Source organism: Balaenoptera ricei, chromosome 5 (assembly GCF_028023285.1).
Source record: "Balaenoptera ricei isolate mBalRic1 chromosome 5, mBalRic1.hap2, whole genome shotgun sequence".
Taxonomy (NCBI): domain Eukaryota; kingdom Metazoa; phylum Chordata; class Mammalia; order Artiodactyla; family Balaenopteridae; genus Balaenoptera; species Balaenoptera ricei.
In genome coordinates, this window is record NC_082643.1 from 72,455,466 (window position 1) to 72,599,644 (window position 144,179).

General features: G+C 36.2%; 1 protein-coding gene across 1 annotated transcript; it reads left to right on the forward strand.

Annotated features, from left to right (window-relative positions):
- The first annotated feature begins 17,688 nt into the window (after nt 1-17,688).
- Nucleotides 17,689-101,844, forward strand: LOC132366522 (cytochrome c oxidase subunit 7B2, mitochondrial). Its single transcript, XM_059924124.1, has 2 exons — nt 17,689-17,718; nt 101,540-101,844. Exon 2 carries the CDS (start codon nt 101,599-101,601, stop codon nt 101,842-101,844), a length of 246 nt encoding a protein of 81 aa, XP_059780107.1. The 5' UTR covers nt 17,689-17,718; nt 101,540-101,598.
- The last annotated feature ends 42,335 nt before the right edge of the window (nt 101,845-144,179 follow it).

Consider the following 144,179-nt stretch of genomic DNA (forward strand, 5'->3'; position numbering starts at 1 on the left):
TTGTCCATTTTATTGGCATAGAGTTGCTTGTAGTAGTCTCTTATGATGCTTTGTATTTCTGTGGTGTCCGTTGTAATTTCTCCTTTTTCATTTCTAATATTATTGATTTCAGTCCTCCCTCTTTTTCTTGATGAGTCTGGCTATAGGTTTGTCAATTTTGTTTATCTTCTCAAAGAACCAGTTTTTAGTTTTTTTGATCTTTGCTATTGTTTTCTTTGTTTCTATTTCATTTATTTCTGCTCTGATCTTTATGATTTCGTTCCTTCTACTAACTTTGGGTTTTGCTTTTTCTTCTTTCTCTAGTTCCTTTAGGTGTAAGGTTAGATTGTTTATTTGAGATTTTTCTTGTTTCTTGAGGTAGGCTTGTATTGCTGTAAACTTCCCTCTTAGAACTGCTTTTGCTGCACCCCATAGGTTTTGGATCATCATGTTTTCATTGTCATTTGTCTGTAGGTATTTTTTGATTTCCTCTTTGATTTCTTCAGTGATCTCTTGGTTGTTTAGTAATGTATTGTTTAGCATCCATGTGTTTGTGTTTTTTACGTCATTTTTTTACCCATAATTTACTTCTAATCTTATAGTGTTGTGGTTGGAAAAGATGCTTGATATCATTTCAGTTTTCTTAGATTTACCGAGGCTTGATTTGTGACCCAAGATGTGATCTATCCTGGAGAGTGTTCCGTGTGCATTTAAGAAGAAAGTGTTATCTGCTGTTTTCGGATGGAATGTCCTATAAATATCAATTAATAGTAGGGAACTTTAAAACCCCACTGTCAACAAAAGATAGATTACCTAGATAGACAATCAATAAAGAAACAGTGAATTTGAACAACACAATAGTTCAAATGGACCTAACAGATATATATAGAATGTTTCATCCAAAAATAGTGGAATACACATTCTTTCATGATAAAAACTGTCAACATTGGGTATAAAAGGTATGTACCTCAAAGTAATAATGACTGTATTTGACAAGTCCATAGCTTACATCATACTCAACAGTGAAAGGCTGAAAGCTCTTCCTCTAAGATCATGATCAATACAGGGGTGCCCAGTTAAACCACTTGTATGCAACATGGTACAGGTAGTCCTAGCCAAAGCAATTAGGCAAGAAAAGAAATAAGAAACATCCAAGTCAGAAAGGAAGTTGTATAAGTGTCTGTTTGCAGATGACATAATTTTATATATAGGAAACCCTAAAGACTCCACTGAAATCTTGTTAGAACTAATAAACAAATTCAATAATTCCAAGATACAAAATCAATGTATAAAAATCAATTGTGCTTCTATACACTTATAACAAATTATCTGAAAAAGAACTAAAGAAAACAGTCTAATTTACAATATCATCAAAAGTAATACATTTAACCAAAGTGAAAGACCTGTACACTGAAAACTATAAGACATTGACAAAAGAAATTGAAGAAGACACATATACATGGAAAATATCTTGTGTTCATGGATGATAAGAATTAATATTGTTAAACTATCCATACTACTTGAAGGCATCAACAAATTCAGTGAAATTCCTATCAAATTTCCCATGGTATTTTTCACAGAAGTAGAAAAAAAAATATTAAAATTTGTCTGGAACCACAAAGTCAAATTTGGCAACCCAAATTGCCAAAGTCACCTTGAGAAAGAACAACTCTGGAGGCATCACATTTCTTGATTTTGAATTATATTAAAAAGGTGTAATAATTAAGAAGTATAGTCCTGGCATAAAAATAGACACATAGATAAATGGAACATAATTGAAAGCCCAGAAATAAACGCATGCTTATATTATCAACTAATATTTGACAAGGGAGCCAAGAATACTCAATGGGAAAATGGTAGACTATTCAATAAATGGTGTTGTGAAAGCTGGACATTTCCATGGAAAAGAATGAAATTGGACTCCATCTTACACAACTCACAAAAGTTAACTTAAAATGGATGAAAGACTTAAATGTAAGACCTGAAACTGTAAAACTTCTAGAAGAAAATGGGAAAAATCTCCTTTATGTTGGTGTTGGCATTTATTCTTTTGGATATGACACTAAAAGCACAAGCAACAAAAACAAAAATAAATGGGTGGGACTACGTCAAACTAAAAAGCTTCTACACAGCAAAAGAAACAGTCAACAAGTGAAAAGGCAATCTATGGGATGGCAGAAAATATTTGCAAACCATATATTTAATAAGGGATTACTATCCTAAACATAGAGATTCATACAACTGAATAGCGAAAGACTCTAAATAATTGTATTAAACAATGGGTAGAGGACTGGGATAGGTGTTTTTCCAAAGAAGATATACAAATGGCTAACAGTACCATGAAATGGTCCTTAACATCACTAGTCATCAGGGAAATGCAAATCAAAACTACAATGAGGTATTACTTCACCTGTTAGGATCGCTGTTATCAAAAGGCCAAGAGATAAAATGCTGGGAAGAATGTGGTGAAAAGTAACACTTGTGCACTACTGGTGATAAAGTAAATTGAGGCAGCCATGTGGAAAATGATATGGAGATTCCTCAAAAAATTAAAAATTGAACTACTCTTGTGATCCAGCTATCCCACTTCTAGGTGTATATCCTAAAGTAATGAAATCATTTCCATAGGGAGAGATAGCTGCACTCTCATGTTCATTGTAGCATTATTTACAATAGCCAATATATGGAAATAATTTAAGTATCTGTTGACGGATGAATGGATAAGGATGTCCTATACAGGTTTCACTCACTATTCGAAAGCAGAGTGTTCCTATGAAACCTTTCTTAAGCTGAAATGGTGTAAAGTGAAGAAGCAGTTACCTTAGGATACATACATTTTGCTAATGGATGCACGAAATAAATCTGGATAAAGCACAGATGCTCACAGACACTGTTCAAACTACAGTGGCTTGGTGCTGAGATGCTGAATGTAGTTCATGGGGAAGCAGCTTGGCGGTGCCACTCTTGCTACTCCAGGTACACACTGCTTATATAATGGTCTCACTGCAAAACAAGCGCTGAACACTAGTTTTACTTTTTGCCTTTTTTCATATATGTGACAAATCCTCTTCAGATTCCTTTTGATTAACAAAAACAGGTTCTAAAAGCCAAGTGGGGTAAAGCAGCCTTTGAAAAGCAGGATATATATATATATATATAATATTAATTATTAATATAGTGTGTTAATTATTGATATTGAAAATATATAACCGTTGATGTGTAATATAATTATTCATACATAATATTTTCTAAATAATATAAATAATAATATTAAGCCATAAAAAAAGAAAAATATCCTACAATTTCCAACAACAAGGATGAAACTTGAGGGCTAAGTGACATAAGTCAGAGAAAGACAAATACTGTATGATACCACTTATATGTGAAATCTGAGAAAACTGGACTCAGAAACAGAGAGTAGAGTTGCAGTGGGGAGAGAGAAATTGGGTGATGATGGTTAAAAGGTACATACTTCCAGTTATAAGATGAGTAAGTTTTGGGGATCTAATATATCATATGCTTGAAAATTGCTAAGAGAGCAGATCTTAAAGGTTCTCACCACACACACACACGTACACACACACACACACAGTGGTAACTATGTGAGGTGATGGTTGTGTTAACTGGCCTTACTGTGGTAATTATTTTGCAATATGTATGTCAATCAAATCATCACATTGTATCTCTTAAACGTACTCAGTGTTGTCAATTATATCTCACTAAACCTGGAAAAAAAAGGGTTAAGATGTTTTCTTATTAGAACACAGTTGGATTTGTATTGAACTGCAAAACAAGTGCTTTTGGAGGCCACCTACCTTCTTGGATCCTGTCATAAACCAAAACACCTCCGATGGCAACTCTATTATCCTCTATGCCTATATTCCTAAGTAATTTTTATTACCTCATTATTCCTCTGTCACTTTCAGTTCTGTCACTGCTCAATCTTCCTGGCATTTCTTAGTTTGAATCCAAAGAGAAAGAAGTACATTGGCCCCAGCATTTTTTTTAAATTGAGCCAGTTCTCATTTAGTGTCACAAACCAACCCAATAGATTCACTGCCCTTGGATTAGATGCCTAGCCCAGGAACACTGACTTCTGGTCCTGTGGGGGCATGGACACACGGTACAAAGCCTGGCTGCCTAATGATTGCATTCATCAGGGATAATGGCTTCAGCGGCGTGCTGTGGTAGTGGCAGGCAATGCATTTGGCCTATGCAGAGTAGCAATTTGTTCTCGCTAATATAACACTGATAAATAACTATACTTTTTTACAATGTTAGTCATTAATTTACATTTTTGCAGTGCCTTATAAGCTAAAATTGTGTTCACTTACGTAACTTCATGTGATACTTCATATTAAAATAAAGTCTTACTCTTTTAAATTTTTTAAATATCTTTATTGGAGTATAATTGCTTTACAATGTTGTGTTAGTTTCTATTGTACAACAAAGAGAATCAGCTATACATATACCTATATCCCCATATCCCCTCCCTCTTGCATCTCCCTCCTATCCTCCCTATCCCACCCCTCTAGGTGGTCACAAAGCACCAAGCTGATCTCCCTGTACTATGCAGTAGCTTCCCACTAGCCATGCATTTTACATTTGGTAGTGTATATCTGTCAATGCTACTCTCTCACTTCATCCCAGCTTCCCCTTCCCCCTCTGTGTCCTCAAGTCCATTCTGTATGTCTGCATCTTTATTCCTGCCCTGCCGCTAGGTTCATCAGTACTGTTTTTTTAGATTCCATATATGTGCATTAGCATACGGTATTTGTTTTTCTTTTTCTGACTTCACTGTGTATGACAGACTCTAGGTCCATCCACTTCATTACAAATAACTCAATTTCGTTCCTTTTTATGGCTGAGTAATATTCCATTGTATGTATGTGCCACATCTTCTTTATCCATTCATCTGTCAATGGACATTTAGGTTGCTTCCATGTCCTGGAAATTGTAAATACTGCTGCAGTGAACACTGTGGTACATGTATCTTTTTGAATTATGGTTTTCTCAGGGTATATGCCCAGTAGTGGGATTGCCGGGTCATATGCTAGTTCTATTTTAAGATTTTTAAGGAACCTCCATACTGTTCTCCATAGTGGCTGTATCAATTTACATTCCCACCAACAGTGCAAGAGGGTTCCCTGTCTCCACACCCTCTCCAGCATTTATTCTTTGTAGATGTTTTTTGATGATGGCCATTCTGACTGGTGTTAGGTGATACCTCATTGTAGTTTTGATTTGCATTTCTCTACTTATTAGTGATGTTGAGCATCCTTTCATGTGTTTTTTGGCAATCTATATATCTTCTTTGGAGAATTGTTTATTTAGGTCTTCTGCCCACATTTTTGAATTGGGTTGTTTGTTTTTTTGATATTGAGCTGCATGAGCTGCTTGTATATTTTGGAGATTAATCCATTGTCACTTGCTTCATTTGCAAATATTTTCTCCCATTCTGAGGGCTGCCTTTTCATCTTGTTTATGGTTTCCTTTGTTGTGCCAAAGCTTTTAATTTTCATTAGGTTCCATTTGTTTATTTTTGTTTTTATTTCCATTACTCTAGGAGGTAGGTCAAAAAAGATCTTGCTGTGATTTATGTCAAAGAGTGTTTTTCCTATGTTTTCCTCTAAGAGTTTTATAGTGTCTGGTCTTAACATATAAGCCTTTAATCCATTTGGAGTTTATTTTTGTGTTTGGTGTTAGGGAGTGTTCTAATTTCATTCTTTTACATGTAGCTGTCCAGTTTTCCCAGCACCACTTATTGAAGAGGCTGTCTTTTCTACATTGTATGTCCTTGCCTCCTTTGTTGTAAATTAGGTGCCCATATGTCTGTGGGTTTATCTCTGGGCATTCTATCCTGTACCATTGATCTAAATTTCTGTTTCTGTGCCAGTACCATATTGTCTTGTTGACTGTAGCTTTGTAGTATAGTCTGAAGACAGGGAATCTGATTCCTCCAGCTCGGTTTTTTCCCCTCAAGATTGCTTTGCCTATTCGGGGTCTTCTGTGTCTCCATACAAATTTTAAGATTTTTTGTTCTAGTTCTGTAAAAAATGACATTGGTAGTTTGACAGGGATTGCATTGAATCTGTAGATTGCTTTAGGTAGTAGAGTCATTTTCACAATGTTGATTCTTCCAATCCAAGGACATGGTATATCTCTCCATCTGTTGGTATCATCTTTAATTTCTTTCATCGGTGTCTTCTGGTTTTCTGCATACAGGTCTTTTGTCTCCTTAGGTAGGTTTATTCCTAAGTATTTTTTTTCATTTTGTTGCAGTGGTGAATGAAAGTGTTTCCTTAATTTCTTTTTCTGATTTTTCGTTGTTAGTGTATAGGAATGCAGGAGTTTTCTATGCATTAATTTTGTATCCTGCAACTTTACCAAATTCATTCATTAGTTCTAGTAGTTTTTTGGTGGCATCTTTAGGATTTTCTTTGTATAGTATCATGTCATCTGCAAACAGTGGCAGTTTTACTTCTTCTTTTCCAGATTGTATTCTTTTTATTTCTTTTTCTTCTGTGACTGCCATGGCTAGGACTTCCAAAAGTATGTTGAATAATAGTGGTGAGAGTGGACATCTTTGTGTTGTTCCTGATCTTAGAGAAAATGCTTTCAGTTTTTCACTATTGAGAATGTTGTTCGCTGTGGGTTTGTTGGATATGGCCTTTATTATGTTGAGGTAGGTTCCCTCTATGCCCACTTTCTGGAGAGTTTTTATCATAAATGGGTGTTGAATTTTCTCCAAAGCTTTTTCTGCATCTATTGAGATGATCATATGGTTTTTATCCATCAGTTTGTTAATATGGTATATCACATTGATTGATTTGTGTATATTGAAGAGTCCTTGTATTCCTGGGATAAACCCCACTTGATCATGGTGTATGATCCTTTTAATGTGCTGTTGGATTCTGTTTGCTAGAATTTTGTTGAGGATTTTTGCATCTGTGTTCATCAATGATATTGGCCTGTATTTTCCTTTTTTTGTAGTATTTTTGTCTGGTTTTGGTATCAGGGTGATGGTGGCCTCATAGAATGAGTTTGGGTCTGTTCTTCCCTTTGCTATATTTTGGAAGAGTTTGAGAAGGGTAGGTATTAGCTCTTCTCTAAATGTTTGATATAATTCTCCTGTGAATACATCTGGCCCTGGGCTTTTGTTTGTTGGAGGAATTTTAATCACAGTTTCAATTTCAGTGCTTGTGATTGGTCTGTTCATGTTTTCTATTTTTTCCTCGTTCCATCTTGGAAGTTTGTACTTTTCTAAGAATTAGTCCTTTTTTTCCAGTTTGTCCACTTTATTGGCATACAGCTGCTTGTAGTAGTCTCTCACGATCCTCTGTATTTCTGCAATGTTAGTTGTTACTTCTCCTTTTTCATTTCTAATTCTGTTGATTTGAATCTTCTCCCTTTTTTCATGATGAGTCTGGCTAATGGTTTATCTATTTTGTCTGTTTTCTTAGAGAACCAGCTTTTAGTTCTTTGCTGTTGATCTTTGCTATGTTTTCTTCATTTCTTTTTCATTTATTTCTGATCTGATCTGTATGATTTCTTTCTTTCTGCTAACTTTGGGGGGTTTTTTGTTGTTGTTCTTTCTTTAATTGCTTTACTTGTAAGGTTAGGTTTTTTATTTGAGATTTTTCTTGTTTCTTGAGGTGAGATTGAATTGCTATAAACTTCCCTCTTAGAACTGCTTTTGCTGCATCCCACAGGTTTTAGGGCATCGTGTTTTCATTGTCATTTGTTTCTAGGTATTTTATGATTTCCTCTTTGATTTCTTCAGTGATCTCTTGGTTGCTTAGTAGCGTATTGTTTAGCCTCCATGTGTTTGTATTTTTTACAGTTTTTTTCCTGTAATTGATATCTCTCATAGCATTGTGGTCGGAGAAGATGCTTGATACAATTTCAATTTTCTTAAATTTACCAAGGCTTGATTTGTGACCCAAGATGTGATCTATTCTGGAGAATGTTCCGTGTGCACTTGAGAAGAAAGTGTATTCTGTTGTTTTTGGATGGGATGTCCTATAAATATCAATTAAGTACATCTGGTCTAATGTGCCATGTAAAGCTTGTTTTTCCTTATTTATTTTCTGTTTGGATTATCTCTCCATTGGTGTAAGTGGAGTGTTAAAGTTATCTACTATTATTGTGTTACTGTCGATTTCCCCTTTTATGGCTGTTAGCATTTGCCTTATGTATTGAGGTGATCCTATGTTGGGTGCATAAATATTTACAATTGTTATATCTTCTTCCAGGATTGATCCCTTTATTATTGTACAGTGTAGTTCCTTGTGTCTTTTAGTAGTCTTGTTTTGAAAGTCTATTTTGTCTGATGTGAGTATTGCTACTCCACCTTTCTTTTGATTTCCTTTTGCATGGTATATATTTTTCCATCCCCTCCCTTTCAGTCTGTATGTGTCTCTAGGTCTGAAGTGGGTCTCTTGTAGACAGCCTATATACGGGTCTTATTTTTGTATCCTTTCAACCAGTCTATGTCTTTTGGTTGGGGCATTTAATCTATTTACATTTAAGGTAATTATTGATATGTATGTTTCTATTACCATTTTCTTAATTGTTTTGGGTTTGTTTTTGGAAGTCTTTTCCTTCTCTTGTGTTTCCTGCCTAAAGAAGCTCCTTTAACATTTGTTGTAAAGCTGGTTTGGTGGTGCTGTATTCTCTTAACTTTTGCTTGTCTGTAAGTCTTTTGATTTCTCCATCAAATCTGAATGAGATCCTTGCTGTGTAGAGTAATCTTGGTTGTATGTTTTTCCCGTTCATCACTTTAAATATATCTTGCCACTCCTTTCTAGCCTGTAGAGTTTCTGCTGGGAGATCGGTTGTTAACCTTATAGGGATTAATTTGTAAGTTATTTGTTGCTTTTCTCTTGCTGTTTTTAGTATTTTTTCTTTGGGTTTAATTTTTGTTAGTTTGATTAATATGTGCCTCAGCATGTTTCTCCTTAGGTTTATCCTGTATGGGACTCTCTGTGCTTCCTGGACTTGGGTGACTATTTCCTTTCCCATGTTGGGGAGGTTTTCAAGTATAATCTCTTCAAATATTTTCTCAGACCCTTTCTTTTTTTCTTCTTCTTCTGGGACACCCATAATTCGAATCTGGGTTTAGTTAATGTTGTCCCAAAGGTCTCTGAGACTGTCCTCCATTCTTTTCATTCTGTTTTCTTCATTCTGCTCTGCAGCAGCTATTTCCACCATTCTATCTTCCAGGTCACTTTTCCATTCTTCTGCGTCAGTTATTCTGTTATTGATTTGTTCTAGAGTAATTTTAATTTCAGTTATTGTGTTGTTAATTACTGTTTGTCTTCTCTTTAGTTTTCTATGTCCTTGTTAAATCTTTCTTGTATTTTCTCTATTCTATTTCCAAGATTTTGCATCATCTTTACTATCATTACTCTGAAGTCTTTTTCAAGTAGTTTGCCTATTTCCTCTTTATTTATTTGGTCTTGTGAGTTTTTATCTTGCTCCTTTGCCTGTATGATATTTTCCCTGTCTTCTCATTTTGTCTGATTTACTGTATTTGAAGTCTCCTTTCCCTAGGCTGCAAGGTCATAGTTTCTCTTGCTTCTTTTCTCTGCCCCCAGTGCTGGGGTTGGTCCAGTGTCTTGTGTAGGCTTCTTGATGGGAGGGAATGGTGCCTGTGTTCTGGTGTGTGGAGCTGAGTCTTTTCCCTCTGATGAGCAGGGCCGTGTCAGGTGGTGTGTTTTGGGTTGTCTGTGAGCTTAGTATTACTTTAGGTAGTGTGTGTATTGATTGGTGGGTTTGTGTTCCTGTTTTGTTTGTTGTTTGGTGTGAGGCGTCCAATGCCGGGAGGTGCTGTCAATTGGGTGGAGCTTGGATTCAGACAGAGGCCTCCATGAGAGCTCTTAGCGATTAATCTTCCCTGGGACCAGAATTTTCTCGTGTCCAGCATCCTGGACTCGGTGCTCCAACTCCAGAGTCTCAGGCCCAACTTCTGGTCGAGGGACCAAGACACCGCAAGTCACTTGTCCCGGCAATAAAGGGGATTTGAAAAAAAAAAGAAAAGACTAACAAAACCCCAGACAAATGGTAAAAAGTAAAATCAACAAACAGAAACAGAAACAAGGAAACACACACAGACAAGAGAAACAAAAACAGAACCAAATAAGTCAAATAGAAAGAGAGGGCTTCCCTGGTGGCGCAGTGGTTGAGAATCTGCCTGCTAATGCAGGGGACATGGGTTTGAGCCCTGGTTTGGGAAGATCCCACATGCCGCGGAGCAACTACGCCCGCGAGCCACAACTACTGAGCCTGCGCGTCTGGAGCCTGTGCTCCGCAACAAGAGAGGCCGCAACAGTGAGAGGCCCGTGCATCGCGATGAAGAGTGGCCCCCGCTTACCGCAACTGGAGAAAGCCCTCGCACAGAAACGAAGACCCAACACAGCCAAAAATAAATAAATAAATAAATAAATAAATAAATAAATAAATAAATTTAAAAAAAAAGAAAAAAAAGAGAACAACCAAACAAACAAAAGAACCCAAGAATGAAATCAAACAATTAAGAAGAAAGCTGACAAAAACCCTAAACCACAAAACAAAACCAATACAGAGTGCCAACTGAAAAGTGAAGCAAAGAAACCAAGCAAACTGACAAAAATGATATTAAAAAAAAAAGAAAATGAGAAAGGGGAAAGAAGGGAGAACAACAGAAATTCAACATAGAAACAGAAATATACAAAAAAACAGAAAATATATTTAAGAAAAAAAAACGATAAAACTCCAGAGAAATGGTAAAAGCAAAATCAAACAAACAAAACCAGAAACAAGGAAACACACACACAGGTAAAAGAAACAAAATCTGAGCCAAACAAATCAAAAAGCAAGAGAACAACCAGACAAATAGAACTCAAAAATAAAATCAAACAATTAAGATTAAAACTGACAAAAACACATAACCTAAAAACAAAACCAAAGCAGTGTGTTAACTGAAGAATAAAGCAAGGAAACAGAACAAACTGATAAAGGTGATTAAAAAAATAATGATAAAAAGGGCAAAAACAAGGGACAACAAGAAAGCAAAGTAAAAATAGAAATTAAAAAAATAATAAAAATTAAAAATGTTATAAAACATGGAGATCCCAAAAGACTAAAAAAAAAGAAAAAACAACAACAACGAACAAAAAAAACTAGAACCAACAACAGAATGAATCAAAACATAATAAAATTAATAGTAATAATTATGTTTCCCTGGGGTCTCTGCTATACATGTCCTTGCCCACGCCGTGAGCCACAGCCCACCTCTGCCTCCCCAAGAGGCTCTCCTCTGCCTCTGGGCTGGTGTCTGGACCTGCTGTGGGCCCTGTGGGCACCACTCAGACTGTGATCTGGCCCACTTCCTGCGTGTGCTACCCCCAAAGTCCGCAGCTGCCTGAGCTTCACCGTTTTCATTTGTGGGAACACTCATTGTGTACTTACATATTCCATAGAAGCAGGGTCTACCCAGCTGATCGTGGGGATTTAATCTGTAGCTTGTACAGCTGATGGAAAGATTTTCGTTCTTCTTCTTTAGTCACCCTGTCTCTGGGGTTAAGGTTTGGTTTTATCCCTACCTCTGCGTGTGGTCCACCTACAGGAGTCTGGTCCTGAGGCTGCCTTGGAGCTCTTGGGTCTGCCCCTGTGAGGACCGAGTGCAGAGGTGGTATGACTGCTTGGATATTGGGAGCCCCAGTGGCACCAAATGCGCAGGGAAGCCAGTGGGCATGGGCGCAAGAGATATGGTCCTAGTGAGGGCCTCTTCTGGTGCCTGGCATAAGGCACATGAGGGCTAGCTCTGAGAGGGCTTTTCTTTTTATTGCTCGGCAGCTGGCACACAAGAGCCAGCCCTGAGCCAGCTTCTTTTATTGTCGTCAGCAGGTGCCAGCATGTGGGGAGAGAGAGGTTACATTAGTGGCTCCTCCCCTTGTGTGTGACTCAGCAGTAGCACCCAGTGGCAGTGCAGTCTTCCTCCATAGGCATTCCCTGCTGCAGATTTCCTCCCTCCCATCCCCTCAGTCTGTCTCCCCACAGCCAACAGCAGTTTTCTTTCTGGGCCTGTTCTCCAATCCCCATGCATCAGCTCCCAGCCCTCTTGCACACCTGTGAACACACATCCCAGTCTGGGGCACATAGAGCCGTGGTCCGGACCATATGTGTATTTCTCACTCTGTCCCGTCTGCCACAGATCGGCCACTTCACCTTCTTCTGACAGCCTCAAATGCTTCCCTTCTGTCCCAATTGATTTCCCTGTCGGAGAGGGGGTTTCCCCAAATTTGGGAATCTCTCCTCTGCTTCATCTCCCCCACCCTGGGGTGCAGGTCCCATCCCGTTTCCTCTCCTCCTCCTTCTCCCTTCTTTTTTTCCATCCTACCCAGTTATGCAGGGATCTTTATAGTCTTTCCAGTGTTCAAGGTTTTCTGCTAGTTTACAGCCAGTGTTCTGTGAGAATTGTTGCATCTATAAATGTATTCCTGATGCATCCATGGAGAGAAATGAACTCCACGTCCACCTACTCCTCCGCCATCTTGAATCTCCCAAGTCTTGCTCTTTAGGGGAGTAGAAAATAGATATTAATATTGAGGTATGTTTTTTCATGCAAGATAACCTATACTGTACAAATATATTGTGCATTTGGGAAAGCATATAAGACATGTATGCTCATTTAGCAATCTGGTGTTCTTTTTCTTCTGTTCTTGAAAATGCTCACCAACTTGTTCTAATAAATAATAATTATCCTTGGGTATAGGCATAAATAACACAAAGAATGATAGTTGATAGAATCACAACAGAAATTCTGGAAAGAGCTGTATATCTCACTCAATCCAACACATTCATTTTAGCAATTCTATGTCAATTTATCCATCTTTCTTTAGATCATTAAGGAAGATATATGCTCTGATTTTTGCTTTAATCTAATTATCTTTGCAATAAATTCTTAGAATTCATCACCCAGGAAAAAAATGTTTTCTTTCATAAAATGAAATACTTCTTTTTGTTGGAAATAAGATTACACAATCTGTATTTTGTTCTTTGTAATAGCTGTGAGAAAGCACAGGGCCAGATTTAATTTTCAAATATAGCTATATGGACATAGTTTTAAAAACAGTTATTGTCTTCAATTCATTAAACAAATTGTTGAGTGAAAACTATGGGTTAAACATTTTGTAGGCCCTTTTTATTTAGCTTTAGTTTGTATATGTTTATCTAATGGTGTATTTCCATTTGCTTGTCTAAATGCGTATTTCCATTTTCATGCAAGCCACCTCAGTCATTTTGGAAAGTAGCTTTTCAGTCAGGTAATGCTTATTGAGAACATACTGTGTACTAAAAAGTGTTTCAATGGAAAGCTAATAGGAGTAAATTCTATGGAAGGGCATACATTCAAGTGACAAAAAAGATTAGGAAAGCCATTAGTGATAAAATAAGTTGAAAACTCCTCCATGCCATGATCTAGTCTTATACTTCCCTTTGTTTCATGGTGCCGAGGACATTACTGAGAATAATGAAGCCTGCTAACCTGAACCAAGTGAAGTATATCAGCAATTGATTTAACTTTTAGCCTTGATGATGGAGCAAAACTTGGGGAAAAGCTGATGATGCAAGGGTTGTATTGCTAGGTTAGCAGAGTATCTACAGATAAATATCCAATAAATATATATATACACACATATATATGTATATACGCTATATATGTTAGGCAGAGTAAATGTATATATATATGTATATGTTTATATATATAATTGACCCTTGGACAACACAGATTTAAATTGCAGAGGTCCACTTATAGGCAGATTTCTTTCAATAATAAATGCTACAATGCTACATGATTCGAGGTTGGTTGGATCCACAGATGTGGAACTGAGAATATGGAGGAACCATGGATATAGAAGGCTGACTATAAAGGCATAGGAGAATTTTCAATTGCACTGAGGGTTGACACCCCTGACCCCTGTGTTGTTTAAGAGTCAAATGTGTGTGTGTGTGTATATTTATACACACACACAACATATATGTATACACACATAACATTGATAAAGTATATTGAGGACATAAATGAAAAGGGAGATGTTTGGCACATTTTGGATAGCATTGTTCTTATAGAACAGGAACGTTGAATACTTGTGCATTTTTTATCCAATTTGCCCCTTTATGTAACTAAGTGAGTGCTCAGTATATCTTCACTGAATGAATGAATAGGAAAGAAATTGCTTTCAAAGCATTATAGGGAAATAGGATGCTCACTGTAGATAAACCTAGATAAAAGCTGAATACTAGTCACATTAGGGCACAACATAGTCTTTGATTGTGTGACAGTGCTTTATAAATAGTATAAGTTTGCATATGAATTATAGATATACAAAAAGCAGCAGGGCAGCTTCTTTCACTGAGCTATACCTAGTTAATTCAGGGCCTTTCACATAATACATGCTCATTAGATTTGGTTGTATTGATTTAAAAAAAAACACGCACATTAAAAGCCAATCTAAGCATATCTAAAAACAAAAGTTTAAAAATAGGTTATGTTAGCTACTTAGTAATTAAAATGAACTGACTTTGATTAGTATTAAGTGTTAGCCAGTTTTGAAATACCAACTTTCAAAGCCTTATAAACAGTGAAGTAGCACAACTCTGGCACTACTTGGGTCTTCCAGGGAGCCTAATAAGGCTGCATGTCTTTTACTTAGCAGTGCCAATTACCACTTTCTCCTCGGAAGGAGGCTGAAGTGGAGGTGGCTCGGACTTGGCTTCTCATGTCCCTTTCAATGGTGATCACCTGTGAGCTGGCTAGACTACTAGAACCCACCCCTCAGAAACATCTGTAGGGAAACTCATCATTGCTACAGAACAGCTGTAAATGTTTCAGTGGAAGGACTAATATTCTTAGTGAATGACCACCTAGAGCAGAAAGAACTGAATGCTTTCTGGCTTCTACCAGTACCCACGTAGAATCACTGACTCTTACCACTTTCTCCCAGGAAGGGGTAAAGTAAGAGGACCCCATGGCTGGAGTGGAGGTGGCTGCACCTGGCTTCCCGTGTACCTTTAAGTGGTGATCACACATGAGCCTCTAGCAGGTCAGGGCACTCAACTTTCTCTTTGCTTTTTATCTGTGTCAGATTTCTCTGAGGAAGCTGGCAATAAGTCTCTTGGAGAAATGCTTTTCTCTTGGTTTTCCTCCTACCTCACCAGCCTCTCTTCCTTGGTCTTTTCCTGGCTCTTTCATAGCTCCCTCACCTCTAAATTTTGTAGTAACTCGGGTCTTGCATTACTTTTCTATTGGTGCATAACAAATTACCTAAAACTCAGTGGTTTTAAACAACAGATACATATTATCTCACAGTTTCTTTGGGTCAGAAGTCTAGTGTAGCTTAACTAGGTCTTCTGTAAGACAGCAGTCAAGGTGTCAGCTGGCGTTGGGGATCATCTGAATGCTTGACTAGAGAAGGATTTATTTCCAAGCTTAAACAGGTTGTTGGCAGAATTTATTTTCTTAAGGCTATAGGAGTGAGGGCTTCATTTCTTGTTGGCTGGAGGCTGGAGACGTTACAAGATGCCAGCTAGAGGCTGCCCTCAGTTTCAAGAGGCTACCCTCAGTTCTTTGCCCAGCAAAGGTTGAGGTTCCCCAATATGGCTGCTTGCTTCACAAAAGTCAGCTAGTGAGGAAAAAACTCCAGCACGATGGGCACTATAATAATGTGGTCACACAGTGTCAATCACCTGCATGCTGTCATATATTCTGTTGGTTAGAAGCAAGTTACAGGTCCTGCCCACACTCTAGGGAATGGGAATCATACAAGAACATGACCACCAGGAGGCAGGGATGATCGAGGCACCTAAGAGTCTGCCCACCCCAGGGCTAGTCTCTGTCATCCGTCTTCTCTGTCTGTACTCACTTCCTCTTGTATCTCATGTCTTTAAATACTGTCAGTGATTGGACAACCCTGTTTTATATTTAAAGCTTGATATCCTTCTCTAAACTCCACACTGATACAGCCACTGCTTTCTTTATATTGTTCCTCTTCTGATAGACATCTCAAAATTCATATATCCAAAGTCAAAATAATTATTTCCCCTAAAAGTAAAAGTAACCTGCTTTTCCCATGGTTTCCCAGTCCCACTAAATGGCAGCTCTGTTCTTTCAGTTGCTGAGATCAAAAACTTTTGTGTCATCCTGACTTGGAATTCCTGTTCTTTCATATCCAACATCCAATTTGTTAAATCTCTATTTTTAATTTGCCATTTCTTTGTTAATATACTTATCTTCAGGTAACACTAGGACCTGATCTAAAATATAGGGCACTTGGTGGCTCTCTGGCAACTGGAGTCCTAATGGGAAGAAGTAACCTCTATCTCCATTTTCTACCAGCTGGCTCCGGGCCTGCTTCTAACAGGATGGACCACATGTAACTCCAACACCACCGCTCTCTGACTTTGCTATTGATGGAAACTCTTGTGGCTTTGCAACATGCCAGATTGGCTCATGTCAGATGTTGCCTCTCACCAAACAAGGCTGCATTTGCCTTAATGAACCTCTCCGTACAAAGATTAAGGAGTAATGCCGATAATGGTAGTCACCTAACTCCTCCTAACATACTCTCTCTGCAGGGTTTTCTCCTCTGGGGCCTGTCCTCTTTTCATCCAATGTTCTTTTTTTCTTTCCTTATTGTCCACATTTTTTTGTTTGTTTTTAATTAATTAATTAATTTTTTGGCTGCGTTGGGTCTTCATTGCTGTGCGCAGGCTTTCTCTAGTTGTGGCGAGCCGGGACTACTCTTTGTTGTGGTGTGCCAGCTTCTCATTGCAGTGGCTTCTCCTGTTGTGGAGCACGGGCTCTAGGTGCACGGCCTTCAGTAGTTGTGGCACACAGGCTCAGTAGTTATGGCTTGCGGGCTCTAGAGCGCAGGCTCAGTAGTTGTGGCGCAGGGGCTTAGTTGCTCCGCTGCATGTGGGATCTTCCTGGACCAGGGCTTGAACCCGTGTCCCCTGCATTGGCAGGCGGGTTCTTAACCATTGCGCCACGAGGGAAGTCCCTCACCCACATTTTGGAAAACTGTGTTAATATCTGTTTCTGGGTAGGTAGGGCTTCCTATCATCCACATATACTTTGGTCTAAAGTAATAAATAAATGTATCATTTTCTCCAGGTGTATTTTTACTTTATAGAATGAAAAAAATTGTTCCTATCACTAGAGTTTGAGACATTAGTGTGATGGTGAGTTTGATTTGTGGCACAAACAGTAGAGAGGTTCATGCTTGTTTCCCTGAACTCACATGGAAAAGGGAGCTGCCTATTCTCCATACACATGAGGTGAACCTTGATCAGAGCTCTCCCTATTCGAGCTTGGACACAGGTAGACAGTAACTCATGGAGGCAGCTGACAGATGAAAGGGGGTGATCTCAACTACGTGGGCTGAGAAAAATTTACAAACTCCGTATCACTATAGGAAGACAGGTAACTATGTCCTCTTCCTTTCACATGCTTTGCAATTCTTTCCTTTGTACTTTAAGTTATTTCTTAAAGTTTATTTAATCAGGTGTCACTCGTATAAAAATATTTACTGTTGGTGGAGTAGTCTATGGTGATTTTCTCTGGGTAATATAGCCCACCCTTACCTTTTGCCTTTTTCTGTTTCCTTGAAACCTCACACTAATTTTCTAATTATATTTTTAGGAATCTGAATCTTGAACTTTCTGAGGAGAGCATCTGAGCTTCAGAGTTCCTATCAGGTAATGACAAAATATGGAAAAGGCCCATGGTACTGAGATTAGAATTTCACTATGAGTGTCAATTTTAGATAATTTTGAGGATCTCTCCTTTTTTATGAAAGAAAGAAAAAAAGTTAAAGTTCTGGTAAGAAATTTTGTAAAAAAATAAAATTGACCACAAAACCGTTTTAAAAAGTTGTATGTACTTTTAAGCACTCTATTTATTATTCAGAATTAGCCCAACCACAGAAAGTATAAGAGACATATGCCAGTCTAAATAGACAAATGTTTCCAAAATAAGATATCTCCTATCCGTTGAAAAAGTTTTACTTGATTGACTAACTTGATAGTCTTAACAATGCAATCAGTTGGATAAAAAATAAAATATGTGTATTGCCAGCAAACATTTTGGAGAGATAAGCACTTGTTGCAAGGACTATACATGCTTAGAAGAATCTTTACTTTGGCCAGCTAAGACCACCACATGTTTTAAAATGTCATCCATCATTTCGGTGTTAAGAGCGCCCCCTGGTGTGATTGTATAATTATGTTTATGAGAAATTTAGGCACTATTTTTTTTAATTTTTAAAAATTTTTATTGAATTCTTTTTCTTTTTTTATTGAAGCATAATTGATTTACAATATTATATTAGTTTCAGGTATACAGTATAGTGATTCAATATCTTTGCAGATTATACTCCATTTTAAGTTATTACAAGATAATGGCTGTAATTCCCTGTGCTGTACAGTATATCCTTGTTGCTTATCTATATTAGACACTGTTTTTAAAACTTCATTTTGCTATTAGATGGTGATAGACCTTCTTTTTATACTCTGCTGACCTGACCAGTATGGTATGTAACTATTAGAAATACGAATTTAATTTTTTCCTTGCCGTTATCTGTGTTTATATCTGGAATCAGTGGTTAGCTTGAAAGTAGAATTTGGTAATAGTAATCCCTAAACTTCTTCAGTTAAAGTTAATGACCAATAATATATCCTTTGGTAAATGTGAAATTATATACTGAGATAAAATTTTATAGGATAATCAAATTCCTTGGTGGTAATAACCTTGTTAAATGGCAAATTTCTGTGAACAGTTTCTTTTTGGTAAACTCATGGGCATTTTAGTAATTAAACATGAGAATTCAGACATTGCATTTTGATTTTGAAATATTCATTGTGTGAAAAAATTAATCCAAGTTTTAAGATTTTCTTACAACCCAGCAGCCCCCCTATAACCACGGAACTTGCAAATGTAAACATAATAATTCATCCCTGAATCACAATAGACCTCTCATCCATCCCCTAAAATCACCCCCACTCCTGTAAATTCTCATTCAAACTTGGCAGCAGGGTGCCTATTTTATAACTGTCATTTTTCCTTGCATTTAGTATTTAGTCCTTTGGGAATAATTAAACCATCCTTGCAAAGTGAAAGTGTGCATAATATTCTAAACTACATTTCTGTAAATTTGATAACTGCAATTATATTTCCCCTTACTGTGTTTTCTCCAAACTTAGAGTGTCGTGATTGTTTTAACCATTTCTCATAGGTTCTATGTTCTAAACTTGATCATTTACAGGGCTATCACACTGAGCTGTTTGGAATAGACTGCTTTTACTTTCATTTTCTTCTGTATGGTCCCTCTTTCAATTGAATTCTGAAGCCATAACCTTAACACAGTATTTATATTATGTCCTGGCCTGTTAAAAGGAAATTTTCTAAAATATAGAATAAAAAAATATCAGAACAACGAACCTACCCTAGTAGACCTGTGTTTGAATCTGGTTTGCAAATTTATTAGCTTCGTGACCTTGGATAAGTCAGTGAGCCTCTCAGAGCCTTAATCTCTTCTCCTGTAAAAGGGGAACACAAATCAGTACTTTGCAGAATGTTGTTAATTCATCCTTTATGTTAATATGTATTTGAGATTTACTGTCTGCCAGATTTAAGGCTGGATGCCTCATGAGCATTTAGTTCTCACGACAATTCTGTGAACTAGGTGCTTTTATTTCTATATTTCTGGTGAGGCTTAGAGAGGCTAAGAAACCTGGTAAGTGCAAAGGCCAAGATTCCAACTGAGGTCTTTTTGACTTAAAATGAGCTTATAAACACTATGCTTTGTATATGTTTTAATCATACTTACTCATTTCTGCTAATTTATTGATTTTGTTGTCCTTAAGGTCAGATTATCTCCCAATGCACAAACATACAGGAATCCAATCTTTTGAAAAAGAAGAGCTGGATCTTTTAACATGGATGCTCTTCTTGTCCAAAAACCAGAATTATTTTGAGAATTTATTCTTCTCTACAGTTTTTTTCAAACCAGGCAGTGCACTAAGAGATCCTTTGTTATTATTTTCGTTGAGCTAATAGCAGTGACAAGGACTATTGGGTTGGTGAACCTTAAGGCACCTTCATGCAGAATATAAAGGCAGGATAATAGAATGCTAATTTTAGGAACTGTTGCATGCTTCCACCTCACCATTTCTGCTGGTTTTCTCTGGAGCTGGGACCACAATCTATTCCTTTTTGCCTTGCTGTTCTTATTTAAGTATCTAATTACTTGGATTGGCTTTTTGAAGACTGCATCATTTTCCTTATGGTTTAAGAATTTTTCCTCATATTTTAGATACCAGATTTTATTCATTAATTGCTACAGAGGCTAATATAATAAGTTTCTGGTTTCGCTAATAAGTTATTTTGAAGGCTGCTAAGTAACTCACCATGGAAACATGGTGTGAACAGGCTTGTTCTCTGCTTAATAAAATCTAGTGTTTCATAGTATTCCTTTGGTCCTTGAGATTTGCTCTAGGAAGTAGGCTGCTCAACCATGATTCAAGAGCACATTGTTGGGTTTCTCAATGGCTGAGTGACAGTTTTCTTGTTGAAGCTGCCTCATGTTGTGCTTGGGTCGGATGTATAGGCATTAATATGAACAGCTGTGTATATTATTATGTCTTACTGAGGTTGCACATTATGCCAAACACACACTGCCACTAGGAAAATCAGCTCAATCATCATTATTGAATCCATGAATGAGTGAAGAAATGGGAGTTGTTTTAGTTTTCTACCCTCATTTCTGCCTCACCTCTGCACTTATTCCTCTGCCTGCCTACCACACACATGCGCACACACAGCATTTGGTGAGTTTGTTCTTGGACTTGTTTAATGTTTGTGGAATCCAGTCTTTTTTTTCCAAATCCTCTGATATTGTTTTGGGTTAAGCCCTCATATTTTTCATTTGAACAATTGGAATACTCCTTTAACTGAATTCTCTCTCTCCAGCGTTACATGTCTCCAGTAAACTGTCCCTAGTAACACCAGAGTAATTTTCCTAAAACATAGAACTCATAACAGCTTAAAATTATTCATTGTCTCATTGTTCAGAAAGAGCCTTTGGTTCTCGCTTACTCTCTTCTAATTTGTCTCCCTACCATTGTCTTTACCCTCTGAATTCTGTGCTTTGCACCACTGAAAAATTACAAATCCCAGAATGCTTTTCACTTTCTTTACCTTCCTGTGCCTTTATGCACTAATGCATATGCCTTTATGCCAGTAACACCCTTCTGCACTTCATTTGGCGGGCTCCACTTTCTCCTTCTTTGACAATCCTTCCCTGACAAAATTCTCACCCCACGAGCACACACTCAGTCTAAGTGCTTCTTCAGGGAAATTGCAAGATCTTATGCTCACTTCTGTTGTTACAAAGTTTAGATTAAGGTGGGCAGCTTGAAGGCAAGTATTATGGTATATTATTCAATGTACCACAGAGCCAGATATTTAGAAAATGCTCAGGACAACTTTATTTATGAAGCCCATGAAGAGGCTTAATGAAGAATAGAAGGATACTGTGTTAGGATTCCCACGAAGATCCCATGCCTCAGTCAGGCTTTCAAGCTTATAGATCAAAATGTCTGACTTCTGTCAGCCATTACTGGGCAAGATGATGAAGCAGCCATCAGTTGACTTCATATGCTCTCTTTCATTTACATTGAATCTTTTACATTTCCACTTAAATTGACTTTTTCCCAGCTCTCATATACGCCTCAGTACCCCTCTGTGACAGCGATTTTTTGTGACTTAATATTCATTCTCTTCTTTTTACTTGTGGTGTCAAGAGAAAAAAAACCCCACAAGCCCCCCATTATCTCCTCCTTTTTGCTATGGGAGACAACGTGCCATAATTCTGTCCAATGAAATATAAACAGAAATCTGATGGAATTTCTGGGAAATTTCTGTGTTCTTGCTGTTGATGGTATCTTGTCTTCCTTCTGGCCCTTTCTTTCTTCCTCGTTCCTGGAAGGTACACATGATGACTGGAACTGGAGCAGCCACTTTGCTACCTTGAAAGGTTAGGAATATTACTGAGATTTTAGCCATGACATACTTGAACTTTCAAATCAATAACAGTAATTTCCTTCTCTTGGAATTCTCATTATATGAGAAAAATTTACTGTTTTGTGTTTAAGCCATTGTTATTTGAGTTTTCTGTTGCATCAACTGACTCAATTCCCAAACTGATACTTCTTACATTTAAAATGAATGCATTAGAAGTTAGTGGTATAAGTTTTTCACCTCTCCACCTATGTTTTATATCTGTTAACTCAACAACCATGTATTTAGACCTACTGTCACCATGTATGTACTACCCTAGACAGTAAGATATAATGACTGGAACACCATGCCTATGCAAATGGCTTACAGACTCATGGGTGCATAGAAACAAAATTAATTATGATATTGTATATTAACTATGATTAATTATGACAGTATGAGATAGAATACATAATATGGCAAATGCCACAGCAGTATATGTAGAAAAGCCTGAAGGTAAACAGAAGAGAGTATTTACAATTCGATCAAGCTCTCCTAAAAATAAATTCAAAATTTTTAAAATCAGAGAAATGAATCTCTCATCTGGGATTCCAGGCACCCTGAACAGGACTTAATCCTTGTGCCTTTTTAGTGACAGTGTAGGTGGTTACTTATCTTTATGTGTCAGCCGTCTGCCTCTTACTAATAATTAAAAGAGCACGGTCTAGGAGACCAGAGATAAAATCCACGCTTTGAATTGCTGACAGGCTGTCTTTGGAAAGCCAAACTGGTGAAAAGCAATTTGTGGAGAAGGAGGGGCAAGAAGTGACACAGGAAGTTGCCAAGGATTCTACTGGCGCACAGAGTAGTAAGCCAAGAGCTGTGACAAGGATGGCAGTAAACAAGAAACCGAAGCTCAGTTGTTGAAAGGCAAGAGTTAGTTAATGGAGAGAGACATCAAAGCATCAGGCAGCCAACAGCCCGGAACAAACTCACAATGAGGGAGAGCTAGGGAACAAGCCTCCTCAAGAGAGCACAAAAATAGGCTCCAGGACTCCAGGACTCTCGCTGAAGTCTGTGAGGAAGGCCAGAAGCAGATCATAATAAGGACACTATTTATAAAATCACAGCAGCTCAAAGGAGTTAAAATGAGAAAATGGTCTCAAAATAAAGCATAAAAATTTTAATAGTCAATGTTTTGAAAAGACACTAAACACTCAAAGAACCTGATTCAAAAAGAGAGTCCAGGGACATTGGCATTGATTTCAGTGCTTGATCTTGAGGTGATTTTTTTTTGGTACAGATTTTGAAATGAAAAAAAGCTCAGGAAAGGCAAAATCAATGTGGAATAAAATTTCTGGGATTGGGCCAAATGCCATTCAGAATTCTCAGGTCTTGGGATAAGCTACAGAACTGAGCACCTTACCATTTATTCTAACTGTGACACAGGGTTTTCCCAGAAGATGAATGAGAGGAAAGCTGCCAGTGATCCCGGTTTGAATAATAAGGACTGACCATTTGCAGTCTACCACACACTTGAGAGAAGCTATGAATACCAATAAGGCATCAAGACATGTTGTGTGATCACAGAATACTCCATACTTTTACTCTACTCAGGATTAATGGACCAAGTTATGCTTGGTCCATTAATGCATGACCACCAGGGTCTGATAGAAAATTATAGATACTCTTCTAGGGCATAAGTCCAAGCTTCCATAGAAAACAGGGGACAACTAACATAGGTAACAGGTATTTTGGCTTCTGTGACCATATTCCATCTGCACTTTTAATCTAATGAGGGATACTAATTACCTGTTCTAATGAAATTTGATCAGGAGTGGTTTTCTGAGATGTATATATGTCATATATATGAGATGTGTTTGCATTTTATGTATTTTTATATCTGAACTATATTAAATCACTTATAATATTACAAATTATCTAAATTATTTCTAATGTAAGACATTTAGGTAGTTCATTCATGATGATTTTTTTTTTTTACTTTTAAAGTGCTGCCTCTGAGGAAGCATGATTATTTTGCATGATGTCAAATGTCATAGAATAGGGATTTGACCTAAATAACTTTTAACTTTCCTTCATAATTTGCTGGTGATCTAGAATATGCGAATTCACCTAAATTTTCCTAGAAACTGTTTTGCTTGCTTTGCCTCATCTGTGAAACAGTAATGTGCTTTCAAAGAGTATACTGTTTTCTAGATTTACATTCTACGCATCCAGAATTCAGTAAATACCCATGTTCACTTTATCCATGTCTTCTCTGTTTACAGTAATTTCAGTTATTTCAACCTCAGTGTTTTGGAATGAGGAGTTCTGACCTTTGGTATCTTTTTCACTTATAAATCTGTTCTGTGGTTTATTATTATTATTGTCCTTCTCCAGACCTTACCTTGCTCTTTGGTATTTCTGAAATGTGGCAGCAAACAGCATGAGGCTGCATAGGAACACATAAAACAGAATGTTATAAAAAACTTTGTGGATATTTAATCATCATTACTTTTCTGAGAGCACTGTCTCATCCTGTTGATGAAACCTATTCCCAAAATTATATATTCCTGATTTTTATAAACAAGTGTGTGATTATAGTGAGCCATTAATATTTGATGAATATGACTTGAAGATTGCATTAGATTTCCAAAAGAGATCAAGGACATATAATAATCAGGGATTACTTATGAATTTGCAAAGGAGTTTGATTTAAAGAGGTGTTTTTTTAGCTTCCCAATATCCTCTTTAGATTATTTATATAGGAAGAGATTTTTTTATGCCAGGAGTTTTCATCTATAGACAACCCAAGTTAATGTTTTCATTAATTTGTGCCTATATTTGTATGTTTGGGTTGGATCTCATTTTTATGTTGTGCAGGCTCCCACAGGTGAGTCTGATGCACACCAATATATGAGAACATTCTAAAATATTCAATAAACTTATGAAGAGAGACAGTTATTATAATGAGAAGATACTTAGAAATATGTTTAAGGTTCTGTGTTGACTTCAAATTAAATATAATTGCAAAGTATATGTTGCGGACTGAATATTTGTGTTTCCCCAGAATTCATTTGTTGAAACCTTAACTTCTAATGTGATGGTATTAAAGGTGGGGACTTTGGGAGCTTATTAAGCTTAGATGAAGTCATGAGAGTGGAGCCCCCATAGTGGGATTAGTATTAGAGGTATAAGGATTATCAGTATAATTATTATAAGAAGAGGAAGAGACTAGAGCTCTATGTGAGGACACAGTGAGCTAGGACACACTGCAAGCCAGGAAGAAAACTCTCACCAGGAACCAGATTTGCCAGCACTTTGATCTCGGACTTTACAGCCTCCAGAACTGTGAGAAATTCTGTTGTTCAAGCAACCAAGTCTATGGTTTTTTGTTACAGTGGCCTGAACAGATTAATACGGTATGCATTGGAAGCCAGGAACAGTTTGAAAATTTTCAAATCTTTTTCTTTCTTTTTTTAAAAAAATATATATTTATTTATATATTTGTTTGGTAGCACTGGGTCTTAGTTGTGGCTGGCGGGCTCCTTAGTTGTGGCTCGCCAGCTTCTTAGTTGCAGCACGTGGGCTCTTTAGTTGCGGCAGGTGGGCTCCTTAGTTGTGGCATGTGAACTCTTAGTTGCGGCATGCATGTGGGATCTAGTTCCCTGACCAGGGATCGAACCTGGGCCCCCTGCATTGGGAGTGTGGAGTCTTACCCACTGCGCCACCAGGGAAGTCCCTCAAGTCTTTTTCTAATTAACTAAAGTTGGCTACTAAACGCACAGCTGCCTTCAAGTATCAATAAAGAATGGCAGCCAAATGACCAATAGTGGGCATTACTGAAAAGATGATCTATCAGGAAATAGAATGTTTGGAAAATGTAGTGCAGATATTTTCTATAACTAAATTGAAATATGGAAAAACTTGGTTAAACAGAATGCCTAGAGAACAGTGTTCTAATTTAATTGGATCTTTGATAAAATTTGAGCTGAATGTCCTTTGTGACTCAGTTGTTATTGACAACTTTCTTTATCATCAGTAAAATGCTATCCTAGCTCTTCTCCCTTAATGTAATCAGAACTGAATCTTTTTTTTTGCATTTGGAAACTTTACCCTGAAGCATATTTCTCATTCTGTAGTACGATGGAGGGATAAAGATGAAGAATGCATAGGCTTCGTTTGTAATGGGACTCTCTAATATTAGTTTTGTGTGATTTGCCACCTTATGTTACTAATGGAATATAGAGAATTCCAGATAAAGTTTCAAGTTAATGGTTTTATTGAAAAAAAAAACTGTTTCAAATCTTAACTCTTAAAAGTATTTTTCAATAGTTGAATTTATAATGAAGAGATTGACACTTTCATCATAATAGTCATTAATCTAAAGAATTTTGTGAGAGAGGACTTAGGAGATAGATATAATCTAAAATAAACTATTTAAAGCACACTATTTAAAGCACAACTGATTCTGCACACTACTTTTTGAAATTAATGTAGGTCAAAACAGAGCTCTGTCTATAGTTTATGTCATACCACTGCGCAGTACTAAGTACTTATTCTGTGCTGGGCATTGAGTTAAATGTGTACATACACACGCATACAGATATAAAATCTCATTGCTATATAATATATATAGTCTAATTTCTGTAACAACCTAGGAAAATTAATATATTTGTGAAATTAACATGAGTTTGTGTGTTTGTGGGTATGTGGGTGTGAGTGTTCAGAGCAATAGCAAACAAAATTGTTCTATTTTATTATCAAGTAGAACATATTATTGTTGTTAGTTAAGCTTGTTCTAGAACTTGAGGAAATAAAATTAAAACTTAATTGAACTCTCAGAAATAAGTGCTAAAATAAAAATGTGGAAGATATAAAAGAAGAAGCACTAAAATTATTAAAATAGTGTCCTCACGGGAGTAAGAATCAGGAACAGGGCAGGAACAGCAGGAGGCTTGTGTTTTATCTCATAAACCTGTTAAAAACCCTTGATTTTTTAAAGAATATGCTCTTATAAATATGAGGTTTAAAATGTAAAAAAATAGTAAAATAATTTTATGAGTTAAAAAAAAGAAACGAAGTGCTTAAAATACAAACTGTCAGAACCATTCTAGGATGCTTTAGAATCAGGTAGAAAAGAAGCGAGTTCATCAATTAGGTAAGTATAAATTAATTAACTTTAAAATAGCAGTCAGTAGTTATAAGCCAACTTCTATACACTCATTTTAAAACATTTTTTTAAATTGTGGTGACATATATATATAACATAAAATTTTCCATTTTTAAGTGTACAATTTTATGGCTTTAATTACGTTCACAATATTGTACAACCATCACCACTGTCTATTTCCAAAATTTTTTCGTTGCTCCAAAGAGAAACTCAGTACCCATTAAGCAATAACTCCTCATTCTGCCCAGACCCTGGTAATCTCTAATCTACTTTGCATTGTTAAGAATTTGCCTATTCTAGGTATTTCATCTATATGTCTTATGGCCTAAGACATAAGCGGACTTACACTACCTAATGCACTTATAGGCTGGGTTAGTAGTTGAGTTTTCTTTAAGAAGCTATATCCTATTCAGTGAGTTGTTTTTTTTTTTTCCTAGTAAAAGCCATTTCTTTCACTTCTTCTAAATCAATAAGAGGACTAGGCATGCTTACTGTCTCAAATGCAGCTAACGGGCCATTCTTCCATTGCCCTTCTCCAGTGGTCTGCCCTCTGAGTGTAAGTGAGAGTTTACGTGTGTGTATGTATGAGTGTGTGGGTGTTTGTGTGTGTGTGTGTGTGTGTGAGAGAGATGTATTGGTGTATCTCAAAACAGTTATTTCATTTGTTCTGATTCTGAAAACAATCCATTTTCATTAGGAAACTAGAAGAACATTTGGTTGCTAACTTTGATATTATAAACAATGTAGCAATAAACAGCATGGTGCATCATTTCTGATGAATTCTACTTTAATTTAACAATATGCCTTCCATTACCCAGAGAAACAGTGAAAGCCCTTTGTTAAAGACGGTAGAAACTTTTAAGCCAAAGTTGCTGAATATCTGTGAAACAGACTCCCTACCCTCTCCTACACCCTTACTAGACTATGCGCACAAGAAATAAATATTTACTGTGTTAAGCCATTAAATGTCAAGGTTTTTCTGTTACAGCAGCTTCCATTACCTTAACTAATACAATCACCCTTTGAACATTTCCTGTTAAAGTTGCTTTAGGCACTTAAAACTCATTAAGTCCAGAGTACATTTTCTTATCTTCTGCTAAACCCAATGCCCAGAAAGGAAAAAGTCCCATATTTCCTCACAACTCTACTACTGCTCTGGCCATCAAATGTGTGTGTGTTTCTTTCCCACAGTAACCAGTTCTCCAACATGTCGGATGATGTAGATGCAGTTCAATTAAATTCTGACACTAACCAAAGTTAGTAAAAATTCCACAGATTAAGGGCTCAGTTCCACAAGACTGCCCCTCACTTCAGAAGTCAAGTGCAAGTTGTAGGTCCCCAGGCTTCCTGAAACTTGACTGCAAATTAGAGGTTCCCATGATACCCTCCTCATGTTCGATAATTTACTGGAGTGGCTGATAGAACCCAAGAAAACAGTTTAGTTACTCTTCCCAATTTATTATAAAGGATATTTTAAGGAATACAAATGAACAGCCAGATGAAGAGATACATAAGTTGAGCCTAGAAGAGTCCCAAGTGCAAGAGCTTCTGTCTCTGTGGAGTTGGGTGTGCCATCCTTCTGGCATGTGTATATATTCACCAACCTAGAAGCTCTCTGAACCCTGTACTTTTGAGATTTATATGGAGGCTTTATCATGTGGGCATGATCAATTATTAACTCAATTTCCAACCCCTCTGCCTTCTCTAGTGAATGGGGGTGGGGTGGGGTTGAAAGTTCCTAGCTTCTAATCATGACTTGCTTTCTCATGACCAGCCCCCATCCAGGTGCCCATCAGGAGTCACCTCATTAGAACAAAAGGTGTTTCCATCACTCAGGAAATTATAAGTGTTTTGGGAGCTCTGTGTTAGAAACTGGGGTAAAAGACTAAATAGTAGCAGGAACCAGGGGCAAATATATATATATGTATATATATATATTCAAATATTTATATTTACTATTATTTCACACCTGGTCTTCCACCTTTTTTTTCTTCCTAGTAATGAATTAAGTGTACTACCAGTCACTTAGACTAGGGAAAAAAAGTCATTTTAACTTACTTCTTATCTCCCTTACCCAATGGCTTTCCATTTCCTAGAAAAAAATTTCTATGTACATTGTTCCTCTTGTCTCTATTTGCATAGCATCTCCCCTAATTCAAGCTCTCTTTATCTCTTGGTAGGACAATTGTCATAACTTTCTAACCAGTATTTCATTTCATTTCATTTCTTCTACAAGCTCTTCCCATGGAACTGATTAATATCCCTAACTTGTTTCTGATATACCAGGACCTTTTACCCAAATTGTATGTAATAAAGTTCAAATTCTTTATCTGTGATCTGCCTTTTGACTTAATTTTGCTATCTTATTTCATATGGCTCCCCATATGGTACAGTATATTGTGTGAACTGAAATACTTGCAGTTCCTTTACATACTCTTTATTTTCTTACCTCCCTTTGTTCTCTTTACTTGGAATATCTTGCTCCTCCATCTCAGAATATGTGAATTCTCCATTGCATCAAGGTCCAACTTAAATGATATTTCTTCCACAAAGCTTCTCTGATCCTCTTCTTTAATAATTTCTTCATTCCTTAAAGGAAAGGGTATCATTTATTACACATTGCTTTTCTTATAGTTATTCTTGTATGTCTAATCTCTTCCACTAGAGAAAGAACTTCATGGTGACATACTTTAATAAAACTATTATTAATAGAATTTTACCTGAAAAAAATTGCACATGGAAATAAAGAGATCACATATTTTTGTAACAGAGTAAAAGTGGGTACAAGCTGAGGTAGAAAATAGGTCTCCAGTGGACTTGTAGATTATTCTTAGACAACATAAGATACACTTACTCCCAGTCACCAAATAATTGTTGTGAAATGAGGGATACTGTTACTTCATAATGTTCATCTAAACTGAATCATGATTCTTGGCATATTTTTCAATGTAAAATGAGATGAGTCTTGGCAGTATGTCATATACCATTATAAATAAATATATTCTCTTTAGAGAGGAATAAGTAGTGATGAAATGATCCTTTGATGTTCCCCAAAGAATGCTGTATCCATTTTGATATGTAGAAAGACAGTAATCCAAAGCACATGCTTAGAATACTACTGTTGTCTTCATAGTTTAGTCTATCACTTGAGAAAGGAGTAATAGCTCAGATATAAGGATATGGACACAACATTACGTAAGTGTTGAGAAGCATGAATGTAACAAATACATTTTTTCCTTTATTCAGAAAATTAATTATACTGCTCTGATATCAATCTGTGCAAGGCCTCTCTCCTTTTATTTTTTCATAATTACTGCCTTTACTTGATTCCTCATCTCCACTGGCATTCCTCTCCACTCATACACATATTAGTCTTTGAGTTGAATGTAACCTTTAAAATTATATAGGCTTACTCTATATGTATGTGTTCATGTGTTTTTAGTTTACATAAATTATTATTAATCATCATATTCTGTTTAATAGGTTTTCTACTCAACACTATTTTTTCTTGTGATTTATTAATTCTACTGTGCATCTAAATTTATTCTTTTGATTGTTACCTTGGCTTTCATCTCATGCATATACCACATTTTATTCATCTTATCTCCTATGATTGACACTTAGTATTACCAGAAGAGGATTTTGTGGGTCACATGTACATGTAATTTTACTAAGTACTTCCTGATTGCTTTCCTGAAACAATTTACAGGTCTAACAGCAAAACCTGGCAGCTTAATTTCACCCTTATACTTTCTAACATTTGTACTATCCAACTTCCTGATTTTTGTCACTTTGAAAACTGGTATTTTGAAATTTGTATTACCTTAGTAGTGAAGATGAGCCTCTTTTTCATATATGCAGCCTTATTAGTTCATTCCTTCTTTTGGGTTTCTTGTCTTTCCCTGGTTAATTTTTAGCAGTTCCTTGTACATTCTCAATTAATACTTTGCAAGCATCTCTCCTAGTCTCTAATATCTTTTTTTCTTTAATTAAAATTTTTTTTTACATCTTTATTGGAGTATAATTGCTTTACAATGGTGTGTTAGTTTCTGCTTTATAACAAAGTGAATCAGCTACACATATACATATATCCCCATATCTCCTCCCTCTTGTGTCTCTCTCCCACCCTCCCTATCCCACCCCTCTAGGTGGTCACAAAGCACCGAGCTGATCTCCCTGTGCTATGCAGCTGCTTCCCACTAGCTGTCTATTTTACATTTGGTAGTATATATAACTTTGCTTATAGTATTCTTCATTGAACAGAAATTCTTTATGTTTTGTCAAATCAGTAGTTTTTGCTTTATGTATTTCTTAATCAAATTTAGTAAGGTATAATTTATATACAGTAAAATATACCCATGCTGAGAGTACAGTATGAAGAATTTTGATAAGTATATGCATCTGTGTGCTCACCATCACAATGAAGATATAGAAAATTCCCATCACACCAAAAACTTCCTTTATGACCCTTTGCAGTGAATTTCTGCCTTTCATCCCCAGCCCCAGACAACTAATGATCTGTTTTCTGTCACTAAAGATTAGTTTTGTGTCCTCTAGAATGTCATATAAATGGGATCATGCAGTGTGAACATTCTTTTTCACTTCTATTTATACTCAACATAATGTTTTTAAAGAATTAAAAGAAAATTTATATATATACATACACACATACATATATACGCATGTATACATGTATATGTGTATATGCATACACAGAAATAGATGTATACATACTATACGTATATGTACAGTTTACTTTTCTTCCTATATATCCAAGTTGCTATTTGGTATCATTTCTCTTCAGTCCTCCAGACTTCCTTTAGCATTTCTTTTAGTAAAGATCTGCTGCTAACTCATTTTAAAAAAAAGTGTATTTCAACTTCATTTTGGAAGAGTAGTTTCACTGGATATAGATTAGGTCTTAGCTGAATTGTTTTTCCTTTTGTACTTTGGACATGCCATTCTGTTGTCTTCTGGCATCCACTGTTTGTGATATAAAGCCCATCATTGATTGCATCACTGTCAACATCTATGTAATGTATCAATTTTCCCCCTGCTTCCGGGGTTTTCTCTTTATCTGTAGCTTTCAGAAGTTGACTATGAAGTACCTGAGTGTGATTTTCTTTGTGTTTATCCCACTGGGAGTTTGTTAAACTTCTTGGATATGTAAGTTAATATTACTTTTTTCTTTCTTTCTTTTTTTCCTTTATACTAAATTTGTGAAGATTATTACAGCCCTTATTTCTTGAAATATTTTTCTTTCACTTTTTGTCTCTACTCTCCTGGTACTCCAGTGAAATGTACATTGAATCATTTGATGTTACCCCAGAGTCTCTGAGCCTTTGTTTATTTTCTACATTTTTTTTGTCTCTGTTGTTCAGATTTTATTCATTCCATTGATCTATTTTCAAAATCTCTGATTCTTTCTTCCTCAACTGGTGTTGACCCCATTTAGTAAATTTCAGTTGTACTTTTCAGACCCAGAATTTCCATTTCATTCTTTTTTATAGTTTCTATTTCTCTGCTAAGATTCTATATCTGTTCATAGATTGAAGTATATTTTCCTTTAAGTTTTGAATGTCTCCCTTTAATTCTTTGAACATATTTATAATAACTTCCTTGAATTATTTGCCTGGTATGTCTAGCATCTGTGCCCATTCAGAGTCAGATTCTATTGAATGATTATTTCATGAATAGGGGTCACAGTTTCTTGCGTTTATTCTTGTTTTGTTGCTTGCCTAATAATTTTTGGTGGAAATGTAGACATCGTTAAGTAATATACTTTAATAATTTAGAAACTCCTTTTTTCTTTCAGTGATGATGATGATGATTTTGTTCTTCCAAAAAAAAGAGGAGAAGGTCCTTATAAGTTAACTTGTTTGGAATCAAATTTTGAAATCTATTTCTCCTGCAGTGTTCAGCAGCTGATACTTTTTTTCAGCTTCCAGTTGCTGTTACTGCCTCTTTGTCCTCCTCCTCTTCTCTCCTGTTCTTCTTCCTTCTCCATTTATCTTTCTTCGTTTTTCTTTTTCCTCTTTTGTCTAGCCTCCCAGCTCTTACCTGAGTCTGCAATTTAGTAATTAATCAAGAATTTTATGTGCAGAGTTTATATTCAGATTCTGAGGCTCATCCAGTCTATTAGCTTTTTCTTCAGTTATTGACATAATTTTTTCTACTTTATTATCTTGTAATTGTGCACTACATTGGTTGGTTTTCAAATGCAAAAGCCCTGATTCTGACCTACTTACATATGATTTATTTTCCTTTTGATATATTTCTAGATTTGACTGTAATATATTGTCAAAGTTACTGTTGATTTTTATGTAGCTTTTTTTCTCTAATAATGTCTTAGTCTAGTTTTGATTTCAGGGTAATTCTGGACTCAAAGAATGAGTTGTGATGTATTTCTTCCTCTCATTGTAAAATTGTTCTGGCAGGGTTGGTATTGTTTCTTTTTTATAAGTTCGGTAAAATTATCCGTAAACCAGTTTGTCCTACAGTAGTCTTTGTGGGGAGTTGTTAAGTTACAAGTGCAAGTTCCCTAGTATATATAGGGCTACTTAGTTTTACTATAATTTTTAAGTTAACTGTATTGTAGTCATGAAATGTAATCTTTGTGATATGAGCACTTTAAATTTACTGTGACTAGTTTTATGGTCCAATGTATGATTTATTTTTAAATGATTGGGTGGAGAGTTCCATAAATGTCAATTAGATCAGGTTGATTAATAGAGTCATTCAAATCTTTTATTTCCTTAGTAATATTCTATTTATTTAGTCTAACGCTTATGGGGCATATGGTAAATATATGTTTAACTTTATGAGAACCTGCCAAACCATTTTCCAAAGTGGCTATATCATTTTGAATTCCCACCCTCAATGAATGAGAGTTCTTATTGCTTCACATCTTCAGCAGATTTTGATCGGTCAGGATTTGTTCATTTGTTTTAATTTTAGCCGTTTTAATAGGTATATAGTAATACCTCATTGTAGTTTAAATTTATTTTCCTAATGCCTAAGGATGTTGAGACTCTTTTTCTATGCTTATTTACCACCTGTATATATACTTCGGTGAAATGTCTGTTTATATCTTTTACATCTTTTTAAAATAGTTATTTGTTATTGTGGAGTTTTCCCCATATTATTGAGGTTTTTTTTTTTAACATCTTTATTGGAGTATAATTGCTTTACAATGGTGTGTTAGTTTCTGCTTTATAACAAAGTGAATCAGCCATACATATACATATATCCCCATATCTCTATTATTGAGTTTTAAAAGGTCTTAAATATATTGTACATACAAATGTTTAATCATCTATGTGATTTGCAAATATTTTCTTTCAGTCTGTAGCTTGTCTTTTCATTAACAGTATCCTTTGCAAAAGTTAAGTTTTAAATTTTGATGAGGTCCTAATTAGCAAGTTTTATTTTTCCTTTTATGTATGTTACTTTTGGTATCATACAAATACTTATTACCAAACCCCAAATCTTACAGATATCATTTTATTTTTCATGTTTTTTTCTAGAAATTTTAGTCTGACATTTTGCATTTACATCTATGATCTATTACGAGTTAATTTTTGAATAAGATATGAGTTGTAGTTGGAGATTCATTTTTTTAAAATAAGGATGTCCAGCAGTTCCAGCAATAATTGTTGAAAAGACTATCCCTTTTTATTAATTTGCCTTTGCAAAAATCTATTGACTGTATTCATCTTGGTCTATTTCTAGACTTTCTATTCTACTCCACTAACATATGCCTGTTCTTTCACCAATACCACACTGTCATAATTGCTTTGGCTTTATAGTAAGTCTTGAAATGGGGAGTGTGACTCTTCTAACCTTGTTCTTTTTCAGGATTGTTTGGTTAGTGTAGTTCCTTTGTCTTTCCGTGTGAATTTTAGAATCAGCTTGGCAAAATCTACCAAAATGTTTGCTGTGTTTTCAATTACGATTGCACTGAATTTGTAGATTAATTTTTTTAGAAGTTATATCTATTGTCTTATATCTGTTGAGTCTTTCAAGCCACTTACATGGTGTATTTCTCCATTTATTTAGATCTTCTTTAATATATTTTATTAGTGTTGTGTAGTCCTCAATATAGAAATGTGATGGCTAATTTTATGTGAACTTGGCTGTGCCATGGTATACAGGTACGTAATCAACACCAGTCTGTATTTCACTGTGAAGGTATTTTTTAGATGATATTAACATTTAAATCATTAGACTTTGACTAAAGCAGATTGCCTTCCATACACACACACACACACACAACTGGTCTGTTAGTCTGGAGAACTGGACTAATGCATGGAACTTATATGTATTTGGTTAATTTATATGTAAATATTTTTGATGCTATTTCAAATGGAATTTTCTTTTTAAAATTTCAATTGTTGATTGATGCCTTAAAGATATTAGATTCACTTTTGTTTATTGGCATTTACCCTGCAACCTTGCTAAACTCACCTAATAGTACTAGGTTTGTTTTTTTTTTTTTTTTTTAGATTCTTTGAGGTTTTCTCCATAGGTATGTGTGTCATCTATAAAGCGAGGCAATTTTATTTCTCCTTTTCAATCTGTATGCCTTTTATCTCTTTTTCCTGTCTTATTGCACTTGCTTCCAATACAACAAGGAATAAGATTGGTAAGGGAGGATATTTGTCTTTTTTCTGACTTTAGGGAGAAAAAATTCAGTCTCTCATTATTTTGTATTATGTTAACTGCCAGTTTTTCATATATTTTTCATTAAATTAAGGAAGTCTCCTTCTATTTCTGGTTTGCTAAAAGTTTTGTTTGTTCACTTTTATCAAGGATGGATATTGAATTTGGTTGATTGCTTTTTGGTATCTAAAGAGATGATCATATATTTTTACTTATTTAGCCTATTAAGATGGTAAACTGCAGTGATTCATATTTGAGAATTGAATCAGCCTTGAATTCATAGAATGAACACAATATATATATTGCTTGATTTGATGTACTAATATTTGCATCTATGTTTATGAGGGATATTGGAGTATGATTTCATTTTCTTGAAATATCTTTATCTTGTTTTGGATAATGCTGGCCTTATAGATTGAATTAGAAAGTGCTTCCTCTTATTTTCTGGAAAAGATTGTGTATAATTGCTACTATTTCATCCTTAAATGTTTGGTAGAATGTACAAATGGAACTTCCTGGGTGTAAAGTTTTTTTTTAGGAAGATCTTTTTTTCCCTATAAATTTCTTTTTTTAAAAATAGATATAGGATTAATCAGGTTATCTGTTTTATAGGATTTCCTTCTTGTCTTTTGGATGCCTGTGTTATCAGTCGTGATGCCAGTTCTTTCATTCCTGATATTGGTAGTTTGTGTCTTCTCTCTTTTTTTATTTGTCAGTCTTGCTATAGATTTGTTGATTTTACTAATTTTCCAAAGAACCTGTGTTTGGTTCTTTGATTTTTATCTATTGTTTTCTGCTTTAATTTCATTGATTTCTACTCTGATCTTTATACATTCCTTATCTTCTGCTGGTTTTCGCACTTAATTTGCTCCTCTTTCTTTAATGTTTTAAACTGAAAGCTTAGGTTGCTGATTTTACATTTTTTAAATATAAGCATTTAATTCTATGTATTTCCCTCTAATCACAGCAGTTGCTGCATACACATATTTCCATCTGTTGTATTTTAATTATGTTTTAGCTTGTCATTTAAAAAACTTCCCTTGAGAATTCCTTCTTGGTTCATGTGTTATTTAGAAATATGTTGTTTAATTTCCAAATATTTGGGGGTTTTCCAGATATCTTTCTGTTATTTAGTTTAAGTTTAATTCCTTTATGGTCTAAAAATGTCCTTTGCTTTCTTTCTATTCTTTTAAATTTGTTAAAGTTTAATATATGGCCCAGGATATGGTATATTTCTTTGAAAGTTTCTTGTACACTTGAGAAAAATGTATATTCTGCTATTGTTGGGTGGATTGATTTATGAATGTCAATTAGGGCAAGGTGGTTCATAGTGCTATTTAAATTATTTACATACTTAAAGATTGCTTGCTTAATTTTTCTATCAGTTACTGAGAGAAGAATGATGAAGTTTTCAACTATTATTGTGGATTTGTAATTTTTTCCTTTCAGATCTATCAGTCTTTGACTCATATATTTTGAAGTTCTTTTTTTTCCTCTCCCATTTGGAAACCATTTTTAAAATTGAAGTATAGTTAATTTACAATGTTATGTTAGTTTCAAGTGTAGAGCAAAGTGATTCAGTTATATGTATATATAATATATATAATATATTATATTATGTATTGTTTTTCAAATTCTTTTCCATTGTAGGTTATTATAAGATATTGAATATAGTTTTGTTTGTGGTTTCCTTTTTCTGTGCAAAAGCTTTTAGGTTTAATTAGGTCCCATTAGTTTATTTTTATTTTTATTTTCATTACTTAGGAGGTGGATCCAAAACGATATTGCTGCAATTTATGTCAAAGAGTGTTCTGCCTCTGTTTTCCTCAGGAGTTTTTTAGTATCCGGTCTTACATTCAGGTCTTTAATCCATTTTGAGTTTATTTTTGTATATGGTATTAGAGAATGTTCTAATTTCATTCTTTTACAAGTAGCTGTCCAGTTTTCCCAGCACTACTTATTGAAGAGACTGTCTTTTCTCTGTTGTATATTCTTGCCTCGTTTGTTGTAGATTAACCTACCTAAGGAGGCAAAATACCTGTACTATGAAAACTATAAGGTGCTGATGAAAGAAATTGAAGATGACACAAACAGATGGAAAGATTATACCATGTTCTTAGATTGGAAGAATCAATATTGTTAAAATGACTATACTACCCAAGGCAATCTATAGATTCAATGCAATCCCTATCAAATTACTAAAGGCATTTTTCACAGAACTAGAACAAAAAATTTTAAAATTTGTATGGAAACACAAAAGACCCCGAATAGTCAAAACAATCTTGAGAAAAAAGAATGGATCTGGAGGAATCACACTCCCTGACTTCAGACTATACTAGAAAGCTACAGTAATCAAAACAGTATGGTACTGGCACAAAAACAGACATATAGATCAATGGAACAGGATAAAAAGCCCAGAAATAAACCCACTCACTTATGGTCAATTAATCTATTTTGAAGTTCTTTTGTTAGGTTCATGCACATTTAAAATTCTTTTACCTTCTCATAGAATTGACTGCTTTATAATTATGTATTGTCCCTCTTTATACCAGATAACCTTTCTTGTTCTTAAGACTACTTTGTATAAAACTAATAAGACTACAACAGCTTTCTTTTAATTTCTGCTTTCACGGTATGCATCTCTGCATCCTTTTAGTTTTATCCTACCTAAGACTTTATATTTAAAGTGGCTTTCTTGTAGACAACATACAGTTGGGTCTTGCTCTTTTATCCAGTCTGATAAATTCTGTCATTAAACTGGTTTGTTTTGACCACTCATATTTCAAGTGACTTTCCATATGATTGGATTAAAATCTACCGTCATGCTAGCTGTTTTCTACTCATTACATTTGTTCTTTGTTTCTTTTTGCCTCTTAATTATTATTATTTCTTCTTCTTCTCCTTTCTCCCTCTCTCCTTCCCTCTTTCTTTCTTTTCTTCTTTCTTTCCTTCTTTATTTCTTTAGTCCTAGTTTTTACAATACACATTTCAAAATAATTTATGCCTACCTTCAGATACAGTATGCCACTTCAGATGTAATGTGAGTACTTTATAATAGTATATTTCCAGCTCCTCTCTTCCATCCCTTGAGCTATTTTTATCAAACATTTCACTTGTACATATGTTATTAAATACAAACTGTATTGTTACACTTGTTGATTTAAAGTGTTTTTTTTTTTTTAAAGAAATTCACATTCTTTTATTTATTTATTTATTTATTTATGACTTGTTGAGTCTTCGTTTCTGTGTGAGGGCTTTCTCTAGTTGCGGCAAGTGGGGACCACTCTTCATCGCGGTGCGCGGGCCTCTCACCATCGCGGCCTCTCTTGTTGCGGAGCACAGGCTCCAGATGCGCAGGCTCAGTAATTGTGGCTCACGGGCCCAGTTGCTCCGTGGCATGTGGGATCTTCCCAGACCAGGGCTCGAACCCGTGTCACCCGCATTGGCAGGCAGATTCCCAACCACTGCGCCACCAGGGAAGCCCTAAACAGTGTTTTTAAAGCAAATAAAAACATGATAAAATTTTACCATTATTCCATTTCCAGTGCTCTTCATGGCTTTGTGTAAATCCAAGTTTATGAGCCCTATCATATTTCTTCTACTTTAAGAACTTTCTTTAACATTTCTTATAGATATCTGCTGGTAATGAATGTCAGTTTTTGTTAGGTTGAAAAAATCTTTCTCTCCTCCCCATTTTCCTTTCTGAAGGATATTTTTGTTATAGAATTCTATGTTGGCAAGTTTTTCTCTGTTTGTTTTGTTTTCTCTTAACACTTTAAAGATATCACTCTCTTGTCTTCTTGCCTGTCTGGTTTCTGATGGGAAGTCTGCTGTAATTCTTGTCCGTGTTCCTCTGTAATATATTTTATTTCTCTGGCTTTCTTTAAGATTTTCTCTTTATCTTTTGTTTTTAGCAGTTTGAAATAAATACATGTTTTTGTATTTTTCTTATTAGGTGTCCTTCAAGGTTTTTGGATCTGTAATTTGGTGTGTTTCACTAATTTTTGAAATTTCTCAGCCATTTTCTTCCTTTTCTTTACCTTATTCTCACTTTAGAGATTCCAATTACACATATGTTAATATGTTTGATATTGTTAACAGCTCTTATGTCACAGCTCAGTTCTGTTGTGGTAGGTTTTTGATTTGTTTTGTACTGTTACTCTTTTTTCGTTTTGCCTTAAGTTAATTTCTACTGACCTATCTTTCACCTCACAGATTCTTTGGCTGTTTAAAGTTTATTTATACATCAGGCAAAGCCTGGCTTACTTCCTTCCTTCCTAACTAAACTAACTTTTTTCTTTCCCTTTCCTTTCTCTCTCTCTTTCTTTCTTTCTTTCTTTTGCTGTATGTCTCATTCTTTTCATTTCCATTTGCTTCTTTCTTATAATTTCCATCTTTCTACTCAAATTACCTATTATCCTTGCATTTTTCTATATTTTCCATTATAGTCTTTAATGCATTAATTACAATCATTTTAAATTTCTTGTTTGATAGTCCCATCTATGTCATATCTGATTTGGATCTTATTCTGATGATTGTTTTATTTCTTAAACTTTTTTTTTCCTCCTTTGCCTTTTCACATGTCTTGTGATTTTTGTCGTTGTTGTTGAAGACCTAATATGCTATAAAGGACAGTAGATACTGAAATAAGCTTCTTTGATGTTGTTTTTTGTTTGGTTTGTTTCTTGGACTTTTTTGTATGCATAGAAATTAACACACCCTTCCTTCTGCTAAGCCTGTAGTATGGAGTTTGTGTTAATCTAGTCAAGATTTGTGCTGTATTCCAGTGTTATTTTACTCTATACTTATTAGCACGGTGGTGAGGATTAGGGGAACTGATGATTTTGTCATGTTTTAATTAAGCCTGCTATAGGCTGGCACTGTGAACCTACTTCTCTGGATTGTGGTCTTCACAATTCTTCTTGCCCCTTCTACAGTTGTAATCCTGGAGATAGCACGTATTTTTGTCTCACCCCAGACCCCAGGGACAGAGCTTTTTTTCTTTCCTGTTGCCCTTCCCCAGCTTCAGTGTCTTTCCACCAGTGCCTGAGGCTTTAGTTTTATTGCCCTTCCCCTTATATATTAAGGCTTTTGTTCCTGAAGAGACATAAGGCATGTGATGGAGTTTTGGTGTTGGCTGCTGTTCTCTTCTTTAGCTGTAGTGGCTTTCCACCAGTTCACTCAGGCTACAGGTTTTTTGTTTTTGGGGTTTTTTTGTTTTGTTTTTTATTTTGTTTTTTCTGTTGTTGTTTTAATCTTCCCCCAGCAAATTAAGGCTTTTGTTCTATAGGAGAAACAATGGTGATATGTCTGGATAGAATTTTGGAAGCAGAATGCTGTTCTCCTCCAGCCAGCACCATGGTAAAAATTCTTTTAGGATTTTCCCAGTTAACAGGTGAGTTTCCTGGAGGAAAAGCCTATAAAAGCTTGGAACACCCCATGCCTATAGGCGTCAGGGACTTCACACTAGAATAGTGACCCACACATAACCTTTAAAAATTTGTTAAGTATTTCTAGCTAAATCTTCTTACTAGCTTAAATGGCATATGGTAGTATCTGTACCAGGTAAGCAAATGATGGCCTTTTTTCTCCTTGTAGGCACCTATTTTACTCCAGATTTTGGGTTACAGGCATACTTCATTTTATTGCATTTTACTATACTTTGGAGATATTGCATTTTTTTGTTTGTTTTTAACAAATTGAAGATTTGTGGCAAACTTGCATTGTCAAATTTTGGTTAGCATATTTTAGTAATAAAATATTTTTAAATTAAGGTATGTACACTGGTTTTTATTTATTTATTTTCTTTGTTTTTTTTTGGCTGCGTCGGTACTTAGTTGCAGCATGTGGGATCTTTCGTTGTGGTGCACAGGCTTCTCTCTAGTTGTGGCATGCAGGTTTTCTCTCTCTAGTTGTTGTGCATGGGCTCCAGGGCATGTGGGCTCTGTAGTTTGCAGCGTGTGGGCTGTCTCATTGAGGCATGTGAGCTCAGTAGTTGTGGTGCACAGGCTTAGTTGCCCTGCAGTATGTGGGATCTTAGTTCCCCAACCAGGGATCGAACCCATGTCCCCTGCATTGGAAGGCGGATTCTTTACCAGTGGACCACCAGGGAAGTCCCTACATTGGTTTTTTAGTCATAATGCTATTGCACACTTAATAGACTACAGTGTAGTATAAACATAACTTTTATATGCAGTAGGAAACCAAAAAATTCATGTGACTTGCTTTACTGCATTATTTATTTTATTGTGGTGGTCTGGAACTGAACCAGCAATATCTTTGAGGTATGCCTGTTACTGTTTGTATTGAGATCTCAGTTCTCTGGTGGGTTAAAGAAAATTGTTATTTTGCTTTTTGTCTAGTTTTTGTTTTTGTTATGTAAAGGTAGGAGTGAGGTACTTTCTAGTTTTTTTTTTATCACTAAGCTATTATTTTTTAATATATTAGTGTATTGTTATCTAATAATTTATATTTGCCTTCATGAACACTCTCCTTATCCAGTTTTAGAGTCTGGATTTTACTAGGCCCATAAAATAAGTTGGTAGCATCATTTCAGTTTTTCTGTAGGAATTTATATGACATAGATATCATCTGTTTTTAAAAACACTGTGATTGTTGAAAACATCTAGGATTTTTTAATGTTTTGGTAAGGGAAGGCGTTTCTTTTAATAAAATTTCATTTTGTTTATTTTTTTCTATTTTTGTGCCAATTTGGCACAGTGCTTCTCTTTTCCTGCCTATGACAATGGTTGGGCAAAAAATTCATCATGAGGAAGAAAAATAATACATAAGTAGATATTTCTCCCTATCCTATGCCCCATAGCCCTTTCCCTGCCTGTATCTCCTTTATGTATCTTTTGTCTCCCCAGGGGTTTCTTGTAGTTTTTTTATGCTGTATTCTGGGCTCTTTTAGTCATTCCTTCTCACTTTTGAAGCATATCCCATGTTGGTTTTGTGGAAGAGATCTAGTTCATGTTAGTGGTCATTCTTGAGAAACAGAAGCTCCCATATTTTCTGTTAAAAACAACTGAATAAACTGAGTTCTTAAAGTATATTAAACACTTGACAGCTATTTTGGTAATGTAATAGAGACATACTTCATTCACGATTTCTGTTTCCTAGGCTTAGTTTATAATATAATATGGTTAATCAACAGAGATTCCTCCATATTCCATTATAATCCCAAGTATTTGACATGGATAATAAATATTTGTGACAGTGATTATTATTCAACTTCTACATTTGAATAACATTTCAGAGTTTATACTGCTTATGTTCATTCAATTTGATTCTCTTTTCTGCAAGTATGGTATAAGGTACTGTTGTTCACATATCCAAGGTTAGAGAATTTGATTCTCAGAGGGATTAAATGATCTGTTTAATACAAAAAAGTAAATGGTAGAGCAACCACCAGGTCTGCATATTCCAAACCCAGTCCTTGTATTGCTAAAAAAACTGCTGTGTGTGATCACCCTTCTTTGCTTATTATGTTGTGTGTTAATATGTGTCCATTTACACACAGGCTGTAACACATAGAGTCAAAAATACTTAAGGATTCACTGAAAACTTCAAAGAATGTTGCTGCCAAATAGAGTTCATATTTTCTTCTGGAAAAGTAGTTTCTGTCAGAAGGAATTATCTATGCTATCTAATATTATTTTCTTTGATAAGAATGACTGAATTCGCTCTGGTGCAGTTTTCAAAGTTCCTCTCATGGCTTTTACCTCATATTTTCCTGTTGAATTTATGACACCTTGTTAAAAAAATAATTAAAAGTTTATATTTGAGTTGCATTCAGAGCAGAAGAGCTTCAACAAAAACAACCAGGTATGAAACTCAGAGGTGGTTTTTAAGTAAGCAAAGTCAGCATAAGGTAGTGGATCTAATTTCAGTATGCAGAAAACTTAATTGATGAACCTGTTAAAATTCAGATTCCTAGTCTTCAACTGTAGTAATTCTGGTTGGCTTTCTGTGATGGGCTATTGTATCTAAATTTTTAACTTTTACCTTAGATTGGACTATTTTTTGAGATGCACTGCCTAACTTACTGTTCTGTGTAAGTAAAAAGCAAGTCATCAGATCAGAGAGTTATTTTAATCTGAATACCTAGCAATCAACCTTGCAGAAATGGTACAGTTACCTTTTGAAATGAAGACAGTTAGTTGAAAGGTCTGGGATTTCGTCCTGCTCTCCTAGTTTCTATCTGGGACTATATCAGCATTTCCTGTCACTACTCTGCTTTGCTTTAGCATTTAATCATGGTTTGTAATTTTTATTTGTTGCTTTTATTGATTTCTTTACCTGTGGACTGTAAGATTCCTGAGAGTGACGTATTAGTTGCTCTTCTGCTTTCAGCCCTTAGCATGGGAGCTTTAATTCCATATGTAGAAAGAATTGAATGAGGTGTGATCCTGAAATGGTACCAGAAAAGCGGTTTTTGACGGAAAGGTGAATCAAGAAGTTCTCCAAATCAAATTTGTCCTCATTTTGCAATTTTTTTCTGTGAGAAGCACTCATTTAATAATCCCTGTTATACGAGGAACTCTATTACTTGTCAGCCCAGAGAAGCTAACATGCTGTGAAAGAAAGACTTTGTTTTAAAAAGGGCAAAATTTGAGGTGATTGTAAACATGTCAAAGTGACTCTGAAAACATTGTATTCATTTATTCAGTCATTCATTGAAAAAATAGTTATTTAGCACTTATATAAAGCACCACATATACATTAATAGGTAGAAATAATGGTCACTTCCATTTTTGAAGCTTACAGTGTTTGGGGGAAGAAAGACAGCCAAATGAGTAGTTAAAGCAAAGTGGGAGCTTTCTGCAACATTGGAATATCTGAAATATCACAGAATAGAGGCTCCATGTTTATGGCACAGATAAGACAGATATGCCATCTGTGGTGCACTTCATACAGAAGTGTGCATACACATGTGTGTGCCATGTCTAAGAGCACTGTTCATAGTATTGAGTGCATTTTTGTGCGCTTATTTGTTTTTCCATTATATTGAAAGATGCTTAAAGTCTAGGAGTCTGTCTTTTATGCTCATATATTCTTTTCAAAGTTCACTGCAATACACGGAACAGAGTGGACCTCCAATTAAAAAAAAAAAAAAAAAACCCAACAAGCTGATCCTTCCTACCTTAAAGTCAGGATTAATAAGACAGTAAATTCAGTAAAGGTTACCGAGTACATACAGGAGAATTGAATAATTGAGAATTGACATAATTTTTCTTTTTACTCATTCTCACTTATACAACCATTCTGGATGATTTCAAACAGTCCATTCTGGCATGGATGCCAGTGCAGTTACCATTTGTAAGGGGCATAATAAGAAGCCACTGCACAATATTTTGGGAATAAATCTCTCTTTTGCAATTTTGAATGTCTCTGAAATTTAAATTTCTAATCAGTTCTTTTTCTGCGTTCTGCTGAGAAATGCGTAGGTTCAAAGAGTTATTCAGACATCTCATGTACAAAGCAAGTTTTGAAGTCAAGGGAGAAAACGTGTTTGAAGAGGGTCTCAATAGGGTGAACTTCCAACTCTTCTCAGTACCAAAACTCTAAGCTACTGAAATGATTAGAGTGTCTGGCCTTCTTTCAGCTGCCCCAGTTTTCCCCATCTCCTGGTTTTCTTTAAATTTCATTGAGCCTGACTCTGCAACCAGAGTCTAAGCCTCTTTGTGCTATTTTTGCTTTCACTTCATCATGTTTCCTCAAGAGGGGAAAGTATTTCAGAAAGTGCTGTTTACTCTGTGACCTAGGATTATGCCTTGATTATGTAATTCTTCAGAATGTTTAGAGCCCGTAGTTAGACAGTGAATTAAAGTTGCCCAATTAAAGAATGTTAGGGAGAAGTAAGAAAAAAATTTTTAAAAAGCACAGTGACAGTGAAAGTGTCAGTATTCAGATCGTACCTGAGTTTATTCAGCATGTTATAGTGGAGAGGTCATAAACTTGAAGAACTGATGGGATGAACTGTTCACCTGGCTTGTCTGTTGACCTTGTAGCTGTACTTAAATCCCCAGAGCCTCAGCCTCTTCATCAATAAGAAGGGGGAACATGATTCTACCTGTTGTTAGAATAGAATAAAATAATTCATGTAAATCACTTAGCAGAATGCCTGGCTCTTGTTAACATCTAATGTGTTAGCTTCTTTCTGATTCTTCCTTTTCCTCTCTTCCTTCCATACACAAATAGACTCTAGCAAAGAACGATGGTGTGTTATCAGTTAAGCACTTAATCTGTATATTTGAGGTTTAAAATTCACTTGCTTTCCCCTCTATCCCCTTTCTTCTTGTCTGTCTCTTATTTTAACTTCCCACTTACGAGCTGTTGCCTGAAAATACTGAGGTAAGGTTGAATCACTCTCTCTCTCCACACACTAAATCTAAAAGGCAAAGTGAAGCAAAATCCTGAATCTAACCTCCCTTAAAAAAAAATTTTAAAATAAATAAATAAATAGAGAACAGCAAATACTCACCAGCTAGATGCCTCTTATGTAGGTCCACTTCTAGTCCACACATAGCCAGGGTGATGGTGAAAACGAATCAGTGAGATATGTAATATTCTGCTGCAAGTGAATACTATGCTATTTTATGAATTTTTTATTATTATGCAGTAGACTCTTTTTTTTTGGTTGTGGAAAATCATCCTAATGCAAACAAGATATTATTTTTAAATTAAATATTTTTTGAAATTAAATAATATTTTCAACATTTGATTTGTGTTTCTGCTATGTACAAGATATTTTGTAGAGGATTAAAAAAGATTCAGACACCAATCATGACTTTAAGGTGATTACAGTATACTAACAGATAGGATAACTATTTAAATAATTATAATACAGAGTAAATAATTTTAAAAGTTTTTAATAACATACTGTGAGAATTCAGAGAAGAACATGATTACTTCAGTTTAGGTTTAAAGAAGGGTGGAATATTTTGAAAAATGGCGGCATTTTAGATGTCCATTAAAGTATAGAAGATTTAGAAAAAAGAAAGAGCATCTAGGCAAGGGAACAACCTAAGCAAATAACTGGAGGCCAGAGAAGATGAAATGTGTATTAACAATGGCAAAGAAATCTAATATGCATGAGGCCTAAAGAGAGAATATGAGTTAAGGTTTGACTATATCATTAAGGGCATTGAATAACAAGCTACAATTCGTTTCCTTCACATATATTCATGGATACAGCAATTTTACTTGCTATTGCAATTACAGGATGTAATCCCAGTCTAGTATTCACTATATATATTTTATATATATTTTATTGTCCAGTGGACTGACTGAGGGTATTCAACATTCATGGAGGATATAAGGGGGTCTACATATCTGTTTCTCCTAATGTCATCAAGTTTTTATTTTCATAGACTCTCAGACTTTTTATTTATATTAAAAATCTGACAGTCACAAGTCTCACTTTACTCCCATGCATGAGACAGGATAGGACAGTGTCACTGATCTTGTAGTTTGACAAATCTTAACAAGTATTTATTTGGTACCTTTCCAAAGTAGAAATGGCAATTTAACTATTACCAGGGAAACAAAGTGTTATCTACTAAGACAACTAATCTGTATTACAGACATTTTAGAGGTTAAAACTTACTTTCACAGGGCATTGCAGCATTCTTAGAAGTCCTGATATCACAAATACTCTTTGTTGAAATAACACTTCCAAGGACAGCTTTAACAATAGAAAATAAAAGGATTGTATATTTCCTCCCACCTGAACAAGAAAGTAAAAATTTTAAGTTTTTAATTCACTCTTTGAGCAGAATTGAATCTGCATTTCTGCAGTTGTAGGTGAAGGCAGAACATGTCCTCCTTCTTAATTTGCTGAGATTTTGTTTACTAGAGTCAGGGCAGTCTTTAATTTCCAAGGTTAAGCTCTGGAATTTTCTTGGTTAGCACTAAGGAAAGGTATGGGGAAGACAGATATAAGATGCACAAAAGGTACAATATAAATAGGGAAAGGATATATTAGAATTATTAACAAATAGGATAGTTAATGATCACATTACAGGACATAATATAACTATCATGATTTCTATCTAAATAGAGTCAATGCAGTGTTGAAGTTAATAGACATAAATTTTTTCATACTTATTCTACAACATTAATTGATAATTTATTGATTATTTAAAAGAAGAGTCTAGCTTCAACCCCAACTGGAGATAACTTTTATTTACTATCTGAACAATTCGTATGCCTCTGAATGACATTTTTTTAAACCACATCTATATATTAACAAATAAAACAACGATAAGATTGCTAGCATTTTTTTTTACCAACACATACAAATTCCCTAACATCTCAAATATAACTACTTTAGGAAATCATAACTAATGCTGATGTCTCTTCAACCAAAGTGTCAAATGACAGTCAACTCATCAGTAGTACACAGCCATAAAAAATGATGATGCAATATAATCTTTGAAATCATTCATTGCCAACAATCTTATAACATATCATCATTCATTAGTATGAGTTGTAACTCTTACTTTACATATACATGCCTTTAAAGAAGGAAGCTTTTCTAAGGTGATTTTATTAAAAAATAACTGTAGGCTTAGTTCATTCCCTAAATGAAACATTTTATTTTATATATATTCTATAGTTTGCGCTCAAATCAACTATGCATTTTTAGTAGTAAGTTTTCAGTAGGAAGATGATTACATCCAGGAAGGATACACTTAAATAGGTGTATTACAGATCACTTTTCCCAGGTTGATCCACCTAAAGGAAATCAGATGATATATTACTTTGCACAAGGCAATTTCTCTGGTGAACTACAGAAAACAAAATGGAAGTCTGCTTCTGAAATCTGCAGTGCTACAAGTTTGGTATCCGATGACAGACCAATAATTAGGCAAATAAGTATTTGGTTCTGAAGAACCTCGGGGCAGGACAGGAATAAAGATGCAGACGTAGAGAATGGACTTGAGGACACGGGGAGGGGGAAGGGTAAGCTGTGACAAAGTGAGAGAGTGGCATGGGCATATATACACTACCAAACGTAAAATAGATAGCTAGGAAGCGGCCGCATAGCACAGGGAGATCAGCTCAGTGCTTTGTGCCCACCTAGAGGGGTGGGATAGGGAGGATGGGAGAGAGATGCAAGAGGAAGGGGATATGGGGATATATGTGTATGTATAGCTGATTCACTTTGTTATACAGCAGAAAGTAACACACCATTGTAAAGCAATTATACTCCAATAAAGATGTTAAAAGAAAAAAAACGTTTGTCATACGACTAAAGGGGTATCATCAAATTGACCTCAAAATTCAGATGCAGCTAATGATATTGTTATAGACATTGCTGGTTGCTGACCAAAATCCATGTTTTAATCTTTTTCCTAGTCACACTGGTAGCATTTGCCAAGCTTTCTTGTGAATAGACATGGCCATGTGACAGTGTCAGAAAGTGGAATGGGAGCAAAAGTAAAACATGCCACTTACAGGCTTGAAAATGAAATAAAATATCTCATGTAGGTGCCTCCCTGCTTATTGCCCCTATCAGCAGCCTGGAATTGAGACTGCATTTTTCCATGGGAGGTCAGTCCTACTGTTTACCTGTCTAATGCTTTTAAGTGAGCAAGAAATAAATTTCTAATATGTTTCACTCATACTGTATTATGGAGTGTATTTGTTATAGTCATTACAAATGACTCTCTAACTCATATAAATATTTATTATAGTAATTAAACAGAATGCTATTCTGATTCAGTACTAAAAATAGGGAAGTCATACAGTTTAGGTCCACATTTATTAAAAAGAACAAAAAGAACAAAAACAGAAATAACTCATAATGGTTACATGAAAATATTTATGTAACCATTTTATGGAAAATATTTATGTAACCATTCTTTTTATTTTATCTTTTAATTTTCATGATATGGAAAGTCAGTCGTTAGCATTGTGATTTTATTTTTCCATTTAGAGGCCCTAAGCCATGCTTCTTGTCATTTGAGTTTGTTGGTTATTAGAACATGAAATATTAAAATGGGGTATCAAGATATAGATACCTTGTTACCTGTTACCATAGAGATGAATAAAAGGAGGAAGATTGCAAGGGCATAATTAGGGCCAGTACATTAAGGGCCAGTATGAATCCATGTAACATAGAATAGCAGCAAAGAGATAAGATGAATGCACAATGACAAGAAGATTGAATTTGAACCAAACAAGCATTTCTTATGAGGTAAATTACAAAGGCACAGACAGTGCATCTGAGATGTGTGTGTGCATGTGTGTATTTGTGTACATGTGCACACTTGTGCATGCCTGTCCATATTGATTAAGCATACATGCTCTGCCAAGAGTTAGGAAGAAAAAGGAAGAGGAAGAAAAAGACCTGGACCCCAGGTGATCAAATTATAAAGGTATTCAAGACATCTGGTAAAGAGCTTGTATCTTCCCATTCCTTCAGATATTTAAAGGTTACCTGAAGACATGGAAGGGTATTCTTTTTATTTTATTTTTTTTAAAACAACATCTAATAGAAGCAGAAAAGAATAAAAACATATCAGAGATCTCATTTACCTATGAAAGTCCACAAAGTGGCTGAAAATATGAGGGGAAAGGAGGACATTGCATGAAGATAAATGAAGAGAACCAAACCAACCAAAAAGGAGAAGGAAACAAAAACATCATTAAAACATTAGATTTGAAGTTTTTTTAAAAAATTTTTAAAAAAAAATTTTACTGAAATATAGTTGATTTACAATGTGTTAGTTTCAGGTGTACACCAAAGTAATTCAGTTATACATATTTATATATATGTATATTCTTTTTTTACATTCTCTTCCATTGCAGGTTATTACAAGATATTGAGTGTAGTTCCCTGTGCTATACAGTAGGTCCTTGTTGGTTTTCATCTATTTTATATATAGTAGTGTGTCTATTTTAATCCCAAACTTCTAATTAATCCCCCCTTCCCCTTTGGTAACCATAAGTTTGTTTTCTATGTCTGTGAGTCTATTTCTGTTTTGTAAATAAGTTCATTTGTATTATTTTTTTTAGATTCCGCATATTAACTAAATCATATGATATTTGTCTTTCTCTGTCTGGTTTAATTCACTTAGTATGATAATCTCTAGGTCCATCCATGTTGCTGCAAATGGTATTATTTCATTCTTTTTTATGGCTGAGTAATATTCCATTGTAAGATTTGAAGTCTTGAGAAATCTAGGTTTAGCCCCTGTATCTCCCATTTGTTGGCCATGTAACCTTCAATTTCACCATTCTTACTTTTAGTAGTCCCATCTGTGAAAAAGGAACAAAAATTCTTGATATATTTATCTTGCAGGATTATAATGAAGATGAAATAAGATAATGGGTATGAAAGAACTTTATAACCTGTAACATAGTCTTACACACACATAGTTTTTGGAATATATTCTTTAATTAATATGTAGCATTTTGAGTTGTTTTGGAAGGAGTATATTGATATTTTCCTAACAGAGACCTCAAAGGTAGCACAAAGGCAAGATTCACTAGGCAAGATCGCTTTAGAAAGTCTCATTCTGATTTTTTTTTAAATGAGGAGGGTGTAAACTATAATGAATATTTGACTTTCTTTGTGGACAGCTTTATATATTGGAAAGTAGAAAAAGCAGTCAAGTAAATTAGGTTTAATTTTTGGCCAAAGAGCAAGAACAGTTGTGATATGAAAGCACTGGGAAAAGAAAGAAAGTGGAAAGAAAGTGTCCACGTCACCTGAGAATAAAGATATGTACTATATTTATAAGTGCTAAACATATTTAGGGTGGGGGAGGAAGTGGAAGAAAATGTAAAGATATGATTTCATGGTCTGAGACTCTTAAATGAACATTGGCTCAAGACAGATGAGAATCTTAAAAATATTGACTCTAATGAAATAAAATATTTGTTGAAGAAGTCAGAAGCATGGTAATTGGACAGGGAACACTAATTGAGCTCAGATTTTTTGTAAAGATCCAGAGAAACGATGAAAGGAGCATCAATTAACCACACAGCATGATGAAGGAAGAGCAAACAGAGCTCAGAATGAGCTACAATTTGAGAAAAGTGCTAAATATGAGAAGCAGGGAATTTATGTGTAATAAGAAAAGTTGGACAGGATCCTAGCTATGTATAGATGTAATGATGTTAACACATGAAGCAAGAAGTCAGAATACCATGGTGTTATTTGAATTCCATCTTCTCCATTAAGTAGGAAGTGGTTGAAACATAGAACCTGTTACCTCCACATAGCATATTTAGAACAAGTAGAAAAAGTTACCCCAAAAGAGCCACCATGAAAGGTGGGACATGCTATAAATTTTCAGTAACTGAAAATCTGATGGTCTAGCATAAGAGGTAGTGAAACTTCCATTTCTAGAAGTACTCAAGTAAAGGTCATATTGTTAATATTATTACTGAGTGGAACTTAAGTTGGAGTAATTCTAAATTCCCTACCAGTGCTAAGATTCTGCAGTTCTAGTTGGGATTAGGGTCTGTTTATTTCTAGAGCAGAGTTGCCAAATTTAACAAAAATACAGGACACCTGGTTAAATTTGAATTTTAGATAAACAATGAATAAGTTTTTAGTATAAGTATATACCAAATATTTTATCCAGCAATGCTTCTTCTAGACATTTTTTTCCACTGATTCTCTGGCTCAATTTTTCCCCTTCTCTGAGGATGTAAGGAATAGAGAATAAAGAGTTTGCCAGCACAGCCGAAAACTACTCATAGACCTGACTTCAGGGGTTTTGTCAAGATTTATAAGTGCTAGAATCCATGGAATCACAAGACTGAAAGGAACCCCTGTGTGATATCTGGGAAATTCCTTAATTTTAAGAGGAAAATGAATGATTTGGCTTCTCTAAGATAGAACATGATATAGAAAGTTGTTTGCCACAGTTATTGGTGGCTAAGAGAGTTTATGGAATCTCCTTTATTGTAGATGATTCAAAACCATCTAAAATTCATCCTTCCTGTGCTTGTGGGAGTGGAAGATAAACTTCTCCAGGTACCTTTTGGCTCTGGAAGCCTATTTTTAAGCCTAACCAGAATTCCCCTCAGGTATAATCCCTTCACAGTTTTATAGGACTGAGTTTTTCAGCTCATCAGTCCCTGAAGCTCCAGTAACTTCACTACAGATAGTTGTGGGGATAATTTTAGCAAGTCCCATATCCCTCCAATTTCCTTTTCCACAGCTCCTCTACAAGATAACCAAGCATGACATTTTGTAAATGTGGCAGCCTAGTTTTCTGCCTCTCCTGTAGTTAGAAGCTCTTGTGGCTGACCTTTGGAGAACTAACTCAAAATAGAAATCCCTTAAATAGATTGTGATACTGTAATTCATTCTTTGTTCCTTGAATAATTTATATGAAATGATAGTAATGTTGCTGGGGGTGGGTGGTGGGGTGAGTACCTGACTTACAACTAGAGCCGTGTGCCAAGAAAAGGGCATTTTAAAATAGCCTGCAATAAATGCTGGAGAGGGTGTGGAGAAAAGGGAACCCTCTTGCACTGTTGGTGGGAATGTAAATTGATACAGCCACTATGGAGAACAGTATGGAGGTTCCTTAAAAAACTAAAAATAGAATTACCATATGACCCAGCAATCCCACTACTGGGCATATACCCTGAGAAATCCATAATTCAAAAAGAGTCTTGTACCAAAATGTTCATTGCAGCTCTATTTACAATAGCCAGGACATGGAAGCAACCTAAGTGTCCATCATCGGATGAATGGATAAAGAAGATGTGGCACATATATACAATGGAATATTACTCAGCCATAAAAAGAAATGAAATTGAGTTATTTGTAGTAAGGTGGACGGACCTAGAATCTGTCATACAGAGTGAAGTAAGTCAGAAAGAGAAAAACAAATACCGTATGCTAACACATATATATGGAATCTAAGAAAAAAAAAAGAAGAACCTAGGGGTAAGACAGGAATATAGACGCAGACCTACTAGAGAATGGACTTGAGGATATAGGGAGAGGGAAGGGTAAGCTGTGACAAAGTGAGAGAGTGGCATGGGCATATATACACTACCAAACGTAAAATAGCTAGCTAGTGGGAAGCAGCCGCATAGCACAGGGAGATCAGCTCTGTGCTTTGTGACCACCTAGAGGGGTGGGATAGGGAGGGTGGGAGGGAGGGAGACGCAAGAGGGAAGAGATATGGGAACATATGTATATGTATAACTGACTCACTTTGTTATAAAGCAGAAACTAACACACCATTGTAAAGCAATTATACTCCAATAAAGATGTTAAAAAATAAATAAATAAATAAAATAAAATAGCCTGCAAATTTTTCTAGTATGCATGATTTTCTCAACATCAGCACTTCCATAAAACCAGTGTCCATTTTATTTATTCCATGAAAGAAGCCATAGAAGTTAGCTAAATAAGCAAGTTTTTGTCACATTGAAGGGTACCTTCCAAGATGGTTCATACACATTCAACCTAATTGCCTTGTCTAGTCCTGCATATCTCCTTTAAACTAATAGACTTACCCACATAACATGTAGCCAGAACCACTTAATATATCCCTGACAATCATCTGGGCTCCTCTACTCCTCATCTAAGCACTGGCCCTTTAGACTGACACATCTGCCTGGTTTGTTCTAACCGAACAAGTGGAAATCATCTCAGACTGAACTCTCATACAGAGGTAACTTCTATGCTGGTTGTTGTCTATCAGGAGGTCCTCTTAAATTAGGAAAAAACTATATCCAAGAAAGGGCTGTCTCTATTGACATTGTGTATGGAGCTCACAGTGCTGAGAATAATATCTGCTCTAAGCTCTAAAGACCTCTGCATACAAGGGATACATTCAGAGCTTTCTGAGGCATATTTTGTATGAGTTCCTTGATCTTCCTGGCAAAGGCCCCTTCTATGTTAAGAAAACAAATGGGGAACTCATAGGCAACAGAAGTACTAAGTACTTAATTTGGGGCCTGGGTTGTTCCTCAGCCTTCTCAATCGACTGTTTCAGATGGGATGGTGGGGGTTAGAAAATTCACTAAACTAGACTGCCAAGGTGAATCTAAGTCATTGATACCTGGTAGAGCAATGAATGATAGAGCACTTAAAATCTGATTTGGGGAACTTCCCTGGTGGTCCAGTGATTAAGACTCTTCACTTCCACTGCAAGGGGCATGGGTTCAATCCCTGGTCAGGGAACTAAGATCCCACATGCCCCCGGAGCGTCCAAAAAAAAAAAAAAAAAAATCTGATTTGGGTGATCGCAATGCCAAATGTTTCATTTGGGTTATGCAATATATTAAAGGTTGCCAGTGCCTAATAAATCGTATTCTCTTTGGCTTCTTGGAATCTGGAATGGCAGTAATTGATCTTGAGACTATCTTGCAAAAATACCTGGCTCAAGCAATATAGAAGTAATTTCAATGGCATCTCCTCTGGGTCAGTATAGACTCACGACCCTTGTTAGAGTCTTGTTTAAGCATCTAAAGGTCATGGTCTTAGGCAATCTGATTGAGAATCTGAAAGATTCTAATTAAAGTATTTGCTATCCTAAAGGATTCCTGATATATCAAGGGTTAGATAGACAATAGGGATTCTTACTGCAGACGTTGAAACCTACTTCTGGAAGTTAATCAGGCATGTTTCATTGGATCTTTGTGATAACTGAAATATTGGGGGAATTTGAGGTGCTCTTTGGCTCTGTACCCATTTGAACAATGTTATCTCATTTCACTGGTATATACTAAAGTCAGAATTGAAAATAGCTGTTAATTATAATGCCGTCTTTTCTTGTAGTGTCTAAAGACTTGGGTGTGTACCAATACGCATCACTGGGTGCAAGCTGTAATTTATAGGTGGGGGAGTCAGCAGATAGAGAGGTCCCCTGTTCTTTCAGAGTCCTGTGGAAAGGAATGCTTGGATAAGAGTGCAGCTGTATGTTCCATGGGTTTGGATTCTAACAGCTATTGTTTTCTTTAAATAGGGCAAATGTGAGAACAGCTTTGCATGGGAAGAAATGGACAGTTTGGGCTTAGGTGCTAGGCACTTAATTGAGTGTTCGAAAGCCAGGTACCTAGCACTTTGAGATCTTGGAAGCTCCTGGTCCCTTTGGGAGTTTAGTTTGGAAGAAGGAGAGCTACTTGGTCCTAGCTAACTAACTGCAAAGCAGTCTAGAGGAACCTCCCAATGTCATTCACTAGATAATCCTATCCAATGAGAAGTAAAAGAGACAAATGGATATCTGAAAGTTAGTCGATTCACCTACAAATCTATTTAAAACCCACCACTTTTGTTCAAAATAATATTATTTTGTTAAAAATAGAATTATAAAATGTTGTATGTATTCCCTGATACTATTTCTACTCAAAAAAACCTGGGTAATTAGTACATAGTATTACGACTTCAGGCGTTGACTGAGGGTAAAACGAAGTACCCTTATGAAACAAACTGAAGCTTACAATGGAATTCTACTCTCACTGAGGGAGGACATTTTGGAGAAAAAATCAGAAAAGTGAGAATAGAGTAGGGCTTCATTCATAAGCAACAAGAATGGGGTGGTCTTGTCAACAGAGTAGGGGCATAATAGATGGTTCCAAATGATGGTCAGGCATGTGCCCAGAGCTCATCTAGTAGTGTTTACCTTAGCAGACCCCAGTGAGACTGATATGTATTGCTTTCTTTGGACAGATTTGTCAGGAATAGTAAGAGCCTGAGCTTTTTAGAAATTCCAGGAGGATATAGGAAACTAGAACAGGTATGCGCTGAAAATAATTAAAATGTATTGGAAGGTAGGGTACCAAAGGCAGGGAATATAGTTTGGGGTGACCCTGATTGTCTTTGTCTGAATGGCACAGTCTTGATCTGGGATGGAGCGGTGACAATGAAAGAGGCACAACAGTAAGACAAGCATAGCAATAATAAAATAATAAATTACCTATATACATAATTTGAGTTTTGAAAATGAAGTGACCAAACTATTGATCAAAAAATATTATTCAAAACACTACAAATGTTATATGTATGCCTAAAAGACTCAGGAGTTTGGCTTTTCAGGGGCTATTTAGCTGCCCGCCTCCAAATGAAATAAAACCCATACATTTAAGGTATAAACTATGAGTCATCTATAGAGCTTAGCCTTAGGTCAGGGCTTAATAAATACTTGCTGAGTAAGTTAATAGAATCATAAAGAACACACCTGAGACAGATAAATTGCTTACTCTGTTTCTGCCTCAAATGTCCCAATGTTTCCTGATTGTAAGTAGACATTGTATAAAGATGTGCTTAGATGACAGACATAAAAATTAAAGACATTATACCTTTTCACAGAAAGTATACTTGATTTTAAGATATAGCATGTCCAAACCAATATATTTTTTGCTACCTTTTTAAAACAAACCTACAAAAATAGTTTTTTGATGAAAAATGTATGATAACCTTTGTTTCCTTTAGTTACTAAGTGGCAATTCCACAGAGGGTGTTACTTTTCTCATGTTTTTAAAATTCCAAGAAGTGTCACCTATATTAGAAATGTTTGCTGAACCTGAACTTTCAGAATACTAGTAGGATACACTTTAATTGGATCTATAAAAGCAATTCCCCAAAGAGTATAGCTCCAACCAGTTTACAGAAACCAATTCAGGGTTTACAGAGAGAGGAAAAAAAAAACCACTGAAAAACTACAAGTCTTCCTTTGCCCAGCTTAATGTTTAGAGGAAAAACTGAGGGATGAAGTTTCAGTGACTCATTTGGATGACAATTCATATTTTTTTTCCCCTTGGATTGAATGAAATATCGTCTTATTTCATTTTATATAGTTTTCTCCAGTGCTCCAGGATTATGACATTATTAATGCCGTGAACAGTAATATGCCCACCAGAAATAGCTCATTCTAGAATTTTCAGAGTAATGGTAAACAGTGGTAGATCAATGAAATTGACAGATAACTCAAAAGGGTCTTTTTATTCAATAAACAATTTCAACATTCCTGAAGAATACAACTTTTTAAATCTATTTTCTGTTTTGAGATTTTATTTTTTGTAATGGTTGTTTTTAACCAGTAGTAACATAACGAGTAGGAGAGGCACAATATTGATCTGTTCTATGATTCAGTCATCTCGTTTACTTATTTTGGACTTTGAGAAGAGAAGTAAATGGCCTCCATAATCCATACACTAGCTAATCATCCACCTAATTTTTGAGCGTTGATTGGATTCACAGGCCATGAAATGGAGTGCTGTAAAGTTTTTCTTACTAAACTTCAACTTATTTTTGCTTCCCAGTAAAAAACTTTGTGAAGTTCAGAAACCAAATACTAAGTTTGAACACACCAGAGGTGACTTAGGGCCCAAAGCAGAAAACAGAAAAGCAGATATTTTGGGAAACTAACTGAGTCAGCACAATGCTTATGGTAGCCTCCACACCTAAGTCTCTCTACAATCCTGAAGATAAAGTAGTTTGTTCCATGGATCATTCAGGGGCTGACTTAGGTCAACACTTTTCTCTGCTTTTCACTAAGATAGGCAAAATCATGTTTTCCATGAACTTCTCATTTTTTGTTTTCTGTAGCATTTCTTTAACCTGGAACAATATGAATTTACTACTAGTATTGCTTTAATTAGACTACTCCTTTTGTGACTTTTTAAGCTTTATTTATTATTTATATATATATATATATATATATATATATATACACACACACACACACACACACACACATATATATATTTTTTAACATGGCAAGAATCAATCCTGGTGCTTCTCAGGATTCTAAAAATTATCATTTAGGTCAAAGTGTGCTGGTTAGAAATTCTTTTTGAATTTCTAACTCCTTATTTTAGCTTTCTGACTCCTTAAAAATAGCCATTTCACTTGATATGGATTTTTTAACTGAGAAGTGACCCCTAGGTATTTAAAAAATAGCATGGGTTTAACAAAATAAATCTTTTCAAGGACACATTAATGTCATCAAAACTCTCAAAAGGCAACTTTTGCCTTTTGTTATCCTGCTATGTATAATGTTTTTATTGTCTGCCATAGGAATAAAATTGGTTTTTCAATGCCGTTTTTAAGTATTATGCAATATCCAGCCTTGCCTGGTTTCATTTATATTGATTTAAATATAACTGGACTGAATATATATGACCAAGAATATTGAACATGTTAAACTATGGAATTTGGGGCTTCTCTCCTATCTGATACTTTGTTCTACAATGCTGTTCTACAACTTTTCTCTTTACTTTTCTTTCCTGGGTTTTTCCTTGTGCTATTTTCTCAATTTGGAAATATTCTAAGTCCAGGTACCCAGCTCAGTTTGTTGAAAGCCTTGTCGCTGAAGTCCCAAGCTACAAGAGAGATAGCTATAGGCTGAAGAATTGGTATCATTTAACAATATTGTATGGTACACATAAAGATGTATTAAGAGGGTAGATCTCATGTTAAATATTCTTAGCATAATAATTTTTTTTAAAAAAGCAGGAGGGAGAGAATTAAAAAAAAAAGGAATTGGGGATCATAGGCCATACACATCAGGACTAAAAGCCATTCAAGAGACTTGGAGTGAGGAAGATACACTTCAAGTGGTGGGATTACATGGGTGGTCAGGAACTGGATAGGCAGAAGTCACTAAAACTAGAGTAGACTAAAATCCCAGGAAAGAAAATAGGGAGAATACTTGAGTACATAGAGCCAAAGCAGGGTATGAAAGTAATTTCAGAATTCATTTCCAGTTTCCTTACAGCTTAGTGAAGTCCTGCTGAGCAGGCGCTGAGGTCTACGTATATCAGGGCTCTGCCAGACACTGTCTTCTAGGATTCTCATCCCAGATGTTTTCTCTTCAATAAAGTCTCTTCGGTATCCCTCAAGCTACAGTTAATATGTCCCCTCAATATCCACCAATATTCCCATTGTATTTTTACTTTCTAATTCAATTTAATAAATACTGAGTGGCTGCAATGTTTCAGGCATTCTGCTAGGAAATTGCTTGTCAGTCTTTCTTGGTCTCCCATTCTCTCCTAACACCACAAAAGGAGAATTTGCAATGATTAGAAAATGGAAGAAGACCCCTGACTGATCTCTTTGTCATGATTGTTAGTATGATCATCTTTTCCAAGCCCACAGCAGACACTTGAAGTTCAGGAACTTTATCTATTTTCCTACATTTTTGCTAGGATTCAAGTTTCTAATATGTGCTCTCCTGCCACTATACCCTCTTAGGTCTGGCCACCTTGGAGACCAACTATAGTCTATAATACCAAAGGGACCTATAGACATCTTTTTCTACAAGCAGGCATCCTTACCTTACTGTTTTCCACCCTAGGATACCTGACATAGTCTTCTCAGTGATTTTAGGCTTTTTATAAAGGACAGGCCTCTTAGGCTGCTTCCACTTTCTACCAGGCTGTAAACCCTGAGGGGAAGAAGTACAAAGCCAGATTATCTCAGTAAAATGGAGGAAGGGAAAAGAAAAAAAATGTATCTAAAGGTCTCAAAAATTTACTTGCCAGGCAGATATTGAACAAGTAACTATTATAGATGAGAAAAATAATTGTAGTTATAGCTACCAAATACACCTAGAGGATTTATTTATCCCAAACAGTCAAGCACACTAGTATTTAGCTACGTTTATGCCTATCACAGAATCACTTACTAGGAAAAAAAAAAAAGAATCAGCATTACTGCTCAGCAATGGGAGAGTAGTCAAATAAAGTGGTCAAATAAAGTTGCATGAGTACAAGGATGTACTACATGGGTACATGGGCATTAAAATGATGTTGATATTGACATTAGAAAATGTTCACAATATATATTTAGATGCAAAATATAGTTTACAAAGAATATGATTGACAAGATACATACCCAAGTTTGTTACCAGTGGTTATGACTAAGTAGTCCTTTTAGTGGGAATTCAAGAGTTTTCAGCTTTATTCTTTTTGTTCACTTGCATTTTTAAGTTTTTTTCCAAGGAATGTGTATTTTCTTTTCACCATGAAAATAAAACTAAAAAGAACGATTTTGAATTTCAAAAAGATCTAGTTGCTTCTATCTACTACTAAGTGTTTGCTGTGTGTAGTCACTTTGGTAGGTACTTTACATACATTATTTCTATTTTTCTCACCAGTCCAGAAACATTGGTATAAAATGGAATTTTTTTTCTGTTTATTTCCCTTATTTGTTCCTAGAGAAGGAAGTGTTAATAAGATGGGTAGATGGAAGAGCCGTGTTTCCTTCTGGGCAGGATTGCCGTGTGGTTACAGGCTCTCCTCTCACGGGTAGCCCCTCTTGCACTCCGTCCGTGTGGTTAGGTGAAGAAGATCCCTCAAACCGAGGCTTGCTTTTTTCCTTTCTCTTTGATTAATGTCTTAGCATGCTTGCCATTGCTGTTAATTCGGGTAGAATGTAGTGATGAAGGGAGAGCAAATGGACTTGAAGCATGAGAATGAGAAGAAACCTGATTTTTAAAAAGATCACTGTTGAGAAATTTCCACACAAATTGCTGGATTAGATTTTCTGGAATTCTTTTGTGTTCATTTCCCAGCAAGAGGAGAGATTTCTCAGGAAAGCAGCATTGTGTTAGGTCTAAACCTTTGGCAGTATGTTCCACCTCAGTGATGGTATAACTTTCCTTAACAGGGTATCATCCGCTCATTTAATGGGCATGTGAGTGAAGCTCTACTGATTTGAGAATCAGACAACTGCACAAGCAATGAGACATAAAGTGATAAAATATGTGCCTTATCTGATGATTTTTAATACTACTGAAATATAGTTTTAGAACTCAGAGTCATAAAATAGATTCTGAAAGTTTATTGGGATACTTTAATTTTTTATTTTTACAATTTCATGCCAAATTCTTTTCATGTATCTTAAGCATATTATATTACTGTGTAATTGTTCTCCTTAATAAACACTTTTACCTGATAAATAAATAAATAAGAAATTAACTTGTGTGAATTGAAAGATGATAACAATCCTATCAGGATCAGGGAGTTAATAATTGATGATCTTTAATACTTTACAAACATGATACTGTGTATGAGCAGCTCTTCTAGATGGTAGTAAAGGTAAAGCTAAGTAGTCAACACTTATTGATAAGACACCATTAAATTATGAGAATTACAGACTGTCATGGAAGAACTGATCCTTCTATGTCTGACATAGATCTTGGGGCTGAGAATTCTACTCCAGTTGGTTTTTAATAATATAGAAATAGATCATTCACTTGATTCACATAACTTGTTTTATTTCTCTAAGCCTGTTCAATCTTTACTATCTAATGCTAAATTTGTATGATACTTTATATGTTGCAATGTAGTATTTTTTAATGCACAGTTTGATTTTTGTCTACCCAGTATCAGTTTTGCTAATACTGGTACCATCTTCTTCATACTTTGCCACTCTTCTACCCCATGAGGTTCTGATGGGACTGCTATTCACAGAAGTCATTGGGTTGTGTAGGAGGCTTGTAATGTAACTGAGATCTGGCTGTGATTGGGATGAGCACATATTTAACATTTAATGAAATATTATATACAGACACCAGGAAATAGAAGATAAGTTTATGATATTATCTGTCATGTCCTCTACCAAAGAGAGGACTCCCACCATTAGTAGAAAAGATGAGGAAACTAAGGAGAGGAGCCAAGCTGACAAATTCAGAGACCTGGCAATGTTGTCTGATTACTCTATGTCTGATATAGGTACCATCTCTAACCTTCCCAGTTAAGTAAATTGGTCATTGTTTTTTAGTTTGCTTCATATCATTTGCACACAAAATGTGAGTTGACCTCATTAAATAGGCCCAATATATGTGAGTTTTCATTAGTAAGACCCTGCTCCAAAGAAAGGTAAATAAGATGGCATATTTTGTAGGTGCAGTCATTCTCCTTCCTTTGTCAACCCAAGGTTTATTCAGTGGGGTCATTTACAAAATGGAAAAATAGGGTGAGTATGGAAATGATGGTATGTTCAATAATATGGACTTCCTCTTACCAAGACTGACCTGGCTACGGCTACTGAGAGTGCCTAATTTTCCTAAATCATTGATAAGCATCAGGGCCCTAATATGAAATGGTATTTCTAAGAGGTCAGCCAGCTACCTGGTTATAGGCAATGTTTCTGTCAGATCCTACCTATAATGTTTCTGTCAGATCCATTACTCATAGGTTAACTGAATGTTCTAAATATTGTCAGAATATTCCACACACATCATCTCTCGTCTTCTATCTCACTTCACAGTGGAACAAGGAATGTGGTGGACCAATGCCGGTGGGTTCCCTAGTCTTTTCATGTACCCCACTTGAGGTACCAGGTTAGAATTTATAACTATTTTAGTAGTGAAAAAAGAACTGTCAAACAGAATATGTAGGAAAGGATTGACGAGAAGATTTGAAAACCAAGCCTTGAGATGGTCAGAAACTAGGGCAGCTCTGTTTTTGTCTACAGTAGATGATGCTGAGTGAATCTCTAAGGCATTGTCATCAGAAACTAAGCTCTAACTAATTTTGGTTTCTCTCTGTGTGTGTGTGTGTGTGTGTGTGCGTGTGTGTGTGTGTATTTCCCGAGACTAACATTTCTGGAGGAGAGAATCTGGTTGGCTTAGTTTGGGTCTGTGATCACTCCTATGATCAGGGTGGGGAGGAGTCCATTATCAGAAGAAAGAAGTATATTAAATATTAGGCATCCAAGGACTGGACTGTAGTAGCTACTAGTTTTGCTTTCTCAGTATGTTTCCTGTGTGCCTCCCTCTTATCCCTAATGCCCACGATTTAATAGAAAATCTATTCTCCTAGCTATATGGTTGAACATATGATCTGAACTGTTGATAAGCATATCTGGCTGTTACTGGGGTGACTGTTTCTAATTTCAAAATGATAATTGTCATCCTATGTCTGTCATATTGAAATTCATCATCAGCTATAAAATCTCCTTTGCAGGGATAATTATAATGGAAAATATTTTCTTATGTTCAATAAGTTTAATGTTTTCTTAAGTGCAATAAATGAAGACATTGGCTTCACATCATAAAAATGATGTAGTGTTCTGGAATAATTTCATTAATTTTATAGAGAAAATGAGTATGGACTAAGTCCACATGTTACTTATGGTATAATGTAAAAACGAAGATTTTGCTGTTGTTCAAATAGGTAATAAATGGGAGCAAAAGAGGGTCTTCGTATAACACATAGATATATAGGCATGCCAACCCGAGGACAAAGAAAAAAGCCAAAGCAATTAGCGTTGTATTTATGTTTCAAGTGTATGTAATCGCAGATTTGATGTTTTAAGTTCTTAGGGAACCAACCAAATTCTCTCAGAGATTGTATGCCTGCATCATTCCATACTTTTTCCTTAGAGTAATTTATTATATTAGTTCTGAAATTTTTGGTTTTATGTTCTTCGTCCGCCTATCACACTGTGAGGCAGGGACTGTGTCATTCATTTCTATATCTCATAATCTCCTCTTTAGTTGGGGACATGATAGTCACAGACTTAGAACAAGGCTTCAGTGACAGCTGGGTTTGATTATTGGATTTACCATATTCTAGCCATGTAACCATGGGTAAGTCATTGAATCTAATCAACTTATTATATTTTTATATGTGATTTGGGAATAACATTGCCTCTTTGGGTAGTGTGAGAATTAGATGTGATAATGTAAGTAAATTTCTAATCACAGTTTTGGCAGATAAGTTTTGGATGAAGTATATCTAGTAGCATTGGTTATTCAATAAACATTTGTGGCTTCTTAAGTGAATGACTACCTAATTCTTCTTGGTAAAAGCCATGTTTTTTTGTCAAAAGAATTATATCAATGAATGTAAACGTTTCCAGTATCTACAATGCAAGAGTAATATCTGTGTTTAATATAGTATTTTTGAATGTATGCAATTATGAAAACTCGGTGTTATTGAATAAGAACATGTGCCTGCTATATAAAATATTGTTATTTGAGAAGATGGGTCTTGCAGTTGAATAAAATAGGCAGATGGACTCTTGAATTTCTTCAGTGAAAGTTTAATTTCATTGATTATTCTACTAGCTGAATTAACAAATGCTAAAAATACTAGCAAATATTTTAATGCTGATGGAGCTAATTGATATATCAAATTATTCAATGGATCATCAGTTGATGTGATTAAATATGCAAGATATAAGCTACGTTTAAAAATGTCTACTGATTCTATATGCTTAATCATCTCCCACATTAACACCAAATGCACATTTTTAAATTCGAGTGTAACAGTGGGAGACTGTTTAAGTAGGTCATTCATAATTGAATTTGATATACGGTGTTTATTTTTCTTGTTTTACTAGTCAACAAACATTTTGGTTGGGTAGTCATGCAAAACAATGAAACTCAAGATCTGCATGCATTTACCTGTAACTACAGTATTACCAGGAGAAAATACTGATAGCCTAGACAATTCAGAAGATAGCTCGGTTTGCCGAATGCATGTTATTGTAATGGTTACTATGTATTGAAAAAGAAAAATTAATGAGAATAGCAGATACTGTAACTCCCTTTAGGAGAAATATAAACAGTAAGGATAGTGATAGGAAAGGTTTTAGCCTTGTTCATGGATACTCTTGAGAAAGAATCTGGAAGTTTTCAATCTATTACAGAGCTTGATTTTTAGATCACATCTTTCACACCCACTCTCCCCCAATCTCACACACACATTAACCACAGGGAAAGGTCCCTTGTCTTTATCATGGAATCAATCATTTCACTCTGAATCAATGAAGATGCTGTTAAAATTAGTAACTGGTGGTAATAATAATAGGTCACACTTTTTGAACACTTACTGTATGTCAGGTACCATGTAAGTACTTTTCAAGTGTTATGTATGCCTACTAAGTCTTGGACACAAACACTAGGGATATAACATAAAAAAGGAAAAAAAAAAAGATGGAAATTCCTGTCCTCATGGAGGTTATATTTTATTGGGAAATATATTGGAAAATAGATACATTGTGTCATTTAATCCTTTTCAAATTTATTCATTTGGTGTCAGTATTATCTCCATCTACCACGGAAGAAATCGAGGCGTAGAGAAGTTTGGTAATTTGCTTTTAGGCAAATGGCTATTTAAGGACTGAACCACTAACTAAAGCCATGCAGTGTCTTGCTCTACCATGATATTCTGCTTTTCCTAGTCTACTCATTCTTCCTTTACAGCCCTGTGCATTTCTTGAGAAAATTGAAGTTTACCTGCCAGCATCTGTACCCACATATTCTGCCTGCATTCTTATGATATGGATGACTTTTCTAAGTGCCACTGTGAAACCAACCCCTCCATTTGTACCCAGGATCCCTTTGCTCTTATCTAGTTAAGGACCTTGTTCTAGCAATTTTCTCCTTTCTTTTCTGCATTAGTTTTTTTCCCTCTCTCTCTCTGCTGGATCATTCCCAATCAGAAGACATAAATGCTATTATTCTCTATTATTTAAAACACCCACACACACATGTATACATGCATTTTCCCTTTACCTCACTTTACCTTTCAGTTACTGACTCATTTATTTGTTCTTTGTTAAAAGCAGAATTTCTCACGAATAATCCATGCTGGCTATACTCATTTGTACTTCTTCCATTTTTTCTTAAAACCATTGCATTCAGGCTATCACTCCCTTTCACTACACTGAAATTTCCTTGTTTAAGTCCAAAGTCTTCCAAATTCCTAAATCCAGTGGTCATTTGTCAGTTCCCATTAACTTGTCATTGACTTTTGACACAAATAATAATTCTCTTTTCCTTGGAATTCCCTCTATACTTGCTTTTTAGTTGACCACACTCTTCTGCTTTGTTATTTTAGCGGTAGCTTTTTCTCAGTCTCTTTTATCGGTTTTTCATCTAGTCATCCTTCTAATGATAGAATGAGCCTGGGCTCAGTCCTTGATAATTTTGCTTCTTTTGCTATACTCACTTATTTGGTGATCTCATCTAGTCTTGAGGTTTTAAATACAAATATATAATCTGTGATACACTATACCATTGCACTCAGTCACTCATTCCCTGTGTCCCTGCAACAAGATGTCACATTCTTTTCTCTTGTAGCCTGGCTAGCATTGAATAGTGCCTCCTGTAAGTACAGTATGTATCACTACTCCTCTCTCTGGCTTGATCATGTGATTGTGTTAGGCCAATGAAATGTGAGTGGAAGTAACAGTATGCCAGTTCCAACCGGAAGCTTTACCTGTCCGCACTCTTGCTCTCTTGTTTTTCCCATAAGAAATAAAACTAATATGTCTCAGAAATAGGTTCTTCTTCAGCCAGGGTGCTGGAATAAGAAGACAGAAACAGAAGTGCAGCATGAAGCCCATATAGCTACCAAGAAGTAATGTGAATGAGAAATAAATATGTGTTGTTTTAACCCAAAGAGATTTGGAGAAGGGGTTGCAACTGCTGCAGAGCTGACTAAAATACCACCTGTGTGCTAAGGACTCCCTAATTTCTATATCTAGCCCAATCTTTCCTTGTACTCCCAACCTACATATCTGAGTGTTTGCTCAATATTTTTAATTGGATGACTAGCAGACATCTCAAACCTAACATTTCCAAAACGAAATCCCTATTCTTTCCCCAAATACTCCTGATGCTTCCCTATGAGTGCCACCCTTTCATTTGCTCTGGCTAAAAACATGGAATCATCCTTGATTCTTCTCTTTATCATTATCCCCACATTCCAATCAGGAAATCCTATTAGCTCTACTTCAAAAGTATATCCATAATCCTGACACTTGTTATTTCCTACATCGCTCCTATCCTAGTCTAAACCACAGTTATTTAATGGGTGGACTTAAAAGAACCTCCCTGCCTCCACCTTTACTCCTCCATAGCCTATTTTCACACGGCAGTCATATTTTGAAATGACAATTGAAATGTCATTCTTTTGCTCATTACTTTTCATTAGCTCCCAACTCATTTAGAGGTAGACCAAAATCCTTAAAATGGCTTGTAAGCCCATACCTAATCTTGTCTCTTATTTCCTTTCTAAATTCTACCTACTCTCTCTCTCACTTGTTTACTTCCATTCAGCCACACTGGCCTCTGTTGTTTTTGGAATATGTGAAGATCACTGTGCTGTGAGGATTTTTACCTGCTTTTGCCTCTATCGTGAACCTTTTTCATCCAGTTAGCCACACTGTTTACTCTCTCACCTCCTGTTAGGCCTTTGCTCAAATCCTGTCTTTTCAGTGAGGCTTTTCTTCAGCACCCAGTTCCACATTACACTACCTGTAGTCCCTGTGCCCATCCCTCTTGTTTTTCTCCATAGCATTTTCCATCTCTGTTATATGAGAGGACATATTTTGTTGGTTGTTTTCTCCTCCCCCATTTGAATGTATGCTATAACACTGCAGAAAATTTTGTTTTGTTTGTTCACTTCTGTATACACAATACCTGGGCATATAATAGGCACAATAAATATTTGTTAAATGAATATTTTGAGGTCTTTCTTGATACTCCCACATATGCTGTTATAGATTGAATGTTTGTGTCTCCCGAAAATTCATCTGTTGAAGTTTTAACCCTCAATATTATTGAGGTTATTGGTATTAGGGGGTGGAGCCTTTGGGGCATAATTACATTTATAGAAGGTCATGAGCATAGAGCCCCCATGAAGAATGAGTGTCCTGATAAAAAGAAGTGTCCTGATAAAAAAGAAGAGACCAGGTCTCACTCTCTCTCCACGTGTGAGGACACAGTGAGAAGGCAGCAGTCTGCCAGCCAGGAAGGGGGCTCTCACCATGAACCAAATTGTCCAGCACCTTGATCTTAGACTTCCCAGCCTCCAGAATTGTAAGAAATAAATGTCTATTGTTAAGAAATAAATTTTTTCCACTCAGTATATGGTATATTGTTATAGCAGCCCAAGCTGACTAAGACAGATTTTGGTATTAGGAGTGGGGAGCTGCTGTAACAAATAGTTGACTGTACGGAAGCAGCTTTGGAATTGGGTAGAGGTTGGAAGAGTTTTGAGGTACATACTAGAAATTTGGATGTTAAGGGCAATTCTGGTGAGTTTTGAGATGGAAATGAGGAATATGTTATTGGACACAGGAGGAAAGGTGATCCTTGTTATCAAGTGGCAAGGAACTTCCCTGAACTGTGTTCTAGTGTGTTATGGAAGATGAAACTTGTGAGTGATGAAATTGGATATTTAGCTGAGGAGATTTCTAAGCAAAGTGTTAAAGGAGCAACTTGGTAAACTGCAAAGAAAGAGAAATGAATTGAACAAGGGATTGTTAAGCAATAGGAACCAGAACTTGAAGACTGGAAAATTCTCAGCCTAATTTTGTTGCAAGACTGAGAAATCATGTTCTGAAGAGAACCAAGGGTGTGGCTGGACTATCACTTGATAAAGTGACAGAGAAAGCTTATGGAATTACACGTGCAGAAGCTCTGCCAATTTGAACTGAAGGGGGCAGAGATGGGATGAAATGAAGGAAGACTGTTGGACTCTGGATTTGACAAGGTTGAGAATATAGAGTTATTCAGCTGTGAACGTGCGCTATTCTTCAAAAAGAGGAAAAAATTACCCTGAAAGTGATTTAGAGATGGGACACTGCCTTGGTGTCAGTAGACCAAATGACCTCCATTTGAAGCCTTGGGGCCAGGACCACCCTGCAGAACTTTGGGGCAGTGCCATGGAGACAGGACTACCACCCCAGTGAGCCTGGAGGGCAGAGCATCAAACCAAAGAGGATTATTCTCAAGCCTTAAGATCTGTTGGAATTCACCTTGCTAGATTTTGCACTTTCTTGGGACCCATCACCTTTTACTTCTTTCCTTTTGCTTTCTTTTGGAATGAGAATGTCTATCCTTTGTCTGTCCCACAGTTGTATTTTGGAAGTACATAACTTTCTGTGGTTTCACAGGTTCACAGCTGGAGAGAAATTTTGCCTCAGGGTAAATAATACCTCAAGTTTCATCCATATTTGATATAGATGATATTAAAATGAAACTTTGGGGGGCTTCCCTGGTGGCGCAGTGGTTGAGAATCTGCCTGCCAATGCAGGGGATATGGGTTTGAGCCCTGGTCTGGGAAGATCCCACATGCCACGGAGCAACTAGGCCCGTGAGCCACAATTACTGAGCCTGCGCATCTGGAGCCTGTGCCCCGCAACAAGAGAGGCTGCGATAGTGAGAGGCCCGCGCACCGCGATGAAGAGTGGCCCCCGCTTGCCACAACTAGAGAAAGCCCTCGCACAGAAACGAAGACTCAACACAGCCATAAAATAAAAATAAATAAATAAGCAAATATGGTTAAGAAAAATATATTTAAAAAAAAAAAAATGAAACTTTGGACTTCAGATTTTCGAGTTGATGCTGGAACGAGTTAAGACTTTGGGGACTGTTGGGATGGAAGGAAAGCGTATTGTATGTGAAAATGACATGAACTTTGGGAGGCCAGGGGCAGAACAGACTGAATGTCTACATTTACCCGAAATTCTTATGCTAAAGCCTTAACCCCTGACGTGATGATGTTTGGAGGTAGGGCCTTTGGGAGGTAATTATATTTATTTATTTATTTATTTATATTTAACATCTTTATTGGAGTATAATTGCTTTACAATGGTGTGTTAGTTTCTGCTTTATAACAAAGTGAATCAGCTATACATACACATATATCCCCATATCTCTTCCCTCTTGCATCTCCCTCCCTCCCACCCTCCCTATCCCACCCCTCTAGGTGGTCACAAAGCACCGAGCTGATCTCCCTGTGCTATTCGGCTGCTTCCCACTAGCTATCAGTTTTACATTTCATAGTGTATATATGTCCATGCCACTCTCTCTTTGTCCCAGCTTACCCTTCCCCCTCCCCGCGTCCTCAAGTCCATTCTCTAGTAGGTCTGTGTCTTTATTCCCGTCCTGCCTCTAGGTTCTTCATGACCATTTTTTTTTTTTTTTAGATTCCATATATATGTGTTAGCATACGGTATTTGTTTTTCTCTTTCTGACTTACTTCACTCTGTATGACAGACTCTAGGTCCATCCACCTCACTACAAATAACTCAGTTTCATTTCTTTTTATGGCTGAGTAATATTTCATTGTACATATGTGCCACATCTTCTTTATCCATTCATCTGTCGATGGACACTTAGGTTGCTTCCATATCCCGGCTATTGTAAATAGAGCTGCAATGAACATTGTGGTACATGACTCCTTTTGAATTATGGTTTCCTCAGGGTATATGCACAGTGGTGGGATTGCTGAGTCATATGGTAGTTCTATTTTTAATTTTTTAAGGAACCTCCATACTGTTCTCCATAGTGGCTGTATCAGTTTACATTCCCACCAACAGTGCAAGAGGCTTCCCTTTTCTCCACACCCTCTCCAGCATTTATTATTTGTAGATTTTTTGGCGATGGCCATTCTGACTGGTGTGAGGTGATACCTCATTATAGTTTTGATTTACATTTCTCTAATGATTAATGATGTTGAGCATTCTTTCATGTGTTTGTTGGCAATCTGTATATCTTCTTTGGAGGATTGTCTATTTAGGTCTTCTGCCCATTTTTGGATTGGCTTGTTTGTTTTTCTGATATTGAGCTGCATGAGCTGCTTGTGAATTTTGGAGATTAATCCTTTGTCAGTTGCTTCATTTGCAAATATTTCCTCCCATTCTGAGTGTTGTCTTTTCGTTTTGTTTATGGTTTACTTTGCTGTGCAAAAGCTTTTGAGTTTCATTAGGTCCCATTTGTTTATTTTTGTTTTTATTTCCATTTCTCTAGGAGGTGGGTCAAAAAGGATCTTGCTGTGATTTATGTCATACAGTGTTCTGCCTATGTTTTCCTCTAAGAGTTTTATAGTGTCTGGCCTTACATTTAGATCTTTAATCCATTTTGAGTTTATTTTTGTGTATGGTGTTAGGGAGTGTTCTAATTTCATTCTTTTACATGTAGCTGTCCAGTTTTCCCAGCACCACTTATTGAAGAGGCTGTCTTTTCTCCATTGTATATTCTTGCCCCCTTTATCAAAAATAAGGTGACCATATGTGCATGGGTTTATCTCTGGGCTTTCTACCCTGTTCCAAAGGTCTCTATTTCTGTTTCTGTGCCAGTACCATACTGTCTTGATTACTGTAGCTTTGTAGTATAGTCTGAAGTCCAGGAGCCTGATTCCTCCAGCTCCGTTTTTCTTTCTCAAGATTGCTTTGGCTATTCGGGGTCTTTTGTGTTTCCATACAGATTGTGAAATTTTTTGTTCTAGTTCGTGAAAAATGCCAGTGGTAGTTTGATAGGATTGCATTGAATCTGTGGATTGCTTTGGGTAGTATGGTCATTTTCGCAATGTTGATTCTTCCAATCCAAGAGCATGGTATATCTCTCCATCTGTTTGTATCATCTTTAATTTCTTTCATCAATGTCTTATAGTATTCTGCATACAGGTCTTTTGTCTCCTTAGGTAGGTTTATTCCCAGGTATTTTATCCTTTTTGTTGCAGTGGTAAATGGGCGTGTTTCCTTAATTTCACTTTCAGATTTTTCATCATTAGTGTATAGGAATGCAAGAGATTTCTGTGCATTAATTTTGTATCCTGATACTTTACGAAATTCATTGATTAGCTCTAGTAGTTTTCTGGGGGCATCTTTTGGATTCTCTATGTATAGTATCATGTCATCTGCAAACAGTCACAGGTTTACTTCTTCTTTTCCGGTTTGGATTCCTTTTACTTCTTTTTCTTCTCTGATTGCTGTGGCTAAAACTTCCAAAACAATGATGAGTAACAGTGGTGAGAGTCGGCAACCTTGTCTTGTTCCTGATCTTAGTGAAAATGGTTTCAGTTTTTCACCACTGAAGACGATGTTGGCTGTGGGTTTGTTATATATGGCCTTTATTATGTTGAGGTAAGTACCCTCTGTGCCTACTTTCTGGAGGGTTTTTATCATAAATGGGTATTGAATATTGTCAGAAGCTTTTTCTGCATCTATTGAGATGATCATATGGTTTTTCTCCTTCAATTTGTTAATATGGTGTATCACATTGATTGATTTGTATATATTGAGGAATCCTTGCATTCCTGGGATAAACCCCACTTGATCATGGTGTATGATCCTTTTAATGTGCTGTTGGATTCTGTTTGCTAGTATTTTGTTGAGGATTGGTAATTATATTTAGATGAGATCATGAAGGTGTGGCTTCCTTGATGGGACTAATGTCCTTACAAGGAGAAGGAGGACCAGACCTCTCTCTGTGAAATGAGAGGGCACAGTGAGAAGGCAGCAATCTGCAGGCCAGGAAGAGGGCTCCCACCAGGAACTGAACTTGTCAGCACCGTGATCTTTGACTTTCCAGCCTCTAGAATTATAAGAAATAAATGTCTGTTATTTAATCCACCTTCTTATGGTATTTTGTTATAGCAGTCCAAGCTGACATAAGATATATATCCTCTTGAATTCTAATGAAACTATGGTCTTCTAAGTTGCCAAAATAATTCCTCAGGCTTTATTCTTACCTTGCAAGGGGATGAATTTTAGGAAAGGATCACTCTACATCAGTGGATTTTGACACATCGAACCAAGATTTTCTAAAAACTCTTAATTTTCAATTATGTAGATATTAAGTGAGCTACTACATGACTTTGTCTTTCAACCTAGCAGTTGGATTTCCTTGTGCACGGGATCAAGAGTCTGTTAACAGTAGGGTAATTGTATTCAAGATTCATGTTTTTTCTCCCAAGGAGTAAAATTTTCAAAAAGTATAGTTCTCAGAGTCAGAAAATACATCTTTAAAACAGCTTAGTATTCTTAGTTCCATTTGGACTAGCTTTTCTCCATCACTTAAGCTTACTAATTCACATACACATTGTATTTACTCTGAGTAATGCAAAAGTCTTTCTGTATCTGTAAAATGTTTGTATTTAATATGCATCCAGAGGAAGGGCATAAATGGTAAGAAGAAATTGGGATGTTGCCTTAAAAATAAGGTTGAGGGGCTTCCCTGGTGGCGCAGTGGTTGAGAATCTGCCTGCCAATGCAGGGCACACGGGTTCAAGCCCTGGTCTGGGAAGATCCCACATGCCGCGGAGCAACTAGGCCCGTGAGCCACAACTACTGAGCCTGCGCGTCTGGAGCCTGTGCTCTGCAACAAGAGAGGCCGCGATAGTGAGAGGCCCGCGCACCGCGATGAAGGGTGGCCCCCGCTTGCCACAACTAGAGAAAGCCCTCGCACAGAAACGAAGACCCAACACAGCCATAAATAAACAAATAAATTAATTAAAAAATAAAAAAAAAAACCATAAGTAATATTGTAAAAAAAAAAAAAATAAGGTTGACTAGGACCACCTTACTGCCACCTGTTGCAGATTACTTGTTAACATGTAGGTTAAAAGAAGGAAAAGTCTATGGTACTTAAATTTTAAACTAGCTATTGTATGGTAATCAAGAGTAACCCTGAATATGTGAGATAGGATTTTTGGAGAGCCTCTCTTGCTTTTGTAGGGTGCAGGTAAGGGATGTGGTTCACAATCTTTACTGAGTTCCTCCTGGGTACATGGAGAAGTCCAAGGCCTTATTTTATTGCTTCGTCTCCAGCTGCTGAAGGAAGGAGACAGAAATCCAAGAGACATTATTACTCCTCTTTTATTTGCCTTCTTTATAATAAGTCAGTCACCAAATTCAGGAGAGGCTAATATTTCTTGATCAGCTCCTCTTCTCTGCGTTCCCATTGCCACCACCTTAAGCTCTGAATCATTTCCTGCTGAGTTTATTACACCAGTGCTCATCTTGCTTCTGGGTCTGCCCCTTTCCACTTTGTGAATATAGTTGTCTTTCTGTAATTTATAATATCATGAGACTACTCTCCAGCTTAAAATTCTTCAGTGGCCCTTTATGGCCATCAAGATCTAGTCCAAACACCTTACCTGGAAATGGTAAAGTCAGTCCAAAAAAATCTATGTTTTGCCATCCTGACAGCTTTGCTGTTTTATATCACATGCAGATTCCTTTAAAAGCATCTTTTTTTTTTTTTTAAATTTTGGTCCCCTGCTTTCCTGATGCTGCAAGCTAGAGCTTTGTCTACTAGATAGTCCTTCACTGCCCCATAGTCATAGAACCTGTGGGGCATATGCTTTTCAACCTGTCTGTAATTGTCTGTTGACAATTTTCTCCAATGGACTATAAACTTTATGAAATCAGGAAATATGCGTTTTTTGCTGTTTTATCTCCAGGGCATAGGAAAATTCCTAACACAAAATAAATATATGTTAGATAAATTTTCTCCAATTAAAATAAATATTCTACTATCTTTTCTAAAATTGCCAGTTATTGGCATCTCATCTTTTGACAATGACTTGGAAACAATGGTGGCCATTGCCCTGGTTAGTATTTGAATTTTCCATCACTTTCAGCCTTCTTTGAACACCTCAAATAACAGGGATCTCACTACCTCCCAAGATCCCTGTTTCCTTATAAGATAGCTTTAATATTTATAATCCTCTTCTTCATATTGAGCCAAAATCTACCTCTAAAGCTCTGTTCTAATTTGTCTTACTTTTGCCCCATTAAACCCCATCTATTGTTCTTGCAGACATCATAAATAATGGAAGGTTTTGGCTCTCTATGTATCTTGCTGCTGTAACAGATTTTACTTTGTATGTGGAGAAAAAGATATTATTCAGGAGCTTCCTATTATACATCAATACTTAATGGAGGAGGCTGTTCATTGCAATATGACCCAATTAGACACAAGCATTTAAATGACATATTTATCACTGAACAGTGAGAGATTATGCTAATAAAAGTAGTGCATAGTTATGTTCAGTATACTTCGGGGAAATGTAAAATTCTAAAGACTGGATATTATGCTTTCCATGATGAAAGATTTAAAGTCATCCTAAAGTACAGTGACTTTTTGCAATTGTATTAGAACACCAAACTGAATAGACATGATTCCATTAACAATATTTGACTGTAGTGCTAAAATTTGGCTCCAGAAATCCTGATACTCTGGTTTGCAAAATATAGTCTTATAAAATAGGCTTTTCATAACATACTGGAAGTCCTATTTGTGCTTTCCTATGAAGAATATAGCTTGTCTTTTCTAAGTCATTATCTTTAATAGTACTAAATAATGACTAGCAAACCATGTATATTTATAGTGTATTTTTAAGTATCAAGCAGTACCGCATGTAATATCTAGAGTAGGAGTAATTATGTAGTTGAGGTAACTAATCAGAATACTAAAACTTACAGAAGCCTAATTTTATTTCAAAGATATAGAAATATCAGTTGTCTATTTGTTGATTAAATGGTACCTTTTATTTATATTTCAAAGTAAACATAACGTGTCTTCTTATATAATGCCATATGTTTCTGAGTGAATGACGTGCTGTGTGAATTGAATAGTGAAAGTGTAAATTTTACATTTTGTCAAATCTCTGATACATTTAAATTGTTTTCCTTTTGGAGTCAGGATCAACCCTAGGAAAAATAGTGCCTTCACTACTCCCAAGAGGGTTTATTGTCAGCTACCATTTTTACCCACCAGCAATACGATTTGAGGGGAGGAGAAGTCCAGGTAAAAATTGAACTTTCAAAATAGATGGAGATATGAAAGAAGAGTAGGGTGTGTAACAGAGAAGGAGGAAAGAGAAGTAATGGGTAAACTATCTATAGCCATCAATCCAACAAATGATAGTTTACACGGAATTAGGGGAAACAGACAATAGTCTACCGATAGAAAAGGGTAAGACAGAAAAAGGGTAAGACAGATATCACTTTCCTTTTAAAGTCAAGTATTCCACTTTGTGCCAACATAGTAAGACTATCCACAAAAGATTTAGAGTGGAAAATTGGTGATAGGCATGAAAAATTAAAACTAGAGTACTGGAGCAGTACTGAGTATAGGGAGATGGGAAGTTAGTACAATTTCTCTGGATATGAGGACAAGGTCAGGCAAATTTAAATTCCTGCACAGAATCTTTGAAAGTAGCCATTAATAGAAGAATCAAGTCTTCAGATAATGAGTTATAATTGTATGGCGAGCCAACGCAAGTAAGGAAGGTGGCGTCTTCAAAGAGAACCATCTGCAAAAATTGGAAGCACCTTTCAAGAAGGGATTAATGGCTATCTGAGCTATTGAAAACATTAAAAGGTGAATGTTTTGACTGAAAAGTAACCATGAAAAGCATAACCTAACCAAATCTTTACCAGACTTTTTAGAAACTGTTAATGGGCTGGATTCCTGAAAACCAGAGCCTGAGAGCAAATATCCAGGTCAGTCCAAAGAGAAAAATGGGATGAGGGAATTAGGAGGGTGCATGTTTCCAGTTACTATAGGAAGTATAGCCTTCTCTGGATCATGAAATCAAGTTTAGTGATTGTCTGGCTGAAACATCCTTCTCAGTCCATTTGGGCTGCCAAAACAAAATACTACATGTGGAGTAGCTTATAAACAACAGTTCTGGAGGCTGGAAGTTCTGAGATTTATTTTTCACAGTTCTAGAGGTTGGAAGTCTGAGATTAGGGTGCCAGCATGGTCGGGTAAGGACCCTCTTCTGGGTTGTAGGCTACCAACTTCTTACTATGTCCTCACATAGTGAAAGGGGCTAGGGATCTCCCTGGAGCCTCTTTTATAAGATACTAATTCCATTCATGAGGGCTCCACCTTCATGGTCTAAGCACCTCCCAAAGGCTCCATCTTATAATACCATTACTTTTGGGGGTTAGGATTTCAACATATGAATTTTGGGGGGACACAAGCGTATAGACCATAGCAACATTCCTCTAGATAGGATCTTACAGAAGCAGTTCATAGACTGAATATGGCCCCCAGATGTGTTTTGTTTGCCTTACCCCTTATTTTTAGAAATTAAACCTACTATTGAAAATCAGAATATCTCACATTCATCATCCAGATGGTCAGCTTCTCTTAAAAAATTAGATCTGGAAACCTAGTTCAAGTTCTAACAAGGCAACAGTGAAATACAGTTTCCTTTTGTGGAAAGGATATGATTTCATTACTTTACCACGGTTTCCAACATATCCTATCTCTCCCCAACATTAAGCATGGTGTCAGTTCTCAATTTTTGTCATGCTTACACCATGGGTTTTCTTTGTAACAATATAGAAATATTTTTCTGTGCCCACATCTCTATCTAGAATGGAAAGTCCAATCAGTGTAAAAATAGACATTGTATTTCATGTGCTACAAGAAAACAGAATACCTATATTTTTGTTGAAATGTAAAAATTTTCTACCTAATTCTTATGAAAACCTTTAACCCCTTTGCTACTTTTCCATTATTTTTCTAGCTTCTGTGGACATTTAAGTCTATGCCTTGTGCTGTACTCTCAACAATCCAAAATTAAAAAAAAACAATCTTACTTAAAGCTCACCACACAGACTCCTTAAGTAATTTGGTGTCCTTGAGTCAGGTACTCTGAGTATTGCACTAAGGAGGCACTAGCAGTAAATCATCCAGGTGTCTAAGACCGTGAGTTTGGGCAGTATTGTTTAAACATCTGAAACCTAAACAACCTGCATAAGTTGTTGGAAAAAAAGGACTTTCTGTATGAATGAAGATCAGGTACTGGATTGTGATCTCTCCACTTAAGCATATAATGTAGCTGACTATTCTGTTCCTTGGCATTTCTTTAAGTGAAAAAATGCATTTTATTGTTTTGAATTTTTTGCATGGCAATATTTCTGAAATCAGAGTTTATCTGACAATCAATGTATACATTTGATGTGGCAATATTTTCTTTTTAAATTTCTAAATAATTGTTATTAAATTGATAACCAACTAAGCAAACAGGAAATTAAATAATACTCATTGTCTTAATATATACACTTAAAGATCCTAAATAGTAAGAAAAAAATGCGAAAGAATTCAGGCATGGCAGCAGCTAGAGAAAGGAAACAGTTTTGGAAAGGTAATCTTTCAGATCACTTCAAATCAGTTATGTAGGTGGTTACCTACTTCTGAGTGAGGCTGTCCTGAGTGTGTTGTCATTGGCCATATTTTTAACTCCAAACTATTTTGTCTTCCCTAATATACTGCAAGAGTTTGAATTACCTTCTTTGTGTAGCCAAATTACATTTGAACTACATGAAGAGATTCAGATACTCACATAAGTAAAACCTGGGCAGAGAATCAATTTGTCGCCGAAGTCATTAGTCATTTATCTATTTTGTCTGTATATGTATATGCATATATGTTTATATATAAACACATATGTGGATGCAACTTCAAATATAAATGATATTTGAATTCTCTGGTGGCTGCATACTTAGTTCATATAGTTGAAACTTTGATTTTCCACTTAAGAAATGATATAGAATATACACTTCATACCTGCCTTGTGCTGGATCTCTTGCCTCTTAAGTTCCTATGATTTGGCAGGGGTGGAGAGATAATTATTGAAGTACATATAGAGTCTGTTAAATTAGGGTGAAATTAGGTTGAATTAAGATATGTTCATGAACTCTGATAGAAATGGTCAGGAGCAGGATGAAAGGCCTTATTTTGTGCTTGAAGATTTAAATGTAGTCCTATGGAAAATATATCAAAGACAATTTGAAGTCTAACTAAACCACCTGAGTCACCATTGGTAGGAATAGGAGTCTATCTTTGGGTCTACTCTGAGACCATTTAACATAAAAGATCACATACACACCAAAACGGGGAAATGGGACATTTCTTTTTTAAGTTCATGAAGTTATACCCTTTATAGAAAAGAAAACTGAAGCAAGCAGTTATATATATCTATATGTCTATATGTATATGTTTCCATTTAACTGATGTGACATAAGAAAACTGGAGCAAGCAGTTATATATATCTATATGTCTATATGTATATGTTTCCATTTAATGGATGTGACATATGAAAACTGTGGTGTATACACCCCCATTTCCTTGTCATCTCTGGTATGGCGCTATAGTTGGACACCTATCTTGATTTAACTGTATCAGAATTTATTCACTCAGCAAACATTTATTGAGAACTTTTATATGGAAGATACTCCATAGGTGCTAGTAATTCAAATATGAATAAAAGACTCTCTGTTATTAATGTTTTTGATTAAGTGGGAAAAAAATCAGAGGGCAGGCCTTCTTAATAAAGTTTAGAATATGCAATTATAGAGCTAAAAGCCCTTTTGTTCTCCTCTGTTGGACACTGTATTCCATTGTCACCTATTCCTACTCTCATTAAACCTCTTATAAGCCATTTCCCCTTAGACTACAATAGTTATCATTATCCTTATTTATATATAAGGAAAATGAAGCAAGGAAATTTTGCAACCTGCCCAAGATCACATAGTTAATGAGGTTGCAGAGCTGAGACTAGAATTTCCTGGATCCTGCACCCAGGATCATACTGTTCATGTGGTTATTTGCAGTCTCAGAAGTAGTTTAAAAAAATACAGACAATAGATGAATATATGACAGTCCTGATTAAAGAAATCAGTAAGTTGCCTTAATAAATGATGGAATTTTTAGGTCTTTTTGTAATTCACTCTTCTCAACAACTTATGACCTGTAGTTAGAATTTCTGATCTCTCCTGGGCTCTCTTGATTTTTATTCCCTAATGCTTCCAAAGGTCTGAGAAGGGCATAACAAAAATCAGTTCATCATGTTTGGCCAGCAGAGATCCATATTTCCCTGGGGCAAAGCAATGAACCTTTGAGTTTCAAACTGCTTGGATATTGAGTCCAAGCATTCAGATTTCAAACATAAAAGTAAAAGAAACTAGTAGTTCTGGAAAATGCATTCTCAGCCTTAATTCTATCCATACTTTCTCAGCAAGAAACAGTGGTACCATAACACATACAGGAACAGTTCATCTCTCTCTCCTCTCCTGGGACTAGGAAAACACAGTAGGAATGAATGACCAATTAAAGCAGTATAATCTGTATGTGGAAGGAAGAGGAGACTGTGTATTTAGTAAAGGCCATTTCTAATGTGGCTCTGGAAGCTGTGCCAGATCTTTAATGGATACCTTGGCTGCATGAAAACAGCAGGAAACTATATTGCACTTGAGATGCTACCATTTAGGTGGCCCCCTGCTACTGGTTCTGCTGACAAGCAAGTTGTACACATAGAAGGAAGGGCAATTTTTCAGGGAGCTCTGACGTCTGCTGGCATAGCATTCTTTTTAAAGCTTTTTCTACTCACTGAAAAAAATAGCCTCTGATTGAGCAAGGGCTGAGGCCCTGCTAAGAGAATACTTAGCTTCCTATGTAAGTAACTCACCTGCCTTCCACGAAGTTTTCCTGTGTTTGATTTGCAGGCAGCTCAAGTGACTGAGAAATTAAAGGCCAGATTGGTTTTAAGGGTCAAAAGAAGGAGGAAATCTCTGAGAGGCCCAGTTGGAAGGCATATTTTACTGTAGTTTGCTGCCATGTACACTCATCAGTGTGGTCTGAGTTCTCTTCTAGGCATCTGAACACATCAAAAACCTTTCTTCATACTTTTTTCTTTGTTTCTCTCTGCTGAATTTTAATAATTTCCTCATAGCTATCTTCTTGTTCACTAATTCTCTCTTTAGTTGTGACTAACTGCCATTAAACCCTTTCATTGGGTTTTTAATTTTATTTATATTTTAGAAATTCTTTTTGGTTCCTTTTCAAATCTTCTTAGTCATTCTATATAGTTTCTTGTTCACAGTATATATTTTAAGATTAAAAAAAAATTCAAATGTCATAAATATGTTTATCAGGGAGACTATCTCTGATAATTCCATCATCCGAAGTACTCTTGAGTCAGTTTCTTCTATTATTTCTTCTGGTGCTTGCCTGTGATGCCTTGTTTCTTTTGTGTTTTGTACTTTGTTTATGAGCTGCTCATTTTCCTTAGACTTTTAATTGTGAAAATCCTCTGATATCTGGGGTAGAGGTGTGTTCTTCCAGAAAGGATTTACATTTACTTCTGTGAGTCTAGGCTCTCTTAATTATATTCTCAGTTTGTGGGCTTTCAGACGACCGTGTGAAATTGGGCTGTAAACCTGTGAGAAGCCAGTTTGTGGTTCTAAAATCTTACTCACCATTTTTAACCAGTGCTCTCTAGTCAGTTTCAAGGTTTGACAGAGTTAGTCTTCTTGTAGTTTTCTGCAGAGTGGGTAATTTCTGGCCTACTCTTTCCCTGAAGATATAACCCTTTAGAATCTCAGTTGTAAGAAGACAGATTTCTGCCTTGGACGGGTTTGGGCTTTGGATACTAGTTTCCACACACAATGAAACCATGAAAACTGAAGTTCCAATTCACTTTTTGGGGAAAAGATCTCAGAATAAATGCTGTCCAACCTCCTGTGCTTATTTGACTGGCTTCCTCCATCACTAAGCCTCTGCTTCGAGATGGATATAATTCTGTGTATCCTGCCACATTACTGCAAATATAAATCTTAATTTAAAACACTCTACGAAAGAGATTTTGACTCAACACACAGCTATTTTTATAATTTCCTTTTCTTTGGCTGAGGTGGAATGCCTCGTTATTCTTTTCTTCATGTAATACCAGCTTTGTTACCTTCACTTCTGGAGATGAAAATATATTTAAAGTTTCATCAGAAAACGCATAGAGACTGTCTGCATGTTTAGGCACTTACCTAAATGCAGAGACATGAATTGACTTGTCATCTAATTCCTGGCAAATATATGGCTGAGATAATGGCTTTCTTGAGAAAGAGAAGAAGATTGATTGTCTTCAAGGGCCCTAACAACCACCCACTTCTCTAGATTATCTGTGCTCTATTACTCTCAGCTTAGAACATTAGACAGCAGTATATCTAGACTAGATTATCTTAATTGCTATAGGAAAAATTTCACTGAATTCTGATTGAATAGTACCCCAGTTTTTATGGAGCAATACTGTAACTAATGGTTATATATAAAAATTAAAGTATTTTACTTATAAATAAAATCCAAAATCCCTTTGAGGCTTGCAAAGTTCTGCATTACTGGCTTCTACCAACATTTTCTAACTTTCATGTGCTGGTTTCCCTCCAGTTCACAACTCTCCAGTCACACTGAGCTTCTTTCAGTTTCTACCTCAGGGCCTCCATGTGTGTTGAGCCTTCTTAAACTTTCCTTCCTTCTCTTCTACTGGAACATTTCTAGTCATTGTCTGATCTCACCATAAATGTCTTTTGCTCAGAAAGGTCTTTCCTGCCCACTGATTATAAAATAACTTTAAAGTTATTAATACTTGGCATTTTATAGAATTTATCCCATACTGCAGTTGTATCTGATTGTGGTTGTTTAATGACTTTCTTTCCCAGTGACCTGTGTAAGCTCCTAGAGGCCAGAGAATGTGTCTGGTTTTTTACTGGTATTTCAATAAATACGCAAATTTACAAATAACAGCATAGCATAAAATCTTCTCAACTTCATCTGCTCTAAAATGAAGATAATAATTAACTTCCACATTTTCTAGTGGAAGTTAAAAGAAAATGTTGGCATAAGAAGTAGATCCTAAAGTAGACATACAAATACTCACTAAATGGCATGCCACGAACTCCACCACCAACAGTAACAAATTCATATGTGTGCTTCAATAAAATTCCAAATGAGTCATGTCATAGACCTAGTTTTTGTTTTGTTTTGTTTTTAAGTAACTGAAACAATCAATGAGAAAATATAAAGGTCTCTCTGAGAACAATTTGAGCTCATAACAGAAGGATGAGTTAGAATTGGCTACATGAAATAAGAGGAGAAAACTCAGCAAACACAGTGGAGAGAAGGAATAGGAGTTCCAAAAACTGAAAGAAGTCCACATGTAACTGGAATGCAGGCAGTGAATAGAAGATTTGTGTGAGATGTTGCTGACTAAGTGATCAAGGATCATATAAGCCTTATAGGTCATTGTTATGGACTGAATGTTTGTGTCTCCCTAAAATCCATATGTGGAAGCCCTAACCCCCAATGTGACTGTTTTTGCAGATAGGGCCTATGGGGATATCAAGGTTAAGTCAGGTCATAAGGGTGGGGCCCTAATGTAATAAGGCTGGTGTCCTTATAAGAAGAGAAAGAAGATAGCAGAGCTTGTTATGTCTCTGCCATGTGAGGACACACAAGGAAGTAGATGTCTATAAGTCAGGAAGAGAGCCCTCACCAGAAAACAAACCCTGCTGGGCCTTGGTCTTAGAATCTCCAGCCTCCAGAACTGTAAGAAAATAAAATTCTGTTGTTTAAGTCATGCAATCCATGGTATTTTTTCATGGCAGCCCAAGCAGACTGGGATAGTCATATCAAAGATGTAAGTCTTTATCTTAAAAGTAATAAGAAACTATTGAGTGGTACTGTGTCCTGACCTAAAACAATTTGGCCTTTCACCATTGTCAGGTTCTTTTGGTAAATATTTGTATTCACTAATAGTTTGAGTAGGTTGTTCACATGGATGGTATTATGATGAAAGAAATTCTTCAATTTAATACTATCAGATATATGGAATTGAATAGAAAGAAGCCATGAGAACAGAAATTCAGGCACTATCCTTAGACACTTTGGCATACTTCTTACATTAAAACAAGGCCGATGATATTCTTTTTAAATGCAGGAACAGCCAACTGGATTGTTTAATTACATAGTAGAATTCTGCATACAGTAGATAAACTCAGGGCCAATAGAACTCTAGAACTAAAGGGCTGTTCCCAGTTTATCAGGCTACTATGCTTGCGAGATTTTCATTCTTCATTAATGCAAGAGTATTAGCCCTAATATAACATTTCTAGTGAACCATGTATCTTGAATACAACTCATATTATCAGTGAAAAATTGTTTCTAACATTCTTCATGCTAATTAAACCCTCTGATATATATTTCTATGGTTAAATGTCAGGTGCATATGTAACCATTCCTGAAGTGTGCATTTCTGATTAGTGTACTTCAAATGCTAACTAACAACTCTAAACTGTAAACGAGGTTAATTTATTCACATGTATATCATACTATTTGTATTTAAACATTTTAAAAGCAAATCATCTGAGAGCATAACAAAGATTTGTCAGTGTGGATGTGAGACAGTCATGTTTCTGCTTTTAGATCCCTGTTGAAGGAGGGTTCAACATATATAAACCACTAAATGTGATATGGACATTAACAGAATGAAAGATAAAAATCATATGATCATCTCAGTAGGTGCAGAAAAAACATTTGACAAAATTCAAGATCATTTCATGATAAAAACTTTCAAAAAATTGGGTATAGAAAGAATGTACCTCAACATAATAAAGGCCATATATGACAAGCCCACAGCTAACATCATACTCAATGGTGAAAAGCTGAAAGTTTTTTCTCTGTGATCAGGAACAATGCAAGGGTGCACACTCTTGCCACTTTTATTCAACATAGTATTGGAAGTCCTAGCCAGAGCAATCAGGCAAGAAAAGTAAATAAGTAAATAAAAGGCATGAAAGTTGGAAAGGAAGAAGTAAAGGTGTCTCTGTTTCCAGATGACATGATACTTCACATAGAAAATCCTATAGAATCCACCAAAAAAATTTTCAGTAAAGTTACAGGATATAAAATCAACATGCAAAAATCAGTTGCATTTCTATACATTAATAATGAACTATCTGAAAAAGAAATAAGACAATCACATTTACAATATCATTAAAAACAATAAAATACCTAGGAATAAATTTAACCAAGGAGGTGAAAGACCAGTACACTGAAAACTATGGCATCGATGAAAGAAATGGAGGAAGACACAAATAAATGAAAAGATATCACATGTTTATGGATTGGAAGAACTTATATTGTAAAAATGTCCATATTACCAAAGTGATCTATATAGTCTATGCAATCCTTACCAAATACCAGTGGCATTTTTCAAAGAAATAGAAAAATTATCTTAACATTCTTATGGAAACACAAGGACCATAATTAGCCAAAGCAATCTTGAGAAAGAAGAACAAAACTGGAAGCATCACAATTACTTATTTCAAACTATAGTACAAAGCTATAGTAATCAAAACAGTATGTACTGGCATTAAAAACAGACACATAGACCAATGGAACTGAGTAGAGAGGCCAGAAATAAATCCACATGTATGTGGTCATCTAATTTTGACAAGGGCACCAAAAACACACATTGGGGAAATGATAGTCTCTTCAATAAATGGTATTGGGAAAACTGGATATCCACACGCTAAAGAATTAAACTAGACCCCTATCTTGCACCACTCATAAAATTTAACTTGAAAAGGATTACAGACTTAAATGTAAAACCTAAAATCATAAAACACCTATAAGAAAACATATGGAAGAAGCTCCTAGTTCTTGGTCTTGGCAATGTGTTTTTAAATTTTGACACCAAACCACAGGCAACAAAAACAAAAATAAACAAATAGAACTACATCAAAGTGAAAAGATTCTGCACAGCAAAACAAACAACCAACAAAATGAAAAGGCTACCTATGGAATGGGAGAAAATATTTGCAAACCATATTTCTGATAAGGGGTTAATATAAAAAATATATAAAGAACTTTTACAACTCAATAACAAACAAACAAACAAATAATCCAATTAGAAAATGGGCAAAGGATCTGAATAGACATTTCTCCAAAGAAGATGTGCAGATGGTCAATCGGTACATGAAAAGGTGTTCAAACATCGCTAATCGTCAGGAAAATGCAAATCAAAACCACAATGAAATAGCACCTCACACCTGTTAGGATGGCTACTATCAAAAAGTCAACAGATACCAAGTGTTGTAGAAGACATGGAGAAAAGGGAATACTTGTGCACTGTTGGTGGGAATATAAATTGGGGTAGCCATTATGGAAAACAGTATGGAGGTTCCTCAAAAAAATAAAACTACCACATGATCCAGTAATCCCATTTCTGGGTACATATCCAAAGGAAACAAAATTAGTATCTCAAAGAGATATCTACTCCCCCACGTTTATTGCAGCATTATTCACAATAGCCAAGATATGGAAACAACCTGTGTCTGTTGACAAATTAATACATAAATAAAATGTGGCATGTATATCTATATCTATGTGTGTATGTATGTATCTATCTATGCGTAATGGAATATTATTCAGCCATAACAAAGAATGAAATCTTGCCATTTGGGACAACATGGATAAACCTAGGGGGCATTATGCTGAGTGAAATAAATCAGACAAAGAAAGAAATTCTCTGTGATCTCACTTATAAGTGGAATCAAAAAAAAAAAACAAAAACACAAAAAACACCTGATCTCATAGAAACAGAGTAGATTGGTGGTTGTCAGGGACAGGGGGTGGGGGAGATGGGGAGATGTGTGTTAAAGGGTGCAAATTTCCAGTTATAAGTTCTGAAACTCTAATTGATAGCTTGTTACACGTATTAACAATACTGTACTGTAAACTTGAAATTTACTAAGAAAGTAGATCTTAAATGCCCTCATCTCTCTCTCTCTCTCTCTCTCTCTCACACACACACACACACACACACACACACACACACACACATGATAACTATGTGAGGTGATGGATTAACAAACTTTATTGTTGTAATCATTTCACAAAGTATACATACATCAGATCACCACATTATACACTTTAAATTTACATGATGTCATATGTCAGTTATACCTCAGTAAAACTAGGGTGGAAACAAAAACGCAAAATCCCAAGCAAACAGACAGAGATCACTTATGAGCAGTTGGGAGAATAGACGGGGGATGGCAGAGGTGTTGTGGGAATACCATTTAAGGAAAACATGTGAAGAAAAGTTGAGCTATGATAGATACACTCTGGATAGAAAGAAATTAATGGATTTGAGATGTCTTTAGGATGAAAATTTCTTTGAGAAGATAAAACAAAATTGATAAACCACTATCCAGATGCATCAAGAAATAAAGTAAGAAGACTCAAATCAATAGAATTGGAAATGAAAGAGGAGAAGTAACAACTGACACTGCATAAATACAAAGGATCATGAGAGATTACTACGAGCAACTATATGCCAATAAAATGGACAGCCTGGAAGAAATGGACAAATTCTTACAAAAGCACAACCTTCTGAGACTGAACCAGGAAGAAATAGAAAATATAAACAGACCAATTACAAGCACTGAAATTGAAACTGTGATTAAAAATCTTCCAACAAACAAAAGCCCAGGACCACATGGCTTCACAGGTGAATTCTACTAAACATTTAGAGAAGAGCTAACACCTCTCCTTCTCAAACACTTCCAAAATGGGAGGAACACTCCCAAACTCATTCTATGAGGCCACCATCACTCTGATAACAAAACCAGACAAAGATGTCACACAAAAAAGAAAACTACAGGCCAATATCACTGATAAACATAATGCAAAAATCCTCAACAAAATACTAGCAAACAGAATCCAACAGCACATTAAAAGGATCAAAAAACCCCAAGATCAAGTGGGGTTTATCCCAGGAATGCAAGGATTCTTCAATATACGCAAATCAATCAATGTGATACACCATATTAACAAAATAAAGGAGAAAAACCATATGATCATCTCAATAGATGCAGAAAAAGCATTCGACAAAATTCAACACCCATTTATGATAAAAACCCTCCAGAAAGTAGGCATAGAGGGAACTTACCTCAACATAATAAAGGCCATATATGACAAACCCACAGCCAACATCGTTCTCAATGGTGAAAAACTGAAACCATTTTCACTAAGATCAGGAACAAGACAAGGTTGCCCACTCTCACCACTGTTATTCAACATAGTTTTGGAAGTTTTACCCACAGCAATCAGATAAGTAAAAGAAATAAAAGGAATCCAAATCGGAAAAGAAGAAGTAAAACTGTCACTGTTTTCAGATGACATGATACTATACATAGAGAATCCTAAACATGCTACCAGAACGCTAATAGAGCTCATCAATGAATTTGGTAAAGTAGTAGGACACAAAATTTAATATACAGAAATCTCTTGCATTCCTATACTCTAATGATGAAAAATCTGAAAGAGAAATTAAGGAAACACTCCCATTTACCATTGCAACAAAAAGAATAAAATACCTAGGAATAAACCTACTTAAGGAGACAGAAGACCTGTATGCAGAAAACTATAAGACATGGATGATAAAAATTAAAGATGATACAAACAGATGGAGAGATATACCATGTTCTTGGATTGGAAGAATCAACATTGTGAAACTGACCATACTACCCAATGCAATCTACCGATTCAGTGCAATCCCTATCAAACTACCACTGGCATTTTTCACAGAACTAGAACAAAAAATTTCACAATTTGTATGGAAACACAAAAGACCCTGAATAGCCAAAGCAATCTTGAGAAAGAAAAACGGAGCTGGAGGAATCAGGCTCCTGGACTTCAGACTATACTACAAAGCTATAGTAATCAATACAGTATGGTACTGGCACAAAAACAGAAATAGAGATCTTTGGAACAGGGTAGAAAGCCCAGAGATAAACCCACGCACATATGGTCCCCTTATCTTTGATAAAGAAGGCAAGAGTATACAATGGAGAAAAGACAGCCTCTTCAATAAGTGGTGCTGGGAAAACTGGACAGCTACATGTAAAAGAATGAAATTAGAACACTCCCTAACACCATACACAAAAATAAACTCAAAGTGGATTAAAGACCTAAATGTAAGGCCAGACACTGTAAAACTCTTAAGAGGAAAGCATAGACAGAACACTGTATGACATAAATCACAGCAAGATCCTTTTTGACCCACCTCCTAGAGAAATGGAAATAAAAACAAAAATAAACAAATGGGACCTAATGAAACTCAAAAGCTTTTGCACAGCAAAGGAAACCATAAACAAAATGAAAGACAACCCTCAGAATGGGAGAAAATATTTTCAAATGAAGCAACTGACAAAGGATTAATCTCCAAAATTTACAAGCAGCTCATGCAGCTCAATGTGAAAAAAACAAACAACCCAATCCAAGAATGGGCAGAGGACCTAAATAGGCATTTCTCCCAAGTAGATATACAGATTGCCAATAAACACATGAAAGAATGCTCAACATCATTAAGCATTAGAGAAATGCAAATCAGAACTATAATGAGGTATCACCTCACACCTGTCAGAATGGCCATCATCAAAAAGTCTACAAACAATAAATGCTGGAGAGGGTGTAGATAAAAGGGAGCCCTCTTGCACTTGTACATTTACACAAATGTAAATTGATACAGCCACTATGGAGATCAGTATGGAAGTTCCTTAAAAAACTAAAAATAGAACTACCATATGACCCAGCAATCCCACTACTGGGCATATACCCAGAGAAAACCATAATTCAAAAGGAGTCATGTACCACAGTGTTCGTTGCAGCTCTATTTACAATAGCCAGGACATTGAAGAAACCTAAGTGTCTATCGACAGATGAATAGGTAAAGAAGATGTGGCACATATGTACAATGGAATAGTTCTCAGCCATAAAAAGAAAAGAAACTGAGTTATTTGTAATGAGGTGGATGGACCTAGAGACTGTCATACAGAGTGAAGTCAGAAAGAGAAAAACAAATACCATATGCTAACACATATATATGGAATTAAAAAAAAAAAACGGTTCTGAAGAACCTAGGGGCAGGACAGAATAAAGACGCAGACGTATAGAATGGACTTGAGGACACGGGAAGAGGGAAGGGTAGGCTGGGACGAAGTGCGAGAGTGGCATGGACTTACATACACTCCCAAATGTAAAATAGAGAGCTAGTGGGAAGCAGCCACATAGCACAGGGAGATCAGCTTGGTGCTTTGTGTCCACCTAGAGGGGTAGGGTAGGGAGGGTGGGAGGGAGACACAAGGGGGAGGAGATATGGGGATATAAGTATATGTATAGCTGATTCGCTTTGTTATACAGCAGAAAGTAACACCATTGTAAAGCAATTATACTCCAATAAAGATGTTAAAAATAAAATAAAATAAAAAGTAAATAAATACAAGAAGCCAATGGATATATTAAATGTTTCAAGGGACTTGAAAGTATCACGAAGGATTTCTGAGTTTAACTTTCTCAACTACATGTGTGGAAGTGATGTGTAGTGGTTTGGGGAACATTGGTAAAGACCAAGTTTGAGAGTGGAAGGGCATGGTTGTACACTTATGCCTGTTGATTTTTTAGACATCAAATTATCTTTGAATTATTTTGGAATTTGAATTATCTTGGTAGAGATGTTAAGAAGGTAGCTTAATGTATTGCCCTGGATCTAAGAAGAGGGTTTATATGTGGAGACGTAATTTGGGAGTCGTCTAATTGCCCTTTGATGATAACGTTTATTAGCGTGCCTAGGAATACCAAGAGAGAGAGAGCATATAAAGTGAAAATAAAACCTATGTCTTAGCCTTGAAGAAATCCTTCACTAAGGACCTGTTACAGAAAGATGAGTTTGTAAAGAAGAAATAGCCATAGAAATAGAAATAGAAAGAAAACTAAGGGAATATTATAGAAGCTAATTGAAGAGAAGGTATCCAGAGGAGGAGTGCGTCATTGGTATTATTATAGTGGAAAATTCAAGAAAAGTGACTTAATATGTCCATTTTAGGGACAGAGGGGCCATTATTTCTCTTCGTAATATCTGTTTATGTTGAATGATGAGGTGGAAACTGGATGGGGTGCAAGAAGAAAAAATGGAAACTCAGGAATTTTCCAGGGTTCATTAATTGTTGTTTGAAACTAGATCCCATTTTCCATGGAATAGTGTCCTTCTACACATTCTCAGGTTGTGTACAGTTCACATAATATAAATTGCTCTTTTGGCTTAAGGTATTTTTGTTGTTGTTGTTCTGGAACTTTTTCTCCAGTTAAATAAATGAATGTTTTATGTAGGGAGTCCCCAGAATCATCTAGCTTCTGGGTGTATGTTGTATCAATATTTTTGGACTTTCCCAATATTTTGGCAAATACCATTTGTAGGCTCTTACATAATATGTGACATTGGTTATAAGACATACTTAAAGGAAACATTTTCACAATTTAGCTTACATCCAGTCCTGGAGGGAGCATGTGCTTCTGAAGCATGGCTATGATTTATTTTCCCAGTATTAATTCCAAGATTTTCTTAGTTATTCTCTCTGGCTCTTTAATATAAATTATAAAGTTATAGGTGAAACTGCAAAATCATGAACTATGAAGTAAAAGCAGGAAATTGCTTCACTTTAGATATTATTAATTCAAAACACAATTAGATTCTAACAATCTTAACTCATTATTTTGTGTCTACCCAGTCTTATAAATTGTCTACATTTGTTCTCAATGAAGTCTCTCAGGCTTATCTGCTATTATTTCTTAGTAACGTTAACAACACATTTTTATGATGATTATAATATGATGTTCAATCTACAATTCAATTAATGTGATAAAATACATAATCTATATAAGAAGCCCACAGATCCACCATCAGCTATCGTTCTAAGCTGCATAAATTGTATGTGTAATCAAAATTATGGCCTATTTGCACGTAAATCTCACGTCTGCATTAACAGATGTTCAAATGGTTAAATTATGCCAATTTAGTTTAAGCATACCCTTTTAGTCTATGAAATTTTAGACTCCATTAGATTAAAGAAACTGAAAGTAACCTCTTTGAAACCGGAATTCTAATTGGGAATCTTAAGACTTCAAAACAAGAATCTGTTCTGAATTTCTGTTGTATGTGTTTAGATGGGTAACCTCCTTCAGGCTTGCTTTCTTCTTTAGCCTTTTTCCCTCAGGAATTTCAAAGAAAAACTAAAATGAAATATCAGTTCACTAAAGCAGGCACCCTGCCCCAAGGTTTGGCAAAGTGCATCCTGTCTCACTGTTTCTTCTGAGGATCTACAAAGAAAAAAATCAGTTTACTAAAGTCAGCCCCTCTGGCCAAAGTCTTTCTCACTTCCAAATAATGAATTCTAAATGGAAAAGAAAAAAAAAAGTAGAATGCCAACATCTTGTTAAGAGTTTTCAAAAAGTTTCCAAAATTTTATGGAAGTGAAAAGAAAAAAATAAATTATACTGAAAGACAGAACTGGCCTGGTAAAACAACTTGCAAAGTGATCACAGTTACTACTTCAGGGCTGTGAAGTGCTCTTCTCATCAAATGGAATTTCTCTGCAAATGCTCCATAAGTTGCCCAGGTGATAGCAATAACAAAAGCCTTACTCATAAAGGTTTTATTTACAGATATATTTTGAACAGAGTTTAGGAGGGCAGAGATAGTCTAAGTAGGAAATTTAAAAATCTGGAATTTTCAGAAACAACAGGGAAAGTATTATTTTGCAGCACTAAATATTCCAATCCATTGTGGATTTGATCAGAATTAACTTCTGGAGTAGACCCCTACTAGCCTAATTTCTGGTTAGCAACTGAAAACAATTTTCATGAAAAATAGAAACAGTTGGAAAATGTGTCTTTCAAAATTAAAATGTCTGATATCTAAAAGTTAAATATTTTATTTTTTTCTTTACTTTATATGACTATATCAGTGACATACTTAAAGACAAGAATGGCTTGTACATTTTCATTTCAAGGTTTAAATGAAAGTTTCAAATTATGCAACGAGGGGTCACTGATGCAACTCTAATGGCCACTGAAGAATCATACAGTCTTTCTGCTCAGAGCGTTTAATGAATAAAGGTAGATGTGGAGAGGAGAAAAACATCCGCACAAATACTAAAACTGCAAAAGTTAGACTCACATAACGAAGGCAAGAGTTAATTGCTGTGGGTGTTGTTATGATACCCTAGGCTTACCACACTGTACTCCCTGAGTCATATGTTACAAGTCCCCACAAGGAAGTGATTTAGTTTGTGAAATGCCTCCTGGAACTATTAAACAATTTAAAATGAGTACAATGGTGTAACAGCCTTGAGAACACAGAGACATCCTTTGGTATTCCCCAAAGTGTGTTCTGGAAAACACTAATATGGAGATACGCTCCAGAGGGCAAAAAGCGTGGCACGCTCAGCTAAGTTTGGAAAGCACCACATGGTGTCCCTCTCAGAGAGTCGCTGTATGCATTAGCACCAGAGAGGTTTGGGAAGTACTTCACTAAAAAAGAATTTGACTTTGTTACCTGCATATTTCTCAAATTTACATGACACAGAAGCCCTTTTTATAAATAACACCCGCTAGCATCAAACAGAACTACTGAAACAGGCACGTGTTTGGGGAAATACTGATAGAAGGTTACTTTACGATTTGGAATCAGTGTCAAGCCAGTTAAGCTAAAAGATAAATTACGTATTCCAGTCACTGGAATGTAATATTCTTTTTTTAAAGTTAATAAAATAAATTCTCACATTCCAGTTTATATGTCAAGTTCTGAGAGTTCCAGTGGCCCGAGGTGTATCCTCAGAGGCTCTCACCTTTGTGTGCGTGTGCAAAAGAACTGTGGTCTGGCTCTGCAAAACAAAGGATCGGATGCAGAAATATAATGACTGCAGAAATAAGGGACTGGCACATTTTAAGATCTTGACTGGGTGAACTGTACAAGTGCTTACTATTACTCACTAACATCTGCATTATTCCCCTGCAAACTCTTCCCCACTCCAGAGTAATGTCTAAGCTGCAAATTTGACCCCATAACTCACGTTCCTAATGTCTTTCAATGGCTCCATATCATTTTCTGGATAAAATTTTCAAAGTTTCTAGAATTTATTATAACCACGATCTCTTTCTTTTCCAAGATTAAGTTGGAGAAATGCTATGCATTTATCCAGACGTTTTGATTTGCCAGATCCACTGAAATAGACTCTTCTAGCTGGACATGACTATATCACAACCTACAAGCCATGGAATGTAGTTAATATAAAATCTTCTGGGAGTAAGCACAGCAGCCCACTTTCTAACACTTAATACATTGCTTGAAATAACAAGGATTTGTTATTCAATCCTTGTAATTTCCAATATTTGAAATGGCCTGTAATGTAAAAATAACATGGGCTCTAAGGAAATTTGCTGGGCCTACTAAAGTTTAATAGAGAACAAAATAAAGTTTAATAGAGAACAGTCATGCCTTTGATGTGCAGTGTGGCATGGAGAAAAGCTCCCAATGTCTCTGTTATTGTTTTGTTCTCTTACACATAGCTATCAGAAAGGGAAAAAATGAGTATAGTTGAGAGCACTTTGTGACTAAAAAAATATAATGGGGTTCATGAGTGAACCACATTAATGTAATTAGGTTCATAAAAGGAATTGCCTGAATGAACACTGTGGTTATTCCCAGGATGGACATTATTGAATACCTTCAGCATTCTGTATAGGATAGAAACAGTCTGTTCATGGTGGCCATGGGAAGAAGTACCTGAGGGAGAGTACATACCTTATATCCCTTCACTCTTCAAGCAACATTTGCCATTTGAGGACATCGACTCGCAAGTTGGCCACTCTGTCATTTCTCCCTCCTGGCATAATAATCCACCGCTGTAATCTGCCTGTTTATTTGTTGAGGTAACATCCGTTATGTCACTTTTTAGGCTTAATAAAGTGACATAATCTACAGCCTTAATCAAATGGCTGTACCGTCCATTGATTCAGTGACTCAGGAGATGATACCATCACATCTGAAACAGAACCATTTTTCAGCATTTCCACCAGCAGCATTGCTTGTGCAGGGTTCCCAGATTTCCTGTTACAAAAAGGCTGAAGGCTTAAGTAATCCTGATGGGAGACACTGCTCCATGTACACTTAATCCCTCCTTGAGCAACCTACTTTTCTGAGAAATACATAAATGAACGGAAGACACTGCAGGTTAGGTGCATTTCATTTCAAGAAGATTGCCTTTTTACTGTTTCTTGTTTTCTGTTGATGTTCTGAAGCTGTCAAAGAAGAGTAGAAATAAAAGGTGGAAATAAAGGTGTTACAGTTGAGTAATGGAGTCTAGGAGCCTTAGCTTTGAAAGTGTATCATTCGTTATACAGCAGAACACCAGTGTTACTAGTGCTTTTAATGTTTTTAAATGCCACCAAATGTTTCTGTTGACTAACTTATTCCCCGGGGGGTTCCTATAGCTCTTTCAGGTTACTGGGCTACTGCTTTCTAAATTACCATGGTGGTGAATTCAATTACTCCTGTACTCTTTCAGTGGCCTAAAAGAATAAATGGTCTTCCTAAAATGTTTTTTCTCTTTGAAAGGTCTAGAGTATTAGAGCTGGATAGGGCCTTAGAGATTATCTGATTCAGTGTTCCATAAACTTGTCTGATGACAAGACTCTCCTGAGAACTTGTTTAAAAAATATATAGATTCTAAGGCTACTCCCCTGGATACTCTGTTGCAATACGTTTGACATGGAGCCCAGGAATCTACATTTTGTAACAAAGAGTCCAAATAACTCTTAGGATCAGGCAGGTTTGGGAAAAGCTAAATTAGTTCCACTTTTTAATTTTATGGATGAGGAAGCAGATGCCTAGATAGATTAAGTGATTCATATAAGTTATACTGCAGAAAAAATTTGAAAAATTGAGATTAGTTCAGGAAAAAAAATATTGTTGGGCAACCTTCATGCATCCCATAGTAGGGAATGTATTTTCTTAGAATTTAAGCCTTCTGTATTGAATAGAACAATGCCATTTAGAAGACTGTGGGAGAAGTGACGAGACACTTTACTCTGTATATGACAGTGGAATTCTCTGTACACAACAGGGAATGATTTTGCTCCACAAGTGACATTTGGCAATGTCTGGAGATAGATTTTTGGTGTCACAACTAAAGAGAAAGAAGTACTACTGGCATGTAGTGTATAGAGGAAGGGATGCTACTAAACCCCCTGCAATGCACAGGACATCCACCCACAACAAAGAATTACTTGGACCACAATATCAATAGTGTCCAGGTTGGGAAACCTCGGTATTGATTGCTTCTTGAGCATTATCTCCCTGTGAGATACTTAACAGTACTATCTGGACACATTTGAGAAGTAGGACACAGTTTGCAATTTTCTTACTGAAATTAGATAGAAAGCCTTATATCATAGCTAAGCAGGTCATTTACTGATCCATGTTAGGCTATACTTAGACTGGATGAAATTTCTTTTTTTTTCCCTTAGGACCATACAGTAAATCTTTTTAGGATTCCTCCTCTTTCTTCTACTCAGGTATCTAGACCTGTCATTCCTAGCACACCTCAATTATGTCTCCTTTGACCTTTCTTCATTCTGTATCTAAATCACCCAAACTCTAATTCCCTGGGATCAGCTAAAAGCTACAGTGTCAGTGTCTGCTGATTTTTAACAGAAATTGAGACAGAGTTTTGGTCATAATCTTAATGCAGAGGCTAAGTGAATAGAATACACAATTTACTTAGAGCAACTTACTTTCCAAATCAGTATGATTTTCTTTTCCTAATATTTCTCAATTCTGTCTCCTCTCTGTCTGTTATCAGTACTTAATTCAGATCCTCATCATCTTTTTAATAAACCATTGAAATAAACACTTAACTAACCTTTTAACTTTTCTGCCACTTTTGCTATTTTCTTACCATTTCTCCACCTAACCTATCTTGGAAAGTGCTTTTTCCTCCAGATTTTTTCCCACCTCAACCTTTTCCTGATTAAACCAATCAGTAGTTTCTCCTCACCTATAAGAATGTTTCTCAAATGTGGATTACATATGGCATCTTTTTTTTTTTGAATTTTATTTTATTTATTTTTTTATACAGCAGGTTCTTACTAGTTATCCATTTTATACACATCAGTGCATACATGTCAATCCCAATCGCCCAATTCATCCCACCACCACACCCCCACTTTCCCCCCTTGTTGTCCATACGTTTGTTCTCTACATCTGTGTCTCTGTTTCTGCCCTGCAAACCGGTTCATCTGTACCATTTTTCTAGGTTCCACATATATGCATTAATATATGATATTTGTTTTTCTCTTTCTGACTTACTTCACTCTGTATGACAGTCTCTAGATCCATCCACGTCTCTACAAATGATTCAATTTCGTTCCTTTTTATGGCTGAGTAATATTCCATTGTATATATGTGCCACATCTTCTTTATCCATTCGTCTGTTGATGGGCATTTAGGTTGCTTCCATGTCCTGGCGATTGTAAATAGCGCTGCAATGAACATTGGGATTCATGTGTCTTTTTGAATTATGGCTTTCTCTGGGTATACATATGGCATCTTTTTAAAGAGGAAACAAATTATTTCATCTCACCTTGTATCATCTTAAATTATTTGATTATAAAATCACATATATGTGTAAACATAAAATCAAATTCATCCTCTTTATGTTTAAAGCTTAACACAACTACGAAACCAAAACAAATTTTCAAATTAAAAATGAATCAAACTATTCAACAAAGAATAGTTGAATATTATTTTCTTGAATTTCTTTATATTATTGTGAAGGGAAAAATCACAGAATTAAGAATTCTCTTTGTTAACTCACATAAAAGGCTTTGAGTTTGAGCATGGTTTTCTCAACAACAGGAAACACTGTCTTACAGAATTGAGTCCAGATGCCACAGCAAGGCATATGAAGTCCTCAGTGTCCGCTGCTGTCCTTTTCTCATCCCTCCAGGCTCATCTGTGGGCATTTGCTGCTTCAGCACTTATTACTTAGTGTTACTGAGCTCATCAGGCTGCCCTGCCCCCATACTATTTCAGCTGTCTGTGCTTTCGCTTGTGCTACTTGGTCTACATTTTTTTTCCCACCAGTTTTGTGTTTATGTTTCTTAATCATCCTTCAAGATCTAACCTAGGTGTGATTTCCTCTAAAACCATTCCTAGAACTCCAGGTTGAAATGTACCTCTCCTATGTGGATTAAGGGCACCCTGTGCTCTTCTGTAGCCTTGTCTCCTCCCTTATAACAGTGCTCTGTCCATCCCCTCCCTCTACCATGAGCTACCATAAGAGTAGGGGTGGTACCAATAGCACCCAGACCAGGCCCTGCCACGCCAGTAGTCACTCCATAAATATAATATATAGTAAACTGAAGTGAAACATTTTCAACTAAAGACCCATCTCTGGTAACCATATTGGTTTTTGTTTCTTTGTATGTTTGTTTGTTTCCAATGCTTGGAATTGAATATACTTTAAGAAAACATGACATAGTTGAAAAATGCACTGGATTTAGAATCATAGGACTTGAGTTCACATCTTGTCCTGTCATTTGTTCTTGTGTGTAAAATGGAGATAATCACCATCCCACACTCTTTTGGCAGATGTGCAAAATTCTGGCATGATGTTTGGCAAACAAGCATATATAATAAATATTAGTTTCCTTCCTGCATTATGCTTTACTTCTTTTTATGGCCTTTAGTGATTTAAAATTATTGTTGTTACCAGTGAAGCTTCAAATCTGTATACCTCCCTATCGCCATTAGATTGAGGTCCGGTGTTAATTATTTTTCCTGAACTGAGCTTCAGCATTGCTGTATAAAATAGACGAGACGATCAGTCTTTCCTTTTCATCCTCATAGGATACTTCGCTCCCTTTAACTATTTATATTTATTCAGAACATATTTCTTTTCTTTTATTGCCACAGGCATGAGAGAACCTCTGCTTTGTTCTTATTACTTAGAGAAATCTGTCTTCTTCCTTCTCTTTGTAGGCTGTTTTCATCAGAAAGCATCTACTTTGAGAAGCCTTTTCTTTACCTGCATTATATTATTGAATTTACCTTTTTTATGCTTTCATATGGTTATTAGAATCTATAGCTTCATTTCTTTGGGTAATAGGCTTAAGGCTCTTAGATAACACAAAATTTATTGTAGAAGTAAGTCATGTGGAGTTCAGCAAGATGGAAAATTTCTCTAATCACTGGGTTCCTAGCTCTTACATGTGTTTTATAAACAAAAATAGATCAAAGGTACTACAGAAGGCATTCCTAATAAAAAAATTCTTAATAATGGACACATTGGTACAAGCAAATTCAGACTAGATGGCAAAGAAAATGTTCACAGATATGGGAATAGCCAGAGGATGAACTAATCTACAAAAGGATGCGATCATTGTCACTGGAGACAAAGTATTTGAGCTTCAACTTAACATTGAAAGGATAGGAATAATGAAACCAATTTGTCATAAAGCAGCAGGCATGAGTTGATGATCCACAAGAGATCCCTATTATCACAAATTATTCTCTGGTTCTGTGCCTTCCTAAAGACTGAAAGCTATGTGTGGCACAAGTGCTTTTGTATTGGATTAAGGCTGCACCTGTCATACTCTGATCCATTTCACTTTCAACCAACTCTCTGAATTCAATTCAGATTAAACCTGTAGTGCCTTTTGGTGAAGAGATTCATGACTAACAGGAAAAAATTTTGAATGTTTGGAACCTTAGAGGAAATGCATTTGGTTCTGTTTTAGCCCTGTTTGTCACAATCACAAAAAGTACCACTTTACCATCTGGTAGGAAATAAAAGAGAACCTTAGGGTCTTGTTTTCTAAGTTGGGAATAAAATCATTTGAGTTAGCAAATCTCAGTGAGCAGTTATAAGTTTACAAGTACTGACCTCAGGCCCTTTTGTATCCATGTTGCCTGCATTTGGGCCACAGTTAACATATGTCATTGCTAGAGACTGAGCACTGTTTGACAGCTTGCACAGAGAAGAGAAATTGACAGAAAGAACTCCTTCATGTGTTTCTGCTTCTATATCTCTTGTTCAGTAGAATTATCTGTTAAAAAAAAAGAATTATTAGGGCTATTATGGACATGTGCATCTGATTTCATGATTTTTTTTGGCTTGTTCTCAGTTGGTTTTAACTTCTTATGAGGATACCAACATTCATTTATATTTCAGATTAGCTCAAAAATGTTCTTTCTTTGCTTTTGTATCAGCTATTGTGTATGCAAAATTACATCTTTTGATCTTGAAGATTTTGCAGACTATTGGAGGAGAATGTAAAGATAATTCCTCAAGAGAATGACAAGACAAGCCACAGGCTGGAAGAAAATATTTGCAAAAGACATATATGATAAAGGACTGTAATTAGGTTCATTGATGGTAACAAATATAACAAATGTGCTACTCTGGTACAGAATGGAGAAGGCATGCATGTGTGGAGTCAGGAATTATATGGAGACTCTGTGCTTTCCGTTCAATTTTGTTGTGAACCTAAAACTACTCTAAAAAAATTGTTTTTAAAAATGATAAAGCGAATGCATCATGTCACATGGTGTGAAAGAAGGGTTATAAAAGTGTAAAAGCCCGGAGAAGAGTTGGCTTATTCAGCCTAGGGAGGTTTCGAAAAGACTTCACAGAAACGGTGGCTTTTAGACTGGGATTTAAAAGGCAAGTAGAATTTTATCTGTAGGAAAGTGCAAGGCAAGAGGTACCGGTAGAAATGAGAAATGGGGAGGAGGTTAAAAGGAATGGAGAAAAGGAGCAAGAAGAAGAGGAGGAGGTAAGACATACCCTGTGAATGCCTTGTAATTCTGACTGAAACCAGAGTTTATAGTAGACATAGACAGGTCATTGGACTAATGGGGCATGTTGGAATTTTAGCCATTTTATCAGCTGGACATTGTTGTCTCAGTTTGCCATTGAATTTTCCTTTTTTATGCTTTCATATGGTTATTAGAATCTATAGCTTCAGTTCTTTGGGTGATAGGCTTAAGGCTCCTAGATAACACAAAATTTACTGTAGAAGTAAGTCATGTGGAGTTCAGCAAGATGGAAAATTTCTCTAATCAGTGGGTTAACTAACTGTGCAAGTTCACATAGCTAATCGGTGACAGCGCTAAGACTCAACTCCAGACATCATGATATCAAAACTTACCTGCCTGGCCACACTGCAAGACGTGGTGTGGGTGAAACCTTCAAAGTGGGAAGAACTAAACGTGGATCAGATGTCATCGCCTATCTTTTGTTTTTGCAGGTTTCTTTGCAAGGAAATAGACCAGCAGCTTCAAGCAACTGCAGTTCTGTCATACCTTCATGATGTTTCCCTTGGTCAGAAATGCACTAAGTAGTCTCAGGATTCGAAGCATTCAGCAAATTAGGGCAAGACAGAGCCACTCAAAACACTCACCAGATTTTCATGACAAATATGGTGATATTCTGCTAGCCAGCGGAACCGCTTTCTGTGTTGCTGTGTGGGTGTTTACAGCCACACAGGTTGGAATAGAATGGAACCCCTCCCCTGTTGGCAGAGCCACCCCAAAAGAGTGGAATGATGAGTAAGCATCACAGTTACTGTAATACAGAATTGTCTCAAAGTCAGCTTGTCATTTAAATACTCTGCTGTGCATTGAAATATAGCATAATCGAAGAAATAAAATGCATTTGAAAACATTAAAAAGTCGTTGAAAATAGTCATTATAGTGCCTGAAAGCAAGGCAGTAGCAGTGGGTATAGATTACAGGGGATTATGAATAATAAATATTTGAAAGTAGAATTAATGAAGCATGTACTTTTCTGGCTTAATGATTTATGCTAGGTATCTTTCAGTGGATATACATGCCTAGGTACTTAACAAATTAATTTAATTGTTTGGCAAATCCTATTGAATCTTTCTTAAAAACATATTCATAATTGACCATTTTTCACCTCCTTTATCTTTCCTTCCCTGATCTGAACCACCATACTTTCGCTGGGATTATTATAAAAACTCTCTAGCCAGTCTCCTTTCCTTTACACTTGATGACCGTCAAGGCTGCCCTGAACCCCCCCAACCCAGTCGCACACAATCTTTTTTAAGCACAACAGTGAGAATGATCATTTTTTTAAAAATTAGTTTAGTAATATCACTCCTCTTTTGAAAACACCATGACTCCCCATTTTACAAGAGCATGAGTGCCTCAAGGCAAGGATAATTGGGACTATCTTATGGGTGACTTATCACAGTTGGCAATGGAGACCACCTCCTACTCCTGGATGATCAGCTTCAGGGTAAGTGTACTGTTCCTCAAGCTCAAATATATATAGATATCATTAGTCTCTGGATAAAAGACATGTTCCTAGGTGTATAATTTATAGGTCTTAGGGAATGCTCATTTTCAGCTTTATCAGTATTGCTAAGTTATTCCCCAAAGTGGTTACCTTCTCACCAGCAATGTGTACAACCTCCTCTTGTTCAACATCCAAACTCACTCTTAAGAGTTTTCATGCATTTTAATATTTGCTACTTTGATGAGCATGAAATAATAGCTCATATGTTAATTTATGCTTCCCTGATTACTGATAAGGTCAAACATCTTGTGTTAGCTTTTTGTGTTTTGGGGGTTTTTGTGTATATGACCTTTCTTTTTTAATCATTCTTTTTTTTGTTTAATTTATTTATTTTATTTTTGGCTGCATTGGGTCTTCGTTGCTGCTTGCGGGCTTTCTCTAGTTGTGGCGAGTGGATGCTACTCTTCATTGCGGTGCGCGGGCTTCTCATTGCCGTGGCTTCTCTTGTTGTGGAGCATGGGCTCTAGGCACGCGGGCTTTCTCTAATTGTGGCGAGTGGGTGCTACTCTTCATTGCGGTGCGCGGGCTTCTCATTGCCGTGGCTTCTCTTGTTGTGGAGCATGGGCTCTAGGCACGCGGGCTTCAGTAGTTGAGGCATGTGGGCTCAGTAGTTGTGGCTCACAGGCTCTAGAGTGCAGGCTCAGTAGTTGTGGCACACAGGCTTAGTTGCTCTGTAGCATGTGGGATCCTCCCGGAGCAGGGCTCGAACCCATGACCCTGTGTTGGCAGGTGGATTCTTAACCATTGCGCCACCAGGGAAGCCCTGACCTTTTTATTTGTTGCTTTTGCCATTTTTCTATTCAATTGTTTGTCTTAATCATTTGTAGAATTTTTTTTTGTATATTCTTTATACTAATTATCTCAGTCAGGATTTAATCAGAGAGGCAGAAGCAGTGTGAATAGTATAGAATATAGGGTTGATTTGGGGAATTAAAACTAATGTAGCTGTGAGAGCTAGTAGAGAAGTTTTTACAAGACTGTTGCCTTTGCATCTGGTACTAAATATGTTCACAGTAAAGGAGGAAAACTGAACATGAAGTAAGGGAGAGCCAGGGCCAATGGGAGTTGAGAAGGATGCACTGGGAGCATGACCGCAAGCTGGAACCTGTGCCCGTTTCTCACTGTCTCTAACTAAGATGACATGGATGACTTATGGGAGAAGCTGGTGCCTTTCACTGCGGAACTGCACAGTCACCTTGCTCAGGACTCAAAAGAGCTGGAGAAGAACTGGTAGGAGTTAAAATAGCTACAGGCCCAGGTGCTGTTTCTTATCAATCAAGCCAGAAGATGAGTAGCAGCGTACCCGAGCTGCTGCAGTGCAGGGCTGCTGGTCTACACCAGCCTTCCAAGTGTAAAATGGATGCTGGCTCATGTCCGCCATCCCTATCTCATGCATTCTCTCTTGTGGCCAATCCTAACCTGAAACCATAGAGGAGAGGGAATTCTGGAAAAAGGAGTTCAAGCCTAGCTAAGTTGACATTTAGAAAGCCACCGTAATCCAGCCCTTGTCAACTCGACATCAGTGCACATCTTTCCTAACCGTACCTATATTTCAAATAAAGACAGTAGCAAAAATAGGCTTTCACCTAACATGATGCAACTTTCTCTCTTAAAACTAATCCTGTCCCCAAAAGAGGACATCACAAAGACCCTTTATCCATGGCAGTGTGGCACTCTCAACCTCCAGTTTAATGGAACCATTGCAGTGATCGCTAATGAAAGCCTAAGACTTCTAGACCAGCAAAGCTCCAAGTTATAGGGACAGGAAACAAATACTTCTCTAGTGTATTGCTAGGGGTAATTGTGAAGAAGCCACTCTAATCTCCACCTCTTGATTCCCAGACCTGTAAATCTCAACTCTGGGAAAATAGCACTATATATCTGTTGGTTGTTTACAGGATGTCCAACATCTTAGAAGACATTACCTCAGCCTGGCAGGGTGGTGTTACCCAGCTGCCGCAGTCACTAACACTTCACAAGGCCATTGTACCATTTTATCAGTGTTGGGATACATGGTAAGATCAGTGACTCCCATAAGCATAAGCCCATTACTATACATTATTTGCTTTTTATTATAAAAAATAAGCTTCTTGGTCAGAATCAGTGCTGTGTTGCATACCATGGTAGTAATTAAGACATTTTGTAAGTTCATGGATGATGGTATTCACAGGAAGGTCACAGGGAGAGAAAGTAAATCTACATTGTTACTAAGTGTGTATTAAAGTGAGAACAAAGTATTGCCTTTTCCATGATGGAAATGGTCTAATGAAATCAACCTGGCACTGATGATTCCCTTCCTTCCTCCACGGAATAGTGCCAGTGGAGGTGCAGTGTTGGTCTGTACATTTGGTAGATTGGGCACTCAACAGTGACTACAGCCAGACTAACCTCGATGAGTGCAAGTCCACGTTGTTGAGCACACACATAATCTCCATCCCTGCTGTGATGACCACTTTGTCTCTGAGCCATTGTGAAAGCACAGAGTGGCTGAGAAAGAGAGTGACAGCCGTAAGAAGGGGTCATCTTCTCCACCGGGGTATTAAGATACTCCTCTGCTGAGTATCCTTTTGGTGAGTATTTATATGGGACCTGAATATCTTCCTACTCTGTGCTCATTTAGAGAAGTCTGTTCACGTAATCCATTCCCATGCTTGTCACCAGTTTTCCAATAGTGTTCCTTCTAATTCCCTGCCCAGCCTGCCAAGCCATTAGCTGGCATCTATGGCTTGGTATACAGTTGTACCTCTGGCCAAGCAACAACTCTGTGTACTATTTCATGTACTGCCCACCAGGAAGATTTCCCTTCCTCAGGGCCAATTTGGAATTAAGCTGTATTACTGAAGCTATCTGCTTTCAGGTATGGCCAGCATATTTTGTAGAACCAGATCCGAATTCTTTCTTGCTTGGTCAAATGGTTTACAAACCCATAAATCCTAGGTTTGAAGTGACATGAAACCTTCCCAAACACAAAACTTGTAAACAGTGGAGCCTGGAGTCAAGCTTTAGAATATGTTCTTTTACTTCCAAGTTACACTGTCTGTTAGTCTTTCTTCAAGTTTACAGGTTGAAAGTTCTGGAGAAGGATTCAAGCTGGAGCTAGAGAAGATAGGGAGCTATCTAGATTGTTTTGAAAGCCATGGGGGTGAAAAACATTATCAAGAGAGTATATCAACAAAGAAGTAGATATAGGGAATGCATGAGGCATGCAATGAGTAGTATATTTTAAAATGGCAATTTCTTTCTTTCTTACCTTCACTCTGAATATTTTCTGATTTGAAGTGAGGATTAAAGCCTACCTCTTTAGGTTTATATATGTATGTGTAAGCATGTGCCCACATGTGTGTGAGTGTGTGTATGTATGTGTGTGGAGTGTGCATACGTGGGTATATCTGTATAGATATAGATATGTACACACACATATATCTATACAGATATACACACATACATATACATATATATTTTAAAAAACAATTATTTTAGGAATGTATATACACATAAATATGTAAATTATTTTTATATTAAAATTTGTGACCACTGGTTTCTATAAAAAAATTGAGATATTGAATCTTTTGCTATTTCTGACTTTTCTCACTGAATTATTATAACCTGATCATACATAAAACATCAAATGCAAGCTGTTTTGTTGTTCTCCATGTGTCTTAAAACTGACTTTTGAATAAATTTATCAAATTTCCAGCCATAATGTAATTCTTATAGTGCCTCATACACTTCTTGGAAAATTATATTATTATATATTATTATGAGGAAAATATTACTTGGCAGTTACTGAATACATTTGCTTGCTGTCAGCAAAGGAGGAGAACTTCATTTTGACACATACTCTCCCTTTACTTGGAAAAACTGGGCTACTAGGGCTATACTTTGGTACTGGGCTTAAGTATGAATAATAAGTGAAGAATGAATAATTAAAGCTTTCTATATCTATGTGCTGTTGAAGAATTGAATGCTTTTCTCATTTGAAATTTATAGTAATCCTGTAGAGTACATAAGCTAGTCATGTATCCTATTGAATAAATGTATACACATGATTAGCCATGGGTTGGTTAAGTGACATGGAAGCCATCTAAAAATGAAGATAGAAATAGAATCCACATCTCTTGGCTTTTGGTCTACTGTTCCATTAGAATTTCTCATGCTTTCTAAGAAAAGACAACCCTGATCTTATCCTATGTGATGATGGTAAATTGATAAATAACTGGTGTGGCTGCATGCCAACTATTGGGAGGGTTGGTAAGTTAAAGAGTCAGGCTGGAGAATAGGACTGAAAGGGTGATGTGTGTTTGATCAGCCTAATTTATGTGCAGCCACTTTAATGGGATTTGAATATGAGGTCCAGTATTTACTAGTTCTTGCTTCATGACACAACCTTATAGATAAGTTAATAACAATGACAAGAACTATCCAAAAAAACTGTATAAATTCTGGTCTCAGGTGTAAAATAAAGTAAGAGATATCTCTGTGTTAGAGTTTTCACTCATGTCCTTAACTGATCTAACAGAGGCAGTGTGTGCCATCTTCAAAGATGTAAGAAAAATGAAGTGGAGATAGCAAGCTAGTTATTAGCAGCCATTGTTAAAACAGATTTCCATAGAGAATTCCCCCTTTTAAGAGAAATTTCTGTGAAATTTGGAAATTGTTTAAGTATTATGTTAGTTCCTCATTTGTTATGAGTATAGTAAATGGCATAGATGTATGACATACATCATAAAATCTTTCATGTTTTGCAGTAACAGCAGTTGCTTTCCTGGGGGAATGACATTAATTTGAGCAGTATCTCTTATTTTCCAATAACCTTTTATGTTACAAAAAAATCGGCAACTTCATTTTCTTCCCCTATCTGGAAACCATAGAAACCAATGTGAAATTATAGCTAAGAAGTTCGTCACTGGGCTATCTCAAGCTGATCTCCATGGAAACATATCACATTTTCTTGAAATGAAAGATCTTCCAATCAGACACACAACCATAACTGATGGGTGTCTGACAAATATACCAACAACAACAAAAAAAGTATATGGATATTTTATTGTATAATACATTCAGAAGAGTTTTAAAACTGCTTCGTAAATGAGAACATTTAAATGGTAAGTATTATGCCAACTACAGAAATAAAAATACAGTTTTGAAAACAATGTTCTGTCACTCTATTTAAATATTGTTCTTTCTAGATTTTTGCATTAAAGGCAACTTTCTAAACTCATATGGACTTTGAATTCAGAAAGATCTATATTCAGTGCCTAACTCTGCCCCTTAGCTATCTGGCTTATCTCTCCCAATTTTTTAATTGTAGAGTTAAGGGATATAATACCTGATTTACAGATTCTGTTTGCTAATGAGTTAAGCTAAATGCTTAATAAGCAGTTATAAATTTTTATCTGGTTAAATGACTAAATGAGTGATGGACTGAAGATGAGGATGAGATTGAGGATTATGATTTCAGCCCTTTAATGAATGGTTAAGAGATAGTATTGTTCTAGGTGAAAGAGACTAAATAGGAATGTCACTGTCAAGGGCTTTGACTGTGATTTAGCTTTGATAATACAAAGACTATCCCTAGTTCAAAATTTGAATAATCTCCAAAAATTTATTTTTAAGATTGTTGTTTGGAGCTTGGGTCATATGAATGGGGTGGGGAAGGGACTTCATCATATTATAGGAGTAGGCTCTAAAATAAGCCTGTAAGGTAAAAATCATATTTTCAAAATTACCTTAAATTACACATAAAATGCTGTATTCATTTAATGTGGTGTTCTGTTATATAAAGAATATATACAGTAGTATACGTTTACCAGACATACACATGACAAATACAATTGTACAATATAACCCCCACAGAGTGTGAGGACATGTCCTTTTGTGAGAGCAAAGTGAACCACTCAAGAATACACAGACTTATGGAGCAGAACAATAAATGGAATGTTCTGCCCTGTATGCACTATTTTTCCTTTTTTTTTTTTTTTTTTTTTGTCTCTGTCGTTCTGTATCTGCGTCACAGTCTCTTAATTTCTCCCCACACCTCTTTCCATTTTCCTTTCCTCTGTTCCTGTCTCTTTGTCTCCAAGTCTACATAGTTGAATCTGATTAAATTAAATACATATATGATGTGACTCCACTTTATCACCATGGAAACAGTATTAAAATTAAGCAGCTTTTAAACTTTCTCTGCTGCAACACATGCTGAATGATATACAACAAACTGCTATGCCTGTATTCAGAATTTTATTTTTCCAAAAATAAGGAAAGAAAGCAATAGAAACATTCATGTTTTATGGGTTAAGAAGTCATGGATATTCATAAAGTATTTTAAACACACATGATTTCATTGATTATAGAATTTCTCAAACTGTTTTTAAGGAAATAACTAAACAATCATAAGCTGTATGATAATTTATGTACCTCAAGTATGTTATAATTTATTTACCTCAAGTATGTTAAAGAACTATATTTTTAAAATTTTGCTTACCTCAAGCTAAGATATAGGCTTTCAGTTATGTTACAATTTCGAGTGCATTACATTTGACCACACACCTTTTTTTCTCGATGAAACACGTTCAAATGTTAATATATATGAGGGGCATATGCTAGCAAAACCTTAAATTCACTCCAATTTCTTTCTTTTTCTCTATATACCTACTTCCCCTACCTACTAAATAATTTGTGAACCTGAGTTTTTAACTCTTAGGACTGTAGTAATAAAGACATTATGTGATTTTTACATCACTCGATGTTAATGAGAATGCTGGTTAGGATCATGTGCCACCCTGCCAAAGTTTGTTTGCTTCATACATTCTCTAAATTGTGATATTAAGAAATTGTTTAAGTTCTAGTAACTGTAAAAATGACTCCCTGAGAATACTGAAAAGCAATAAAAGCTGTTATCCCCAGTGGAATAGGGTAAGACTTATGACCTTACAATTATTTTTAAAAAGTTATTCATAAATTAAGCTTGTAAGAAACCACCCACTTCATATATGAGTGAAAATTAATTTTCAATGTACTTTCACAATATGATATCTGAAATACAAATAAATTTGAAATATGCTTGTTATTTTCCTAATGTGACAACATAGAATGATTTGTTGAGCATGAGAATCATTCTGTAAATTTAAAAAAATAATAATTTAACTTCACCTTGTTAGAACAAACAGCATTAAAATTTGGCTAATTAAAGAATCAAACCAACAGGAAAAAATAGCGTTTTCTTTATTTGCTAAATGTTATCCAACTTCGGTAGTCAATTCTTGAGTTATTACCTAAGAAGTGAAGAAATTTAGGATGGTTGATTCTGTAAAATGAAACAAAAACTATTAATAGCACTTAAAAGGAAGATTCCAGGACAGTTGGATGAAGGGGAATTTTATATTGCACACAACTACAACTACTTTTTCTGAAATATTACATAAAATTTTTAAGCAAGATTATTTTCATGGTCTTTACTTATATGTCACATATTTATATAGTTGTTTAATTAATAGAATGCTACAATAGAGTGAATGTATCCCTCCAAAATGCATGTTGAAACTTAATCCCCAGTGTGATGGTTTTTGAGGTGGGGCCTTTGGGAGATGATTAGATCATGATGGTAGAGCCCTCATGAACGGGATTAGTGCCCTTATAAAAGAGATCCCAAAGAGTTCACTTGCCCTTCGGACATGTGAGAACATAGCCAGAAGAAGCATCTTTAAATGAGGAAGCAGACTCTCATCAGACACTGAATCTGAAAGCAGGTTGATCTTGGGCTTCCCAGCCTCCAGAACTGTGAGAGATACATTGCTCTTGTTTATAAGCCACTCAGTCTATGGGATTCTGTTATAGCAGCCTGAATATACTAAGACAAATGTTTTGAATACTTTACTCATTCAAAATTAATAATTTATTGGGTTGCATTATAAATCTCCTCAGAATATAATATAATTAACTAGTCTGTGGAATAGGATTATTAGAATTTGAAGTGACTGTGGGAAAGAGAGTGGCAAAATAACAAAAAGCATCTTCTTTTATGAATTAGTCCCAAATGCATGCCACACCTTATTTGTATTAGTTGGAACTGACCATTTTGTAAAGCTCTGTGTCACTGAGCCAAATCTCTCTTCAGAGCTAAACTTTATAAACTTGGTAAACTTGGTAAATTTGTCTGTGGTTAGATACAGTAAGGCTGAGCTAAAGAGAGAGATCTAAAATGCAGTTTCAAGAAAATTGAAATTTATTTCTCTCTGATTTAGCAGTTCAGTGTAGGCACATGGTTCAGGGCAGTAAGCAACACCATAGCAACAACAGAGGCCACTGGAGATGCAAGGACAAATAAGAAGCATTAATAATAGGAAGGAGATTTACATATCTCTCAAGTCAAAATAAGTTCACTCTTTTCCCCCAAAACAGTATGGTTATAGAAACAGTAAGATTGTGTTTGTGTTGTGTGTGTGTGTGATTGAAGTAATATAAATACTATGACCTTATTACAATTAAAACCAAAAAAAAAAAATCCCAAAATTATAAAACAGAAAGCGTCGTCCACCTGGAATGAATTATATATATATAAATGGCAATGTTTCCTTCAAACTGAGGAAAAAATATAACAGGTTACTCTGCATATTCCTATGCAAATATATTTGAAAATCTAGATAAAATGAATAATTTATCGAAATGCATTAATCCTAAAGGATATAGAGTCTAAACAGACCAATTACCATAGAACAAACAGAGGAAGTAGAGAGATGACTCCAATTTAAAAAAAAAAAAAACACCCCTGAATAAGCCCAGTTGAAAATTTTGCCAAACTTTGAAATTAAGAAAATCTTCAATCTAAACTATTCTAGAACAGAAAAAAAAAGAGGAAAATTCCAAATTCATTTTAGGAATGACATGAGTGTATTATAGACTCCAAACATTACAAAGATTTTACCTAAAATAAAATTACAATCCAATCTCAATATTAGTATGGGAATAATACATGATGATCATGTGGATTTATTCCAGGAATGCAATGTGCAGTGATAGTTAAATATCAACAAACATTTATATAACCCATTGTATTAATAGAGCTAGGGAGATAAATCATCTGCTCATGTTCATAGATGCATAACAATATTTAACAATATTTAAAAGTATTATGCTTTAAAAACAAAATAAAAATATGATTCATGTATGTGAGCCCGTACACACACACACACCCCCTACAACCCTTGACCCTAAAGTCAGCATCTTACCTAATGGAAAAACATTTGAGACTTTTGCTTAATATCAAGCACAAAGCAAGTATGTTCTGTATTTCTGTTATCACTTAACATTTTTATTGCAGGAATTAGTTTATAAAATTAAAATGCAGTTAGAGGCATAGGAATTGGAAAGAAAGAGTTAACTTCTATTTGCAGATGATAGAATTATGTATGTGGAAAACCAAAAAACACTGATGGGGTAACTACAAACAAGAGAATTCCAGGGTGGGATCAGATTATAAAATCAACCTTGGAAAGGATAACGTGGATGAGGCAATTCCGTTTACAAAAGGAAAAATAGATGAGCACATAGAACACCTAGATATAGACATATGTCCAATATATATGTGTGTCTATATGAACGAATGAAAATATATACCATGTTCTTGGACAGGGATACTTAATGTCATATAGAGTTTAATCTTCCCTGAGATAATTATAACATTTAAGCTTTTCCAGGAAATACTAATAAACTATATTTCTTTGGGACTTGGCAAGTTAATTATAAAATTTATTTATCAGAGCAAATAATCAGGACACATGAAAATCCTGTAAGTGTGTGACTGACTCTCTTAGTTATTAAAACATTTTTCAGAGTCTGTATTTCTAAAGCCCTGTGCTATTGTGTACAAATGGAAGCTCAATATAAGAGAATAGGGAATCCATAAATAGACCTTATTGTATTTAACATATGACAAAGGTAGTGATCTCGGCTGGCCTCGGCCTGCAACGGCTTGAAGGAGGGTTTCGGTTCCCGGCCAGAGATTGAAGTCAGGCTGGGGCAGTGAGAGCGCTAAATCCTAGCCACTAGACCACAAGGGACCAGTAGCCAGTGACAAGACCTTGGCCCATCACTGTGTGGAAATGAATTTTCACGTAGAGACGGAAAGTAGTGAAACAAGTGAAGTGTTTATTAGGAGGAAGAAGGGTACGTGTGGATAGACACATGGGCTGGCTCAGAGAGAGAGAGTCGCAGCCTTGTGGTAGTTTGAATCACTTTTATAGGGCATTTCTTCCGGGTGTCCTTTGGCGAATCATTTTGATTTGCCTGGTTCTGAGTCCGTATTTGGTATATCTCAGGAACCTCCCATGTGTGCACACGCATCTCTTAGCCAAGATGGATTCCAGCGAAGAGGCCTATGGGTAGCTTAACATCACTCCCCTTTTGACCTCCAAGAAGCTTTACAGTCAGGAAGGTCTCCTTGACTTTGAGAATGAGAAATACGTGGTTTCCTATCTTTCATCTGGGCAGAGCCCAGCCTCCTCTCTGGCTCCTGCTGTTATGGAGTTTCTGTCCACAGGGAACGAACTCCTGCTGCTCACCCTGGGACTCATCTATCTCTTGCCCCAGTAGCATTTACACAGTGGGGAGAAGATGAACTTTTAATGAATAGTGTTGGGATAACTAGTCAACCACAAGGAAAATAGATACAATTGTATCCATTTCTGACACTGAAGACGGAATAAATTCTGACTGGTTTGGATCTCTAAATACAAAAAATGAAAATATAAAACAAGAAGAAAATACAAAACAAGAAGAAAACATGGAATTTATAATGCAAGGGTGTGAAAGTTTTCCTAATTATGAATCAAAGTCCATATGCAAGGAGAAAAAAATATTGATAAATTTAACCATATAAAGAAATAACTTTTACATTGCAAAAATTCCAATAAGCAAAGTATAAAACACATGATGAATCAGAAAAAGTGTTTGAAAATTATGTCAATTTAAAGAGTTACTATCCCTAATATATAAAAGCCTTCTGAAAGTAGAGAGGTAAATGAACAATGGGCAAAAGAGATATGAACAGACAGTTCACAGAAAAAGAAATGCAAATAGCTCTTATATACATGAAAATATTCACAACTTTCCATAAGAGAAATGTGCTAATTACAGCTAAACTGAGATACTGTTTCTCACCAATCAGATTGACAAAAATCCCAAAGTTTGACTAAATGTTGATGAGGTTGAGGGAAAACAGGCACTTTCATAGATTGCTACTGGGAATGGAAAATGGTAAATTTCTCTGAAGGAGAATTTGGCTATATTTTGCATTTATCTTTTAACCCAGCAATCTCATTTCTAGGAATCTATCTCAGAATGCACTGGCAAATACATGAAAAGGTATATGCAGAATGCTATTCATGGAAACACTTTTGAAATAGCAAAAAACCGTAAATAGCCAGTTACTGAACTCTTTTTCTTCTCAGCTTCAAAATCCACCCTCAGATTTGCAGTCTGGGCCTCTGCTAACCACCTGTTTGCTCCCTGGCTTCCCCAAGTCTATGCCTGCAGGGGGCACTATAGCAAGACTGGAACTTGAAAGAAAGGACACCAGCCTTTCCGAAGGGTCTAGAGGATGCTTTGCCTTCACTTCCTTTGAGTGTCACAACAGCAACACTTCTCTCCAGCAAGAGTTTGTTCCCCACTGACTTAAATACTGCCTTTAGCGCACACTAAATGCTTTTGTCTGGAGCTTGACTTGTGGATCATACAATTTATTTGGAAGAACAAACACTATCCAGGAAAACTTGGACTTTTTCATAAGTAGCGTTGGATTAGCTGGTTAACCGTAGGAAAATAGACGGCACTGATTCCATTTACGGCACTCCTTATAGGCTTGATTCCACATTGTTCTGAGATTTAAATATTTAAAAAATGAAATCTTAGAACTAGATGAACATGAGAACACTTATGTGTCACACAGGTAGTAACTAGAGGGAAAAACAACACCTATGGCCAGGGAAACAAAGGGGAAAAAAGCTGCACTTATGAGAACTTCAAATCATAAAAAGGGTGGTGAACAGAACTGGTACTTAGACCTCCAAAGAAGGGACAGTGCTTGGCTGGCATTGGCATCTTTGATCTTAGAGACCGGCAGAGCTGGCATCCAGACCTCCAATGAGGGGCAACCAGCAGGCTTGTGCTGGTTGGTATCTGTGATAGCATAATAAGCATCTGTGAGAATCAGAAAAACTCTAAAATGGAATTAAATGTTCCCTTCAGAGAATATTAGGAAACCATCTCATTTCAGAAATTGGAATAAAAATTTTAGCATTCATATTTTTCTAGCTAATAAGTAAAGAAAAAAGACAGAGTTAGAATATTACCACTAAAAGAATGGATCTAAGCAATAGTAATTAGTGACTACTTACATCACAAAAAAAGAGAAAATAAGACAATATATGCCTACTGGTGAGAGTACAAACACTGTCTCTGAACTACTGTTGCCAAAAAAACCCGAAGTTGAATATCATTCTAACTACCGATTTACAAGAAATAAGGAGACAGAGAAACATTTTGGACAACACCATGGGGCTGCGGTATGCAAAATCAAGACTGCGAAACTCTTTTGGACAAATATATCCAGTTTCCTCTGCAAATAACTGGCAAGGAAAATAAAAAGAGAGAGTGGGAAGGAACATATATATTAAGTGAGACTTAACAGACAGAATAATTGCAATATATGGACCTTCCTTGGATCTTGACTCAAACAAAAAATATATGAGACAATAGGGAATTTAAATACTGACTAGACTGGACGTGTGATGATTTTAAAGAACTTTTTTTAGATGTAATGATATTTTGGTTATGTTAAAAGTAAAAGAATGCTCGTATTTTAGAAATATACCCTGAGACATTTTTAAGTAAAATGCTGTCTAGAATTTGCTTCAAAATAATCCAGTGTGTATGTTGGGAGTGGGTGCATAAATGAAATGATAATGGCCATTTGTTGAAAACTATTAAAACTTAGAATTGTATGCATAGGAGTTCATTTTCTTATTACTTCTATTTGTATATTTATATATTGTTTTTGACATTTTCCAAAATTAAAAATAAATACATTTAGTATACTTATTTATAGTATATTTTGCTGATAATCATAGTGATTAATAATAATGACAATGCGCCTTTCATTTTGAGAACTCTGATGTTTAAATGCACTTTAAATGCATTATTTCTTTAAATTTCCCCAATAAATATGTGATCTTTTTATGATTATTTCCATTTGTTTGATTTCAAAGCCTTTACCCTTACAACTATTTGCCTCTCTGCCATTCTATCTAATTAGTGGTAAAGGTGATAAAAATTTCAGTTGCAAGTTTGTCAGTGAATAAGTCCTTTTAATATTAATATTTAATAATTATGAAATAATAATGCTTGCCTATTATTATTATGTGCCAGGCACTGTTCTAAGGACTTTGGGTGTATTTATTTGACACCCTCAACTACCTTATGAAGTAAAAGTTTTATTAGCTAAATTCATTTTATCATGCTTGGAAAGCTTGTGTGATTTGAGAGTCACCTATCCAGAATCTATTTAAATATTTATCTTCTGTTAGACCTATAAATTCCTTATTTGTTACTATTAGAAATAACACTGTATGAAGCAGCCTGTACACAAATCTTGAATCTTCACTTTTGGTATTTTTAAGTAGCGTCTTATACGAGAAATTGCTAGGTATAACCATTTTTAAACTTTTGTTATATATTGATATGGATATTGATACAAGTGCTTTTTAGAAAAATTTTGCCAACTTCCATCAGTTGTACATAGCAGTTTCAGCATTATTTGGAGTTCAGTACACTTGAGTTCCACTTAGTAATCTCATTTTTAAAAAGCAGGATTGAAACCTGAGAAGTAAAGAAATGCCATGTCATTTGTATGTTAATTTTCATTTCTTTGATTGTTAATAGTATGGGACATTCTAAAATAAGATAATATTGTATTATGCAACTGTATGTATGTGTGTATATGTATTGTCCATTATATTCCTTCATCTGCTTTTTCGACTGACATTCTCATCCTATTAAATTGTAGGACTTCTTGATATCGTAAAGTACCAGTTATTTTCAGTCATATGTGCTGCAAATGCTTTCTTACTTTAGTTTTTGCCCTTTAAATTTGTTCAGGATATTTTTGACAGGTGAATTTTTTCAGTTTTGATGTAATCATTTAATCAGTCATTTCCTTTGACCTTTTCCAGGGAGCTTTTTCACTTGGATAGTCTTTTGGGATCACAACATCAGAGAAACATTCACAGACTTGTGCACTAGTTGGTTTGTTTTTGAGACATTATTCTCCCCTTTGTCCAAAATGCTCTAGTCAACTGATTTCCTTTCATATCCTTGAATCTACCAAGCTCTTTGCCAATTTAGTCTGGGGAAGGGATATTATAGTGCCTGTTCTCTAGGCAGTTCAGAGCTGGACCAACTTGTTTCAAGGCTGTTTTGTAGTCTGAATTGGTTGAAGGATCCTGGCTGTCAAACCACCTGATCTCAGCAGGAAATTCCTGTCATTGAGCTGAAGAGCATTATTAGTCTAAAGGCTGCGGAAGCCAGCTTGTGACAAGAGAATCACCAGTGCCTTACAGTGTGAACACATGGCTTTGACGCAAATAGGTCATGAGAAGAAAATACAGAAGAGAATTAATTGAAAAACGTCAACATTTTAAAAGCAAGGTTTAATTTTTCTTGTCATTGCCTCTTTAATGATGGCATAGGAGACATTTAGCAAGATGCTTGGAGAATTTCATTCACAGACATAGCTTATCTAAAGCACTGAAATCCCAAAGTTTCATCCCAGTATTTAACTCACATCAAGTACATATTTGACTACAGAATTTCAGTGACAACAACGAAATAAATCATTCCTGTTAAAACTTCAGAGATGATTCTCCATTTCTCTTTTCACTACTCAGAAAGAGAGTTAAAACAAGTGTGAATTTAGAAACCTGACTTTTGTTTGGAAATCTTGTTATTTTGAGAAGGAACATTTTGAAACAGATTTTTTCCCTTTTATTTTTAACATTTTTTATTTGTAACGAAGTAATACAAGTACATGGTTTTAAAACTCTAGCAGTGTAAAGGGCTTAAAAAAAAAGCCTCCCACATGATTTCCTCCTATCTTCAGTTTCTCTTTCATTAGAACCATTTTACAGTTTTCTAATTGTTTTTCTGTTTGTTATTTCTTCTTGTAACTCTACATCATTAAACTTAAATTGATATGTCTTGATTAATCCATTTCAGACATTGTCTATGGATGTCTTTGTATGATACATGAATATCGAGCAATTTTTTCTTTGTACCACACTTTTCTCATTTGGGGGATTTAGAAAGTCTTTTCAAAATTCCATGTTTAGGGTTAAAGTTCTTTATTTTTTTTAAATTCTCTTCAGTTCCCTGATAATTGATATTTCTACTGTAGCAACTTTTTCAAATTTGTTTACCCTGATCTTTCTCTTGCTACAGGTTTTTCTTCAATTTCTAGCATTTTTCTTTCATAATGAGAATGACTGGCAATGCCAGGTGTATGGATGGGACCTGTGAACTGGCAGACTTCATTTTGAATAATTGAGCAGGGAACTGGAATTTTTCTGAATAGTAGAATTTGAACAGTTTTTCTTTTGAGGCAAATATCCACTTATCCCAGTTTGCCCACGGAGAGCCACTTCAGTTTCATAGAAAGAAGTCTTCTTCCCCTTCACCCCAACACTTTGGGTAGGTTTGCATTATTTAGGGGTCAAGGTAAATGGGGAATATTTCACCTTTTCTAAAACTTAACAGTGAGGTGTTGTATCTAGAAAGCCAGCTCCCTCAATTTCTGGGCCCTTCTTAAATTCTAGGATGGGTGTGTCCTCCTCTGTTTGTCCATGTTTGATAAATCTTCTGTCTGCTGAAAGCCCTTATCTCACTTTATTATAGTCATGTATACCTTTTACTCTTTACTGACCCTTTTTGAGGATCTTGAGTTAAGAGAAGAAAAATTTTTGTGTTCAGTCAGCTGTCCTGAACCAGAAACCAACTTACTTTTTAAAATAAATTTTATTGCATTTTATTTTAAAAACAAATGCATAATCATTGAAGAAAACTTGTAATACTCAGGAACATATAAAGAAGGAAGTAACCATCAACGATTGCCTCATTATTAATGATAATGACATTTTGCTACTTTTTTTTGCAAATCTGTATCTCCTTTTACTTCTGTATCTATAGCTCTAGTGTAGATTTGGTCCAACTTTGATCACAACATCGTATGGTAAAAATTTTCCATGTGAATAATAATTACTCTTAAATAAATTTTATAGGAAATACAATTCTCCATTGTACACGAGTGTATCATAATACAATTTACTATTCCCTCATGGTTACAGTGTAAAATGCCTTCTCTTTGATCACTGTTGTAAATAATGCTGCAGTGAGAATTCTTTACATAATCTGTACCCATTCCTGATTATTTCCTTGGGATTTTATCTTAAAAGTAAAAATTCTGAATCAAAGTCTATAAAAATATCATATTTCACAATTCATGTGCCAAATTGCTTTACAAAAAAATGTATCCATCAACAGTATATAAGGGGCCCATCTCCTCAATGTCTCTACATACTATGGTATTAACTTTTTAAAATCCAATATCACATATAGAACTTGCATCTTACTTTACTTGGCTTTTATTGAATCATTAACGACGTTGAATTTTTTAAATTTTATTTGACTATTTTCATTTCTTCTTTCACGAATTATCTGCTTGGATCCTTTGCTGATGTTTGAAATCATGATATGTAACGGTTGCATTTTAGAATTTGTAACAAATCAAGATGTGTTCCATATCAAAGCTACCTCTATACATCACTAGTTTTGTTTTGGAAATTTTGTAGTGTAGAGCCTGCCTGAAATGTCCAGTCAACTTTTAGGTTTTCTGTGGATACTGTTATCATCTACATAGGGTTTTGCATGTTGCCAAACTTTAAAAAATAAATCATAAACACAATAGGAGCATAAAGAAAAGAAACATGTAGCAAGAACGATAACAGTAATATTCTTAGCATGGGAGAAATAACTGGAACACAATTGCAAAGTATGCAAAGAAGTGCAGTATCTACTATAGTGCTGGCTGAGAGGCTGTTCCCCCATACATATTTTGTGAATGAATGAGTCAGGGAATTATGAGGAAGCAGAGGACTGCAGACATCTCCTTCTTTCAGTCTTTTCTATGATTTGATAAGTAAATAAGGCAGATCAGGAATTCTTTTAGTTTTTCTGTATTACTGAAAATAATCATATCCACAACACTTCAAGGTGATGTTGTATTTATTAGCTAATGTTCAAAAATAGTCTGGACTCTTCAGAACAGAGTTGGGTAAATACAAGCAGTTCTTATCAAGATATCATACATAATGGAAAGGGTATTAATTCATATTCAAGGCAGATACAGTTGCAAAAGTTAGTATTTCTTTAAATAGCAGGTGGTGTGATTGTTTCTATAGCAATCAAACAACCTTCAAAATGTTTAAAAGTTATTCTCTTTTTGGCAAGAAATCTTTTCTTCAAAACCTCTTAATTGTAAAAACAATATCAGAATCATATTAAAGATAATTTTGGAAAAAAAGAAACGAAATTGTTTCAAGTGCAGCTGTTGTTAATTTACATTCCATTTATGCAACTGTTAATGGATATATATTTGTTAGAAGCTATTGTAGACACTTCAAACTAGGTTTGAGAAAATAAATTTTCAGTGAATTTGAACTCTATGTGCAAAAAATAAATACGAAAAAAATGAAGTTAGGGGTCATTACAGTTGTCTATTTTGATTGCCAAAAGTCATTATATGAACATTTTTTGAGACTCTCTAGGTTACCATAGAATTTATCTGTGACCTTTACATCTTGGAATTTATCTGTGACCTTTACATCTTGTCTGTATTCTTTCCTTTGGGTGAGTTCCTGTCCTCTATATGTGAGATTCCTGGCTATACAAGAAAGAACATAATCCAGGCTGACCTGTAAGAATAGCCCTTACTGTTGGGAACAATAACCTCTCCAAAACTTTTCAAGGGATTACTATAGATGTTGGTAGTAAAGGGATCATTATATTTTTGTGGCAGGAATTTTTGGTATAAGGAAACAGCAAACCCAGAGCCCCCATCTTTGTTAAGATGTGGATAGTCCGTTTGAGAATGAAAAGACAGTACCATCTTGATAACATCTGAACCTTTGGATCTAGCCAAGCCTAAAGCAAGGACCACCACATATATTTTCATATTAAATGAGCCAGTAGGTTTCCTTTTTAGCTTAAGATAATTTGGGTTGGGTTTCTGTTTCTTGTTAAAGAACTGTGTCCTGGTGCCTTGTGTAGACACTGGGTATGCAGCTTCCATCTTCAAGTGAAATGAACAAAAACAGACTGTTGTCACCCAGTGTAGATGAGTGTAGATGGTGGCAGCAAGTGCACAGGAGCCCAGGTCGATAGAGAAACTTGTATTAAGGCACGGAGGTAAAAGAGATACCAGGACACATTAAGAAAATCAACAACATTTGGGGGGTTTAGGTCTGGCATCCAAGGAGCTTGGAAGTTGTCACTGTCCGAAAAACAAGTAAAACGCTTAACAGACTGAATATCCACAACTCTTCTACATCCATCAGAGAATTGAGGTCACAGGGCAAATTGCTGCCCCCCAAATTAGAGAGAGAGACAGGAGGACACAGAAAATCACAATTTACTGGAGCAGAAATCTAAACTATAATTGACAAATTGCTAGAGTTTCAGTGTGGGCAAGCCTGAGGTTTAAAACATCAAGGAGACCCAGGCTTAGGGGGAACCTCACACTAAACTTACTACCATATGATCCAGCAGTCACACTCCCTTGGTGTATAGCCATCTGAGTTGAAAACATGCCCACAAAAAACTTGCAAATAGATATTTATAGCAGCTTTATTCATAATTGTCACAACCTGGGAACAGCCAAAATGAACTTCAGTAAGTGGTTAAATAAACTATGGTAAATCTGTAAAATGGAATATTATTCAGCACTAAAAAGAAATAAGCAATCAAGCCATGAAAAGACACGAAGGAACCTTAAATACATATCACTAAGTGAAAGAAGCCAATCAGAAAAGGCTACATACTGTGTGATTTCAACTGTATGACATTCTGTAAAGACAAACCAATGGAGACAGTAAAAAGATCAGTGATAGCCAGGGATTAGGGAAGAGAGATTAAAGAATAGGCAGAGCACAGAGGATTTTTAGGTAATGAAATTACTCTGTATGATACTATAATGGTAGATACGTCTCACTGTACATTTGTAAAACCCATAGAATGTATGACACCAAGAATGAACCCTCAGGTAAACTGTGGACTTTGGTTGATAATAATATACCAGTGTAGGTTCATTGATTGTAACACACGTACCTCTCTGGTGAGGGTTGTTGATAGCTAGGGAGGCTGTGCTGTGCATCTGTGCGGTCGGGGGTATATGGGAACTGTACTTTCTGCTCAATTTTGCTGTGAAACTGAACTGATCTAAAAAATAGAGCCTATGGAAAAAAGCAAAAACCAAAACATCTAGTATTAGAGGAATAAGGTATGTGAGAAAATGACAGAAAATTAAACATGGAAGTTATGCAGTGTCCTTAAATATTGTGATCACAGGTTCAGATTTTACTAATAAAGTTATTTGGGGGCTGATTATATATGTATGTATGTATGTATTTCATCTTTGAGACTCTATGATTTTACTGAAAGTCTCACCTAACACAGAGTGACTGAGATATTTTCAGTCTGATACTTCCATCACTCACCACCATTACAACCACCACAACTACTGCAGTGGGAATGGGCTTAGTTTTACATATTGTTTTCTTATGTCTATTTGTGCTGATTCCTAATAATCACGGTGTTTTTTTCTAAATGTCTACCAACTTCATTTTATATATTTATTTTTTAAAATTTATTTTGATTGGGATATTATTGACATACTGTGTAAGTTTATAATGTGTTGATTTGATACATTTGTTTATTGCAATATGATTACCACCGTAGCTCTATCAGGTCACATAATTATCAGTTCTTTTTTGGTGGTGGGAACAATTAAGATCTAGTCTGTTAGCAACTTCGAAGTTTATAATACAGTATTGTTGTCTATAATCACTATGCTGTACATTAGATCTCTAGGGCTTCTTTATCTACAAGTTGCAAGTATGCACTCTTAAACAACATCTCCCTAATTCCGACACCCCCCCCAACCTCTGGTAACCACCATTCTGCTCTCTGTTTTTACAAGTTTGGCTTTTTTAGATTCCATGTATAAGTGACATCATACAATATTTGTGTTTCTTTGCCTGACTTATCTCACTTAGCATAATGCCCTCAAGGTGTTTAAGTATTTAAAGCAAAGTAGTGATATCGCTTACTTGATATGTAGAAAAGCTACTTCTGGTATTGTGAAGAATAGATTTGATAAGAGTGAGAACAGAGGAGATGAGACCTGTTAGAGGACTGTTGTTATCATCCAAGTTAAATCCATGAGGATGTGGACAAAAGGAGGGGAAAGATTCAAGAATCGGTTAGGGGTTGGTCTAGCAGGACTTGGTGAGGGGTTGGTGTTAGAGATGAGAGAACAGGAGGGGGCTAGAAGGAGTGGGCTGGCCCCTCACATTTCAGGTTCCAGTGCATAACTCAATGCCGACCAACATATCACAAATTTTTAAAAGTTTAAGTTAGCAATCCAGTAATTAAAACATGTTCTGTCCTTCCATCTTGAAAAATATAATTCTGTAATGACAGATTCACTATAGTGTTAATCTATGATTTTTATATAACAATGTGGCAAAATATCAACAATAGCTAAATTTAATTATAGTACATATATGAGTGTTCTGGTCAAGAATTTTTCATGAAAACAATGGCTTAAGGGATTAAAAGCTAAAATGTAATTGTACTCAAAGTATATGTAATTTAATATTTTTTCAATAAAATGGCAAATTGAAGTAAACTTAAAAAAATTACTTTTCATACTTTTGGGAAAGATTTTTCATCTAAAGCAACCTAATTATCTATTAAAATTAAGATGTGAAATGCAAATTATAATGAATATTATATTTAAAGGACAATTCTAGCATTTAATGTCTAGCTGGTTGCCAGTATGAAGAATTGGTGTCATACTTCATTCCTGTTTCTTCTAGACCTTTACTGATACAAGTTTAAAATCAGTATGAATTGTTAATATTGCTAAATATTCCACAGCCTCTATTGAACAGTTAGTAATATGATACTAATGCTTGAGTACCTCTGGAACTACAAATTGGAACGTGAAGAGAACATGAAAATGTATGCTTAGCACTAATGAGAAGTTATTGCCAGAATCCACCGTACCTATGCCATCTGAAGGAACATTTGATAAGTTCATTAATTTGTCTTTTCATTTACCTAAGCACATCCACCGCTGAAATCTTCATCCTCCTCCACAGCAAGGCCCCTTTCTGAAGTCAGAAGTGACACAGTCCTCACACCTTCCCATCATTCAGAGGTAGTTCCCATTTGTTTCAAAAATATAGGGCAAGAGGTGTGAGAAACATCGTCATGGAAACTGAAGGGTACTTGTCAAAAGGAAAGATATTGGTGGCACAGTTCACCTTGTGCCAGTCTGGGTGCCAGACTCAGAGGGACAGAGGTGCCCATGACTTCCTTAATAGTGTCTCCTTGTGTGCCTGTGTATGTGTGTGAGAGAGAGAGACAGAGACAGAGATCCAGTGTTTTTTAAAGGGTGTGGATTGGCATAAGGGTTCCTCTTGGCCTGCTTCAGTGATGCTTGGGGGACCACCATGACATTTTTACCTTAAGTGTCTAGGTTCCTGGGGGGGTTCCTTAACCAGGACAGGGATTATCATAGCAAGAGGAACAGATATAGGAGAAAATTATAGGTTCAGTTTGGGACAAGTTAATTTTAAGATGATGGTGGGATATTCAAATTAAGAAATTTAGTTGACTTAGAAATATAGTCTGGGCGGGCCTCTGAATAAAGGAATGAGTTTGCAATATAGACTTAAGAATTGTTAGCTTTGTAGTATCTGGGGGAAAGAAAGATTTCAAGATTCTACCCTCATACTCTTCTCCTTTTTTCTCCTAAAGGAGAAATCTGTTTATTGGATGTCAAATACTGAAAAGGCTGTAACAACCAATGAGTGAAATTAATCTGTGGATCAAATGGCTAGCTCCATTTGAATTTTTCTCTCATGCCTCCTCGAGTCGTATAGTTCAGGAACTTGGCCATTTCAACAACCCTGAAGCTTACTTATTTTTCTTTCTTTGCGTATTTTTTTGCCTCTTCCTGCCATGAAATGTGATAATACTGAAAACCTGCCTTAGGTTGAGTAGGTGTGTGTGGGAGGAGAGTTTGAGTGAAATAGAGAAGGTGACAGGTTAAGCTTCAGAAGTTCCAACATAAAATGATTACAAGCTTTGAGGTTTAAGGCCAAATATAGCTTTTGCCAAAAGCTTCCTTCTTCCATTTGATATTGTTCGTTGTGTATAGTCTCATGAGAAGGGTGATGTAGTGCAGGTTAAAATTTCAGTACTCCTGGATAACCAGTCCATCTGAGATTGGTGAAATCCCACCATAATATTAAATATCAGGATATTAGATAGTAAAACTCCTATGATCACCTGCATTATTAATTAAATGACAAATTCAAATGGTAACATTTGAACACGTGTGCAGTCTACAGCCACACCACCCTGAACGCGCCCGATCTCATCTGAACACGTGTGCAATAAAAAAAGAGGTTTCCATTCCAGTTTAGGTCTGGGTCCCACATGTCAACACAGATAGGAGCCTTCCCAGCCTACTGTTCAGTGCTTTACTTTCCTCGCTAACAATATACTGACAGAAAACAACATTGTTAATAAGTGTCAGTGCATCCATTTTTGTGCACATGTATATATAAGAATAAATTCCAAGAAGTAAAATTTCTAAACCAGAAAATATGTACCTTTTCTTTCTTTTCTTTTTTTTTAACATCTTTATTGGAGTATAATTACTTTACAATGGTGTGTTAGTTTCTGCTGTATAACAAAGTGAATCAGCTATTTGTATACATATATCCCCATATCCCCTCCCTCTTGCATCTGCCTCCCACCCTCCCTATCCCACCCCTCTAGGTGGTCACAAAGCACCAAGCTGATCTCCCTGTGCTATGCAGCTGCTTCCCACTAGCTATCTGTTTTACATTTGGTAGTGCCTTTTAAATTATGTGATCGCCAAATTGTTCTCCAAAGAAGTGGAGCCAATCTTCACCAGCATTTGAGATTTCTGGATGAATAGTAATAAATATTTTCACTTTTGTCAGCCTGGAAGGTAATGATGGTATCAGATTTTTGTTTTAAATTGAATTTTGTTGATGATGAGAGAGGTTTATAAACTGGTGATATTTCTTCTTTATATAATCTACCCATGTTTTTATTGGGTTGTTGAGTTATTTTTCTAATGTGTAGAAATGCCCTATATCTTTAGGAGACATAGCCCTATTTTTAGTTTATCATTTGCTACTTTTACTTTTTTGTAATATTTTTTCTGGACTGATATTTAATAATTTTGTTATATGCAACTTTAACAATATTTTCTTCTATAGTTTCTGGGCTGTATGTCTTATGAAAAAAGTCATTACCAACACTAAAATAATTAATAAATATACTCATTTTTTCTATTTCCTATGAGACTAATTTTCACATTTTCTACTTTGATATCTATAAAATATATTTTGGTAAAAGATAATAATATTGGGATATAGCTCTATTTGTTCCTAGTGACTAGCAGTCATTCTAAACACTTTAAGAAAAAAAATAATCCATCTTTTCCCTATTGAAGTGAAATGCCACGTTTAGCTATTTGCTAAATCCCCATATGCATTTGCTTGTATTTCTGTTCTCTCTATTCTGTTCCTTTGATCTGTCTACTTTTCTCACACCACAAAAGATCAAGTGAACAAAACTTTTGAAATATAAAAGACGTAAAGAAAGCCCATAAGGTATATTTTATATAAATACACATACCTACACACAAATATACATAAAACCAGCAAAGCAAATGTACAGATAGTCTATAGAAGAAAAGAAATGCAAATACCTTATGAAAATTTGAAACATCCCAACTTCAGTCGTAATCAAAGACGTGCAAATTAACATGATGATGTTCCATTTTTGGTCTGTTCTGTTGGCAAAAGTTAAAATGTTTGGTTAACACAGGTACTCCCTTACTGTTAATGGGATGTAAATTGGCACATTTTCTTTGATTAACCACTTGATAAGAACTCTCAGGAGTCTAACTGCACATATCTTTCAACACAATAATTTCCTGTAGATGGCTGGTACACATTAAAAATATATGTACAATGTGATATATACAATATTAAAAGACCAGAAACAATCAGGGGTAAGGGGTCTTTTTAAACAAAATATTACATACATAACAAAGGCAATGTTATCAGCCTTTAAAAAAGAGTGATTTGAATATGTATTGACAAGGAAAAATCCTCTAAAAATATATTGTAAATGAAAAAATATATTTTAAATGAAGTAAGCAAATAGTGAAGAGTTTGTAAGCTTCCCTGTATGTTAAAGAATATACCTCCCTTATATGAAAACAGCACACATATATTTGGCTCTATATGGATAGAAAATTTCTGAAAGAATATATAAGAAAATACTAATAGTTGATGCTTCTGGTAAGAGGCAGGATGAAATGTTTCCAACATAATTGACAAAGTTTATTTAATCATAAGCTGCTTTTATAAGTAAGAGAGAATACCAACAACTCTTTTCAAAAGTGGAAAAGTAAACCAGTAAATATTTCACATGGAAAAATTAAGTACAGTGTTCAACCTTACTACAAAATGTACATTAACATGCAGTTCCATTCTTTACCTATAAAATTAGAAAAGTTTGGCTATGCAAAATGTTAGTAGATTTTTTTTTTCCTCATAGTTTGCAATTTGAGACTACTTTATTTCTAGGGATAATTGAATAGTAAAGTCGTGTGTGTGTGTGCGTGTGTGTTTGATTCTGCTAATTTTAACCAGAAATCATTGACTTTCTGTCTGCTGTTTTAAAAAAAAAAGAATAAAGAGAATCCTCAACTAAGTAGAGTCAAAAGACCAGAAGGGGGAGCTCTCATGTCCTGTGATGATAGCAGAGCCCAACAGGAAGAAGAAAGACTCCTCTTCTTTCCTGGCAAGGACTCGGCCAATGAAAACCATGGACTCTTTATTTACTAGAACCCTCTCAACTTCCTTTCTATAAAAGCTTTCTTCTTCCCTTGCCATGTTGGAAAGTGTACATGGCTTGCCATGTTGCAAACCCTGAATTGCAATTCTCTGCTGATCCTGCATAAACCCACCTTTGCTGGAGAAATATCTGGCAGTTTCTTTGTTTCAGGGCAACATTTTGGTCACCCATATGGGAACCAGAGAAGACCCCTGAGGGCTCTGGGGCTGGTGAGCAGATTTGAGCCCTTTGTCGCTCACTGCTTTTCTTACCAACTCTGGGCTTTGGAGGTATGTCTTTCTCCTGGATCTGAGCTCACACCGTCTTTGTGTTTGAAGCTCTCCAGGTTATTTGGGATCTATTTAAGGGTTTTGACTTTCTGGTTAAGACCTTGTTCTGTATCCTAGTACTCGGTTGGCATGTCAAGCTGATCTTGAGATCAGACTGTTTCAACTGATAGTGGCTGGAATTGCTGTTGGCCCAATTCCTTCAGGAAGGGACTGCTTCAAAAGAAACTGTGCCAAGTTTTTCAGCCTTCAGACTATTACTTTGGAAAGACTATCCTCTGCAGACTGGCAAAAAAAAAAAAAAAAAAAAAGCCTTTGCCTTGGCCCTTCCAGGACCAAGCTGTCTTCTTAGGACTGGCTGGAATTGGCTTGCAAGCTGTTTGAATTGAGCCATTTGTGCTGTAAGCTGTTTGAGCTGCTTGAAAATGGTTTTTAATGTAGAGGGAAAAACCTCTGAAAATGGGACCCCAAGTATCTAAATATTTTGAGGGTGCCCACCCACATGGACTGTGGCCAATGTTATGTTTAAAAACCGTGGTCCTTCCTTACGTGCATTTCTAACTAAATGGACCAACCTGACCAAAGGCAATTTAGAATATCACTGGTCATTATGGGGAACTTTTGTAATCCCCAAACTTAATTTCCTTAATACTAAATTGGACCACAATAACTCAAAAATTTCCAGAACTGAGTGGAATGCTTGTTTTGGTTGGTATTTTGAGACTTCCTAACATTATCAGGAGTCTAAAATTGCCTCTCTGCAAAATAAGATTTTAATATTAACTGAGGCAAACAAATGGTTAAGAAAGATGAAATAACTCCTGAAGCCTCAGATTCTTCTTCCTTGGCTTCTTCGCCTCAGGCTCCACCTCCAGAGCCATCTTGTTTCTCTCCCTTCGCTCTTTCCTGGCCTGAAACTGTCACTGGCCCCATCTTCTTCCTTCCCTTCCACACCGCCTGTGCCTCCACTGTTCCCACAATTACCCTGCAATAATTATCACACCAAACTTCCCCTTTTCTCAAAACTTGCCCCATTCCCTTTTCCTCTGAATTTGTCAGAACCTGTCCATTTAAATTTAATCCTTCTGAGGCTCCAGAGACTAAACTCTTAATTTCTTAATACAGTAAGTCCCCTACATATGAACTTTCGAAGATGCGAACGTGTGTTCACATGTCCAATCACATAAGTTCACGTGTCCGGCGTACATTGTCACATGTGTGCATCCTCTACAAGTGGTTGTGCTTTTGTGTACTTTACTGTACAGGACTGTGTAGAGTACAGTAGTACAGTATCTTTATTTCTAGTCCAGGACGTCCGGAAGCAAGCGTAAAGGAAGCGGTGATGTAGCTGAAGAAGTGAAGAGATTCATGACACAGGAAATTGTCTTTATTTGAGGAGGCACTGTTAGTTTTTGAGGCACAGGACCCGAACGTAGAATGGTACATAAAGGCTGCAGCAGATGTTCGGAATGCAAACCAGGGTGGGGGGAAGGGATAGTTAGGGAGTTTGGGGTTGATGTGTACACACTGCTATATTTAAGATGGATAACCAACAAGGTCCTACTGTATAGCACAGGGAACTCTGCTCAATGCTATGTGGCAGCCTGGATGGGAGGGGAGTTTGGGGGAGAATGGCTACATGTATATATATGGCTGAGTTGCTTTGCTGTGCACCTGAAACTATCACAACATTGATAATCGACTGTATCCCAATATAAAATAAAAAGTTTTTTTAAAAAAAGAATGCAATCCAGTGCTATCGTGTCATCTATGATGAGAAAAAAAGAGCTACTACCCAGACATCACTGGATCGTTTTTTCAAGAGGGTAGAATTGAATCCAGCAAGGAACCAGAACCTGTGCCATCAACGTCAGGCATGGGTGAAATTGCAGCATCCCCTCCATCTCCTATTGCTGACGATCCTTCAGCTCTACCATCTCCCACCTCCTCTCCCTCCTCCAGTCAGTAACTCTTCTTGCCTGTTCACTTGATGCCAGCCCCCGTATGCCAGCTGTTGTATTGCACTACTGTACTTTTCAAGGTACTGTACTGTAAGATTAAAAATGTTTTCTTTATTTTTTGTGTGTGTTTTTTATGTATTATTTGTGTGAAAAGTATTATAAACCTATTACAGTACAGTACTATATAGCTGATTCTGTTAGTTGGGTACCTAGGCTAACTTCGTTGGACTTAACGAATAAATTGTACTTACGAACGTGCTTTTGGAACGGACCTCATTCGTATGTAGGGGACTTACTGTATTTTAAGGTTTAAGAAACTTTAACTATATCTTGCTACACATATAATACAAATCTATTTTGCCAGTGGACCACGTAACTAAATTGGCTTCAAATGGAAATGTTGTTTTCTATGGAATACTTCCCAAAGACAGGGACTTACTGTATTCCCTGGACTAAAGCTGAACTGCAAGCCATAGTCAAAGGTTTTCCCAAAGTAATTGAGGATTCTCACAGATTTGCTGAGAAATTTAACACAGTCACTCAAACTTATTCACTTGGTTTCTCTGATTTATATCAGCTAGTTCATATGCTTGTCCGTGTAGGCCAGGCCCAGCACTGGATAAAAACCACTAATTGGGAAAGTTCTGAGAGGTCTCTAGAATTACAACTGAGAGTAACTAACTTATTATACAATCAGGTTTGGGTGATCGCTGGGTGATTTCATCAAGAAATTGATGAAATTGAAATTCATCAAGCTCTTCATCAAGAGCTTTTCCAAAGCCTGGTCATTGGGACAAAATTCAGTCCTGCACACAAAAATCTGATGAACCTATTCATGATTATTGCAATTGACTTCAGATTATTTTTTAAAGAAAATTCTGGTCTTCCTTCAGATGTTGAATCCACCCAAGTACTTTTTAACTCTATGTTTGTTAATGGGATGAACTGGGACCCCTCCCTTCTAGTGAAAAGGACCAGTGTAAAATGGGAAACTGTGTCCGCTCCAGATTTAGTTCATCTGGCAAATCAACTCTCTGGTACTTCAGATGAGTTACCTCCAAGGAAGACCACCAAAATATTCAACTCCAACAAATGAAGGCTCCTAAAGGAAAGCAAAACCCTCCTAGTTTCAGCTACTATTGCCATGAGCCAGGACATTGGAAGAGAGATTGTTACAAATGTACATGCTTTAGGTGCCTCCAGACCTCTAATCAGCCTTTCCAGTGTCCTCCCAATTCTCAACCATGTGGCCCAAGGAACTACAAGGGCCCTTCCCAATCCTCTCTCTTAATTGTCTTGGAGAAACATTTCTTCAGATTGGGGATGAACCTCTCGGTGGTCAACCCCACTACTCTAAAACGTCCTTGTCTCAGAGTAATAAAAACGTTTGAATAATGGAGGTCTCTACTAAACCTCAAGTGATTCCAGTCTCTGAACCTATTCCCTTTTGTTTAGGCCCTTTGAGAGGTGCACACCATTTTCTCCTTAGTTCCTCCACCCCTATCCACTTATTAGGCCAAGACTTCTTAGAGAAGTATGCCAGGTTTTCTTTTTCCCAAATGGAAATAATTCTAGAAATTGACAGCAGTTATCAAAATAACCCACCAGGTGAATTAAATGACCCTTTGACATCTTTTTTTTGGTTCAGTCTCTGATGGTACTAGAGCAGATTCTGAAAACACTGATCACTTGTCACTATTGATATCAGCTGCCACTTTCCTTATGGGCAAAATCGCCAACTGATGTTGGCAAAATTCACATAAAAATTCAGAGACCCCTCAAAACCCCAGAATTTATCAATACTCTATAAGTAAAGAAGCCCTTCAAGACATGAAGCCCTTCAAGGCTTAAAGCCTATAATAAAAGATTACAAGGTTCAAAGCTTCATTATCTCTTGTACTAGCCCAGTAACACTCCTATTTTACCAGTGAGAAAACCTAAGGGCTGAGAGTGGAGGTTTGTCCAGGACCTGTAAGCCAGCGGTCCCCGACATACTTGGCACCAGGGACTGGTTTCGTGGAAGACAGTTTTTCTATGGACCGGGGTGTGTACTGGGGGGACGGTGCAGGTGGTATTGCAAGCGATGGGGGGCGGCAGATGAAGCTTTGCTCACTCGCTCACTCGCTGCTCACCTCCTGCTGTGCGGCCGGGTTCCTAACAGGCTGCGGACCGTATAGGTCCAGAGGTTGGGCCCTGCTCTAAGCAATGAACAACACTGTTATTCCTCGACATCCTGTTGTTCTTAACCCTTATATCTTACTAATATGCGTTCCCACTGGAAGTAAATTCTTTACTTGAATTGATTTATGTAGTGCCGTCTTTAGTATTCCGGTTGATGAAGCTAGACAATACCCTTTTCCTTTCACTAGTAAGGAAACAGTAATGCCTCCGGGTTATACTGAGAGTCCTTATTTTTTTGCAAATCCTGAAGGCTAACCTGGATGATGTAAAGTTCCCTAGAGGTTCTACTTTGTTGCAATATGTGGATGATTTTGCTTCTTTGCTTTCCTTCTCAAACTTCCTCACAGGAAGACAGCATCCACTTTTAGCCTTAGAAAAATGTAACGTCACAAAAGAAAAATTGCTGTTTGCCCAAATCCAGGTTTGATGTTTAGGCCATCTGATATTAGAACAAGGGCTACACCTAGATCCAGATAGACTTCACAGTGTCCTGTTTCCCCAAACCCCAAACTAATGCCAACTGGGAGGTTTTCTCAGGCTAGTAGGTTATTGCCAAAATTGGATCCCAGATTTCTCTCTTATGGTCAAACCTCTATATGTTTTACTCAACAATAACAAGCCTGACCCAATTTTATGGGAAGAATTGAATGACATAGACTTCAGAGCCTTAAAGGAGAGTTTGATGAACCCACATGTCCTTGGGTATCCCAATTACTAGATTCCCTTTTCCCTTTTTAGATGTGAAAAGAAAGGGAATGCCCTTGGGTAAACACCCAAAGCATGGGAACCACCATCAATCCTATAGCCAGCCACTGGGCCCTGTAGTGCAGGGATACCCCACATGCCTTAGAGACATTACAGCCACTGCCCTTTTGGTTAAGGCCAGTGGGAAAATTGTTGTTCCCTTTAATCATTTTTGTGCTTCATGCAGTAGAAACTCTCGTGAATTCTCATGACACTCAACATTTCTCAGTCAGCCACTTCACCTCCTATGAAGTCCTTTGTATTAAATGCCCCTCAGATAACTATTTTACATTTTAATATTTATTTATTTGGTTGCACCAGGTCTTAGTTGCAGCAGGCAGGCTCCTTAGTTGCAGCACATGGGCTCCTTAGTTGTGACACACAGGCTCCTTAGTAGTGGCATACGAACTCTTAGTTGCAGCATGTGAGATCTAGTTCCCTGGCCAGGGATTGAACCCGGGCCCGCTGCATTGGGAGCATGTAGTTTTATCCATTGTGCCACCAGGGGAGTCCCCTATTTTACATTTTAATAACCTTAGCCTGGCTACTTTTCTCCCCTCTGTCACCAACAAAGTCCGTCACAACCGCTTAAATCTGGTGGACCACCTCCTGACTCCTCATAATGATCTACAGGAAATTCCATTGGGTAAAGTTGACTTCTCATTATTCACTGATGGTTCCTATTTAAAAGGTGACAATGGCAAATATTGTGCTGGGTATGCTATTATAAATACTTTTGACAATGTTGTTGAGGCAACATCTTTATCTGTGGCTAGTTTGGTTCAACAGGCTGGATTATACACTCTTACACAGGTTTGTACTTTGGCCAAGGACAAAATTGCCAATATTTATACTGATAGTAGATGTGCCCTCAGAATAGTTCATGATTTTAGAATGTTGTGGAAGCAACATGGCTTTCTTACTTTCTGTAGAAATAGAATTAAAAATGGCCCCAATGCTCAGGAATGATTAGATGTAATACCTTTTCCAGCCACTTTAGTGATTATTAAGATTCCAAGGCATTCTAAACTTGGTTCTCAGGAAGCTAGAGGAAATCACCTTGCTGATATTTCTGCAGGGAACACTACCCTTAAGGGGACCAAGAGCAGCCAAACCTCTGTCATGGTCCAAAGGGATATTTCCCCAAATAATAATTTGGAAGAACTGTCCAGAGAGGCCCAAAAATTGACCGCAGAAAAGGAAAAACAAGATTGAAAACTTGACAATTGTTTTGACAAAAAGAGAAAGCTCTGGTTTAGGCTAAATACCAACCCGGGCCTACTGGAGACTCTAAAATTCCCACTCCTCACCATTATACACACATTAAACCATTCGTTTATGGACAAAATTATAGCTTTCTTGAATTGCTGTTGGTGGGGAAACATTAACAAGGCCACAACAATGACCTACCCCACTTGTCCTACTTATCCAAAATACAAGTCAGGGAAGCCTGTTCCTACTACTCCTGGAACACTTTAAACTGTCTAGTGGACCATTTGAAGTCTGGCAAATAGATTTGATACAACTCCCTCTGTCTAATGGGTATAAATATGTTTTAGTCATGGTCTTTATATTTTCACACTGGAGTGAAGCCTTCCCTTTCAGAGAGGCTATTGTCTCTTCTGTGGCTAAAGTCCCTTTGGAAGATATTATCCCTACCTGGGAAACTCCTCTTGAACTTCACAGTGGTTAAGGAACTCATTTTACTGGCTAGGTGCTTCTGCAAGTCTCTGCTGTTTGGCTGGTTTTACACTTTCGCTGTGCTCACCACCCTCAATCCTCTGCTTTAGTCAAACACATTAATGGCATTATTAAGACTCAGGGGACTTCCCTGGTGACGCAGTGGTTAAGAATCCACCTGCCAATGCAGGGGACATGGGTTCTAATCCTGGCCCGGAAAGATCCCACATGCTGAGGAGCAGCTAAGCCTGTGCACCACATCTACTGAGCCTACACTCTAGAGCCCGTGCTCCGCAACAAGAGAAGCCACCGAAATGAGAAGCCCATGCACCACAACGAAGAGTAGCCCCCACTCACCAGAACTAGAGAAAGCCTGTGGGCAGCAACGACGACTCAACGCAGCCAAAAATAACTTAATTAATTAATTAATTAAAAAAAAAAAGTCTCGATTGGAAAAGTTTGTAGAAGCCCTCCAATACCTTGGCCACAAGCATTGCTGTTGGTCCTTCTGAATCTCAGATCCATCCCTTCTGGGACTCATCAACTCTCACCCTTTGAGACAGTCACAGGACTCCCAATGCACTTGGCTCCTGCTTCTTTTGACCTACAACTGATAAAAGGAGAGATACTCTAATGTTGCAAAGGCCTAAGCCTCTATTAAAAATAACCATGATTGGGTAAAGCAATCTTTTCACAGTGCACCCCAGAAGATGAAGACCTTAAGCATCACACCTTGCAAACTGGAGATTTTGTCTATTGGAAAAGACACTTCCAGGAAAACTCTCTTCAGCCTTGCTGGAAAGGCCCTTATCAAGTACTGCTAATCAGCCCTTGTGCAGCCAAACTCCAGTCATGTGTCAATGGCATCAATAAATGCAGAACTGAAATTGGTATTTGACATTAGGGGAACATTGGTGACTTCGTGGTCTTATTGTGAATAATTTCACCAGAGGATTAGGGGCAGAAGCAATAGATAGAGTTGGTAAATATTGGAGTAGAGATAATTAGTATAGATTAGTCTATTTAGAAAGTTAATAAAAACTGTTGCTATATTTATTTCAGATAACACTGGACAATTCATCAACCCAATTGATTAAAATACTGTGTAGCTAGTTGTTTTTGTTTGGATACAACACAGTATATTTTTTCATATTTCTGAAATTAAAAACACAACTCTGGAATGTGAAGGCAATAGAGGAGAGATTTAAAATATTTTTCTTCAAGATTATTCTTAAACCACCCAGTCACCCACCTGATTCTTAAATATATCTGGAGAAGGCCGTTGTATAATCACTCATATTCTCTAATATAACTCCAAGATAGAAGAGTTTTTTCAATATTCTATTATTGCCTACTTGAAGACTATTCCTGTGTTACCTCTCTTTATTATGAAATATTAATAACCACTGACCTTAATATTTTAATGGAAATATGTCAATATCTAAAAATGAACATCATTAGAATTAAATCTATATTAAAGTTGATATGTAAAACATAAACTAGCTAATGGAATTAGCCAGTGTAAACACTTGACAGAAAAAAAAAGAACACACAACAATTTAATTTAATGGAGAGCCATGTATCTTTTTTTTTTTAATTTTTTTAACATCTTTATCGGAGTATAACTGCTTTACAATGTTGTGTTAGTTTCTTCTGTATAACAAAGTGAATCAGCTATATGTATATATATATATATCCCCATATCTCCTCCCTCTTGCATCTCCCTCCCACCCTCCCTATCCCACCCCTCAAGGTGGTCACAAAGCACCGAGCTGATCTCCCTGTGCTATGTGGCTGCTTCCCACTTGCTATCTATTTTACATTTGGTAGTGTATATATGTCCATGCCACTCTCTCACTTTGTCCCAGCTTACCCTTCACCCTCCCTGTGTCCTCAGGTCCATTCTCTACGTCTGCATCTTTATTCCTGTCCTGCCCCTAGGTTCTTCAGAACCTTTTTTTTTTTTTTTTTGGATTCCATATATATGTGTTAGCATACAGTATTTGTTTTTCTCTTTCTGACTTACTTCACTCTGTATGATAGTCTCTAGGTCCGTCCACCTTGCTACAAATAACTCAATTTCATTTCTTTTTATGGCTGGATTATTCCATTGTATATATGTGCCACATCTTCTTTATCCATTCATCTGTTGATGGACACTTAGGTTGCTTCCATGTCCTGGCTATTGTAAATAGAACTGCAATGAACATTGTGGTACATGACTCTTTTTGAATTAGAGAGCCATATATCTTTTGTAGAGCTCCTGAGAAGGAAATTTTTGGATAGCATTTTACTTTGTTGAATTGTGGCTGAGTCATGTCAATTCCGGTACAGTTTTCAATATGAGATATCAGTTTAGAAATGTAATGTTTTCTGGAAAATTAAGCACTAAAAAGAAATTAAAATCAAAGCCTTTACCCAGATCTTATGAAATGCAGTCAAGATACTGGATTCTGGCATATTTTTCAGGCATAAGTTAGAAGACCATAGATATCAATTAAGATCAGACTTTTTCAAGCATTTCTAATTTCAATGAAAAGCATTTCTATTTGTTTTTCAAAAATGAGTATTGACTTTATATTAATGGCAATTAAAATCATCATCAAATTTAGTTGTAAACAAAAGTATCCATCTTCAGGAAAGAGTCATTTTCCATTCTATTTAACTTGGGCACCAGATCAGAACATTGTGTTTCTCACCACCCAAGTCACAAACTTCATACCATTTTATGAAACCCAAGAGGGTGCAGAATTCACAGGTAGAACCAGAGATGTAAAAATCCCTTGATTGAAATGATACTAAGGGAGTCAGGTACAAAGCAGAGCCCTCTTCTATGAGAAGGAGATTAAAATGTCAGTGAAACTGAAGGAAACTTTTTCTGAATGATGAAAACAATTGGGTCATGACCAATGGTCTAGTAATTTGGTTTTGCCATAATCTGCTTACCCAATATATCTAGATGTGGTATGGTCAATTGTGTCAGGATACAGAGTTAGACTTTTCTATGTGGTTATAAGATTAAAAGCTGGTTCTGTTTACTTCAGTCATGTTATTTGTCTGTTTAAAGACATGGAAAGTCATGGTTTCCATTGAGTACAGGAGATCTAGATGGGAAACAGCTTAATGACCTGTTCTATGTTTGAGATATGGAAACTGAAACCCAGAGTAACTAGGAACAGTAATGCTATGACACATAATTTATTGTAACACAGGGAGAAACTATTTTTCTTACCTTGGATCCATGTTTCAGTCTCACAGTAGTGCTGATAGTTCTGAGATACTTCTAACTGAGAAACACTAACTGTGTGTTTCTCTCAGTTCCTCAAGAGAAAAAGAGAGATAAGTGTTTTTCTCTCTTTTCCTCTCCTGGGACAGCCAAAATTGTGCCTTTCTAAGTTCTTCTAGGGGTGAGAGAATGTATGATAATTGATTCTCTTTGTTTGGGGTAACACTGTAAAATAAGTAACAATCCAGGGCATTATTCACAAGTACAAGTCCATCAACAAATTTAGCTGAAATTATCATAGAGCAGCCCTGTCAAACAAATATAATGTGAACCACACATGCAGTTTTAAATATTTTAGTGACCATCTTTTTAAAAAAGTAAAAAGAAAGAGTAAACATAATTTTAATAATAGATTTCAGTTAACTTGATATATCCAAAATATTATTGTTTCAACATGTAGTCAAAATAAAAATTGTTAATGACATACTTAAGACTCTTAATTCCATAGGAGGTTTTTGAAATGCAGTTTTTTTGGTTTTGTTTTTTTTTTTTGTTTTTCTGTACTTACAGAACACCTAATTCAGACTGGACACATTTTGTGTGCTTAATATCTATATGGAGCTAATGGCCACTGTAATGCACAGCACGACACTAGAAGGTTGGAGGCAGAGAGAAGACAGAGGGGATAAGCCTGATCTGGGCAAAGAATGAGATTCTTGGATTGTGAGGATTAAGGGTTGCTGGGGATCAGTTTCCTATATGCAAATCTATTCTGCAATTTGGCAGGATTTCAGTGGGGAATGGCTGCAAAATACCTGCGGAGGGCTGTGAGCCAGGGTAATTTGCTTCAAAATATGACATTTCTTACATTCGATTATTCTTGAATAAATTCACACCTGTTGCGTGGGTTTGCACCTCCAAATAAACAGAGTTTTTGATTAAAGGTTCTAAATAGAGTAAAACATACTCAACTCAATACTTCTATCCTCAAAACCACTACCTGTGGCTCAATCTGATGAGGGCTAAATTCTGCCTCTAATCTCCTGTTGAAATTATCCCCCCTAAGACAAGGAAGGAAGAGGGTTACTTGACTCAGAGGAGGAGTCATTATTGGAAATTCTCATGAAGAATTTATTTTATGACACCGTTATTATTTTCTTCTACAACAAAGCAAAAAAGATGGTTGATTGAGAATAAACTCTACAGGACTTGTAACTTAATATTTATATAGTACTATATACCTTACTAAGGATTTGTAGTGTACTCAGTTTAACTATAAACCTGGGGAAATAAGGTTTAGACTAGTCTAAGCATAGCAAAGAGTTTTCATTTCATATGTTAACTCTGAAGCTCTGGTAATGGCCACCATCAACTTCTTGTGAATAAAGAATCTGAGGCTAAATTTCTCTTTCTTTTGAACTTTATTGAGGTACAATTGACAAAGTGGTAAGATATTTAAAGTGTACATCATGATGATTTGATATATGCATTCTTTGTGAAGGGTGTCCTCCCATCTAGCTAATTAAACTGGGGTTGATTAGCAATGAAGACCATGAGTTCAGGAGGTAGAGTGGATTAGATCATGTTTGAATTCTATAATTGTATGCATTTTCAGTGAATGTTTTAGACTCCAGAAGTCACATTTGGAGAGTCAGACATATTCAAGAACTATTTCTGCCTCATGTTGGTGTCCAGACCCAACTCACTGCTCATTTTTACTGCTGTGAAAACCAGGAAGAGTAATAGCATCAGTTAAGTTGAAATGTGGAGTAGAGGAATAAGAATGGGCTTCAGAATGAGATTACTTGGATGTAAATTTTAACTCTGCAAACTCAGTTGTGTACGTTTGGGAAAATCAATTTCCTCTTCTCTAAAATGAGGATAATAATAACACCTATCTTACAGGAATGTTGTGAAGCCTTCTTTAATGTGTAATGCATTTGACATTTGTTATTCTTAGCTAAGTATGATTTGGGACTGTTATGAGATTTTTTAAGGGCAAGGACCATGACTTAAGTTTCTTTGTACATACCTGGCATAGGTAAACAATAGGTGTGAAAGCAAATTAAGTACTTTTAAACTAGAATGTTATCAAATTTTGCTTTTTGTGTACTTCAAAGCAAAAGAAAAAATTAACTTTCTTTTGGGGTAGGTCAAAGTATAGACTTTATTAGAGACAGGATAAGATGCTGAATGACTTCTTTGGGTTGCTTCCAACACTTTCTTTCTATGCTACTTAAATAGAAAGCTGAAAAGGAAGGGCTTGCCCATGACAATTTTCAGCAGAGATTCATTGGTAGTCATTGTATGGTTGTTGTAAAATACAGCTTAGTATTTTATGGCAGCTTAATCTACTTTGCCTTTCATCTGTGCATCTGTGAAAAAATAGTGACAACATGGAAAATATTCTAAATCAAACATATGGAGTGTTGGAGTCTGCAGCCAAATCCTGTCCTCATCAAACTGTTATTGAGAGAAAGTAGAAATTCCAAGGCTTGTGTTGAATGCTAGATTGTTGTACTCAGATAGCCACTCTCTTAAGTTGATTATTATTTTAAAATATGCCCAAAACAGAAAGAGGGAAGAGTCACATGAAGGATTTTTTTTTTCTCAATCTTACCAAATGTTTGACAGAAAAGGACTTTCAGTAAATCCTTATATAAGGAACATGCATACATCACACACAAACACACACACACACACACACACACACACACACACAGAGTCTACATACCTAATAGTTGAACACTAACGTGTATGGATTCAAAATGAAAGAGGCTTAACGTTAAAATTTTGAAATAAGAATAAATTGATGACCTGACATCATGTCACAACAATTTACCACAGTTTGGATATATTTTTTTTAATACTGTGCCTCACACAGAGAGGCGAAGAATGGAGTTCATGAAGTGCTGCTAACAACAGGACCAGTGTTTTGTCATTTGGACTGTGCCATCTCTACATCTGTAGGAGGGACCAGTCACATAGATTATTATGTGAAGGACCTCCCTTTGAGTTGTAATTGGAGCAGCATTCAATCTAAAAACATCAAATGAACTTCAAATAAATGACTTCTATTTTGTGAGAAGATGACTTCATATTGTCTTTTAGTTTGACCATTTATTATGTTGTAAATTATTTGATTTTCTACATTTTGGTACAATGTGCATTACTCAGCAATCTTTCTCCAAGAGCGATGCTTCACAAACGTTGGCTGCATTGTAATCTCTGGAAGGCTTGTTAAAAAAAAGATTTCTGGACTCTGACCCCTTAGTTCCTAATTCAGTTAGGTTTGGGGTAGAGACAGAGAATTTTTATTTTGAACTAGTTTCTAGGTGATACTGATTCAGCTGGTCCAGGAACCACACATTGAGAACCACTTGATGATTGAAACAATATACATATGAGTAAATGGGCTGGGCAGCAGAATTACATTTATAGTGATTTTTTTTTTTACAATCTCAGTGTACATGGAGATACTTTTATGTAACACTCTGAATATAAAGTGACATTGTTGGTTATTTAATTAGATGTTTTCTATACCTAGCCTTAAATATCCAAATATTTGATGTCATATAGACAATTACTTTGATTACGTTACATTTTACCTTTGGTACCGGTTTATTTAGATGAACTTGCTGTGTGTGAGATTGTATTTCTAATCAAGATGTTGAAATAATAATTTAAAAACAAGTCAAATTGACAATTCCTATGCTACCTAAAGATCTGCTTCAGAATATTCTTCTTTTAAGAGAAGCTGCTCAAGGCTTTTAGACATCAGGGGATGTTTGACTTCAGGATTTGATTATAAGGCATTTCCTTATTGAGTAACTTTCAATACTTTTCTAATTACTGTGCTTTCAATTATAAGCTATCACCTGGTGCCAGTTTAGGGTGGTGCAGGCTGTGCAGGTAGGCTGTTTCCAGCCGTAGATTACTTAAGAGACAAGTAAAGCACAGAGGAATTGATATATAAAACAAACCTTATACTCTCAAGTTAAGGAGAAATTCAGGCTTTCTAAAAAATATTTTACTATGTAATAAAAAGCACCAAATTTTTTAAAACACAAAAATAAATGAACAAAACCCCCAAAGCCACCACAAAAAAATAAACAGCAAAATTTATTTATTACATTGATTGTACTGTATACTATTTCTGGTCATTTAATTAAATAAAATAAATTGTATTTTTGAAAGATATAGAAAATCACACAAAATATACAAAAATATAAAACAGAAGAATTCACACAAATTATACACACAAACACAACAGGATAATTGAACAAATGATATTTTAGAGTCTTTGGGATCATTCGATTGATCTCTGATTGATAAGGAACAGGCTTGCTCAAATAAGGGGGGAGGTTACAACAGTCTCACAAAAATCTGCAAATGCTGAAAAACTAGGTCTTAGATAGTCAAAAATTGGGTTAGTTCCAGGAGCCCAGAGACTGGATCTTGTGGGCCTTCACCCTAGTTTCTCTGACTTTATTTTCACTTGTCTGTTCTTACTGTATCTGCTTCTCCCCACGCCCTGTTTTGCTAACTAATGCCTCAATCTCTCTCAGTATTCAAATTTCAAATACCAAGGAAAGAAATCTAATGGGTGGCCTAACCTGTGGATAAAATCATCTTGGTTCAGTAGTTTGTGAGTTGTTTATCTATGGTTGCATAATATATGGGCACATGTTATATGGGAAGGCGTCTTCAGGGATTCTGACATAGTCGAGTTAAAATGCAAAGACTGGGTGGATATTACAGTCCAGTGATTTTTCTGAAGCATTCTTAGAGGAAGCCAGATTGGCCGAGCCATAATACTCTAAGTAGAGCTGGTGATTCATGTACTGATAGAGCACCCAGATTATAGAGGTAATACTAAGAGGGAAATAAATGGCCTCTTGAGAATAGAATTAAAATTTAAACATAAATTGATGCAACTGCAAGCAACAGGAAGCAAAGTGCAGAATCGATGTGAGGCAGGAGATAGATGGGCTCCAGGCTAGGCATTTACAACTGGCCTCCTTTTTACATTTCTTGGGGTAGGAAAAAGGCGGGCTTTAGGCCAGACCCTTACAACTAGCCTCCCGTTTGCATGTCCTGAGACAGGAGGTAGGTGGGCTCCAGGTTAGGCATTTACAGCCAGCCTCCTGTTTGCACACTGAAATAGAAATAACAACAGAAACAGGGTAAGTAGCCGGCTTTGTCTCCTGAGGACACTTTACGATAACAGTCACGGCAGGAACAGAGAGGGGCTAAACCCTGTTTGAATGAAAGATCAAACATTTCCCATCCTTGGGGCAAGGGAGACATTGCATATGTGCAGAAAGGCTCCTTGGGGGTCAAAAAGGAGGGGGCACCACCCCAGAATAGGTGATGCCAAGGCCCCGCATAGGCCTCTGGGCTGGAATCCATCTTGGAAAAAAGCTGTGCATGCATGTTGGGGAGGGTCCTAGGGCAGGGCAGGTGTGGAAAAAGAAACCAGGTAATTGGCCAAAGGTAAACAAAGACCCGGAAGGACTGCCCGATATAAATGATTTAACCGCCTCTTTACTGTGCTTCTCCTCACTGGGGGGACGGCCACACCCTTGCTCTCCCGGTGTGCATCTTAGCCTTGCTTCTGCCTTAACTCAACAAACTGTTTCTCTGTGTGCTCTCCCGCTTGTTGTGCTGTGTCTCTAATAATAAACTTTGTACCTGTTTCTACAGTTTTTGCCTCCTTGAGAAACGCATTTTCATTGGGGGCAAGGGCTAAGAAAAATTTGCCTCTAGCATCTAGCCCTTGCTGGTCAGGTGGCTAGGGTTCCTGGTTTTCATCCAGGCTACCCAGGTTCAATTCCTGGGCAGGGAACTAAGATCGCTTCAAGCCACTGCTCACTGCTGCTGTCTCTCCGAGATCACCTGGAGGGAGCAAAATGTCTCCTGCAGTGAGGTAGTGTGTTGTTTGGAGGGAAGTAGACAGGACTTCCTAGGAGCAATCATACATACTTAGTTCATTAGAAGTGCCTTGAATTTGTTAGAGAAAAAGACATTTTCCTCTACCCTTCTAAGTTCTTTGGGCTCCTCTAAGAATTAAATTGACGTGAGACAGATTAACAGGAGAAAAATCAAATAAAAGTTTAATAACCTGTGTACATGGGAGAGACCCAGGAAAACTGGGTTACTCACTCAAATAGCTGAAATCCTCACCTTAAATACCAGCTAAAGGGAAAAGAG

What these genes read in the sequence shown, in the direction of transcription:
- LOC132366522 (XM_059924124.1), top strand. Translation starts at nt 101,599, where the DNA reads ATGATGTTTCCCTTGGTCAGAAATGCACTAAGTAGTCTCAGGATTCGA.